Source organism: Cherax quadricarinatus, chromosome 8 (assembly GCF_038502225.1).
Source record: "Cherax quadricarinatus isolate ZL_2023a chromosome 8, ASM3850222v1, whole genome shotgun sequence".
Lineage (NCBI taxonomy): Eukaryota > Metazoa > Arthropoda > Malacostraca > Decapoda > Parastacidae > Cherax > Cherax quadricarinatus.
The window spans coordinates 26,924,100-27,033,423 of NC_091299.1; the positions used below are offsets into that span (position 1 = coordinate 26,924,100).

Here is a 109,324-nt window from a genome sequence, read left to right on the forward strand (position 1 = left end):
ATTTACCTTGTCAAATTCTTCTCTTTCCCAAGTCTTATTAAATGGTGGATTGTATGGACTGACTATTACGTACAGTGGACCCTTGGTTATAGGCCGATTCGCTCATCGGCCGGTTTTTCGGCTTCCGGTTATCGGCTGTTATTTCGCTTATTGGCCGTATGGGATGCATCAACCCGCCACTGCCAGCCACTCACACGTCAGTCTGGCTTTGTCTCTGTGCAAGTGAGGAAGCTTCTGCTCATTCATCCAAACATTTAGCTGTAACCAATTGTTTTTCGTGGTCAGCAACTGCAAAATAAGTAACCATGGCCCCAAAGAAAGTTTCTAATAACGTTCCTTTGGTAAAGAAAATGAGAAACATGATAGAATTTAAGAAAGAAGTTGTTGAAAAGAATGAGAGTGGTTTTTGAGTGCTAGAACTTGCCAGGATGTATCGGAAAAACAAATCAACAATCACTTCTATCCTGGCAAAGAAAGAACAAATCGAGGAAGCCGATGTGGTGAAAGGAGTAAATGTGCTAACCAAACAAAGGTCACCGATAATGGAAGATATGGAGAAGTTGTTGGTTTTGTGGATCACCAAAAAACAATCAGCAGGAGATAGTGTTGTGGAGTTGATGATTTGTGAGAAGGCAAGGCAGTTGCTTGAGGATCTTGTAAAGAAAATGCCTGGAACAAGTGCTGCTGTTAGTGAATTTAGGACCAGCAAAGGCTGGTTTGAGAGATTTAAGAAGCATAGTGGCATACACAGTGTGGTAAGGCATGGGGAGGCTGCAAGTTCTGACAAATATGCTGCTGAAAAATTTGTGCAGGAATTCAAGGGGTACATAGAGGCTGAAGGATTCCTCCCCCAACAAGTGTTCAGTTGTAACGAAACAGGCTTCTTTTGGAAGAAAATGCCGAGGAAGACCTACATTACACAGGAGGAAAAAGCACTACCAGGACACAAGCCTATGAAAGACAGGCTTATTCTTTTGTTCTGTGATAATGCTAATGGGGATTTCAAAGTGAAGCCTTTACTCGTGTATCACTCTGAAAATCCCAGAGTGTTCAAGAAAAACAATGTCATCAAGAATAGATTGTGTGTGATGTGGAAAGCTAATAATAAGGCATGGGTCACAAGGCACATTTTCAAAGAGTGGGTCAATGATGTGTTTGGCCCGAGTGTGAAAAAATACCTCCTGGAAAAGAAATTGCCACTCAAGTGCCTCCTGGTACTGGACAGTGCTCCTGCTCATCCTCCAGACTTGGAAAACCAATTGTTTAGGGACTTGTGTTGTATAACAGTGAAGTTCTTGCCTCCTAACACCACTCCTCTCATCCAGTCCATGGATCAACAGATCATTTCTAACTTCAAAAAACTCTACACAAAAGCAGTGTTTCAAAGGTATTTTGAAGTGACCTCGGACACTGACTTGACCCTAAGAGAGTTCTGGAGGAATCACTTCAGTATCTTCCATTGTATAAGCCTTAAGGCTTGGCAGTGAGTGACTCCAGGACTTTGAACTCTGCTTGGAGAAAATTGTGACCAGATTGTGTCCAAGAGAGGGATTTTGAAGGGTTTGGGGCTGACCCTGAGGACCTTATGCCTGTTATGCAATCTATTGTGGCACTGGGGAAATCCTTGGGGATGGATGTGAGTGGCGAGGATGTGGAAGAGTTGGTGGAGGACCACAGGGTAGAGCTAACCTCTGAAGAGCTGCAAAACCTTCAACTGGAACAGCAACAGACTGCAGCTGAGGAAATTGCTTCAGAGGAGGAGGAAGTGAGAGGGGAGAAGGTGCCTTCTTCAGTGATTAAGGACATGTGTACAAAGTGGAATGAGTTGCAAAGTTTTGTTGAAAAGTATCACCCTGACCAAGCTGAAACATGCCATGTCTGCAACATGTTCAGTGACAAAACCTTGTCCCATTTTAGGGAAATCTTAAAGAGATGCCAGAAACAGAGCACTCTGGACAGTTATTTTGTGCAACAAGGGTCCAGTGACTCTCAAGCTGGTCCTAGTACCATTAAGAGACAAAGAAAGGAAGTAACCTCAGATAAGGACTTGATGCCTGAAGTCTTTATGAAGGGGGATTTCCCTTCCAAACAATAAATCCTCCCTCTCTCCTCCTCCCTGTCTTCCTTAAGCCAACAAAAGTCTTCAGTAAAGGTATGTAATAGTGATTTAAATGTACATTTATTTATTTTACTTAGTTCTCATTGTTTTGTGTATGGAAAACTATAATTAATCCTCAGAAAATGTATTTTTTGTTAATATTTTTGGGTGTCTGGAACGGATTAATTTTTTTTTTTTTTTAACAAGTCGGCCGTCTCCCATCAAGGCAGGGTGACCCAAAGAGAAAGAAAATCCCCAAAAAGAAAATACTTTCATCATCATTCAACACTTTCACCTCACTCACACATAATCACTGTTTTTGCAGAGGTGCCCAGAATACAACAGTTTAGAAGTATACTGTATATGTATAAAAATACACAATATATCTCTCCAAACTGCCAATATCCCAAACCCCTCCTCTAGAGTGCAGGCATTGTACTTCCCATTTCCAGGACTCAAGTCCGGTTATATAAAATAACCGGTTTCCCTGAATCCCTTCAATAAAACCCTGCTCACACTCCAACAGATCGTCAGGTCCCGAATACCATTTGTCTCCATTCACTCCTATCTAACACGCTCACACACGCTTGCTGGAAGTCCAAACCATTCGCCCACAACACCTCCTTTACCCCCTCCCTCCAACCTTTTCGAGGACGACCCTTACCCCGCCTTCCTTCCCCTACAGATTTATACACTCTCCATGTCAATCTACTTTGAGCTATTCTCTCTAAATGACCAAACCACCTCAACAAACCCTCTTCAGCCCTCTGACTAATACTTTTATTAACTCCACACCTTCTCCTAATTTCCACACTCCGAATTTTCTGCATAATACACCTACCATCCGACTTACGACCGAGTTCGGTTCCGAGAAACCGGTCGTAAGTCGAACTTTACTACTGAATATCAAGAAAACATTTTTGTAATGACTTTATTTTATTGTTTTATTTTGGTATTTCATGTTTTACTTTACTTTTTATGTTGTTAGTACTGTATTTTATACTGTAAGGTTTAGGATAAACACTGTGTACAACACAAATAGTTGTTTATTTCCCAGAAATTTGGCATAAAAACACGGTCGTAAGTCGAGTGGTCGTAAGTCGACCAGGTCGTAAGTCGGATGGTAGGTGTATTTACACCACACATTGCTCTTAGACAGGACATCTCCACTGCTTCCAACTGCCTCCTCGCTGCAGCATTTACAATCCAAGCTTCACACCCATATAAGAGTGTTGGTGCTACTATACTTTCGTACATTCCCTTCTTTGCCTCCATAGATAACATTTTTTGCCTCCACATATACCTCAATGCACCACTCACCTTTTTTCCTTCATCAATTCTATGATTAACCTCATCCTTCATAAATTCATCCGCCGACACGTCAACTCCCAAATACAGTGGACCCCCGGTTAACGAACTTTTTTCATTCTAGTAGTATGTTCAGGTGCCAGTACTGACCGAATTTTTTCCCATAAGGAATATTGTGAAGTAGATTAGTCCATTTCAGACCCCCAAACATACACGTACAAACGCACTTACATAAATACACTTACATAATTGGTCGCATTTGGAGGTGATCGTTAAGCAGGGGTCCACTGTATCTGAAAACATTCACTTCTACCATACTCCTCCTCCCCAATTTGATATCCAATTTTTTTTTATCTAAATCATTTGATACTCTCATCACCTTACTCTTTTCTGTGTTCACTTTCAACTTTCTACCTTTACACACATTCCCAAATTTGTCCACTAACCTTCGCAATTTTTCTTTAGAATCTCCCATAAGCACAGTATCATCAGCAAAAAGTAACTGTGTCACTTCCCATTTTGTATTTAATTCCCCATAATTTAATCCAACCCCTCTCCTGAACACCCTAGCATTTACTTCCTTTACAACCCCATCTATAAATATATTAAACAACCATGGTGACATTACACATCCCTGTCTAAGACCTACTTTTACCGGGAAGTAGTCTCCCTCTCTTCTACACACCCTAACCTGAACCTCACTATCCTCATAAGAACTCTTTACAGCATTTAGTAACTTACCACCTATTCCATATACTTGCAACATCTGCCACATTGCTCCCCTATCCACTCTATCATATGCCTTTTCTAAATCCATAAATGCAATAAAAACTTCCCTACCTTTATCTAAATACTGCTCACATATATGCTTCAGTGTAAATACTTGATCTACACATCCCATACCCACTCTAAAACCTCCTTGCTCATTCGCAATTCTACATTCTGTCTTACCTCTAATTCTTTCAATAATAACCCTACCGTACACTTTTCCTGGTATACTCAGTAAACTTATTCCTCTATAATTTTTACAATCTCTTTTGTCCCCCTTCCCTTTATATAAAGGGACTATACATGCTCTCCGCCAATCCCTAGGTACCTTCCCCTCTTTACACAAATAACCCGCACATAGAAGAGAGGAGCTTACGACGACGTTTCGGTCCGACTTGGACCATTTACAAAGTCACACTAATGAGAAGTGGAGCATGATGGGTATATATAGGTAGGAAGAGGTGGTGGTGGTAGTGGTGGTGGTAGTGGTAGTAGTAGTGGTAGTAGTAGTAGTAGTAGTGGTAGTAGTAGTAGTGGTAGTGGTAGTAGTGGTGGTGGTGGTAGTAGTAGTAGTGGTAGTAGTGGTGGTAGTAGTAGTAGTAGTGGTAGTAATAGTAGTAGTGGTAGTAGTAGTGGTGGTAGTAGTAGTAGTGGTGGTAGTAGTAGTGGTAGTAGTGGTAGTAGTAGTAGTAGTGGTAGTAGTAGTAGTAGTAGTAGTAGTAGTAGTAGTAGTAGTAGTAGTAGTAGTACATTTATTAAACAAAAATACCAACCACTCCAACACTATGTCCCCCCTGCTTTTAACATTTCTGTCATGATCCCGTCAGTTCCAGCTGCTTTACCCCCTTTCATTCTACATAATGCCTCACGTACCTCCCCAACACTCACATCCTGCTCTTCTTCACTCCTAAAAGATGATATACCTCCCTGGCCAGTGCATGAAATTACCACCTCCCTTTCTTCGTAGACATTTAAAAAGTTCCTCAAAATATTCTCGCCATCTACCCAAAACCTCCATCTCCCCATCTACTAGCTCCCCTACTCTGTTTTTAACTGATAAATTCATTTGTTCCCTAGGCTTTCTTAACTTGTTTAACTCACTCCAAATTTTTTTCTTATTTTCATTAAAATTCCTTGACAGTACCTCTCCCACTCTATCATCCGCTCTCCTTTTACACTCTCTCACCACTCTCTTCACCTTTCTTTTACTGTCCATATATTCTACTCTTCTTATAACACTTCTGCTTTGTAAATACCTCTCATAAGCTACCTTTTTCTCTTTTATCACACCCTTTACTTCATCATTCCACCAATCACTCTTCTTTCCTCCTGCACCCACCCTCCTATAACCACAAACTTCTGCCCCACATTCTAATACTGCATTTTTAAAACTATTCCAACCCTCTTCAACCCCCCCACTACTCATATCTGCACCAGCCCACCTTTCTGCCAATAGTTGCTTATATTTCACCTGATTAATTGATTCCCACCGAATTGAAAATACTTTCATCATCATTCAACACTTTCACCACACTCACACATTATCACTGCTTTTGCAGAGGTGCTCAGAATATAACAGTTTAGAAGCATATACGTATAGAGATACACAACATATTCAGTTTTCAACCATTTCGGTTTTAGGCCAACCTTCTGGAACGGATTACAGCCAATAACCAAGGGTCCACTGTATATATTGAGTTGTATCTATAGCTGTTATTGATACATGCATGGAAAGTTGAGAATATATGTTGTATGCTCACTCACCCTAGGTGCTGCTGCTCTCTCATGCTCTGGTGCCCTTTCTAGTTGATTCTAGCTACTACATTTTTTAGAAGATACTGTAAGTCCATGGGAGAGAACATTGTGTATATTTACTGTAAACAAACTTGGGTCAGTGTTTGTGCTATTCTCAGTCTGCAAATACACTAGCTACTTGCAGCCAGGGATAGGCAGCCTTGTTTGTACTCTAGACTTCTTTGTATTAAGTGTTTTATAGTGATGAATCAGCCTGCTTTTTTGGTAGATTGTGGTAGCTCCATTTGTGTTAAATAGAACTGCATTAGTCACGTCAACCACAATATGAAGTGCTGTGTAGAAAACTTCTACTGACACTCTCCAGTGAGCAATACATGCATAGTGCATGAAAATTGCATTTTCTATACAAAAATGTTCATCACTCTTTCCAATGAAACCAGTTTGGTCAACATTGCATAATTGGTTACCAAGGAATTGTTGCACAACATGTTGCAGGCATTTGTAGGTGATCTCAAAAGTAGCATTCGACAAACTCATTTTCTTTGTTGTAAATGCTTGTAGATGATTTTTCTCCAAATTGGCATTTGGCAAGTTCGTCGCTCTTCTTCTCAGCAGCTCGTATATACTGGCTGTGTAATCATTTAAATGTTTTTGTAATTTAGCCTAATTGATTTTATGTGAGAATACATTTTGCAGTTATATTAACTACAGTATAGGTAGTAGGTTGGTAAACAGCAACTGCCCAGGGAGGTACTACCGTCCTGCCAAGTGAGTGTAAAACGAAAGCCTGTAATTGTTTTACATGATGTGTAGGATTGCTGGTGTCTTTTGTCTGTCTCATAAACATGCAAGATTTCAGGTACATCTTGCTACACTTAGGTCACACTATACATACGTGTACAAGCATATATATACACACCCCTCTGGGTTTTCTTCTATTTTCTTTCTATTTCTTATTCTTGTTTATTTCCTCTTATCTCCATGGGGAAATGGAACAGAATTCTTCCTCCGTAAGCCATTCATGTTGTAAGAGGCAACTGAAATGCTGGGAGCAAGGGGCTAGTAACTCCTTCTCCTGTATAGATTACTAAATTTAAAAAGAGAAACTTTTGTTTTTCTTTTTGGGCTACCCTGCCTCGGTGGGATACGGCTGGTTTGTTGAAAAAAAAATTAACTACAGTATATGTTTGATATAAAAGATAATCTTGTGTATAAAATACATAATATACAGGCAGGCCCCACTTTACAGCGTGTTGCTAATACAGTGGTTTTCAGTTATACCCATTCTTTATTTATTCAGACTTCCGGAAATAAAGATATTTACCACTCACTAAAAGTTAAGGAGAAAAATATTTTAAGTAATGTGTGTATTGTATATGCATTTTTTTTATGTCTTGCTATATTGCTCACTTAATAGTACATGGTGTAAACATGTTACCACGCTTTTATATGCATTTGAAAGTGAAAAAAGGCTATGATTCACTTTACAGCAATTTTCACTTTACAGCAGTAGCCCCAGAACCCAATGTGCTGTAGAAGCAGGGCCCTCCTGTACAAACTCCCAATAATATTGTATGTCTAGTGGTATGTACGTAACTTTGTTTTATGCCTTACAGATGCCAATGATGTTTTGCATATGGTTGCCACTTACCAGCTAGAGACAGAGCACAGAGAAATTTACTTCTTCAGAGAGGGCTCTGTTGTTTTCTGGAATGTAGCAGAATTGGAAAGAGCAAATGTTCTTAGATATTTAAAATCATATGAGGAAGGCAAGTATGATGAGCAAGCGGTGGAGGAGGAAAGTGAAAGCCTCACCTATAGGTACAGCGAAGGACCGTAAGTGCAATTATTTTTATAATACTACACTTTGTTTTTTGTGTTATTTATTTCCTGTGTGTGATTAATGGGCTTTTCACATTAATATTGATTTGAGAAATAATTACTATAAAATGATAAATTATTTTTTATATATTAACTTACCAAACCATTTTTTCATTTCAGATCAAAGACAAAATTGGTTAATGACAAAATCTTCCTGAACCCAGAGGGTCAAACAGACTTGGAAAAGTATACCTTCAGTAATGCCATGACTTTGTCTGTGAAGCTAGGAATATGGGAAGCATCGCTTGATAGATATATAAATAACATAGAGTATGTTTCAGAGGTAAGACATCTTTATTGTTTTTTAAACACAGAGTAACTTGAGGGAAATTTATTTCTGTATGGATAGTGTTTATAATGCTAGGGAAATTTGTGAATGTTTACTTATTATATTAACTAATTAAACAAGAAAGATAGTAATTAACTCTTTGGGGGTTTCAGACGTACTAGTACGGCTTACGCGCAGGTTTTTTTTTTTGACGTACTAGTACGCGTAAATTCTAGCGCCGTCAAATCTCGCGGGAAAGGGCTGTTTGGCCTAGATGTGAGAGAATGGGTCTGTGTGGTCGGTGTGCGCGGTAGAAAAAAAATCTGGGACCTAGTGGTGCATTGTGGGAATGCCATCTTAGTACACAATGTCCACCATGCCTCGCGGTAAGAAGTTCCTCACTCCTCGGCAAATTGGGACACTTTTGTTCCCTAGTGACAGTTCTAATACAGATGGAAGTGCCAGTGAAGATGAGTTTCAATGTTTTGGTGAGGTTTTGACCGAAACTAATGACCATAATATCGGTAATAGTGAGGAAAACCCAGACGACCCTCAGCCTTCCACCTCTGGTGCTAGGCCGTCTTGTTCACGTTCAGTTGTACCAGAATCAAAGAGGAAACTCCTATTTTCTCAAATCCCAGACTCAGATGTGAGCATTTGTGATGATAGTGATAGTGAATATGAACTACAAGCTCTTGAAACTAGTTCCAGTAGTGATAGTGAAGTGCAATATTCCCCAGTGAAGCGTCAGTATATACGACGATATATGCGCTCTGGTAGTGTGCCATATGCTATTCCAAGGGGAAGGAGTACATCTTGGAGTACATCCCATGGCTGTACAACAGGAACAGACAGTGAAAATGACGATGATAGTGTTGCAATTGGGATGGAAAATATGCATGGTGGTGGTAGTGGTGGTGCCGGCCATGAGGCACCAGCAGTGGGCCATGCTGCCACCCACGCTGCCACCCATGCCGCTGCCTCAGCTGATCTACAAAAAAGGCCACCATCTCCCACCCACCCACCATGCCAGCCTCCACAACCACAACCACCTGTCATTGTCCAGTACCCACCAGCAGACCTCACTTGGGATTGGCAGGAAGCTGTCAATTTTGTTCCAAATCCCCACCAGTTTGATGACAGCCAAAGTGGAATACGGCCATCTTGTACACTTGGGAACAATGCCACTGAACTGGAATGTTTCGAGTTATTCTTTGAAGAACCCCTGATAGAAAGTATTGTCATGGAAAGCAACACATACTACGAGTACACCATGGCAGACACAATACTTTCACCAAAATCACGTCTACACCAGTGGAAGGAGGCAACTGTGGCTGAGATGTATCTTTTCTTTGCCACAATAATGCTTATGCCACATGTGTATAAGCACAAAGTGAAATCATACTGGTCAACAGACCGCCTGATTGCAACCCCAGGTTTCAGTGATATAATGCCAGTGAATCGATTTGTGCTAATGTTATGTATGCTTCGCTTCTCAGACAAAACCAGGCCTGACAGAAACGACAGTTTATATAAGATTAGGCATGTGTTTGTGTATCCGAAAGAGAAATTCAGTATGTATTTTTATCCCTTCAGGAAGCTTGTAATTGACGAGTCTTTGATTCTGTTCAAAGGAAGACTCTCTTTCAAGCAGTACATACCAAGCAAGAGGAAACGTTTTGGTATAAAGTTGTTTGTGCTTTGTGATTGTTACGGTGGTCTGGTATTGGATATTATTGTGTACACTGGAAGTTAATTTGTTACGGTGGTCTGGTATTGGATATTATTGTGTACACTGGAAGTTATACATTGCAAAATACCAGGAAGTTATTGGGCATCTCTGGTGATGTGGTTAGAACAATGATAGAATCATACCTTGGTAAGGGGCATATATTATATACTGATAACTGGTACACAAGCCCCTCACTCAGTGATTTTTTGCAAGTGAACATGACAGATGTGTGTGGCAAAGTGCATGCAAATCGGAAACATATGCCCAGGTTTGATGCTGGCACTCGTAGAGGTGAGGTGCAGGCGTTTGCTGCCATTAACATCATGGCATTTCAGTGGCATGACAAACGAGAAGTCACACTGTTGTCATCAGTTCACCCTAATGAAATGGCAGACACTGGCAGGCAGCATAGAGAGAGCAATGAACCCATTCTAAAACCTGCAGCTGTGATTGATTACACCTTCAATATGCACTCAGTGGACAAATGTGACATGCAGATTGGGTTTGCTGATTGTGTTCGTAAGAGTTATAAATGGTACATAAAACTCTTTTTCCATCTTCTGGACATTTCCATGCTCAATGCTTATAATATGTATAAGATGAGGACCAGAAACAAACCACAATACGGCAAATTCTGTTTGTCTGTCATCAGACAAATAGTATTCAAGTACCAAGGAAGAACACCTGCAATAGACCGCCCACCAAATTATCAACAACTACCTTCTCGTCTGAAGCATGGTGATCACTTCCTAGTAAAACTGCTTTCAAGAAAAATGCTCAGAAGAGGTGTTATGTCTGTGCACATACAAGGAAACGCCCACAACAACGCAGAGACACTCGTTTTATGTGTGAGGAATGTAAAATACCACTGTGCATGACACCATGTTTCAAAGATTTCCACAGGCTGCAGAACTTCTAGAAACATTCCCTGTGACTGTATATGTGTATATAAAATATAGAAAAATAGTAATAAACAACATTTCATATTGTTTGTTTGTGTAAATATTTTCTATAAACAAAACAATGACAACAGTGTTTATGCCCTTATTGTGTAGTATTGAAAAAGAAATAACTTACAAAATACTGATCATACTGGTCTCACAGGCCATAAAAGTTACTTGGAAAAAGAAAAATTAAAAAATAATAGAAAATAGTACATAAAACAGTAAATAAAAGAATACCGGGTGATGGCAGCCGGTGATGTTGCCACATGGTGCACCTTTTTTGTCAACTTCACGCCTCCATATCTCGGTAAGTATTGATGGTAAAAAATTTTTGTTTAGCCTATAATGTTTAGGAAAAAAAAGAACTATTTTTTCATAAGAAAAAATATTTTTTTTTTTTTTTGGTGGGGGGGGGTGAATTTGGCCGACCCTGAGAACAAGTCTCTGAGAGGACCTGTCGACCCTCAAAGGGTTAAACATAACAGTTGAGTTTATAATTAGATGGGTATGCTGTTGTATATATTCAGTGATTTTTTTTTTTTTGTCATATAAGATTATGATAAAATATTTAATTTCCAAGATACATTGACATCACAAAGATTGTTGTGCATTAGTGTTTACTTACAGGGACAAGCCCACAGTTATGCAAAGCATTTCAGGCAGAGTAAAACAAGAACTTAAAAATTACTTGACATAAGTTAAACACATATGTAACAGCTGTGTTTAATATAATTAAGTTGTCTGAATAATATCTGTGTATGCTAAGTTTAATTTAACAAAGTTGTCTGAAGATAGGACTGTCAATTACAAGAAATATTTTGGATAATGAAACTCTGCCTGTTTAATACAGTGATGTTGATATGAAGGGACAGTAACACACAACAGCATTGACAATTTCAGCAATTAAATTTTTTGGGGGGAAATGAGTAATTTATGGCACATAATTTGCATAACTCCTTTCCTTCCATTTTATTATTGACTAGAAAATACACACAAACATTTGTGACCTGGAATAAAATGTTGACATATACAGTAATTCATGTAGATTTTATTTTTGTGACACGTTCACTAAAATAAATGAAATTGCCATCAGGAGCTGAGCAAACATGGGCGTGTGGTGCTGAGCCAGACACAGGTGTTACAGCGTATGGGACAACTCTTTGCCCTCCGCCACCTCATTAATCTGAGCTCAGATCTACTGGATGTGCCAGACTTTTACTGGGAATATGAAGAACTGGAACAACTTTATAAAAAAGTTTCAAATTACCTCAGTATCTCTAAGCGAACTTCTGTGAGTTTTCTTGAAATTATGATACAATATTTTGAGTTTTTATCCATAACTGCTCTCATAGGTCAGACTGCAAGTTCCCTAGCTTAACCCTTTTAGCCCTGAATTATGAAAGGCATATTGGTTTGTTCTCATTTGTTGATATGTTGTGTGAGGCAGAGAGCTGCCAAAGTTACCAGATTCACAATCAAGTAGATTTTTAGAAGTAGTGAAGGTCCCTCCAGTTTTCTATGGCCTCCAACTGTTACCAGTACATTGCTATGGTTATAGAAAAGAGCTGGGAACCTGATATCCCATCAGAGCTAAAAGGGTTAATAGTGCCCCATACCACACACAGCCCACCCTTACAAATGGCATTTTGGAGCCAATTAAAGTTTTACTTTTACTCACCTATGTACTTCCACATCATAACTGAAACAATCACTTTGAACCTTTTATCCATTGTTGGCAGGAATATAACTGAATCATTGTTTTCACAAAAAGCATTTTCGAATATAAATATATCTTCGTATTATACAAATTTTGATTCATTTATAATTAATATTCTACTGTACAACTATGAAATCATTACTATCCTATTGTACAGCTATGATATACTCCTTAGTGTTAAGTAGACTGTAAGCCAATAATGTTAACTTGGCCCATAATGCTTAGGCATAATAGAGGCTCTCTTTGCATTGCAACCCACTATTGTAAATACAAAATCTCAGTGTACTGTTTGCAAAGACATAAAATAAATAAATAAATAAATAAATAAATACAAATATTAAACCAGTGCAAAAATGTGAAACATAACCATCCATCATGTTGTTTTCTATATAAACAGGCGCTAACTGTTGCCTCATTGCAGTTTCTCTCCAGCACGCAGTCAACCATGTTTCCAATTGGGCCACTGCTCATGGGTTTAAAATTTCTAGTACTAAAACAAGCCAAATTACTTTCACTAGACGTTCTATCATCCCTGATAATCCATTGTACCTGTATGGCTTGCGTATCCCAGAACATGATACTTTCAGGTTTCTCAGCCTTCTGTTTGACCGTCACTTATCCTGGAAACCTCACATTACCTCCTTGAAGGCAATTTGTCATAGCCGGCTGAACCTCCTTAACCCTTAAACAGTCCAAACATAGATCTACGTTTGTACACATAGTGCTCCAACCTTGATTTTCTCCATACGAAGGAATGTAAAAAAAAACATAGATCTACGTTCGGAATGCTACACAAGCAAACGTAGATCTACGTTTGGACAGTTTAAGGGTTAAAACCCTCACACATCTTTCATGGGAGGGAGGGCGCTGATCATCGGACTCTCCTTCGACTGCATTCCGCCCTAATTTTATTGAAACTAGATTATGGCGACCAGATATATTCAGCAACCTCTCTTGCAACTCTTTCTAACCTTGTTCTCATCCATCACCAGGGATTATGTTCATGCCTAGGTGCTTTTCACTCTTCACCTGTTGAGAGCCTTTATGCAAAGGTGAAATTCCATCCTTGAACGATTGCTGTGATGCTCATTACCTCCACTGTTTTGTTCGCTTTCATGACCTCTGCAATCCTTCCATATACAGTGGACCCCCAAGTTTCAAGATTAATCCATTCCAGAGAATCTGCTGAAAGTCAAAATTCACGAATGTCGAAACCATTTTCGCCATAAGAAATAATGTAAATCAAATTAATCCGTTCCAGACACCCAAAAGTATTAACAAAAATTATTTTTTTTGTAGACTGAATATAGATTTACATGCAGAAAAGAATGAGAAATCAAGTATAAAACAATAATAACATCACACTTTCCTTTATTGAAGACTCCTGTTGGTGTACGGAAGACGGGAGGAGGGGAGAGGGTTAGGGTGATGCTCTTCCACAAATGTTTGCACCTCATTCCACTTTTCACAAATGTCCTTAATCTTTGAAGAAGGCACCTTCTTCCCTCTCTCTTCCTCCTCTGGAGCAATTTCCTCAGCTGGCGCACATAAGAACATAAAGCAGGAACACTACAGCAGACCTGTTGGCCCATACTAGGCAGGTTCTTCACAAACCATCCCACAAACATAATATTTGCCCAACCCAATTTTCAGTGCTCCCCAAGTAATAAGCTTTGACAATTCTATTCACTCATGCGCAAGTCCCACTCAAGTCAGATTGTGTGTGTGGGGAAGTACCCTGGCTGGTGTGTGTGGATAAGTACCCTGGCTGGTTTGTGTGGGGAAGTACCCTGGCTGGTGTGTGTGGATAAGTGCCCTGGCTGGTTTGTGTGGGGAAGTACCCTGGCTGGTGTGTGTGGATAAGTACCCTGGCTGGTTTGTGTGGGGAAGTACCCTGGCTGGTGTATATAAGAACATAAGAAAGCAGGAACACTGCAGCAGACCTGTTGGCCCATACTAGGCAGGTCCTTCACAAACCATCCCACTAACAGAATACGTATTTGCCCAACCCAATTTTCAGTGCTCCCCAAGCAATAAGCTTTGATAATTCTATTCATTCATGTGCAAGCCCCACTCAAATCAAATCGTGTGTGTGTGGGGAAGTACCCTGGCTGGTGTATTCTTTCTTGAATTCTATTGTGTTTCTCACCTTTACCATAAGGCTGGCACTAGGAGCTTTCTTCTGGCCCATGGTGGGTTATTTAGCCGTTGCAAGCACAAAAAAGAATGGAATATTATGAAATGTATCTTGTGAATGAGTGGGGTGATGGTCACTCGCCCAGAAACAATGGCACACTGACTCTGAATGGTGTGTGGGGCGCCTTTGTGTGCACACAGACGCTGGGAGGCCACTCAGACACGTTCTGTACGATTGACGAATAATGAGGCAAATCACGTAACGTGAGGCTATATTTTGACAAAAAAAAGTTGTCGAAAGTCGAAATCACGAAGTGCGAGGCTCTCGAAACTTGGGGTCCACTGTATAGGATAGAAACAGATGTTAGTAGAAGTTCATTGTTTGTTTGTCACCCTTCTTTACTCGGTCCCTTTTCTCTTCGTCTATATTCACTTTTGTCTTCTCTTCACTTGCCACTTTTATATGTTCGTGTATCATCTAACTTTTCACTTTTCCCTTGGGAGGTTCCGACAGTTCGTGTCTGTTCTTCCCCATTGCCATGCTCGTAAGCCCAAATACCTACAGTTGCTTCTCGCTCTCTTTTTCTTCAGCACTTCCAGTCTCATTCTCATGCCATTGTCGTGTACACCAGTGGTTCTGAATCTTCTGACGGTGTCAGATTTGCAGCAGTGTTTCCGAAAAGCGTCGAGCGAGGACATTTATTAGACTCGGCTAGCATTTGTACAGCTGAATTGTATGCAATTCTTGTAGCACTTACCTGTATTGCATCTATGCCTGTGTCACCATTTGTGGTAGTTTAAGACTCCCTTAGTGCTTTGCAGGCTATAAAAATATTTGATTCTTCCCCTGGTTCTTCGTATACCACTTTGACATACAGGGCAATGAACAGGCAGACACTGCTGCATGGTCAGCAGTACATGACCTCCCAGTTTCATATAGTGGTCGTCCATTCACAGACTATGTTGCTGTAATTTCTAACCACCTTCGCAACCATTGGCAACAACGTTGATCTGATGTGATACATAACAAATTATATTCTATTACACCAAGTACATGTATAGGTTTCTGGCCATCTTCCTGTCATCAGTGCTGTGGTTGGGAGACTACTCTTTCCTGTCTTTTCATCGGACACACTCGTCTTACTCATGAGTATCTCATGGAGAGGCACCCTGTTCCACTTTGTGAGAATTGTCAGGTTCCAGTTTCTGTTAGCCATATTCTGTTGGACTATCAAATCTATCAGTGAGTGTGCAGAATTTACCTCCGACATCGCCGCCATTCTAATGCCCTTACTTTATCTTCCCTCCTTGCTGACGGACTCAACTTTGACACAGACTGTCTCATTGGCTTTTTGACAACTGATTTACTGCAAAAACTTTGATGATATTCCTCTAGCACTTCTCACAGCCCTTTCTACCTCTCCCTCTTGCTACCTTATACCCCTGCACTATACCCTGCCCTGCTGCACTGTATGACCCTTGTAGGTTTAGTGCTTCTTTTTTTATTATAATAATCTATACAAACAGCTAAGTTAATGTTACTTGTTATAAACTGGAGATCCTCTGTACAATGATTACCACTATTTTCTCAGTGAAAATACAATATAGTAATTTTGAAATGTCACCAAGTGCCACATATTCTTTTTTGGATCTTATAGACAGTTATTAAAATATATGCTGGTATGTATGAAATAATTTATACTGTAATTAAGGTATATATTGTATTATATTTATAATTAGGTAATCCAGAAATAAAAATAAAAATTTTGGTTATAATATATAAAAAAATCAAGCATCACTTAACTTTTACTAATTTTGCCTTAATAATATTAAAACTTCCCTAATATTAAATATTTGACTACTTTTAATTAATATTACAACCTGAGTTGGTTGATGAGCATACCCTAATCTTGTTGCATTCTGCTGCAGGTAATGAATGTCAAGCTGAACCACTGTATAGAATTGATGGAGTTGCTTAAAAGTCACCTGAGTGAGCAGCACGCCTCCCGATTGGAGTGGATCATCATAATTCTTATTATGGTTGAAGTTGGCTTTGAGCTCCTACACTTCCTGGAGCGCCTTTACTGATCCATCCTACCAAAGGGCAGTCGTCACATCTTAAGGTGTATTATAATCAAATGTGATCAAAACATTGGTTAGGTCTACATTACCACAGCCTGTGGGCATTAGTTACTCCAAAAGAAGAGAATTATTCCTCAAAAATAAGATGATCTGTTATCTGTCTGGCAAGCAGTAATGCTTTATAACTAACTTTTCATTCTTCTAAATGGATGTGGAAGATACTGTGTCTCATGTCTGGGTTTTAAGACCATAATTAATACAACTTAAATTTATTAAACTTCATTTTTTTTATGTGGTTTTATTTCTTGAATCTCATTTATCCTTAAAATGGTGACCTCTCCCAAAATCTTACTCAAACATTTTAAATACAAGTGTTACTGTTAATGGAGTGAGGAAGTGTAGGGTCATCCTCCCTCCATTGCCACATGTTTGTGCATCAGACACACTTGACAATATGATTATCTCATGGATGGGTGCCTGGAGCTACTCTAAAAATTGTCAGGCCATCCTGACAGTAGCATCTCTTCATCAATTGGTACATTTATCATAAATCACATTGACTTTGTCTCAGAAATAAAGATGATTATTAATATATTATCAAACTTGCAGGAAGGCTTGAGCACTAGAGATAGTAAAGATCAGGCATCTTTCTCAATGGATCCTGACTATTATTATTATTATTATTATTATTATTATTATTATTATTATTATTATGGCAATCTTGCTTCTTAGAACCCTTTTGAAAGGGTTCTAAGATGCAAGATTGCCACCCACTTAGCACCAAATAGTTGTTCAACCCAGGGCAGCATGGGTTGAGAGCAGGTCACTCCTGCCTGTCCCAACTATCAGACCACTATGACATGGTCTTGTATGCTCTGGAGGACAAACAAAATGCTTATGTACCATACACAGACTTTGCAAAAGCCTTTGACAAGTGGAATCATGGTGTAATAAAACACAATATGCGTGATAAAGAAAAAACAGGAAAAGATGGCAGATGGATTTATAACTTCCTAACAAACAGAACACAAAGAGTAATAGTAAACAGAGTAAAGTTAGAGGAGGCAACAGTGAAAAGCTGTGCCCCACAAGGCATAGTACTCGCTCCCATCGTATTCCTCATCCTCATATCTGACATACAGAGCTGTAAGCCATAGCTCCATGTCTTCCTTTGCAGATGACACCCGAATTGCCATGACAGTGACCTCCATCGAAGACACCGCAAGACTCCAAGTGGACATCAACTGAATCTTCAAATGGGGCACTCAAAACAATATGAAGTTCAATGAAGAGAAATTTCAACTACTCATATATGGAAAACTTGAGGAGATTAAAACTGTGCCAGGGTATACAACAGTTCTAACCATAAAGAGAGCAAAAAAGTAATGTGAAGGATTTGGGAGTGATAATGTCAGAGGATCTTGCCTTCAAGGACCCCAACAATGTATCTACTGCATCTGCTAGGAAAATGATAGGATGGATAATGAGAACCTTCAAAACTAGGGACATGATGATTCTCTTTAAATTGCTTGTTCTCTCTAGGCTGGAATACTACTACTGCACATTAACTGCCCCCTTCAAGGAAGGCAAAATTGCTGACCTGGAGAGTGTACAAAGAACTTTCATGGCACACTTAAGTACGATAAGTACTTACTGGGAACAGTTGAAGTCCCTTGATTTGTATTCCCTGGAATGCAGGTGAGAGAGATACATGTATACACTTGGAAATTCCTAAAAAGATTAGTACCAAACTTGCACACGAAAATCACTCCCTAAGAAAGCAAAAGACTCGGCAGGAGATGCAGCATTCCTCCACTGAAAAGCAGGGGTGCCACGAGTACACTGAGAGAAAACACATTAAATGTCAGGGGCCCAAAACTGTCTTTGAGAAGGCATTGGACAGGCACATAGTCAGTAGGTACCTGACCAGTTCGTACACCCCCAATAGACCCTTGCCTGTCTCTTGATTTAGGGAAGGAATTGGACAGGCACATAAGCCTGAATGTCACATAGGTACCTGACCAGTTTAGCGGATTATAATAATAATAATGTGGTTCGTACATCGGTTTACGTGCGGCCAACAGTAACAGCCTGGTTGATCAGGCCCTAATCCACCACAAGGCCTGGTCACAAACTGGCCAAGGGGACGTTGACCCCAAAAATCTCCCTCCAGGTATATACTCCAGGGGAATGCTAAACCCATAGGGATTATACAGCACCTGTGGGGGGGGAAGGCATTCAGCTCAGTGTAGGGAACCTGAACACAGATCCAGAGAGCAGCAGCAGCAGCAGTAGCAGCAGCAGTAGGAGCAGCAGCAGCAGCAGTAGCAGCAGCAGCAGGAGCAGTAGGAGCAGCAGCAGTAGCAGCAGCAGCAGGAGCAGCAGCAGCAGTAGGAGCAAATGCAGGAGCAGCATCAGTAGCAGCAGCAGCAGGAGCAGCAGTAGCAGCAGCAGTAGCAGCAGTAGCAGCAGTAGGAGCAGCAGCAGCAGGAGCAGCAGTAGCAGCAGCAGCAGCAGGAGCAGCAGCAGTAGGAGCAGCAGCAGCAGGAGCAGCAGCAGCAGGAACAGCAGCAGCAGCAGCAGCAGGAACAGCAGCAGCAGCAGGAACAGCAGGAGCAGCAGCAGCAGTAGGAGCAGCAGCAGCAGCAGCAGGAGCAGCAGCAGCAGTAGCAGCAGCAGCAGTAGCAGCAGCAGCAGCAGCAGCAGGAGCAGCAGCAGCAGGAGCAGCAGCAGCAGGAGCAGCAGCAGCAGCAGCAGCAGCAGCAGCAGCAGCAGCAGCAGGAGCAGCAGCAGCAGCAGCAGGAGGAGGAGGAGCAGCAGCAGCAGCAGCAGGAGCAGCAGCAGCAGCAGGAGGAGGAGGAGCAGCAGCAGGAGCAGCAGCAGCAGCAGCAGGAGGAGGAGGAGCAGCAGGAGCAGCAGGAGCAGCAGCAGCAGGAGGAGCAGGAGAGCAGGAGCAGCAGCAGCAGGAGCAGCAGCAGCAGGAGCAGCAGCAGCAGGAGCAGCAGCAGCAGGAGCAGCAGCAGCAGGAGCAGCAGCAGCAGCAGCAGGAGGAGGAGGAGGAGCAGCAGCAGCAGGAGCAGCAGCAGCAGCAGGAGGAGGAGCAGCAGCAGCAGCAGCAGGAACAGCAGCAGCAGGAGGAACAGCAGCAGCAGCAGCAGGAGGGAGGAGGAGGAGGAGGAGGGAGGAGGAGGAGGAGGATGGAGGAGGAGAAAGAAAACGGAGGAGGAATGAGGAGGGAGGAGGAGGAGGAGGAGGAAGGAGGAAGGAGGAGGGAGGGAGGAGAAGGAAGGAGGGAGGAGGAAGTAGGAGGGAGGAGGAGGAAGGAAGAGGGAGGAGGAAATAGGAGGGAGGAGGAGGAAGGAGGAGGACGACGACGACGACGAAGAAGAAGAAGAAGAAGAGGAGATTATTATTATTATTGTTAATATTATTATTGAAGAATTAAGACACTTATGCAACATATGGGAATCTTTTATTGAAGAAACGTTTCGCCACACAGTGGCTTCATCAGTCCAATACAAAGCAGGAAGGAATAAGGAGAGGAGGAGTTTGAGGTAATCAGTCCCTCAGCCTGGAGTCGATGTGTTCAGTCCATCAATCTTACAGAAAGTACAGCACAAGGCTGTAGCAGTGGCTTATTCCTGGAAGGCTGGTGCAGACGTCCAGGTGTCTCGCTCTACCGGAGTTAAGATAAGATAAGATTTCGTTCGGATTTTTAACCCCGGAGGATTAGCCACCCAGGATAACCCAAGAAAGTCAGTGCGTCATCGAGGACTGTCTAACTTATTTCCATTGGGGTCCTTAATCTTGTCCCCCAGGATGCGACCCACACCAGTCGACTAACACCCAGGTACCTATTTGCTGCTAGGTGAACAGGACAACAGGTGTAAGGAAACGTGTCGAAATGTTTCCACCCGCCGGGAATCGAACCCGGGTCCTCCGTGTGTGAAGCGGGAGCTTTAGCCACCAGGAGTGGGAACTACCTGACCTCACTGGGGGGAACAAAATTGTCTTTTTATAGAGTCCAACCCAGCCGTGACCAATTTTTTTCTTTTATTTTTTTAGTGGCAATAAGAAATCATTTTTTTTTAAATTGTATTCCTTACTGTACTGTGAATGTGGAAACTTGTGGTGCCCAACTCTGGCAATTACTGCTGACGCAAGTAACGTAAGATTACTTATCCTACCCTCACAATGCTCCTTTAGTTCACTTCATTTTATTTATTTATTTATTTATTTAGAAATTTAAGCATACAAACAGAGGTACAAAAAATACAGGAAAGAGCAGCATGCCAAAGCCACTTATATGCATAGCATTACGGGCTGGCTTAAAATTAACTTAAGATTAACTAAGCAATGATGAAATCAGTGATAAGACATTATTGTAAACAGATAACTATAAAATACATTGCATGCATTGCTGTTCATTCAGTAGAATGGAGTATTCTGTTAGGTAGTGTATTTAAAAAAATAACAAAGTTAGGTTTAACATTTGTGTGATATAATTGTGAGTAACATTTAGGATATACAATTTATATGGTTCAGTTATTCAGTATTTATTTGGTTTTGAGTGAGTAAGTGAACTTTGAGAAGAGACTTGAATTTATAAACAGGTAGTGTTTCTTTTATATTTACAGGTAATGAATTCCAGATTTTAGGGCCTTTTATGTGCATTGAGTTTTTGCATAGCGTGAGATGGACACGAGGAACATCAAAGAGTGATCTGTGCCTTGTATTATGGTCATGTGTTCTGTTGAGGTTGGCAAGGAGATGTTTGAGGGGAGGGTTAATATCAGAGTTAAGTGTTCTATGTATGTAATAAGTGCAATAATAAGTATGGATGTTTTGTATGGTGAGTAGGTTGAGTGTTTTGAATATTGGTGGAGTGTGCTGCCTGTAGTGAGAATTTGTTATCATTCTAACTGCAGCCTTTTGTTGGGTAATTAGTGGTCTGAGATGGTTAGTTGTTGTTGAGCCCCATGCACAAATTCCATAGGTGAGATAGGGGTAAATAAGAGAGTGATAAAGGGCCAGGAGGGCTGACTGTGGAACATAGTACCGTATCTTCGATAGTTTGCCTACAGTCTTGGAAATTTTCTTAGAAATTTGTTGTATATGTGTATGAAATTTAAGTCTATTATCGAGGTGGATTCCTAAGAATTTTCCCTCTGTTAGCTTTGTGATAGGTGATCCGTTTATCGTTATGTTAAGAGGTACATCTGTAGCTCTGCTACCAAACTGAATGAAGTAGGTTTTGTCAATGTTTAGTGTAAGTTTGTTAGTCCTCATCCAGGTAGATATTTTCTGTAATTCGGTGTTTACAGTATTGGCTAGCGTGACTGGGCTTGGGTGAGAGAAGACGTATTGAATTCAATTCAATTCAATTCAATTCAAAGTTTATTCTCTATAAGGATTACAATGCTGAGTTTACAGACATTTGGTTATTGTGTGGTTTACATGTAGTAAAATTGTGATTACAGAGTGTACCACTAGAACGCTTAGCATGGCTAGGCATTTCGGGCATACTTAGTTTTATTCTTAATTGTAAAATATTACAAATTATGAGGTAAGTTGGTATTATGGCTAAGTGACTAAATACTAGTTTGTGAGTTTAGCAATGTGAATGCTTTTGTTTTGGCACAGTACATAGTTTCAGTATTGGAGTATCACAGGATTCATTATTTTAAGATTGAGATTAATATTTCTGTTTATGGTCAAATAAGTGAGTGTAAGTGTGAACCACCAGGTGGTATTCGTGTAGTTAGTTGACGGGGTGTATCAGGGAGATAAGATGTTTTCTAATGGTAGTTTTGAAGGTGATGAATGTGTCTGCAGTTCTAGAGTTCTCAGGTAGGGTATTCCAGATTTTAGGGCCTTTGACATACATTGAATTTTTGTAAAGGTTTAGTCGGACACGGGGAATGTCGTAGAGATGTTTGTGTCTGGTGTTATGCCTGTGGGTTCTGTCACAACTATCAAGAAAGCGTTTTAGGTCAAGGTTGATATTAGAGTTTAAGGCCCTGTAGATGTAGATTGTACAGTAGTAAGTGTGGATGTACTGAACTGGGAGTAAGTTTAGGTTTATGAAGAGTGGGGGGGGTGTTGCCAGGGATGGGATTTAGTGATTATTCTTACTGCAGCTTTTTGTTGGGTTATTATTGGCTTTAGGTGTGTTGCTGCAGTTGATCCCCAAGCACAAATAGCATAGGTGAGGTATGGATAAATAAGTGAGTGGTATAGTGTGAGAAGGGCATTTTGCGGCACGTAGTATCGTATCTTGGAGAGGATCCCAACCGTTTTGGATACTTTTTTGGTTATATGCTGGATATGGATGCTGAAATTCAGGTTGTTGTCAAGGTATAAGCCTAGGAATTTTCCCCCATTATTTTTGGTAATTAGAGTGTTGTCAATCTTAATGTTAATTTGTGCATCTCCTGCTCTGCTACCAAACAATATAGTAGGTTTTGTCAGTGTTAAGCGTAAGTTTATTGGCTGTCATCCAAGTCGATATTTTAATCAGCTCCTCATTCACAATGGTGTTGAGGGTGGCAAGATTAGGGTGAGAGATGACATAAGTCGTGTCATCAGCAAAGAGAATGGGTTTCAGGTGTTGGGATACGTTTGGAAGGTCATTGATGTATATGAGGAAGAGCAGGGGACCAAGGACACTTCCCTGCGGAACTCCAGTATCAAGTGGCCGTGTTTCTGATGCTGTCTTTAATGGTGACGTACTGATACCTATTAGTAACGTAAGATTTGAAATAAGCAAGCGCATGGCCTCTTATACCGTAATGATCAAGTTTGTGGAGTAGGATGTCGTGGTCTACTGTGTCAAAAGCTTTTCTTAGGTCAATAAAAATTCCTAGTGGATATTCCTTATTTTCCAATGCTGTGTAAAGCAGATCTAGCATTTTTATGATTGCATCATTAGTGCTTTTATTTTTCCTGAATCCAAATTGGCAGGGGTTGAGTATGTTTTGAGCCATTATAAATGAATACAGTCTCCTGTGCACGAGTTTCTCAAAGATTTTGGATAGCAATGGTAAGTTAGATATTGGCCTATAGTTGTTTAAGTCTGTAGGGTCACCACCTTTATGTATTGGTGTAACCCTTGCCATCTTGAGTAGTTTCGGGAAGGTGCTAGTCTCTAGTGACTTGTTAAAAAGTAATGAAATAGCATGCGAAAGGACATGGGCTGCTTGCTTGTACAGTAATGGTGGGACATGAGACAGACTCCCCGAGTTATTTTTAAGTGACTTTATAATCTCAATGACTTCCGTGGGCTCAGTTGGTGCAAGATAGAAGGAATTAGGGAAATTCCCATCTAGGTAGTCCCTGGCATGGGCATTGGTATGTGGGATTTTACTGGCGAGATTAGATCCTATGTTTGAGAAGAAGTCGTTTATCTGTTAGCTGTGTCAGTGGGATGTAGTGGTGTTTCATTAGGTTTAGTTAGGGCAATATTCTTGGTTTTTCTCAGTTTGTGGGTCCCTAGAATCTGAGAGAGTGTTTTCCAGGTCTTTTTTATATCTCCTCTAGTGTCTGTGAATCTACTGGAGTAGTATAGTTGTTTGGCTTTCTTTATTACTTTGGTGAGAGCTGATGAATAGTGTTTAAGAGTATCTTTGTGTATTAAGCCCTGTCTCTATTGCTTTTCATATTGGTGTTTCTTGTCAATGGATTTCAGAATGGTGCTGGTTAGCCATGAGCAACCAAGCCGTTTGTTTGTGATCTGTTTTGTTTTTATAGGACAATGTTTGTTGTATAGTCTAAGTAATTTGTTAAGAAAGATGTCTGTCCAGTCCTCAATACCATTGGCCTTGGAGAATTCTGTAGGCCAATCAGCAGTCTCTAGGTCAGCTGTGAACTTCCTTACTGAGGCCTCGACATGGAGTCTAAATGAGACTTTGTTGTATTCAAGTGGTGGTTTACTAATGTTTGTCAGGAGGAAGGTAGGGTAGTGGTCTGTAGTGCTATCTGTGATTATCCCTGATTTAAGGGGGGCTAGTATATTGGTCCATATGTGGTCTATTATGGTTGCACTTGTCTCAGTGAGCCTGGTTGGTTTAGTTATTGTTGGTATGAGAAGTGTGTTGTTCATATTGTTGATGAAATCAGTTACAGGCTGATCATAAAGTGTGGGTTTGAGTAATTGCGAAGCATTTGGTAGGTCATTTATGTATAGGAGAAAGAGAAGAGGGCCAAGGACACTTCCCTGTGGGACACCAACTGTAATTGGTTGTGCGGAAGAGCTTGCCCCATTTGCGTACACATATTGGCTTCTGTTGCTGAGGTAAGACTTGTGGTAGTTGAGGGAGTGCCCTCTAATACCATAGTGTGACAATTTTACGTGGAGCAAGTCATGGTCAACTGTATCAAAAGCTTTACGTAAGTCAATGAAGATCCCCAGTGGGACTTCTTTTTTCTCTATTGCAGTGTATATATGTTCTAGCATGTGTATAATAGCATCATTAGTATTTTTATTAGGCCTGAATCCAAATTGGCAGGGGTTGAGAATGTTATGGGAGTTGAGGTAGGAGTGGATTCGTTTATGAATTAATTTTTCGAAGATTTTTGAGAGAGGGTGTAAATTGGATATTGGCCTATAGTTATTCAACTCTGTTTGGTCTCCTCCTTTATGGATCGGGGTGACCCTTGCTATTTTGAGAACTGTAGGGAAGGTGGAGGATTCAATGGATTTGTTAAAGAGTGTTGCAATGATTGGTGATAGTACTTGTGACGCTTTTTTGTATATAAAGGGTGGTAAGGTATTTAAATCTCCTGCCTTGTTTTTCAGTGCGTTGATAATAAGGGAGACTTCGTATGGGTTAGTCGGAGCTAGGAACAGTGTGTTCGGGTAGTTGCCAGTGAGGTAGTCATTTGGTGGGGTATCTGAGCTTGGGATATTATTGGCAAGGTTTTGACCTATAGTGGAGAAGAAATCATTGAGTCTGCTGTTTCTGTTGGTGGGAGTTGGGGTTCATCTGATTTTGCTAATTTTATTTCGCTATGTCGTGATATCTTTTTTGTTCCCAGAATTTCTGATAGGGTCTTCCAGGTCTTTTTTATATCACCTCGTAAGTTGGATAATCTGTTCTCATAATACAATTTTTTTGCCCTTCTTATCAGGCTGGTTAGGATTGACGAGTAACGTTTTGTTTGGTTTCTGGTTATGTGACCCATTCTGTACTGTTTTTCATATCGGTGTTTTGTATTTATGGATTTGAGAATGCTGGGTGTTAGCCAGGGACTGTTCAGTCTCTTAGCTGTCATCTGTTTAGTTTTTTTAGGGCAGTGCTTGTTATAAAGGTATTGGGTCTTTTTTAGAAAATTATTAAAACATTCGTCAATATCTGTATAGATTTCTAGCTCAGTGTGCCAGTCAATGTTTGTTACTGCTGTTGTGAAGTTATTAATGGCTGCCTCATTGTGAAGTCTGAAGGTGACTTTAGTAGTGTCTTGGGGTATTTTACCAAGAGTTGTTATGAGGAAAGTAGGGTAGTGGTCTGTGGTATTATCTGTAATTATGCCTGATTTTAAAGGGGATATGGTGTTGGTCCAGATGTGGTCAAGTAGGGAAACACTAGTCTCTGTAACTCTTGTAGGTTTTGTTACTGTTGGTAGCAACATGCAGTTACTCATTGTGTTTGTGAATTCAGTAACGTGTGGGTCCTGGTCTTGCAGGAGATTTATATTGAAGTCACCTGAGAGTAGTAAGTGATCTTTGTTCATGCGTGCATCAGTTATCACACTTCCTAGGCTTTGACTAAATTGGCTAATGTTTGATTGTGGAATTCTGTAGATGTTTATCACTGTGAGAGGTTTTTGTAGGTATTTGGATTTGAATTTAGCTATTATATATTCCCCATGTTCATCCCTTGTGCAAGTATTAGTGATACATTCTAGTTGGTCTGAGTAGTATATAGCAGTGCCACCCCCTTGTTGGTCTGGCCTACAGTTGTGTATGGCTTTGTAACCAGAAATGGCATAGACATCTGTAGTATCAGGCTTTAGCCAGGTTTCAGTTAGTGTAATAATGGACAAAATGGCATGCAAGGAATTTAGTAATGCTAGGAGGTCATCATAATGCTTGCTTAAAGATCTGATATTGTAGTTAAAGATAGTTATGTTGTTGTTGGCTCTGAGAAGTGCCTTTGATTGTTCTGCTGTGTAGTAATTACAGTAACTGTTTGAATCATTTAAGTCATTAAATAAGAGGTTGGTATCAGGATCAATGCTTGTAATCATAAGATTTGTAGTGAATCTATAGTTAGAATTAAGTAAAAAATAAAGTAAATATTCTAAAGCTAAAAAAAATAGCACCTGAATTATTTAACAAATGTAAAAAATAATGAGCTAAGGTAGTTTTTTAAAGCTAAAATAAAGGAGACAATATAAAAGGGGCTAAAATAATTTGTGGTGAACAAATAAAGTGATGATCAAATAATGGAGCTTGGGAATATGATAGTAGGCAGTACTTTAAAGGTAATTCTTTAAAGTTAGAATTATAATATAAAATTATAATATAAAAGGGACTAATATAAGTTGTGGTGAACAATAAAGTGGTAATCAAATAAATGAGCTTTGGAGTATAATGGCAAAATAGTGAACTTATTAACTTTAGCACCTGAGAATAGCACCTTGATTATTTTAACAATTGTGAATATATGATCTAAGGTAGTTATATAGAGCTAAAATAAAGGACAAAAAATATATAAGGGACTGTATAGATTTCTAGCTCAGTGTGCCAGTCAATGTTTGTTACTGCTGTTGTGAAGTTATTAATGGCTGCCTCATTGTGAAGTCTGAAGGTGACTTTAGTAGTGTCTTGGGGTATTTTACCAAGAGTTGTTATGAGGAAAGTAGGGTAGTGGTCTGTGGTATTCATTAGAAAGGTTGAGTTGCAGGACGAACGTTCTGGGTTTCTCCATGCACAAACTGGAACAGACTTAGTGATGTGGAGTCTATTCCAGTTTTAAATCTCTGAGTCTTCCAGGCAGCGGGACGCATGCCAGGCTAAGCCTTGGTGGCCCTCACAACCTCTGGAGTCCCAATGGGACGCATGCCAGGCTAAGCCTTGGTGGCCCTCACAACCTCTGGAGTCCCAATGGGACGCATGCCAGGCTAAGCCGTGGTGGCCCTCACAACCTCTGGAGTCCCAATGGGACGCATGCCAGGCTAAGCCTTGGTGGCCCTCACAACCTCTGGAGTCCCAATGGGACGCATGCCAGGCTAAGCCGTGGTGGCCCTCACAACCTCTGGAGTCCCAGTGGGACGCATGCCAGGCTAAGCCTTGGTGGCCCTCACCCTCACAGTGGGACGCATGCCAGGCTAAGCCGTGGTGGCCCTCACAACCTCTGGAGTCCCAGTGGGACGCATGCCAGGCTAAGCCTTGGTGGCCCTCACAACCTCTGGAGTCCCAGTGGGACGCATGCCAGGCTAAGCCGTGGTGGCCCTCACAACCTCTGGAGTCCCAACAACAACACATGTCAGTGATGAGATATTTTCAAAGCATCACCAGAAAGCTGCTGGAAGAGCAGGAATAACAGGAGAGCTGCGGACAAGATCAGTGAGCGTGTAGAGAGGAACATCAAGGCTGCACACCAGATCTATATACTATTTACAAGGAAAGTGTCCATTATAGTTCTTGTAGTTGAAGTTAGTCACTGGAAGTCCACAAACCCATCAAGGAACATATCCTTGATGCTGGCCAAGAATTCTTGGTCATAGCAATTAAAATAATATTCGGCAGCGTTTGCACCTTCAGTCAAGGCAGGAAACATTACAAAAATGAAGACATTGATGTCACAAACGAAGATTAAACGTCTCGAAAATAAAAAAAGGAAATTAAGTGCATACTTGGACTTGGTAGAGAGGAACAAGGAAGATCAGATTAAGGTTAGCTCTTGGTGTGAATTATTAATATACAGTTGTTTTGTATTTATGTTAAACTATTGCAGTATTTATAATTTATTTTGTTTTTGTAGTAAATGATTACTTGAGTAAATAAGTTTATTTAGGCACAGGTACATGAGTACAGTTTTCATACTTAATGTAAACTACCCAGGATAACCCAGAATAGTCAAAGTGAGTTGTTTCCATTGTGAGTCTTTGGCCTATAGTTATTAATATATAAAAGTGATAATGTATGAGGACTTAAACCAGAATATTGTGACAAGTCATCAGGATTTAAAACTGAGAAAAGATTTCTGTAACCAGCTGGTGCATGGTATCCTTCATCAGCAGCTCTTGTACCTGTGTTCTCCCTTGTCTCCAGTGTCCTCCTCTATGGTGTCAATTTTCACCAGTTACTTTTTTTTGCATCCTCAGTTTGTTTGCAAATTTATTTTTATTATCAGCACACAAACAATTTCTTATCTTCACTAGACAGGTAATTTAGTTTACATATTTATTTTTTTATTATCACACTGGCCGATTCCCACCAAGGCAGGGTGGCCCGAAAAAGAAAAACTTTCACCATCATTCACTCCATCACTGTCTTGCCAGAAGGGTGCTTTACACTACAGTTTTTAAACTGCAACATTAACACCCCTCCTTCAGAGTGCAGACACTGTACTTCCCATCTCCAGGACTCAAGTCCGGCCTGCTGGTTTCCCTGAATCCCTTCATAAATGTTACTTTGCTCACACTCCAACAGCACATCAAGTATTAAAAACCATTTGTCTCCATTCACTCCTATCAAACACGCTCACGCATGCCTGCTGGAAGTCCAAGCCCCTCGCACACAAAACCTCCTTTACCCCCTCCCTCCAACCTTTCCTAGGCCGACCCCTACCCCGCCTTCCTTCCACTACAGACTGATACACTCTTGAAGTCATTCTGTTTCGCTCCATTCTCTCTACATGTCCGAACCACCTCAACAACCCTTCCTCAGCCCTCTGGACAACAGTTTTGGTAATCCCGCACCTCCTCCTAACTTCCAAACTACGAATTCTCTGCATTATATTCACACCACACATTGCCCTCAGACATGACATCTCCACTGCCTCCAGCCTTCTCCTCGCTGCAACATTCATCACCCATGCTTCACACCCATATAAGAGCATTGGTAAAACTATACTCTCATACATTCCCCTCTTTGCCTCCAAGGACAAAGTTCTTTGTCTCCACAGACTCCTAAGTGCACCACTCACCCTTTTCCCCTCATCAATTCTATGATTCACCTCATCTTTCATAGACCCATCCGCTGACACGTCCACTCCCAAATATCTGAATACATTCACCTCCTCCATACTCTCTCCCTCCAATCTGATATCCAATCTTTCCTCACCTAATCTTTTTGTTATCCTCATTACCTTACTCTTTCCTGTATTCACTTTTAATTTTCTTCTTTTGCTCACCCTACCAAATTCATCCACCAAACTCTGCAACTTCTCTTCAGAATCATGTAATAAAATATTGTTAGGCACAAAAACTAACTGGTCAATGGTATAAAACTCGCAGCAAGTTTGAGTTAACAGAGAAACAAAAGCAGTAATGAAAAACCTTATTAAGACAACATTTCACTTGCTACAAACAGTCCAGTATGACTGTCAGCTTCCCGTTAAATTCTGTATTTGCAAACATTTAAATGGAATCACTTGAAACTAATTGATTACCTGTAGTTTACCTGGAGAGAGTTCCGGGGGTCAACACCCCCGCGGCCTGGTCTATAACCATGCCTCCTGGTGGATCAGAGCCTGATCAACCAGGCTGTTACTGCTGGCTGCATGCAATCCAACGTACGAGCCACAGCCCGGCTGGTCAGGTACCGACTTTAGGTGCTTGTCCAGTGCCTGCTTGAAGACTGCCAGGGGTCTATTGGTAATCCCCCTTATGTATGCTGGGAGGCAGTTGAACAGTCTTGGGCCCCTGACACTTACTGTATTGTCTCTTAACATGCTAGTGACACCCCTGCTTTTCATTGGGGAGATTGCATCGTCTGCCGAGTCTTTTGCTTTTGTTGTGAGTGATTTTCGTGTGCAAGTTCGGTACTAGTCCCTCTAGGATTTTCCAGTTGTATATAATCATGTATCACTCCCGCCTGCGTTCCAGGGAGTACAGGTTCAGGAACTTCAAGCGCTCCCAGTAATTGAGATGTTTTATCTCCGTTATGCGCGCTGTGAAGGTTCTCTGTACATTTTCTAGGTCAGCAATTTCACCTGCCTTGAAAGGTGCAGCTAGTGTGCAGCAATATTCCAGCCTAGATAGAACAAGCAGCCTGAAGAGTGTCATCATGGGCTTTGCATCCCTAGTTTTGAAGGCTCTCATTATCCATCCTGTCATTTTTCTAGCAGATGTGATTGATACAATGTTATGGTCCTTGAAGGTGAGATCCTCCGACATGATCACTCCCAGGTCTTTGACGTTTTTTTTTTGCTCTATTTTGTGGCTGGAATTTGTTTTGTACTCTGATGAAGATTTAATTTCATCATGTTTACCATATCGGAGTAATTGAAATTTCTCATCGTTGAACTTCATATTGTTTTCTGCAGCCCATTGAAAGATTTGGTTGATGTCCGCCTGGAGCCTTGCAGTGTCTGCAATGGAAGACAGTCATGCAGATTTGGGTGTCATCTGCAAAGGAAGACACGGTGCTGTGGCTGACATCCTTGTCTGTCTGTACATTTTCTAGATCAGCAATTTCACCTGCTCTGAAAGGTGCTTTTAATTCCGAAAGATGTTTCTCTGATGAGGTACGTCAATGACCAGTTGATAGGCACCCCTAAACAGGCTGTGGTTCACATGTTGAACTGCGTGCTGTCATTAGTAACTTGGTTGATCAGACTTTGATCTACCAGACCTGGTATGGGACCATGTCATGGGGGTGTTGACCCTGAGAATCATCCTTAAGGACCTTTACCAGCTACTTAATCTCAGCAGGGTTGACTCGTCAATTCACTTCACTCTAGAAACTGAAGTAAATAATAATATGCCCTCTCTAGACATCCTTATAAACCCATACATGGTATATACCTGGAGAGGGTTTCAGGAGTTACTGCCTCCACAACCCAGTCTGTGACTAGGCCTCATGGTGGATCAGGGCTTAATCTACCAGGCTATTACTGTTAGCCGCACGTAAACCAACGTGTGAACCACAGCCCAGCTGGTCAGGTACTGACTTTAGGTGCCTGTCCATTGCATTCTTGAAGACAGCCAGGGGTCTATTGGTAATCTCCCTTATGTATGTTGGGAGGCAGTTGAACAGTCTTGGGGCCCCTGACACTTATTGTGTTGTCTCTTATCATGCTAGTGGCGCCCCCTGCTTTTTGTTGCGGGGACGTTGCATTATCTGCAGAGTTTTTTGCTTTCATAGGCAGTGATTTTCATGTACAAGTTTGGTACTAATCCCTCTAGGATTTTCCAAATGTATATAATCATGTATCTCTTCCCTCCTGCATTCCAGGGAGCACAGGTTGAGGAACTTCAAGCGTTCCCAGTAATTGAGGTGTTTTATGGCAGTTTTGTGTGCCGTGAAGGTTCTCTGTACATATTCTAGGTCAGCAATTTTACCTGTTCTGATAGGTACTGTTAGCGTGCAGCAATATTCCAGCCTAGATAGCTCCTGTTTTTTCCAAGTAACCTTACAGTAAGGCTACATATAAAAATGATCTGATCCATTTTTTGGTCACATCACAGCATAACGACAAAAGAGATAATGAATGAGATAAATAAGGCTTATCTTTATTGCTAAAATGTTCTGCTTGCACAACAGGTTTCTTCAGTCAAATACAGGCAAATAAAATTGAAGACAGTAGTTGCAGTTTTGAGGCAGTCAGTCCCTCGTTTATGAAGAGGCTTGTGCAAATAAAACATTTTGGCAGTAAAAATACCCAAGTGTTGCATATGTGTCTTATTCATCAAAACTGACTAGATAGTAGACCAATACACACAGTTTTTCTCTACATGTGACATCATCTCAAACATCACCAAGATTTTGAACCAGGGTGACAACAAAGTGGCTGTCATAACCTCATTTACCATCTGTGACCTCATTAGGTGAAAAAACAGTAACAGTAACAAAGAAGCTGCTCTGAGATTTTATGCAGTAGATGGGACAAGATTTATATACTAGAAACCCCTAGAAATTTCAGTAAGCATATGAACGACCATAATTATTCAACTTAATGGCTAATGGAAACAAAAAGTGTGTTCAGCATATAAATTCACATACCCATCTAAGTAGATACAGTATTTTAATTCAAAACTCTTATAAAACGAAGGGAAAATATTAGGAAATACTATGAATCTGCTATCATCATGATATCTAACCATTGTTGTTATTATTGCAATCAAAACTAAGTGCTAAACTCACAAGGGTCATACAGCATGACATCTAACAAAAACACAAAACTGAGGCAGCTTCTTCCTGTTGACAAGACCTTTGGCAATACAGATTTTATACCAGGTATAGTGTGGATAAGTACAGGCAACTACTGCCACTAGCATTAACACTCCTCACTGTGCCAGCGAGACTTGGGACCTATCTAAGCATGAGCTAATAGGCCTACTGCAGTGCTTCCCTGATATGCTCTGCATAACTATGGGCTTTCTGCATGCACAACTAAATGTCACCCATCTCTGTATAAACATTGTATCATGCCAAAATAAAATACTTGTATTAGTACAGTGGTACTTCGAGTTTCGAACAGCCCCCAACTCGAACAGTTATGTAAGTGTATTTTTGTAAGTGCTTTTGTAAGTGTTTTTTTGGGGGTCTAAAGCGGACTAATCTAATTTACATTATTCCTTATGGGAACAAATTCGTTCAGTATCGGTACTCAAACAGCCTTCTGGAATGAATTAAGTTCAAAACTCGAGGTACCACTGTATTATTATTATTATTAACCCTTTGAGGGTTTCGGCCGTACTAGTACGGCTTACGACCCAGGGTTTTTGACATACTAGTACGCCTAAATTCTAGCGCTCTCAAATCTGGTGAGAGAAAGCTGGTAGGCCTACATATGAAAGAATGAGTCTATGTGGTCAGTGTGTGCAGTATAAAAGAAATCCTGCAGCACACAGTGCGTAATGAGAAAAAAAACTTCGACCGTGTTTTTGGAATAAAACAGCGACTTTGCACTGTATTTTCGTATGGTATTTATTGTTGTATTCTACTTTTCTTGGTCTCATTTTATAGAATGGAAGACATATTACAAAAATTGAGATGATTTTGACTGGTTTTACAATGAAAAGTACCTTGAAATTGAGCACAAATTAGCAGAAATGTTTGATTTTTATCAAAGTTCAAAAGTAAACAAATCATGCTAAGCGTCCAATACACGTCAACTGGTGAGTCTGATATTCTTTCACAAGTACACTGATATTATTTATACCATTTCTACACTAATGCAGCAGTCTTCATAACAGTAAATCTTCTATTTTTTGTAATAATAAAAATTCTAAGTGGAAAGCCAAAGAAATATAAGAGGGGCCTGGGGATGTGACTAACGAACAGAGAACTTGTTATTTTGTTTATTCTGGACCCTATTCGGAAATAGAAAAAATGGAGTTCTAGCGAAATAGTTATGATTTTTGTTGACTAGTACATTGGAATTGGCCAAAAATAGGGCTCAAAGTGGGCAAAATCGCCGATGCATAAACATCGTCGAGACCGCTAACTTCGCAAGAACATAATTCCGTAAGTTTTCCATCAAATTTCATACTTTTGGTGTCATTATGATCGGGAAAAGATTCTCTATCTTTTCATAAGAATTTTTTTTTTTTTTTATTTTTTTTTTTTTTTTTTTTAAAATTTTTTTTTTTTTTGGGGGGGGAAATTTGGCCAACCCTGAGAACAAGTTTCGGAGAGGGCCTGTCGACCCTCAAAGGGTTAAACACCTGACTATGAGCCTCTATCCTGCTTAATATGTTCCATAACTACCAGATATGTTTTATTAGACTTAATAAAGCCTTCTGCATAGGCAAAACCTTATCATAATAAAGTGCCTCAGTATTGCTTTTGTCTTTATTAGCTAAAACTCATTCTTGTGTTCATGTGTAGTCACTTTTGTATTATTCTTACCTTAAAGATCTAATTTTCAGTTATTTCTTAATTTTAATGTAGACATAATATATATTTCAGAAGATAAATAGTAATGGCAATTGTTCTGGAGGTGCAAGTGACACATTGGAGTGTGCTGTGAGCAAGAGTGACACAATTTCACAGATAATATAGTGTGGTGGTAGTTACCACTTCAGATACAATTGATTTTTTGTGTACATTAACAGGTAAATGAACACTTATACTCTGTGATATTCAGTTTTACTAAGTGACAAATAACAGCACTTTTTGGTAAGTTAGGTAGAGTAACTGTTCCTGAGATTATATATTTCATAGAATTTTTATTACAGCTATCAAGTAAAAATCATGAGGAAGAAGCAGCTGGAGGATCACACCTGGTTAAACACCCACACACTGACGAGGAATTGGAAAATTTAAAGCGAAGGAAAAGGGAAATTGATAAAGAGAAAATGGTTAGTTGTATATCTGGGAGTACTATAGTATATGTTCATCTTGTATTCCTTTTTTCTTTTCGTTTCTTTTTTTCATGAATAAATAGTTTAAAATATAAGAATTAGGTATCCCCAGTAGGGCAGTACTGTACCTGGCTATTTTCTTACCCTTTTTTTTTTTCTGCAGTGTACACAGAGGTGTTTTTCGCACACTTAACTCTGCACATTGAGAGGTGTTCTTCGCACTCTGTTAACTCTGGGGTGTACATCAAGAGGTGTTCTTTGCTCACTGTTAACTCTGGGATGCACATCCTCTCATCTCAAAACATTTGTGCATGCTCATAATTATAAGTTTACTGAAATTGGTCAGAGTAGCATCCTTGTAGTGGAAATGGCTGTGTTGCTCTTGAGGGATCTTTGTCTCTGAAGTAAATAAGTGGAATTGAATAAACTACATACAATCCTGAAAAATGTAGATACTGTATCTCATTACCATGGCTTGTATAGATCGATAACCATGGCTTAATAGATCACAAGCCCTTAAATATGATATTAAAACTCAACTGCATTTTAGTTGGTCATGGATCATCAACAAGTCATGAATGAGTAGAAAAACAGAGAAACAGAAGTAAATTCAAAGAATAGAGACACTAGATGTATCATATAACTTCAAAATGTATTAATCTAATGGAAATCAACTTTAACATCAATAGAGATAAGATTGTTATTAACCCTTTCAGGGTCCAAGGCCCAAATCTGGAGTCACGCACCAGTGTCCAAGAATTTTCAAAAAAAAAAGTTATTTTTTCTTATGAAATTGTAGAGAATCTTTTTGTGAAGGTAATAAAACAAAAAGTACGAAATTTGGTGGAAAATTGACGAAATTATGCTCTCACGAATTTTGATGTCTCAGCGATATTTACGAATCGGCGATTTTGCCGACTTTGACTCCCATTTTAGGCCAATTACATTATTCCAATCAACCAAATTCTTAGCTATTTCACTAGTATTACTTCTATTCTATCGATTGAGCACAAGAAATCGCCAAGTCAACTGTTTCAACTACAAAATAAAGTGATCGGAAATTGTTAATTTGGCCAATTTAACACAAAGTTCAAAATATTCCAATTTCAAAATAGGGTCCAGAATGAACAATGTAGGCATTCCTGGCACTAAACTAACATTTCCTCTGTTCATTAGTTATGTTTTGAGGCTTTACAAATAAATTCCATTTTGATTTTTTATTCACATAATGAATTTTTATTCACACCAAAAAATAGAAGATTTACTGTTATGCAATATTGTAATAATTGTATAAATATCATCACCACATTTGTGAATGTATATTAGACCCACCAGCTGGCGTGTATTAGACATGTGAGGTCGTTTGTTTACTCTTGAATATCGGCAAAAATTTAACATTTCTGCTACTTTGAGCTCAGTTTCAAGCCATTTCCAGTGCTAAAACCAATCAAAATCATCTCTATTTCTGTAATATGTCTTCCATTCTATCAAATGAGACCAAGAAATCGCAAATACAACTATAAAAAACATACGAAAAAACACTGCAAAGTTGCTGTTTTAATCGAAAAATCATGATTTCATTTTTTTTCTCTCATTATACACAGTGTGCTGCAGGATCTGTTTTATGTGGTGCACACATACCACATAGATGTATTCTCTCATATCTAGGCCCAAATGTACCACTCACAGTTTATCAGAGTGAGCTGAGCTCATGGCGTAGATCTACGGTTTGGACCCTGAACATAAAGCCGTAGATCTACGGGACGGACCCTGAAAGGGTTAAGATTTTGTGAATTAGAAATGGGGACATCACAAGATATACCCAATCAGGGATTCAGAAGTATCTACAATGAACAAAGCTGGATCTAGAGCTAGAGGTTACTGCTTGCTCTTCCCCCTCCCATAAACAAAAATGAAAAATCAAACTAATTTATAACATTTTCATCCTAATGGGAGAGAGAAGTGTCTTATTATTCAACATTTCCCAAAGTTTGAACATTTCTACCCAAAAAAAAAAAAAAAACATGGTATGGGTGGGGTTAGAACTCTTGGCAAGTGAGTCGTAAAACTCCAGGCCAGTCCATAAGCCACTGGTTCCATAATTTTAAATATTTACAGTGATTTTCTAATTAGAGTTCTACTACAGGCCAGTGCAGTACAGTGCAGCCTCTCCTCACTTAACGATGGAGTTCCATTCCTGAGACTACGTTGTTAAATGAATTCGTTGCTAAGTGAGGAGCACACTATAATGGTAGTGAGTTTGTGTCAACCATCTTTGATATTGTTTTAATGTCACCTTTGCACCATTTATAACATTTTAAATGTTTATACATTAGTGTACTTTATATTAAAATAAGCAGAATAGAGGAAATCAGCTCTAATAGACATTATTTAGGTATGAATACTGGTCAGAGCCCATTGTAAGTCCGAGACGTTGGTAAACGAGTATGTCACTAAGTTAGGAGAGGCTGTATACAGTGGTACCTTGACTTACGAGTGCTCCAACTTACAAGTTTTCCGAGTTATGAGCCATTGCTCGGTTGATTTTTTGCTTTGAGTTGTGAGCCAAAATCTGAGTTACGATTGAAAAAAAAATATTTACTGTACGAAAAATGACGTTTGGCAAGAACCCCGGCCTAAATGGCACAGTGAAAGGTGGTTTTGGGACTTGGTACTTATAAAACAATGCTAGTGCAATGTTCTCGCTGGAGGTAATCGTGTAATTATCTTTATATATTCTACAAAGTTTTTGACATTTGCAAAATATCTTGCCCTTTACTCCCTCACAAATCTCAAAATATTTAGAATATTTCCAATATTGCACAAGCCAATTGTAGAACAATAATTTTTTTATGATTTCTGTCAATATTATTGCATTTACTTCAATAATAAATAAGTCAGTAACTTCCGAGATATTCATATAGTATCACTGCACTAGTGATCTAGTGCAGTTAGCCACTCAAAAAAAAAAAACTGCTTTCTTTTATCCAGGACCAAAGAACACATTATAGGAAGGAGCAGTAATGATTTTATATGCTTAGACTTGTCCTGGACACTTGCCATATTATGGCCTATTTTATTCATTCTAGAGTATATATCAAATTTCTATATTACTTATAGTGTTTACTGTGTCATGTTAGATCAATTCTGATAGATAGGTAAGCTGTAGAGTTGATATTAGTGTTGCACTGAAGTATTTTCTCCTGCCCCTGGGGCATTTTTTGGGGGGCTGGAATGGATTAATGGCATTTCAATTAATTTCAGTGAGGCATACTATCAAAGATACGGTACTATGTTCCACAATCAGCTCTCCTTGCACTGTATCACTCACTCATCTACCCTTATCTCACCTATGGAATTTGTGCATGGGAATCAACAACATTAAATCACCTGAGACCACTAATTACCCAGCAAAAGGCTGCAGTCAGAATGATAACAAATTCTCACTCCAGACAGCATACTCCACCAATATTCAAAAATCTGAAACTACTCACCATAAAGAACATCCATACTTATTCTTGCGCTACATACATAGAACACTACACTCAAACATAAACCCTCCACTCAAACTTCTCCTCACCAACCTTAATAGGACGCATGACCACAACACAAGACACAGATCACTTTTTGATGTACCCCTTGTCCACACCACACTATGTAAGAACTCTATGCACATAAAGAGCCCCAAAATTTGGAATTCATTACCAGTAAATACTAAAGTAACCCAGTCTGAACATCAATTTAAGACTCTTCTCCAAAACCATCTTCTCACCCTAAACTAAATATTAAATACTCAATACTTAAATTAAGATCTCCCAGTTACCTAAATCTTCACACTTCAAAATTTAAATAGCCAAAGTTCATACATAACTTAATACTACATTGTAGTATAAATATCAGCACAAAACTATACTGCCTTACACCATATTGTAGCATTCTCATACTGTAAACTACTTTCACCAATGCTCAATATTATATTCCAATAATATAACTTAAATATTTATTATTGATATACACAACCGACAAAATACCTTCAGATTGTCCCAGTGTAATATCCCCAGATTGTAACTTGAGTTAACTTACTGTCTGCTTTAAATAAAAACAGATGTAAAACTTAAACAAACTATGATCAATTTCTCTGGTATTAAGTAGTCTGTAAGCCATTAATTTAGTCTGCCCATAATGCCTAGACATGATAGTGGCTCTCTTTGCACTGCAACTCATTATTTTAAGTACAGAATCTCAGTGTAAACTTGCAAAGAAATAAAAATTGTATTTATTAAGGAAAATTGATTTGACATACGAGCACATTGAGTTGCAAGCTAAGTCACAGAACGAATTAAACTCAAGTCAAGGTACCACTGTACTTAGGTTGACTATCCATTTTAACATGGAGCAAAAGAATGCTTAAATTCTCACAATTATTGTTCTTTACACTGGCTGTATTCTTAATCCAAGAATAATTTAGTGATTTTCTAAACATTACATTGACATACACATTACATCAGTGACTACATCCTTCATACTTCCATTTGTTTCCTTTCATTTTACTTGTGGGTTTTTCTTTGTAGTTCTATGTTTGTTCCATTTTCTAAACATGTATAATAGAAGTACAATCTTCATAATTAGATTCTTATGGTGTTTCTGTGTCCAGTATAAAAAAAAATTTTCTCAGCATGCCAGCCATCTCCCACCAAGGTGGGGTGACCCAGAAAAGAAAGAAAAACTTTCACCATCATTCACACATAATCACTATCTTTGCAGAGGTGCCCAGATATGACAGTTTAGATGTCACACCAAACAGCCAATATCCCAAACCCCTCTAAAGTGCAGGCATTGTACTTGCCACTTCCAGGACTCAAGCCCAGCTAACCGGTTTCCCTGAGTCCCTTCACTACATATAACCCTGCTCGCACTCCAACAGCTCATCAGGTCCCAAAAACCATTCGTCTCCATTCACTCCTATTTAACATGCTCACACATGCCTACTGCATGTCCAGGGCCCTTGCACACAAAGCTCTTAAACCCCTCCCTGCATCCTTTCCTAGAATGATGCCTACCCCTCCTCCCCTCCACTATAGATTTATACACCCTCCAAGTCATTCTGTTTTGCTCCATTCTCTCTAAATGGCCAAACCACCTCAATAATCCCTCTTCAGCCCTCTGAGTAATATTTTTTGTAACTCCACATCTCCTCTTCATTTCCACACTACAAATTCTCTGCATAATATTTACACTACACACTGCCCTTAGACAGGACATCTCCACTGCCTCCAGCCTCCTTCTCGCTGCAGCATTCACAACCCAGGCTTTACACCCATATAAGTGTTGGTACCACTATACTTTCATACATTCCCTTCTTTGCCTCCATGGATAACGTTTTTTTTTGTCTCCACAGACTCTTCAGTGCACCACTCTCCATTTTTTTTCATCAGATCTGTGGTTAACCTCATCCTTCATGAACCCATCTGTTGACAAATCTTCTCCCAAATATCTGAACACACTGACTTCTTCCATACTCCCTCCCTCCACTGTGATATCCAATTTTTCTTTACCTAACCCATTTCATACCCTCATCACTTTCGACTTTCTATACACACCCTCCCAAACTCGTCCACTAACCTTTAGAACTTCTCTTTAGAATCTCCCAAAAGCACAGTATCATCAGCAGAAAGTAACTGTGACAACTCCCATTTTGTATTTGATCCCCCATAATTTAATCCCATCCCTCTCTCCAACACCCTAGCATTTACTTCTTTTACAACTCCATCTATAAGTTAAAGAATCATGGTAACATTACACACCCCTGTCTAAGGCCTACTTTTACTGAAAGTAATCTCCCTCTCTCCTACACACCCTAACCTGAGCCACACTGTCCTCATAAAAAAACTTTATAGCATTTAGTAACTTATTGCCTATTCCATACACTTGCAACATCTCCCACATTGCTCCCCTATGCACCTTATCATATGCCTTTTCTAAATCCATAAATGCAATGAAAACATCCCTACCTTTATATGAATATTGTTCACTTATACGGACGGAGGGAAGAGTATATGGAGAAAAAGAGAGAGGTTAAGAGAGTGGTGAAGCAATGTAAAAAGAGAGCAAATGAGAGAGTGGGTGAGATGTTATCAACAAATTTTGTTGAAAATAAGAAAGTTTTGGAGTGAGATTAACAAGTTAAGAAAGCCTAGAGAACAAATGGATTTGTCAGTTAAAAATAGGAGAGGAGAGTTATTAAATGGAGAGTTAGAGGTATTGGGAAGATGGAGGAAATATTTTGAGGAATTGTTAAATGTTGATGAAGATAGGGAAGCTGTGATTTCGTGTATAGGGCAAGGAGGAATAACATCTTGTAGGAGTGAGGAAGAGCCAGTTGTGAGTGTGGGGGAAGTTCGTGAGGCAGTAGGTAAAATGAAAGGGGGTAAGGCAGCCGGGATTAATGGGATGAAGATAGAAATGTTAAAAGCAGGTGGGGATATAGTTTTGGAGTGGTTGGTGCAATTATTTAATAAATGTACGGAAGAGGGTAAGGTACCTAGGGATTGGCAGAGAGCATGCATAGTTCCTTTGTATAAAGGCAAAGGGGACAAAAGAGAGTGCAAAAATTATAGGGGGATAAGTCTGTTGAGTATACCTGGTAAAGTGTATGGTAGAGTTATTATTGAAAGAATTAAGAGTAAGACGGAGAATAGGATAGCAGATGAACAAGGAGGCTTTAGGAAAGGTAGGGGGTGTGTGGACCAGGTGTTTACAGTGAAATATATAAGTGAACAGTATTTAGATAAGGCTAAAGAGGTCTTTGTGGCATTTATGGATTTGGAAAAGGCGTATGACAGGGTGGATAGGGGGGCAATGTGGCAGATGTTGCAGGTGTATGGTGTAGGAGGTAGGTTACTGAAAGCAGTGAAAAGTTTTTACGAGGATAGTGAGGCTCAAGTTAGAGTATGTAGGAAAGAGGGAAATTATTTCCCAGTAAAAGTAGGCCTTAGACAAGGATGTGTGATGTCACCGTGGTTGTTTAATATATTTATAGATGGGGTTGTAAGAGAAGTAAATGCGAGGGTCTTGGCAAGAGGCCAAGAATCACACATAAAGTGGGAGTTGTCACAGTTGCTCTTTGCTGATGACACTGTGCTCTTGGGAGATTCTGAAGAGAAGTTGCAGAGATTGGTGGATGAATTTGGTAGGGTGTGCAAAAGAAGAAAATTAAAAGTGAATACAGGAAAGAGTAAGGTTATGAGGATAACAAAAAGATTAGGTGATGAAAGATTAGATATCAGATTGGAGGGAGAGAGTATGGAGGAGGTGATTGTATTCAGATATTTGGGAGTGGACGTGTCAGCGGATGGGTCTATGAAAGATGAGGTGAATCATAGAATTGATGAGGGGAAAAGGGTGAGTGGTGCACTTAGGAGTCTGTGGAGACAAAGAACTTTGTCCTTGGAGGCAAAGAGGGGAATGTATGAGAGTATAATTTTACCAACACTCTTATGTGGGTGTGAAGTATGGGTGATGAATGTTGCAGCGAGGAGAAGGCTGGAGGCAGTGGAGATGTCATGTCTGAGGGCAATGTGTGGTGTGAATATAATGCAGAGAATTCGTAGTTTTGAAGTTAGGAGGAGGTGTGGGATTACCAAAACTGTTGTCCAGAGGGCTGAGGAAGGGTTGTTGAGGTTTTTCGGACATGTAGAGAGAATGGAGCGAAACAGAGTGACTTCAAGAGTGTATCAGTCTGTAGTGGAAGGAAGGCGGGGTAGGGGTCGGCCTAGGAAAGGTTGGAGGGAGGGGGTAAAGGAGGTTTTGTGTGCGAGGGGCTTGGACTTCCAGCAGGCATGTGTGAGTGTGTTTGATAGGAGTGAATGGAGACAAATGGTTTTTAATACTTGATGTGCTGTTGGAGTGTGAGCAAAGTAACATTTATGAAGGGGTTCAGGGAAACCGGCAGGCCGGACTTGAGTCCTGGAGATGGGAAGTACAGTGCCTGCACTCTGAAGGAGGGGTGTTAATGTTGCAGTTTAAAAACTGTAGTGTAAAGCACCCTTCTGGCAAGACAGTGATGGAGTGAATGATTGTGAAAGTTTTTCTTTTTCGGGCCACCCTGCCTTGGTGGGAATCGGCCAGTGTGATAATAATAATTATATGTTTCAATGTAAACACTTGATCTACATATCCCCTACCCATTCTAAAGCCTCCTTGTTCATCTGCAATCCTGCTCTCTGTCTTACCTCTAATTCTTTCAATAATAACCTTACCATACACTTTACTTGGTATACTTGGTAAATTTATTTCCCTATAATTTTTTCAGTCTTTTTTTCTCCCTCTTTCCCTTATATAAAGTATTTATACATGCTCTCTGCCAGTCCCTAGGTACCATCCCCTTTTTCAAACATTGAAGAAAAATACCAACCACCCCAACACTATTTCAACCCCTGCTTTTAACATTTCTGTCATGATCCCATCAATTCCAGCTGGTTTACCCCCTTTCATTCTAGCTAATGCCTCATACACCTCCCCTACACTCACATCTGGCTCTTCTTCACTCCTAAAAGATGTTTTACCTCCTTGGCCATTGCATGAAATTGCTGCCTCCCTCTCTTCATCAACATTTAACAGTTCCTCAGAATATTTTTGCCATCTTCCCAATACTTCCAATTCCCTATCTAACTTCCCTATTATGTTTTTTAACTGTCAAATCCATTTGTTATCTAGGCTTTCCTGACCTATTTGTCTCACTCCAAATTTTTTTCTTATTCCCAGCAATATTTGTTGACAGCGCCTCACCACTCTTATCGTTTGCTCTCCATGTGCACTCCCTCCACTCTCTTCACCTCTCTCTTACTTTCTGTATACTCCACCCTTCTTTTATCTCTTATGCTCTGTAAAAATCTCTCATACATGACCTTTTTCTGTTTTATCACACACTTTACCTCATCATTCCACCAATTACTCCTCTTCCCTCCTGCACCCACCCTCCTATAGCCAAAAACTTCTGCTCTGCATTCTAAAACTGCCTTTTTAAAACTATCCCACCCCTCTTCAACCCCTGTATTAAATATACTCTCATTTGCCTACCTTTCTTTCAATGGTTGCTTGTATCTCACCCTAACTTCCTCCCTTAGTTTAGAAACTTTCACCTCTTCCTTACTTGCTGTTGCTGATTTCCTTTTGCTCCATCTAGCACTTACTCTAACTGTAGCCACAACTAAATAATGATACGATATATCTGTTGCCTCTCTATAAATATGCACATTCTGAAGTCTTCCCATCAACCTTTTATCCACCAATACAGAATCTAACAAACTACTTTCATTATGTGCTATATCATATCTTGTATACTTATTTGTCCTCTTTTTCTTAAAGTATGTATTACTTATTACCAAACCTCTTTCTATACATAATTCAATTAACCCCTAAACGGTCCAAATGTATATATACGTTCTTACTGCTAGCGCCCCGAACGTATATATACGTTTTATTTTTCCTGCCTCCAAATTTGGCACGATTGGCCTGAGATGCCTGGTCAGCATAGAATGGGTCTTAAAGCTCAGTGTGCACCATATTAAAAAACATCTGGAACCACTTAGTACCTTGTGGGAGCGCCAGTTAAAATGAGCGCCAGCTCGAGCAAACAGTGCGGCAAACACCAAGGATTCACTGATCTAATGTCATATTAACACTCCCCTTTTAAGAGGAAAGTGATGTTAACCCCAAGTTTAGGGTCCGTCTATCTCTGTCTCTGTCTATCTGTCTATCTCTTTTTATCTGTCTCACAGGTACACACAAATACAATTATACATAGTGTAAATTACCTAGGATAACCTAAATAATCCAAAGTGCTATACTGTGCTTGCAGATATAATGCATATGAATACCTGTTTGTTCACAGTGGCTCTCTCTGAGACAGACAGACAAGCAGAGAGATGGAAAGAGACAAGCAGACAGAGAGACAGATAATCAGAGACAGAGATACGAGCTTATCAAATGTCATCCCTTATACACAAATAACCCGCACATAAAAGAGAGAAGCTTACGACGACGTTTCGGTCCGACTTGGACCATTGACAAAGTCACACTAACCAGAGGTGGAGCAGGACGGCTATGTATAGGCAGGAAGAGGTGGTGGTAGTAGTAGTAGTAGTAGTACAAGAATTGTATATAATACTGACAAGATGAAATTAAGACACATGCCCAACACCCGGGCATCCCCATTGTAGACGTTTCGCCATCCAGCCAGCCATTGGATGGCGAAACGTCCACAACAAAGACAACCAGACGCCGCACATGTGTCTTAATTTCATCAGTAGTTGTAGTAGTAGTAGTAGAGGAAGAAGAGGTAGTAGTAGTGGTAGTGGTAGAAGTGGGAAAACGAGCCAGTCAAATACAAAGGAAGGGGAGCACTGCAAGAGAGCTAGATGCCCACAGAGGGAGAGCAAGCGCACAGAGGTGTGTGAAAGGGGAAGTGGTGAAATAAATGAAGAAGGAACAGAAACACGAGACAGGAGAGAGAAAGACAACCCAGAGGAGAAAAGGAAAGAGGAGGAAGAAGAAAAAGAAAAAGAAAAAATGAGGATTCAGGTTAAGTCACGGGTGTTCTGAAGTTTGGAGCATTTTACAATGTAGTGGGAGAGGAAGGCATCTACAGAGACGAAGCCAGGGCTAAGGTTCATACAAGGAAAGTTGTGTATTAGAGAGGGTTCAACTAGACGGCGACTGTTCGAGTTGGAAGTAGGGAAGACAGTTTTAGCAGAAGACCAGTCAATAGGATGGCTATGATCTCTGACGTGACAGAAAAGAGCATTGTTAGTGTCGGCAAGCCTAACACTATTTTTGTGCTCCCTAAGTCTGTCAGAAAGAGATCGACCAGTTTCTCCGAAGTATTGAAGAGGACAGGAGGAGAAGAAATAGAGTATAATAAATTTGGTAGAATTACCGACAATATGTAAAGTAAAAGGACACAAGTGCAACTAATGTGACAACCTGAACAACGCCTGTGTACAACACCGAAATTCCACCAGTCATCTCATGAAATTCAGGGACGCCCAATTAGTGATCAAAGAAACTAATTTCCGCAGACGCAAGTGCCTAGAATTAGCACTGATTGCTGTTTCGATTACAATTAAACAAAACAACGGCAGCTTCACCATCTCTGAAGTCTTAGCAAGAATCCTCCTGAAAACAGTAAACCCTGCCATCACATAGTCTCTCCTGTTATACTACACAAAGCACATTACAGAGAGTGAACACTGAAACAGGCTGCCTCTATCCAGTCTATATTTGTCCAACCTATTTTTATGTTACCCAAGTAATAGCTTTTATATCCTTTTACTCATGTACGAATTAATTGTTCTACCATATTGTATTACTACTACAACTTTTATCACTACTACTACTACCACTACCACTAGTATCGCACCTCACTCTGAGCCTATATATACCCTCTGTGTCCATGTATTGTTGGTAATGGCTTGATAAAGCTCCTGGAGAGCGAAACGTTGCCACAATAAAATGTCACATTAGTTGCACTTGTGTCCTTTTACTTTACAAGAAATAGAGTAGACACCAGGAACATCTGTAGAGGGAGGAGAGGTATGAACGAGATTAGTGCGAAGAGTGTTAGTCTGGCGGAAGGTAAGCTTGATGTCTAAGGGACGGAGAGAATTGTTGAGATTAGAAAGACCGGAAATGTAGGGAAGGCAGAGGATAGAAGAGTTCCCATGAGTAGAGAGTTTGGGAGAGAAGAAATTGCGTTTAGCACGTGAGAGGGCAGAGTCTATGAAATGGGAAGGGTAGCCAAGACGGGAGAACGAATTATGAAGAGTGGAAATTTCTGCTGGAAGGAACTGAGGATCACAGATGCGGAGGGCACGGAGAAAGAGGGAGATAAGAACACTTTTCTTGACAGGGGAAGCATGATAGGAAAAGTAGTGAATGTACATGCCACTGTGCATAGGTTTACGGTAAACGGAAAAGGAAAAACCTGTATCTGAGAGGTGGACATGGACATCAAGGAAAGGAAGCAAGGAATTAGATTCCCATTCAGCTTTAAACTTAATGGAAGGGGCAAGATTATTAAGAGCTTCAAGAAAAGGTTGGAAGTGGAGTCATGAGGCCACAGAGCAAAGATGTTATCCACATAGCGGAGCCAGAGTGAAGGTTGCACATCGAGGGTAGGAAGAACAGTCTCGAAGTATTCCATGTAAAGATTAGCAAGGACTTTCTAATCTCAACAATTCTCTCCGTCCCTTAGACATCAAGCGTACCTTCCACCAGACTAACACTCTTCGCACTAATCTCGTTCATACCTCTCCTCCCTCTACAGATGTTCCTGGTGTCTACTCTATTTCTTGCTCCTCCTGTCCACTTCAATACTTCGGAGAAACTGGTCGATCTCTTTCTGACAGACTTAGGGAGCACAAAAATAGTGTTAGGCTTGCCGACACTAACAATGCTCTTTTCTGTCACGTCAGAGATCATAGCCATCCTATTGACTGGTCTTCTGCTAAAACTGTCTTCCCTACTTCCAACTCGAACAGTCGCCGTCTAGTTGAATCCTCTCTAATACACAACTTTCCTTGTATGAACCTTAGCCCTGGCTTCGTCTCTGTAGATGCCTTCCTCTCCCACTACATTGTAAAATGCTCCAAACTTCAGAACACCCGTGACTTAACCTGAATCATCATTTTTTCTTTTTCTTCTTCTTCCACTCCCCCTTTCCTCTTTCCTTTTCTCCTCTGGGTTGTCTTTCTCTCTCCTGTCTCGTGTTTCTGTTCCTTCTTCATTTATTTCACCACTTCCCCTTTCATGCACCTCTGTGCGCTTGCTCTCCCTCAGTGGGCATCTAGCTCTCTTGCAGTGCTCCCCTTCCTTTGTATTTGACTGGCTCGTTTTCCCACTTCTACCACTACCACTACTACTACCTCTTCTTCCTCTACCACTACTACAACTACTGATGAAATTAAGACACATGTGCGGCGTCTGGTTGTCTTTGTTGTGAAATGTCTACGATGGGGATGCCCGGGTGTTGGGCATGTGTCTTAATTTCATCTTGTCGGTATTATATACAATTCTTGTACTACTACTACTACCACCACCTCTTCCTGCCTATATATAGCCGTCCTGCTCCACCTCTGGTTAGTGTGACTTTGTCAATGGTCCAAGTCGGACCGAAACGTCGTCGTAAGCTTCTCTCTTTTATGTGCGGGTTATTTGTGTATCGTTCCAGTCACGGTATTGTGCCTTTTTTGTTAGTCATCCCTTATCTCTGCACCCTTGCTGGCACCCATCAAATGTCATAGTTTATCTCTTCTTATCTCTGCACTATCTCATCTTATCTCTACACCCTCACTGGCGCCCATCAAATGTCATCCCATATCTCATCTCTGCCCTCCTGGATGCTTGTCACATTGCTTCAAGGGAGCTTCTTCCTTCTTCCTCCTCCTCTTTCCTTCTTCCTTCTTCTTCTATACTCCCGTGTATCCATAACATTGCTGAGACCTATAAATACAGTGGACCCCCGCCTTACAATATTAATCCGTTCCTGAGAGCTCATCGTATGCCGAAATTATTGTAAGGTGAATTAATTTTCCCCTTAAGAAATAATGGAAATCAAATTAATCTGTGCAAGACACCCAAGAGTATGAAAAAAATAATTTTTTTACCACATGAAATATTAATTTTAATACACACAAACTGAAGAAGACATGCACAGTTAATACTCTACTAAGAATAGAATACTACATGGCACTTACCTTCATTGAAGATCTGGTGATGATTGATGGGATGGGAGGAGGGGAGAGTGTGGAAGTTGTTATTGTTTAGAAGGGGAATCCCCTTCCATTAGGACTTGATACCTCAAGTCCTTTTCCGGGGTTACTTCCCTTCTTCTTTTAATGCCTCTAGGACCAGCTTGAGAGTCACTGGACCTCTGTCGCACAACATATCTGTCCATAGAGCTCTGTACCTCTCGTTCCTTTATGATTTGTCTAAAGGGGTTCACAACATTGCCATTGTAATAGTCACCAGCACGGCTTGCAATAGCTATGTGAGGGTGATTTTCATCCATAAAGGTTTGCACTTCAAGCCACTTTACACACATTTCCTTAATCTCTTTTTTCAATTCTATACTAATTCTCACCCATTTTACCACAGGGTTGGCACTAGAAGCTTTCTTGGGGTCCATGGTGACTTATTTTGCAGTTACAAGCACTAAAAACACTGGGATAATGTAATATGTACCGAATGTATGTGTAGGTGCGACCACACTGGCTGGCTTGTAAACACTGGCGCTGAGGCCACACGTGGGACGCGTCCTGGATGAATCACGTAAGGCGAGTTTTTTAGCGTGAGGCGAGGCAAAATTTTTGCGTTAATTCAATTCAATTCAATTCAATTCAAGTTTATTCTCTGTAAGGGAAAAATTGTATCGTATGGCGGATTTAACGTAACACGATGCCATCGTAAGGCGGGGGTCCACTGTACTTTGTATATATTCTTAGACAATAGTAAATGACCAAGGCAGGTGTAAATGTCCACCTGTCAGTGTGTTTGTGACAATTTGAGTACAATTTCAGTACCTAATATTAGTGTCCGAACAAAGATTGGTTATGAAATGCCAAGAAATACAATAAATTGTAATTATCAGAACATAAAAATTATATAAAATAATATAAAAATGTGAAAAAATGGTATATCGGCAACACTTCCTCAAGCGGCAGGACTCAATGTTGCCATTAGGTGAGCATTAAGTGCCAACTTTGCAACCTCGTATCTCAGTAAGTACTGACCCTAACTTTTTTTATTTTTCAAAATATTCAGGGCACTGGGGGAGAGAACGTATATATACGCTTGAACCGTTTAGGGGTTAAAGGCCCCCTTCCCCCCATTTTCATTTTCCCCTGGCACCTCAAACTTACCTACTACTCCCTCCACAACAGTTTTACCCACTTTAGCATTCAGGTCCCCCACCACAAGTACTCTCTCACTTGCTTCAAAACTCCTCATGCACTCACTTAACATCTCCCTCTCTCCTCTACACTTCTCTCTTCTCCAGGTGCATAAACACTTACTATAACCCACTTTTCACATCCCACCTTTATTTTACCTCACATTATCCTTGAATTTATACATTTACATTCCCTCTTTTCCTGCCATAACTGATCCTTCAACATTATTGTTACTCCTTCCTTAGCTCTAACTCTATTGGAAACCCCTGGCCTAATCCCATTTATTTCTCCCCACTGAAACTCTCCTGTTTTTTTCTAGAACTGGCCAAAAGTCTTCCTCAGCAGCACCGGAGAACACAGCAACCTGAGCCTGAATGCAGATAAACGTGTGCCATTGCACATGAGTGATGTCCAGAGTTTTCTGCTGTACTCACTAATTCACAAGGAATCTCCAAGAATACCCAAGTACGTAAATGAAACCCACATACCGTACAGTACTTGCAGTGTATAAGTTACGTATGTGATTGCACATATGAGCGGTCCTCGACTTATGATGGGGTTACTTTCCGATAAACCCATCGTAAGTCGAATATGAATATAATATGCTAAATAAATAAATAAATAAATAAATACTGTCACTGAATAAGTAAATAAACAAATAATTACTGTAACTAAATACCAATATTGAAAAGTAAATAAATGACTACATGTTACAGACTTGCCACTTTCATGCTGGGGTAATTATCTTAAGTTTCATCTCCAAAGTAATTGCTTTTGCACAGTCTTAAAGTTGACATATCATAAGTCGAGGATTATCTGTACAGTATACCCAGGCTAATGAAACCTAGGTTCAATGCAAGAGTGTATTTACACTGAATATGTGATGTGATTGCATGCACAGTGTATCCAAGTTTATGAAACCTCGCACTACCCTAAGGAAAATGTGTGCTTTTAAAAAATAGTGTACAAAAAAAAAGTTGGCATTTTTAAATGCACAGTCTTATTAACCCTTAAATGGTCCAAACGTATATATACGTTTTTTCAACATCTGAAAGTATGTAAAAAAATGAAGATCTTCTTTTTTGTTTTACATTTGAAAACGTGTAAAAAAAAACTTTTATCTACATTTTTTTTTTGTTATATTTGAAAAGAAGGAAAAAAAAATAGATCTACTTTTGTAGCACTACGAATTTGAATGTCAATCTGTTTGGACCGTTTAAGGGTTAAGCTACTTTATTCACTTAATAGTCTGTTAAAAAAAAAATCAAATCTAGCAGTATGAAAGTGTAAAAAAGTACTTGACCATGTAGTTTGTTTACTCTATGTAACTATGGCTAAGTAGTCACTGAAAGGGCACTTCCAGCCAGTGAACATTGAAAAATCACCAGTCTTCACTGGTGAATGTGGCTTTTCACATTTTTGTTGATAATTTGTAACAGTTTTCTTATTAGGTTGGGTTGCACAACCCAGGTACAGTGGTACCTCGAGTTTTGAACAGCTCCCAACTCGAACAGTTATGTAAGTGTATTTTTGTAAGTGCTTTTGTAAGTGTAATTTGGGGGGTCTGAAATGGACTACTCTAATTTACATTATTCCTTATGGGAACAAATTCGTTTCGTATCGGCACTTGAACAGCCTTCTGGAACGAATTAAGTTTGTAACTTGAGGTACCATTGTATTTGTATTGTGCATATGCTGTGCTTTTCAATTTTTATTTTTTTATACAGGTCTCCCTCAACATTCGCGAGGGTTAGGGGATCAAGAACCTTGCGAATGTTGAAAAATTGCGAATGTTTGGTGCCCCAGTATATTGTAGGGGAATATAATTCAATACTGCTTCCTTAACCTATTGAACCATGAACAAACATAAAACACATGTAAACACTGTAAAATATTATACTAGTGCCAGCCCTTTGGTAAAGAAGGTGAGAAAAACTATAGAATTCAAGAAAGAACTTGTAGCAGAGGACCAGTGGAGGAGGAAGAGAGAGGGAAGAATGTGCCTTCTTCAGTGATTCTACGATATGTACGATACTAAAGCAGCATGAGTCGATAAAGGCTATAGCGCCAGCCAGCGATAAAGTGTAACATTAACAATGTTGCAAATGAGTTAAGCAGTTAATTGATCGAAAAAAGACAGCACAAACCTAACTCCTCCAATGTTGTTGGAGTTATATAGGGCGACTGACAACACCGCCGTCTCTAGTCTCTACCTCTGCTGCTGCCTACACCATCACTATGTACGGCTTATGTTCTCAGTGGCCCTTATACACCCAACAACAATAACAACACAGCAACACTCGTGACATACTTAACCCTTTCAGGGTTTCGGCTGTACTAGTACGGCTTACGCACCATGGTTTTTGACGTACTAGTACGCCTAAATTCTAGCGCCCTCAAATCTAGTGAGAGAAAGCTGGTAGGCCTACATGTGAAAGAATGGGTCTATGTGGTCAGTGTGTGCAGTATAAAAAAAGTCCTGCAGCACACAGTGCGTAATGAGAAAAAAAAACTTTGACCGTGTTTTTGGATTAAAACAGCAACTTTACACTGTATTTTCGTATGGTATTTATTGTTGTATTCTACTTTTCCTGGTCTTATTTTATAGAATGGAAGACATATTACAGAAATTGAGAGAATTTTGACTGGTTTTATAATGAAAAGTACCTTGAAATTGAGCTCAGAGTAGCAGAAATGTTCGATTTTTAACAAAGTTCAAAAGTAAACAAATCATGCTAAGCGCCCAATACACATCAACTGGCGAGTCTAATATTCTTTTACAAGTGCGCCAATGTTATTTATACCATTTCTACACTAATGCAGTAGTCTGCATAACAGTAAATCTTCTATTTTTGTGAGGATAAAAATTCAAAGTGGAAAGCAAAAGAATGTAAGAGGGGCATGGGGACTTGACTAATGAACAGAGAAAATGTTATTTTAGTGCTAGGAATGTCTTTCTTGTTTATTCTGGACCCTATTTGGAAATTGGCATCTTTTGAAATTTGTGTGAAATGGGCAAAATTGCTGAATTCTGACCACTGTATTGGATAGTTGAAATCGGTAAATGGGTGGTTTCTTGTACTCATTCAATAGAAAAAATGGAGTTCTAGCAAAATAGTTATGATTTTTGTCGACTAGTACAATGGAATTGGCCAAAAATAGGGCTTAAATTGGGCAAAATCACCGATGCGTAAACATCGTCGAGGCCGCTAACTTTGCGAGAGGATACTTCCGTAAGTTTTCCATCAAATTTCATACTTTTGGCGTCATTATGATCAGGAAAAGATTCTCTATTTTTTCATAAGAAAAAATAATTATTATTTTTTAAATTTGGGCAACCCTGAGAACAAGTCTGGGAGAGTGCTTGGGGACCCTGAAAGGGTTAATGACGTATTTTATTCGTTCTAGAGTGTATGTCGTATTTCTATGTTACTAATATTGTTTATTATGTCATATTAGATGAATTGTGATAGATAAATAAGCCATAGAGTTGATATTAGTGTTATATTGAAGGACTATCTTGTTTTATCACCAAACACACTCTGCCACTGCCACAATTCCTAACATATGTAATGACATATTTTAAATATGATTGGGCAGCTGGGAATTCGCAAATGTTCGAAGCCCGCGAAAGTGGAAAATGCGAATGTTGAGGGAGACCTGTGTTATTAACACATCGGCAGTTTCCCACCAAGGCAGGGTGGCCCGAAAAAAAAAACTTTCATCATCACTCACTCCATCACTGTCTTGCCAGAAGCATGCTTACAACTACAGTTATAAAACTGCAACATTAACACACCTCCTTCAGAATGCCGGCACTGTACTTCCCATCTCCAGAAATCATGTTTGGCCTGCTGCCCAGAATCCCATCATAAATGTTACCTTGCTTACACTCCAACAACACATCAAGTATTAAAAACCATTTGTCTCTATTCACTCCTATCTAACACGCTCACGCACGCTTGCTGGAAGTCCAAGCCCCTCACACACAAAACCACCTGTACCCCCTGCCTCCAGCCTTTCCTAGGCCGACCCCTACCCCTCCTTCCCTCCACTACAGATTTATACACTCGAAGTCATTCTATTTCATTCCATCCTCTCTGCATATCCAAACCATCTCAGTAACCCCTCCTCAGCTTCTGGATAATAGTTTTGGTAATCCCACACCTCCTCTTAATCTCCAAATTACAGATTCTCTGCATTATATTCACATCACACATTGCCCTCAGACATGACATGCTTTTAAATATGTACAGTACAGTGGAACCCTGAATATTGGCTGTTATATTTATCGGCCGAATCATATTTAGGCCGGTTTTTGGGCCGAAATTTTGCTCCGTATTTTGGCCTGTGCGTCACAAATCAGCTGTATTATACGCGTCAGCCTGCCTCCCGCCGGGACACCGCTGCATAGGTGAGTCAGTCTTCCTGTGTCTCTTGGTGAATGAGCACATACTCCACGCATTCATTCGAACATTTCCTTAAAATCCATTGGTTTTTGTGCTTGTTTATTAAGTGCAACTGTGAAATAAGCCACCATGGGCCCAAAAAAAGTTCCTAGTAAAGTTCCTTTGGTAAGGAAACTGAGAAACACGATGGATTTTAAGAAAGAAGTTATTGAAAAATATGAGAGTGGTGTTCAAGTGCTAGAGCTTGCCAGAATGTACGAAAAATCCAAATCAGAAATCACTTCTATCATGGCAAAGAAAGAACAAATCAAGGAAGCTGATGTGGCGAAAGGGGTAAACATTTTAACAAAAAAGAGATAACAAACAAAGGAAGATGTGGAGAAAGGCAGGGAGTGTAGCAGGCAGGCAGGGCATGTAGCAGGCATGCAGGGAGTGTAGGATGGAGGGAGGGAGTGTAGCAGGCAGGCAGGGAGTGTAGCAGGCAGGCAGGGAGTGTAGCAGGCATGCAGGGAGTGTAGCAGGCATGCAGGGAGTGTAGCAAGCAGGGAGGAAAGTAACCCCAGAGAGGGCTTTGATACCTGAAGTCCTTATGGAGGGGGATTCCCCTTCCAAACAATAATCAGTCCTCCCTCTCTCCTCCTCCCTGTCTTCCATAAGCCAACAAGAGTCTTCAATAAAGGTATGTAATAGTGATTTAAATGTTCATTTATGTATTTTATTTAGTTCTCATTGTTTTGTGTATGTAAAACTAAAATTAATCTTTAAAAAATGTGTTTTTTTGTTAATATTTTTGGGTGTCTGGAACAGATTAATTGTATTTACATTAATTCTTATGGGAAATACTGCTTTGTATTTAGGCCTTTTTGAATTTAGGCCGACCTTCTGGAACGGATTACAGATGATATTTGGGTCTTCCAATTTCAATTACAGTTACCGTGGTACCTCGAGTTCTGTATAGCTTCCAACAATTATGTAAGTGTATTATTGTAGGCGCATGGGTGATGAATGTTGCAGCGAGGAGAAGGCTGGAGGCAGTGGAGATGTCATGTCTGAGAGCAATGTGTGGTGTGAATATAATGCAGAGAATTCGTAGTTTGGAAGTTAGGAGGAGGTGTGGGATTACCAAAACTGTTGTCCAGAGGGCTGAGGAAGGGTTGTTGAGGTGGTTCGGACATGTAGAGAGAATGGAGCGAAACAGAGTGACTTCAAGAGTGTATCAGTCTGTGGTGGAAGGAAGGTGGGGTAGGGGCCGGCCTAGGAAAGGTTGGAGGGAGGGGGTAAAGGAGGTTTTGTGTGCGAGGGGCTTGGACTTCCAGCAGGCATGCGTGAGCGTGTTTGATAGGAGCGAATGGAGACGAATGGTTTTTAATACTTGATGTGCTGTTGGAGTGTGAGCAAAGTAACATTTATGAAGGGATTCAGGGAAACCGGCAGGCCGGACTTGAGTCCTGGAGATGGGAAGTACATACAGTGCCTGCACTCTGAAGGAGGAGTGTTAATGTTGCAGTTTAAAAACTGTAGTGTAAAACACCCTTCTGGCAAGACAGTGATGGAGTGAATGATGGTGAAAGTTTTTCTTTTTCGAGCCACCTTGCCTTGGTAGGAATCGGCCAGTGTGTTAATAATAAAAAAAATAATTTTGGGGGGTCTGAAACGGACTAATCTAATTTATATTATTCCTTATGGGAACAAATTCGTTCAGTAACGGCACTCAATCAGCCTTCTGGAACAAATTATGGCCGAAACTCAGGGTACCACTGTATTATTTAGCCTGGTTGACCAGGCAAGCACCAGACAAGCCTGACCCAAGACTGGGCTCTGGGAGTAGAAAAACTCTCGGAATGCCTGAAAACTATATCGAAGGTATGTTGGCTGACCTTTCTTTCAAGGAACACTGAGGCCGATTTCACAACAGCCAGAAAAATGATGAAATGAATAATGAGAAGTTTTAAAACAAGAGGAAATTATACCAATGATGATGCTGTTCAAATCACTTGTTCTCTCTCATAGTATTGTTTCGTGTAGATGGCTCCTTTCAGAGCAGGGAAAATATCTGAATTAGAACAGATGTAGGGATCATTTACAAAACACAAAGAGCGAATAAAGCCATTAAAGTCCTAAATGTGTACTCACTGGAGCAGAGGAGAGAGAGATACGTGATAATATAGACATGGAAAGTACTTGAGGGTCTGGTCCCAGACATGTACACTTCCATAACATACTGGAGTCAGACATATGGGAGGAAGTGGATAATAAACCCAGTGAAGGGCAGTTGGTACCATGAGCACAAAAAAATGTATCAACATCCATGGTCCCAGATTGTTTAGCATCTTACCAGAAGATATCAGAAATACTGCTGGAACAAGTGTAAAAGTCTTCAAGAGAAAATTGAACAAGTATTTCTACCAAGTGCCAGATCACCCAGGATGTTATGGACATATTGGCTGTGCTCCAGGAGTAGAAATATTTGAAATTCATCAAAGGTATATTAAAGGTAAAAATAAGGCCAGGAAAATGACAGGTTGATGTGGAATTTTCTGAAGAGGCCTTTGCTAATGTTAGTACTCTTCAAAGCATAAAGAATTGTCTTCATATTCATTTTAGTCAACTTTAGTCTCACAGTTTAATAGCTTCACAAACTGAGATTTCACCCTGTTTTAATGTAACATATTGTGTAAAAGAAGGTCATTGTCTTGGGAATGAAGATCTGTGTAGTAATAATCTGACTCAAATTTTGTCCTTAGGGGCAAAATTTGCACCCAGACAGAACCTTATTTGCACAATTTAATGACATTTCATGTATTTGCCAATAGGATTAAGTTACCTGATGTATTAATTTTGCAATTTATGAACTACCTGCTTTGCTTCTTGTTTTAGATGGGTCAAAATGGTTCACACCAGAAAATTTTCTCACATCATTACTACTATCATCGAGGGAGTGAGCCTTAGTGACTTTGCAATGGAAAATAAATCATCAGAGAAAAAGGCTGCTGCAAAAAATGGAATGACAGATGAATTTAAGAACCTTCCTAATGATGACCACTCTCATGCGAACAAGAGAAAAGACAGCAGTGATGCAGAGTCATCATGCTCAGACGAAGTGTTGGAGGGAAGGGGTAGCCAGCCCAAGTGGCTTGCTGAAGCCCTCCCACGGACTTCTTCCCTAATGCATGCTAAACTGGAGTTGATGGCACCTTCAAGGTACAACCTTGGTCCCTTTGAGGAGCTTCTCAGTCTCCCATCTACTGTGAAATTAAAATATAAAATGAAAACAGGTAAATATATGATAAATGTCAAATACTGTAGTAATTAGCCACAAGAATTTTCCTTAAATGAAGGAGATTTAAAAAAAAAATCATCATAAAAAAGAAGAAGAAAACTAAAGTTTTGCATCTTTTTTACATTTAGTAAATAAATAAACTGGGCTCTTTCCTACTGTTGAGAGCCCTAGGAGCCACCTGGAACATGTGCCTTATTCACACCAAAATTAACCTCTTGCCCCATAAGGGGTAATTGTCCTATATTCAGTATCATTGGGCTACCTTCACTATAAAGTTTGTTTAATAGTTACTACCAACATCATCTGGGAGCTCAAGAAGGCCCCAAATCCAGTTATTCATTATCATTTTTCTAAGTAATTCTCACCATCTCCATGTTTGATATGTTCCATTTTTTTTTTTTCTGGGCTGGCTTTGTAAAGCAAAAGATATTAAGTCAATTATTTTTGCAGATTTACTGCATTTGAAAGTGTGGAGCAGCTAGATACTGCATGGTAGGATTTCTTGTGAAAATTTTATATTTTTTTTTCAACAAGTCAGCCATCTCCCACGAAGGCAGGGTGACCCAAAAAGAAAGAAAATCCCCAAAAAGAAAATACTTTCATTATCATTCAACACTTTCACCTCACTCATACATAATCACTGTCTTTGCAGAGGTGCTCAGATATGACAGTTTAGAAGACCCTCCAAACTGTCAATATCTCAAACCCCTCCATTAAAGTGCTGGCATTGTATTTCCCATTTCCAGGACTCAAGTCTGGCTAACCAGTTTCCCTAAATCCCTTCACTAAATATTACCCTGCTCACACTCCAACAGCTCGTCAGGTCCCAAAATCCATTTGTATCCATTCACTCCTATCTAACATGCTCACACATGATTGCTGGAAGTTCAAGCCCCTTGCCCACAAAACCTCCTTTACCCCCTCCCTGCAACGTTTGCGAGGACAACCCCTACTCCTCCTCCTCTCCCCCTACACAGATATACGCTCTCCAAGTCATTCTGCTTTGATCCATTCTCTCTAAATAACCAAACCACCTCAACAACCCCTCTTCAGCCCTCTGACTGGAAGAGGTGTGGAGTTACTAAAAATATTAGTCAAAAATTTTATAGTATCCCCCAAAATTATGCTTTTATGTGCACGTGCACTATGTGACTCATGAGTTTACCATATCCCAATGAATACAATGTTAATAATAATAATTAGTAGGTCTAGAGATATTGTATTGTTTTACTAGTGACTTCCCTCCATGTATTTTTGTAAAACTCCATGAAGAAGTGAAGAAGAATCCTTCCTCCGTAAGCCATGCGTATTGTAGGTGACTAAAATGCCGGGAGTAAGGGAATATTAACCCTTTCTCCTGTATAAATTGCTAAATGTAAAGAAAAGAAAAACTTCATCAAAGCATTCTTCTTTTTGGGTCACCCTGCCTTGGTGGGAGATGGCCATTATGTTAAAAAACAAAAATTGTGTAAAAGGCTGGATTGGAGTCAAGGGCCGAAAAACTGTCTGCCTGCATGAGTGATGGGCTCAGTGATGAAGCTTCACATTGTGCAATTGCTCTTATTACCCAATATATTCTTGTTTTTCTTTCAGCCAATGTTTTTAGAATTTTATTGCTCCTGTACCATAAAATAAATATTTTTTTCTCTCCAGATTTCAAGGATCTCAAAGAAGCTGAAGAAAACAACGAGATATATCAATCCTCTGAGCCATTGTTTTCAGTTGCTGACAATGAACAGGTCTTTGAGAAAAATAGTGGAAAGGTTTCACAGTCATTTCCTGCTGATGAGTTTGACAGGAGATCGCTGTTGCTAAGTGTACATGATATGATCAAATATAATTTTCCCTTACCAGCACCTGATTGCCCAGGATATGAAGACCCTAAGTTTATATTTACACAAGATAAATATAATGAGGTATGTATTGTTTTGTCTGTTTTTTCCCAGACCTTAAATTAATGAATTTACTTCTTGTTGCTGTTTTTCCCCATTGATGCTGTTTGTTTTCAGAAAATAAATTCTCAATTTTCCCTTTGAGCCACCGTACCTCGGTGGGATATGGCCGGTTTGTTGAAAGAATAATAATAATAATAATAACAATCACAGAATGGGTGGGGTTTGACCCCATGGCAGGTGAGTGCTAAAACTCAAAGGCCAGTGCATTAATGACTGGACCAGTTGGCTCTAATAGGTTTCCCCCAGCTAGGTATAATTCTGTGATTTGTTTGCATTCGTATTATTACAATTTCATGAGTACAGTTGTACCCCGAGTTTTGTACATAATTCGTTCCAGAAGGCTGTTCGAGTGCCATTACCAAATAAATTTGTTCCCATAAGGAATAATGTAAATTACATTAGTCCATTTCAGATCATCAAAAATACACTTACAAAAGCACTTATAATAATACGCTTATATAATTGTTCGAGTTGGGAGCTGTACAAAACACGAGGTACCACTGTATTAAAAATAACAGTGACAACATGCATACATGTTGCTAAATTGAGTTTGACAGTATGCTTTTTACATTTTTTGAATAGCCCATAGTTGAAAGAAATAGCTCCTGTGCAACAATCCATTATCAACTTTCAAATCATTAGTATTTTCCAGCTTTTATAGGTTTTCTGGAAGGTATCATTGTGTATAGAGAAGGAATACAGCATAGTGTAAAAATATGGTTTTATTAACCCCTTGAGAGTCCGTGCCGTAGATCTACGGCTTTAGGTTGAGGGTCTGAACCATAGATAAGCTGTGAGCGGTAAATTTTGGCCTTGATATGAGAGAATACATCTATGTGGTATGTGTGCACCACATAAAACAAATCCTGCAGCACGGTGCATAATGAGAGAAAAAACTGAGATCATAATTTTCGATTAAAACAGCGACTTTGCAGTGCTTTTTCGTATTTTTTATAGTTGTATTTGCGATTTCTTGGTCTCATTTGATAGATTGGAAGACATATTACAGAAATAGAGATGATTTCTCAAAGTAGGGGAAATGTTAAATTTTTGCCAATGTTCAAGAGTAAACAAATGGCCTCACACGTCTAATACACGCCTGCTGGTGGGTCTAATTTACGTTGACAAATGTGATGATATTATTTATACAATTATTACAATATTGCATAACAGTAAGTCTTCTATTTTTTGGTTTGAATAAAAATTCATTATGTGAATAAAAAATCAAAATGGAATTCATTAGTAAAGCCTGGAAACATAACTAATGAACAGAGGAAATGTTAGATTAGTGCTAGGAATGCCTGCATTGTTTATTATGGACCCTATTTTGAAATTGGAGTATTTTGAACTTTGCATTAAATTGGCCAAATTACCAATTTCCGATCACTTTATTTTGTAGTTGAAACAGTTGACTTGGCAAATTCTTGTGCTCAATCGATAGAATAGAAGTAATACTAGTGAAATAGCTAAGAATTTGGTCAACTGGAATAATGTAATTGGCCTAAATGGGAGTCAAAGTCCGCAAAATCGACAATACATAAATATCGCTGACACGTCAAAATTTGCGAGAGCATAATTTCATAAATTTTCCATCAAATTTCATACTTTTTGTTTTATTACCTTCAGAAAAAAAGATTCTCTACCATTTCATAAGAAAAAATAACAAAATTATTTTTTAAAAATTCTTGGACACTGGTGCACCCTTTGAAATTTGGCCTCTGGACCCTGAAAGGGTTAAGACTGATGGACCAAACACACTACAGTTGTCTCCAAACTCTTAGGGATTACATTCTCTGAGGTCTCAAAAAATTAGATCTGTGAATAATGCAAAAATAATTCTGTATTGCCATTCTTTTTTATTTAGGCTCATTCTGTGTTTCAGAGACCATATCCCTGTAATACATTCATAAGATGAAATGAAAGAGTAAAAAAAGAAATTTACACATGGCAAAGCCATTGAGGCAGATAGCCGATGGTTAATCGAATCTGTTTGTGGGTTGCCCATTAGTAAAAATTTTAGTTCATTGAAACCCACAAATAAAGAAACCCCTGAAATTATAAGCATGATGTATAAGAATGCAGGAGGGCCCCATTCATATGGCTCTAAGGTTTGCCACCCCAAATGAAAAGCAAAAATTGTCGGTGGGGGAAAAGAGCCGTTTTTCCATTATGGAATGTGTCTAAAATGCCTGATAACATATTTACACTATCATATATTAAGTGCTCAATACAGATAGGCATAAAAACAGATTAATAAAAGTAAAATAAATACAGAGTACATACAATGCTTACCTTAAAATACAGTGCCAGTTGTCCTTCCCTTACGGAGCTGTTGTACGAAAATGGTGATACTGCAGAAAAGCAGTAAAAGCACCAACTATAATGAACAATGGCTAAATTGGAAGGCAACAAAAATGTGGAACACCAAAAAGAGGGAGCTGTATATGCAGGGCCATCCTGTACTGTACCTGCATCTGGATGTTGTACTTAACCCTTCGACTGTTGCAACCCCAAATCCTGAAGTGTCTCCTGGTGTCGAAAAATTTTTGGAAAAAAAAAATTCTTATGAAAGGATAGAGAATCTTTTCCCGATGGTAATGGCATCAAAAGTACGAAATTTGATCGAAAACTTATGGAATTACACTCCCGCGAAGTTAGCGATCTCGGCGATATATACCCATCAGTGATTTCACCGAATTTGAGCCCTATTTTCGGCCAAGTCCATTGTTCCAGTCGACCAAACTCATAGCTATTTCTTTAGAACTCCATTTTTTCTATCAATTGAGTACAAGAAACCACCCATTTACTGATTTCAACTACTCAATAAAGTGGTCAGAAATTGGCAATTTGGCCAATGTCACGCAAATTAAAAAAAGATGCCAATTTCAAAATAGGGTCCAGAATAAACAAGGCAGACACTCTTGGCACTAAAATAACATATCTTCTGTTCATTAGTCATGTCTTCAGGCCCCTTTTATATTACTCTTGCTTTCTATTTCGATTTTTTATTCACACAAAAAATAGAAGACATACTGTTATGCAGACTACTGCATTATTGTAAAAATGGTATAAATAATATCAGTGCACTAGTGAAAGAGTATTAGACTCCCTAGTTGACGTGTATTGGACGTGTGGTGTGATTTGCTTACTCTTAAACATTGGTAAAAATCGAATATTTCCGTTAATTTGAGCTCAATTTCAATTTCATCATGAAACTAATCAGAATCATCGCAATTTCTGTAATATGTTTTCCATTCTATCAAATGAGACCAAGAAAACGAGAATACACCCATAAATACTATAGGAAAATACACCTCAAAGTCAGCGTTTTAATCCAAAAACACGGTCGGAGTTTTTTTCTCTCATTATGCACTGCGTGCTGCAGGATTTTTTTATACAGTGCACACTGACCACACAGACCCATTCTCTCACATGTGGGGCTATCAGCTTTCTCCTGTTTGATTTGAAGCCACTCGATTTTTTTTTTTTTTATTGTTAACAAGTCGGCCATCTCTCACCGAGGCAGGGCGACCCAAAAATGAAAGAAAATCCCCAAAAAGAAAATACTTTCATCATCATTCAACACTTTCACCTGACTCACACATAATCACTGTTTTTGCAGAGGTGCTCAGAACACAACAGCTTAGAAGTATATACCTATAAAGATACACAGCATATCCCTCCAAACTGCTAATATCCCGAATCCCTCCTTTAGAGTGCAGGCATTGTACTTCCCATTTCCAGGACTCAAGTCCGGCTATATAAAAATAACTGGTTTCCCTGAATCCCTTTACTAAATATTACCCTGCTCACACTCCAACAGATCGTCAGGTCCCAAATACCATTCGTCTCCATTCACTCCTATCTAACATGCTCACGCACGCTTGCTGGAAGTCCAAGCCCCTCGCCCACAAAACCTCCTCTACCCCCTCCCTCCAACCTTTTTGAGGACAACCCCTACCCCGCCTTCCTTCCCGTACAGATTTGTACACTCTCCATGTTATTCTACTTTGATCCATTCTCTCTAAATGACCAAACCACCTCAACAACCCCTCTTCAGCCCTCTGACTAACACTTTTATTAACTCACACCTTCTCCTAATTTCCACACTCCGAATTTTCTGCATAATATTTACACCACACATTGTCTTTAGACAGGACATCTCCACTGCCTCCAACCGCCTCCTTGCTGCTGCATTCACAACCCAAGCTTCACACCCATATAAGAGTGTTGGTACTACTATACTTTCATACATTCCCTTCTTTGCCTCCATAGATAACATTTTTTGTCTCCACATATACCTCAACGCACCACTCACCTTTTTTCCCTCATCAATTCTATGATTAACCTCTTCCTTCATAAATCCATCTGCCGACATGTCAACTCCCAAGTATCTGAAAACATTCACTTCTTCCATACTCCTCCTCCCCAATTTGATATCCAATTTTTCTTTATCTAAACCATTTGATACCCTCATCACCTTACTCTTTTCTATGTTCACTTTCAAATTTCTACCTTTACACACACTCCCAAACTCATCCACTAACCTTTGCAATTTTTCTTTAGAATCTCCCATGAGCACAGTATCATCAGCAAAAAGCAACTGTGTCAATTCCCATTTTGTATTTGATTCCCCATAATTTAATCCCACTCCCCTTCCAAACACCCTAGCATTTACTTCTTTTACAACCCCATCTATAAATATATTAAACAACCATGGTGACATTACACATGCCTGTCTAAGATCTACTTTTACTGGGAAGTAGTCTCCCTCTCTTCTACACACCCTAACCTGAGCCTCACTATCCTCATAAAAACTCTTTACAGCATTTAGTAACTTACCACCTATTCCATATATGTATTTGCAACATCTGCCACATTGCTCCCCTATCCACTCTATCATATGCTTTTTCTGAATCCATAAATGCAATAAAAACTTCCCTACCTTTATCTAAATACTGTTCACATATATGCTTCAATGTAAACACTTAATCTACACATCCCCTACCCACTCTGAAACCTCCTTGCTCATCCGCAATCCTACATTCTGTCTTACCTCTAATTCTTTCAACTATAACCCTACCGTACACTTTTCCTGGTATACTCAGTAAACTTATTCCTCTATAATTTTTACAATCTCTTTTGTCCCCCTTCCCTTTATATAAAGGGACTATACATGCTCTCTGCCAATCCCTAGGTACCTTCCCCTCTTTCATACATTCATTAAAGAAAATACCAACCACTCCAACACTATATCCCCCCTGCTTTTAACATTTCTGTCATGATCCCGTCAGTTCCAGCTGCTTTACCCCCTTTCATTCTATGTAATGCCTCACGCACCTCCCCCACACTCACATCCTGTTCTTCTTCACTCCTAAAAGATGGTATACCTCCCTGGCCAGTGCATGAAATTACCGCTTCCCTTTCTTCGTCGACATTTAAAAGTTCCTCAAAAATATTCTCGTCGTCTACCCAAAACCTCCATCTCCCCATTTACTAACTCCCCTACTCTGTTTTTAACTGACAAATCCATTCATTCTTTAGGCTTTCTTAACTTGTTTAACTCACTCCAAAAATTTTTCTTATTTTCATTAAAATATCTTGACTGTGCATCTCCCACTCTATCATCTGCTCTCCTTTTGCATTCTCTCACCACTCTATTCACCTTTCTTTTACTCTCCATATACTCTACTCTTCTTATAACACTTCTGCTTTGTAAAAACCTCTCATAAGCTAACTTTTTCTCTTTTATCACACCCTTTACTTCATCATTCCACCAAACACTCCTTATTCCTCCTGCACCCACCCTCCTATAACCACAAACTTCTGCCCCATATTTTAATACTGCATTTTTAAAACTATTCCAACCCTCTTCAACCCCCCCACTACTCATACTTGCACCAGCCCACCTTTCTGCCAATAGTTGCTTATATCTCACCCGAACTTCCTCCTCCCTTAGTTTATACACTTTCACCTCCCTCTTGCTTGTTGCTGCCATTTTCCTCTTTTCCCATCTACCTCTTACTCTAACTGTAGCTACAACTAAATAATGATCTGATATATCAGTTGCCCCTCTGTAAACGTGTACATCCTGGAGCCTACCCATCAATCTTTTATCCACCAATACATAATCTAACAAACTACTTTCATTATGTGCTATATCATACCTTGTATATTTATTTATCCTCTTCTTCATAAAATATGTATTACTTATTACCAAACCTCTTTCTCCACATAGCTCAATTAAAGGCTCCCCATTTTCATTTACCCCTGGCACCCCAAATTTACCTACTACTCCCTCCACAACATTTTTGCCCACTTTAGCATTGAAATCCCCAACCATCATTACTCTCACACTTGGTTCAAAACTCCCCACGCATTCACTCAACATTTCCCAAAATCTCTCTCTCTCCTCTACACTTCACTCTTCTCCAGGTGCATATATGCTTACTATAACCCACTTTTCACATCCAACCTATATTTTACTCCACATAATCCTTGAATTAATACATTTGTAGTCCCTCTTTTCCTGCCATAATTTATCCTTCAACATTATTGCTACTCCTTCTTTAGCTCGAACTCTATTTGAAACCCCTGTCCTAATCCCCTTTATTCCTCTCCACTGAAACTCTCCCACCCCCTTCAGCTTTGTTTCACTTAAAGCCAGGACATCCAGCTTCTTCTCATTCATAACATCCACAATCATCTCTTTCTTATCATTTGCACAACATCCACGCACATTCAGACTTCCCACTTTGACAATTTTCTTATTCTTATTCTTTTTAGTAATTATTGCAGGAAAAGGGGTTACTAGCCTGTTGTTTTCAGCATTTTAGTTGACTTTTACAACACGCATGGCTTACAGAGGAAAGATTCTTATTCCACTTCCCCATGGATATAAAAGGAAAAGTAATAAGACCAAGAACTATTAAGATAAAATCAAAGAAAATTCAGATAAGAGTGTATAAATAAACATGTGCATGTATGTGTAGTGTGACCTAAGTGTAAGTAGAAGTAGCAAGACGCACCTGTAATCTTGCATATTTATGAGACAGACAAAAGACACCAGCAATCCTACCATCATGTAAAACAATTACAGGCTTTCGTTTCACACTCACTTGGTAGGACGGTAGTACCCCCCTGGGTGGTTGCTGTCTACCAACCTACTACCGCTAGAATTATTGAGTATATATACGTCTGAAACACTGGCTCGTAAGACGTATATATACAGCCGAAACAGTCAAGAGGATTAACAACTGTGCTTTCTATACATGTAAAGAGTGGTAATGTTCATTTAAGTTTCTGTTTTTGGCTAATGTTAAACTTTATTGTTTTGGTAAGTATTTAGCTCCAATTTTTGTTTTGTAAAGAATTAGATTTATTTAGTCATACATACTATTGTCTTCTGACAACTTCAGTTAATCTGTATTGCATAATACTTATAACTCAGTGTAAGGTACATTCAAGTAATTAATTATGACATATTTTGAATTGACAGATTATTATTTTTGTGATTACTATGCATATTATTGAAAATTCAATATTGGTTTTTTTCAACAGGTGGAAGAATTTTCTCCTATGTTTGCTGTGGATTGTGAGATGTGCTTAACCGATGCACAAGAGTTAGAACTAACTAGAATATCTGTAGTGAATGAGGAGAGGAAGGTAAGTGGATGTATCAGTACCAATAAGCTAGAAGTGATAAACATATCTGTAGCGAATGAGGGAATGGAACCCAGTCATTGTAGCATTTCAGCTATGCTGTCATTCTCAGCATATGCCTTGTGTATGAAAATATAGAATTTTGTGAATTGCATATATTTCATGTTTTGGTGATATTCCCAGTAAAAGTAGGCCTTAGACAAGGATGTGTGATGTCACCGTGGTTGTTTAATATATTTATAGATGGGGTTGTAAGAGAAGTAAATGCGAGGGTCTTGGCAAGAGGCGTGGAGTTAAAAGATAAAGAATCACATACAAAGTGGGAGTTGTCACAGCTGCTCTTTGCTGATGACACTGTGCTCTTGGGAGATTCTGAAGAGAAGCTGCAGAGATTGGTGGATGAATTTGGTAGGGTGTGCAAAAGAAGAAAATTAAAGGTGAATACAGGAAAGAGTAAGGTTATGAGGATAACAAAAAGATTAGGTGATGAAAGATTGAATATCAGATTGGAGGGAGAGAGTATGGAGGAGGTGAACGTATTCAGATATTTGGGAGTGGACGTGTCAGCGGATGGGTCTATGAAAGATGAGGTGAATCATAGAATTGATGAGGGAAAAAGAGTGAGTGGTGCACTTAGGAGTCTGTGGAGACAAAGAACTTTGTCCTTGGAGGCAAAGAGGGGAATGTATGAGAGTATAGTTTTACCAACGCTCTTATATGGGTGTGAAGCGTGGGTGATGAATGTTGCAGCGAGGAGAAGGCTGGAGGCAGTGGAGATGTCATGTCTGAGGGCAATGTGTGGTGTGAATATAATGCAGAGAATTCGTAGTTTGGAAGTTAGGAGGAGGTGCGGGATTACCAAAACTGTTGTCCAGAGGGCTGAGGAAGGGTTGTTGAGGTGGTTCGGACATGTAGAGAGAATGGAGCGAAACAGAATGACTTCAAGAGTGTATCAGTCTGTAGTGGAAGGAAGGCGGGGTAGGGGTCGGCCTAGGAAGGGTTGGAGGGAGGGGGTAAAGGAGGTTTTGTGTGCGAGGGGCTTGGACTTCCAGCAGGCATGCGTGAGCGTGTTTGATAGGAGTGAATGGAGACAAATGGTTTTTAATACTTGACGTGCTGTTGGAGTGTGAGCAAAGTAACATTTATGAAGGGATTCAGGGAAACCGGCAGGCCGGACTACTCATTGAAGAAGTTTAGAATTTTTTGAACACATCATTCATCTCCCATTGAGGTAAGGTGACCCCCTCACCACCTCCCCCCCCCCCCCAAAAAAAAAAAAACATTCGCCATAATTCATTTAATAGCTGTCTTGCCAGAAGTATACAGACAATGCAGTTCAAATGATCCTCCTGACAGCAACATCCTCACCTTTTCTTCAGAGTGCAGGCACTGTACTTCCCACCACCCTCCTTCATAGTGCAGTTACTGTACTTCCCACCTCCACCCCTCCTTCATAATTCAGTTACTGTACTTCCTACCTCCACCCCTCCTTCATAATTCAGTTACTGTACTTCCTACCTCCACCCCTCCTTCAGAGTGCAGGCACTGTACTTCCCACCACCCTCCTTCATAGTGCAGTTACTGTACTTCCCACCTCCACCCCTCCTTCAGAGTGCATGCACTGTACTTCCCTGAAGATCATGTAACTTCATCTGACTTCCTTAGCCTAAAGTGAACAAAAATTAGGCATAGATGAATTGCATAATGTATAATTACCCTTTACTCTTGTGACCCTGAAATTGAAAGTGCTGACAGTTTCGCAGCTTTTTTTTTTTTTTTTTTTCAACTCTGAAATGGTAGAGAATCTTTTTCTGAAGGTAACGACACTAAAAATGTGAAATTTGATGGAAAACTTAAGGAATTATTTAGACGCAAAGTTAACAGTCTGTACGAGTGGTATTAGAGGCAGCAGGTCAGTGAAGTATCTTGAGCTAGAATCCTCATTTTCTCTGGTAATTAATATGTATACCTTGTTTACAGTTAATCTACCACACATTGGTGAAACCAGAGAACACAATCATCAACTATCTGACGCAGTACTCTGGCATAACTGAGAGCATACTAGATGATGTTACCACAACATTACAAGATGTTCATCGTGACCTGAGGGAACTCTTGCCTCCAGATGCCATTCTTGTAGGCCACTCCCTCCATTCAGACTTAAGAGCTATGAAGGTTTGTGTTATCTGTGTTGTGTGTGTGTATGAATTCTGAGTCACGTGCATTTATATCATGTGGTGCACTGAATCACTCATAGCATTAAGTTCAATATTAATTTTTTGAGGCATTTATGTTTGGATATTTAGATAGTATGGAGGAAAATGGGATGACAGGAGAGCACATAAATCTGGATTGGAGGGAAGAAGGGGTAGGAGTCATCCTAGGAAAGGTTGGAGAGAGAATGTAAAGGAGGTTTTGAATGCTAGGATCTTGGACATCCAACAGGCTTGTATGAGCATGTTAGATAGAAGTGAGTGGAGGCCAGTGGTTTTTATGGCTTGACGTGGTGTTGGAGTGTGAGCAAGGTAATATTTATGAAGGGATTGAGGAAAACTAATTAGCTGGTCTTGAGTTCTGGAGGTGAGAAGTACAGTGCCTGCACTCTGAAGGAGGGGTGGGGAATATTTGCAGTTTGAACTATAGTATCAGCATGCCTCTGGTTAGACAATGATGGAGTGAGTGATGGCAGAAGTGCTTCTTTGTTTTCGAGTCACCCTAGCTCTGTGGGAGATGGCTGGTGTGTTAAAAATTCAATAACTTATTTGCAGATGATGCACCCATATGTGATTGATTCATCCTTGGTGTACAACTTAAGTAATGTGCGGAACCAACGCTCATCCCTGAAGCTGCTGGCAAAACTGTTTCTTGGTGAAGATATCCAGAATAATGAGTGTGGCCACGACCCTATAGAAGATGCAAGCGCTTCACTCAAGCTCATTCAGCTTAAGCTGAAAAATGGTAAAGAATAAATTACACAAGTGTATATGTGCTTCCTTCACTTTTTGTAAAGAAAGATGTGTTCATTCCACTTATATGAAATGTTTTTGTCAGTACATGTCAGAGGTAATAGAGCATACATTCTCTCAACAGATATCAAATTTGGTGATGTGATTCTAGATGGAGATATCCCAAATTCTGACGATGAAGTTAGCTTGGACGAAATTCCAGAATATAAAGAAGAGACAGAAGCTCAAGACAAGGCCCCTCGACGATATATTACTTCTCTGTTTCAGGTTAGTTAATGGTTTTTGTGGCCATTTTATTTTTTATTATCACACTGGCCGATTCCCACCAAGGCAGGGTGGCCCGAAAAAGAAAAACTTTCACCATCATTCACTCCATCACTGTCTTGCCAGAAGGGTGCTTTACACTACAGTTTTTAAACTGCAACATTAACACCCCTCCTTCAGGGTGCAGGCACTGTACTTCCCATCTCCAGGACTCAAGTCCGGCCTGCCGGTTTCCCTGAACCCCTTCATAAATGTTACTTTGCTCACACTCCAACAGCACGTCAAGTATTAAAAACCATTTGTCTCCATTCACTCCTATCAAACACGCTCACACATGCCTGCTGGAAGTCCAAGCCCCTCGCACACAAAACCTCCTTTACCCCCTCCCTCCAACCTTTCCTAGGCCGACCCCTACCCCGCCTTCCTTCCACTACAGACTGATACACTCTTGAAGTTATTCTGTTTCGCTCCATTTTCTCCACATGTCCGAACCACCTCAACAACCCTTCCTCAGCCCTCTGGACAACAGTTTTGGTAATCCCGCACCTCCTCCTAACTTCCAAACTACGAATTCTCTGCATTATATTCACACCACACATTGCTCTCAGACATGACATCTCCACTGCCTCCAGCCTTCTCCTCGCTGCAACATTCATCACCCATGCTTCACACCCATATAAGAGCGTTGGTAAAACTATACTCTCATACATTCCCCTCTTTGCCTCCAAGGACAAAGTTCTTTGTCTCCACAGACTCCTAAGTGCACCACTCACCCTTTTCCCCTCATCAATTCTATGATTCACCTCATCTTTCATAGACCCATCCACTGACACGTCCACTCCCAAATATCTGAATACATTCACCTCCTCCATACTCTCTCCCTCCAATCTGATATCTAATCTTTCATCACCTAATCTTTTTGTTATCCTCATAACCTTACTCTTTCCTGTATTCACTTTTAATTTTCTTCTTTTGCACACCCTACCAAATTCATCCACCAATCTCTGCAACTTCTCTTCAGAATCTCCCAAGAGCCCAGTGTCATCAACAAAGAGCAACTGTGACAACTCCCACTTTGTGTGATTCTTTATCTTTTAACTCCACGCCTCTTGCCAAGACCCTCGCATTTACTTCTCTTACAACCCCATCTATAAATATATTAAACAACCACGGTGACATCACACATCCTTGTCTAAGGCCTACTTTTACTGGGAAATAATTTCCCTCTTTCCTACATACTCTAACTTGAGCCTCACTATCCTCGTAAAAACTCTTCACTGCTTTCAGTAACCTACCTCCTACGCCATACACCTGCAACATCTGCCACATTGCCCCCCTATCCACCCTGTCATATGCCTTTTCCAAATCCATAAATGCCACAAAGACCTCTTTAGCCTTATCTAAATACTGTTCACTTTATAATTGAAAGAATTAAGAGTAAGACGGAGAATAGGATAGCAGATGAACAAGGAGGCTTTAGGAAAGGTAGGGGGTGTGTGGACCAGGTGTTTACAGTGAAACATATAAGTGAACAGTATTTAGATAAGGCTAAAGAGGTCTTTGTGGCATTTATGGATTTGGAAAAGGCATATGACAGGGTGGATAGGGGGGCAATGTGGCAGATGTTGCAAGTGTATGGTGTAGGAGGTAGGTTACTGAAAGCAGTGAAGAGTTTTTACGAGGATAGTGAGGCTCAAGTTAGAGTATGTAGGAAAGAAGGAAATTTTTTCCCAGTAAAGGTAGGCCTTAGACAAGGATGTGTGATGTCACCGTGGTTGTTTAATATATTTATAGATGGGGTTGTAAGAGAAGTAAATGCGAGGGTCTTGGCAAGAGGCGTGGAGTTAAAAGACAAAGAATCACACACAAAGTGGGAGTTGTCACAGCTGCTCTTTGCTGATGACACTGTGCTCTTGGGAGATTCTGAAGAGAAGTTGCAGAGATTGGTGGATGAATTTGGTAGGGTGTGCAAAAGAAGAAAATTAAAGGTGAATACAGGAAAGAGTAAGGTTATGAGGATAACAAAAAGATTAGGTGATGAAAGATTGAATATCAGATTGGAGGGAGAGAGTATGGAGGAGGTGAATGTATTCAGATATTTGGGAGTGGACGTGTCAGCGGATGGGTCTATGAAAGATGAGGTGAATCATAGAATTGATGAGGGAAAAAGAGTGAGTGGTGCACTTAGGAGTCTGTGGAGACAAAGAACTTTGTCCTTGGAGGCAAAGAGGGGAATGTATGAGAGTATAGTTTTACCAACGCTCTTATATGGGTGTGAAGCGTGGGTGATGAATGTTGCAGCGAGGAGAAGGCTGGAGGCAGTGGAGATGTCATGTCTGAGGGCAATGTGTGGTGTGAATATAATGCAGAGAATTCGTAGTTTGGAAGTTAGGAGGAGGTGCGGGATTACCAAAACTGTTGTCCAGAGGGCTGAGGAAGGGTTGTTGAGGTGGTTCGGACATGTAGAGAGAATGGAGCGAAACAGAATGACTTCAAGAGTGTATCAGTCTGTAGTGGAAGGAAGGCGGGGTAGGGGTCGGCCTAGGAAGGGTTGGAGGGAGGGGGTAAAGGAGGTTTTGTGTGCGAGGGGCTTGGACTTCCAGCAGGCATGCGTGAGCGTGTTTGATAGGAGTGAATGGAGACAAATGGTTTTTAATACTTGACGTGCTGTTGGAGTGTGAGCAAAGTAACATTTATGAAGGGATTCAGGGAAACCGGCAGGCCGGACTTGAGTCCTGGAGATGGGAAGTACAGTGCCTGCACTCTGAAGGAGGGGTGTTAATGTTGCAGTTTAAAAACTGTAGTGTAAAGCACCCTTCTGGCAAGACAGTGATGGAGTGAATGATGGTGAAAGTTTTTCTTTTTCGGGCCACCCTGCCTTGGTGGGAATCGGCCGGTGTGATAATAAAAAAAAAATTACATGTTTCACTGTAAACACCTGGTCCACACACCCCCTACCTTTCCTAAAGCCCCCTTGTTCATCTGCTATCCTATTCTCTGTCTTACTCTTAATTCTTTCAATAATAACTCTACCATACACTTTGCCAGGTATACTCAACAGACTTATCCCCCTATAATTTTTGCACTCTCTTTTATCCCCTTTGCCTTTATACAAAGGAACTATGCATGCTCTCTGCCAATCCCTAGGTACCTTACCCTCTTCCATACATTTATTAAATAATTGCACCAACCACTCCAAAACTATCCCCACCTGCTTTTAACATTTCTATCTTTATCCCATCAATCCCAGCTGCCTTACCCCCTTTCATTTTACCTACTGCCTCACGAACTTCCCCCACACTCACAACTGGCTCTTCCTCACTCCTACAAGATGTTGTTCCTCCTTGCCCTATACACGAAATCACAGCTTCCCTATCTTCATCAACATTTAACAATTTCTCAAATTGCCATTGTTATATGAGTAAGAGTATGTTAGTTATGATTCAAGTAGATATTTTAGCAAATTTGCCATTTTGCTGTGTTGTTGAGTGCAGCCAATCAACATTTGAAATAACAAAAGTAGTGTCATCGGCAAATACAGGTGGAATAGTAGAGGGCCCAAGACACTACCTTGTGGAACCCCTATATTGATCGATTGGATTGCTGAAGAACGGTAATTAAAGGTCACATATTAATGACCATTTATAACAGAGTGCCTGCACTCTGAAGGAGGGAGGGGGTATATTTGCAGCTTCGAACTGTAGTACTTATGCCCCTGGCAAGACGGTGATGTAATGAGTGATGGTGAAAGTGTTTATTCTATTTTTGGGGCCATCCTGCCTTGGCTGGAAATAGCTGGTGTGTTAAAAAAAAAAAAAATATTAGTGTCTGTCACTGAAGTAAGATTTCATGTCTGAGAGAACATGTCTTATTCCATGTTTCAATTTAAGCAGGCCTATTGGATATTCATTATTTTCAAGAGAGGAGTAGATTGAGCCGAGTAATTTTTATTATTCATTATTGGTGCTTTGTCCTGGCCTGAAGCGAAACTGACCCAGATTAAGGACATTGAGTTTGAGTATGGAGTCATATTTATTTATATTATAGGTAGTAAGATGTAGGTAGTAGGTTGGTAGACAGCAACCGCCCAGGGAGGTACTACCGTCCTGCCAAGTGAGTGTAAAACGAAAGCCTGTAATTGTTTTACATGAACTTGCACACGAAAATCACTCACTACGAAAGCAAAAGACTTGGCAGACGATGCAACATCCCCCCAATGAAAAGCAGGGGTGTCACTAGCACGTTAAGAGACCATACAATAAGTGTCAGGGGCCCGAGACTGTTCAAGGGCCTCCCAGCATACATAAGGGGGATTACCAACAGACCCCTGGCAGTCTTCAAGCTGGCACTGGACAAGCACCTAAAGTCGGTTCCTGACCAGCCGGGCTGTGGCTCGTACGTTGGTTTGTGTGCAGCCAGCAGCAACAGCCTGGTTGATCAGGCTCTGATCCACCAGGAGGCCTGGTCACAGACCGGGCCACGGGGGCGTTGACCCCCGGAACTCTCTCCAGGTAAACTCCAGATGGTAGGATTGCTGGTGTCTTTTGTCTGTCTCATAAATATGCAAAATTACAGGTATGTCTTGCCACTTCTACTTACACTTAGGTCACACTACACATACGTGTACAAGCATATATATACACACCACTCTGGGTTTTCTTCTATTTTCTTTCTAATTCTTGTTCTTGTTTATTTCCTCTTATCTCCATGGGGAAGTGGAACAGAATTCTTCCTCTGTAAGCCATGCGTGTCGTAAGAGGCGACTAAAATGCCGGGAGCAAGGGGCTAGTAACCCCTTCTCCTGTATATATTACTAAATATGAAAGGAGAAACTTCAGTTTTTTCTTTTGGGCCACCCTATCTCGGTGGGATATGGCTGGTATGTTGAAAGAAAAGAAAAGGTAGTAAGATGGTAGACAGCAACTGCCCAGGGAGGTACTACCGTCCTGCCAAGTGAGTGTAAAACGAAAGCCTGTAATTGTTTTACGTGATGGTAGGATTGCTGGTGTCCTTTTTTCCATCTCATAAACATGCAAGATTTCAGGTACGTCTTGCTACTTCTACTTACTCTTAGGTCACACTACACATACATGTACAAGCACATATATACACACCCCTCTGGGTTTTCTTCTATTTTCTTTCTAGTTCTGTTCTTGTTTATTTCCTCTTATCTCCATGGGGAAGTGGAACAGAATTCTTCCTCTGTAAGCCATGCGTGTTGTAAGAGGCGACTAAAATGCCGGGAGCAAGGGGCTAGTAACCCCTTCTCCTGTATAAATTACTAAATTTGAAAAGAGAAACTTTTGTTTTTCTTTTTGGGCCACCCTGCCTTGGTGGGATACGGCCGGTTTGTTAAAAAAAAAAAAAAAGATTGCTGGTGTCATGAACATGCAAGATTTCAGGTACGTCTTGCTAATTCTACCGACATTTAGGTCACACTAAACATGCATGTACAAGCATATATGTATATATACACACCCCTCTGGGTTTTCTTCCACATTTCCTTAATAGTTCTTGTTCTTGTTTGTTTCCTCGTATCTCCATGGGGAAGTGGAATAGAATTCTTCCTCCATAAGCCATGTGTGTCACAAGAGGCGACTAAAATGCAGGGAGTAAGGGGCTAGTAACCCCTTTTGCTATGTAAATTACTAAATTTGAAATGAGAAACTTTCGTTTTTCTTTTTAGGCCACCCTGCCTCGGTGGGATATGATTAGTTTGTTGAAAGAAGAAGATTTATTTGTATATTACTTTTTCAAAGATTTTAGACGGTTTAAAGGGAAGTTTAAAATTGGCCTGTAAATACTGACTTGTTGGGTCACCACTTTTGTAGGCTTCTATAACACTATGGTAGTTTAAATATGTTCAGGAAATTTTTGGCTTCATTTAATTTATTGAAGAAAGCTGTACTAATTGGTGATAACACATGAGAAGCTTTCTTGAATATCAGTGGTGTTATACATGCTTTGAAGGGATTCAGGATAACCAGTTAGTCGGACTTGAGTCCTGAAGGTGGAAAGTACAGTGGCCACACTCTGAAGGTGTTTGGGATATTTGCTCTTTGGAGGAACACCTGAACAATCATATCTGCACACCTCTGGCAAGATAGCAATAGTGCGAATGCTGGTGACAGTGTTTCATTTTTGGATGGGAGACGACCTATATGTCAACAGAAACAGCCTTTGTTTCTGGCTATATTTTACAGCGACATAATTATAAAGATAACCTCAGTTGAAGTAGTTGAGGATAAGTACAGCGAGCTTAGATGGTCAACAGTGAAATGAACTCCATCTTGGGAGTGAGAGTTTGGGATTTTAATGATTTAAATTGTTCCAGTGGTCGAAAAGTATTTTTTTTTACCACCGTCTTCTGCCAAAGTAGGGCAACTCAAAAAAGAAGAAGAGCTTTCACCATTACTCAGTCCATCACTATCTTGCCAGAGGCATGCTGACTTTACAGTTCAGATTTCCCTGCAAACTGCAAACCAGTCATCCTTCAGAGTGCAAGCACTGTACTTCCCACCTCCAGAACTCCATTCATTTAATTTATTTACCATCTCCAAATCTTGGAGGGGAGGTTTAATAGGTTTGGTTAGAATTATTTCTTCAGAGTTGGTGAACTTACTAGTGCCCATTATCTGAGAAAGTATCTTCCACTTCCTTTTAATATCATCTTTAATAAAGCTGAATTTGTTGACTTATATTCTGATTAGTCGTCACTAATTTTTATACAATTCGACTGCACTGTTTTATTCAACCATTGACTTGCATGTAGCAGTTTCATTAGTTTTTGAGTCAATCAGAGGTTTATTAAGACACTGAATCATCATCATCATCTTTCAACCAACCGGCCATATCCTACCGAGGCAGGGTGGCCCAAAAAGAAAAACATAAGTTTCTCTTTTTAACTTTAGTAATGTATGCTCTGCATACAAGGGGCTTTGGCATGCTGCACTTTAAAAATTGTATTCCTTGTACTTCTCTGTATCATGTTCAAATTAAATAAATAAATAAATAAATACTGATTGTACAGCAATGCATGCAACCATATGACCTGTTTTTGTAATACTCATTTGTGCTTGTTATCTGTTTACAATAATGTTTTACCACTGAATACTTCATTACTTAGTTAATCTTAAGTTAAGTTTTAAGCCTGCCTGTAATGATATGCATTCAAGTGGCTTTGGCATGCTGCATTTAACTGTATTCTTTTGTACTTCTCTGTATCATGTTCAAATAAATAAATAAATAAATAAATACAGGAGAAGGGGTTACTATCCCCTTGCTCCTGGCATTTAAGTTACCTCTTATGACATGCATGGCTTACAGAGGAAGAATTCTGTTCCTCTTCCCCATGGAGATACGAGGAAATAAACATGAACAAGAACTAAAAGATAACCCAGAGAGAGAGAGAGGTAGGTAGGTAGGTAGATAGGTGTGTGTGTGTGTGTGTGTACTCACCTATATGTGGTTGCAGGGGTCGAGTCGTAGCTCCTAGCCCCGCCTCTTCACTGGTCGATACTAATTCACTCTCTCCCTGCTCCATGATATTTGTCATATCAAAATGGTATACAATACTGACAGGTTGGTAGGTAAGACACATAGGCAACAGTTAGACAACTTTATTCCGAAACGTTTCGCCTACACAGTAGGCTTCTTCAGTCGAATACAGAAAGTAGGCAGGAACAGTAGAGATGTGAAGACGATGTAATCAGTCCATCACCCTTGAAGTCGTAGAATTTGAGGTTGTCAGTTCCTCAGCCTGGAGCAGTTCAGTTCCATAGTCAGGAACTATCTGAAGATCAAGCGACAGTGCAGAGACTTAAATACTGTCGGAAGGAGAGGTGCAGAGTAGTGGTAGTAGTAGTGAGAATGTAGCCACTGAGAGATCATGTCCCTCTCAAATCCAACAATTCTCACTGGAAGGTTGTCCAAGGTGTTTTCTGTACCAAGATGCCATGTGTTGCAGTGTCTGATAAGATGAACATCAAAATGGTATACAATACCGACAGGTTGGTAGGTAAGACACATAGGCAACAGTTAGGCAACTATGAAACTGAACTTCTCCAGGCTGAGGGACTGACAACCTCAAATTCTATGACTTCAAGGGTGATGGACTGATTACATCATCTTCACATCTCTACTGTTCCTGCCTACTTTCTGTATTTGACTGAAGAAGCCTACTGTGTAGGCGAAACGTTTCGGAATAAAGTTGCCTAACTGTTGCCTATGTGTCTTACCTACCAACCATATTTGTCATACCTCTTCTTAAAGCTATTTATGGAACTTGCTTCCACTACTTCACTCTCCAGATTATTCCAGTTCCTGACAACTCTAAGACTAAAGAAATACTTCCTAACATTCCTATGACTCATCTGGGTTTTCAGTTTCTAATTGTGTCCCCGTGTTTTTGTATCCCATCTCTGAAACATTTGATCTTTGTCCACGTTGTCAATGCCTCTTAGTATTTTATACATTGTTATCATGTCCCCTCTATCCCTCCTATCCTCTAGTGTCATCAGGTTGAGTTCCCTTAACCTCTCCTCATAAGACATACCCCTCAGTTCCAGGACTAATCGTGTTGCAAATTTTTGCACTTTCTCCAATTTCTTGACGTGTTTGACTAAGTGAGGGTTCCATACTGGTGCTGCATATTCCAGTATAGGCCTTATGTACACTGTGTACAATGTCGTGAATGACTCCTTACTCAGATGTCTAAATGCCAATCTCAGGTTTGCCAATCTCTCATATGCTGCAGCAGTTATTTGATTGATGTGTGCCTCAGGGGACATGTTCGTTATGATGCTTACCCCAAGATCCTTTTCTTTAACTGACGTTTGCAGCTGTTGGTTTCCCAACCTGTACTCCGTCTGCGGTCTTCTGTGTCCTTCCCCAATCTTCATGACTTTACACTTACTGGGGTTAAACTCCAGGAGCCATTTGTCGGACCATACTTGTAGTTTGTCCAGATCCCCTTGTAATCTTAACTGATCCTCTCCCACTTGTATTCTCCTCATCAGTTTCACATCATCAGCAAACAGTGACACTTCTGAATCTATTCCTTCCACCATGTCATTCACGTATACAAGAAACAGCACCGGGCCTAGGACTGACCCTTGTGGAACCCCACTCGACACATTCGCCCACTCCAACACTTCAGCACATACCAACACACATTGTTTCCTTCCTGTCAGGTATTCCCTGATCCGTTGCAGTACTTTCCCCTTTATTCCTGCCTGCTCCTCTAATTTTTGCACCAGTCTCTTGTGTGGTACCGTGTCAAAAGCCTTCTTGCAATTTAAGAAGATGCAATCTACCCATCCCTCTCTCTCATGTCTTACTTCTGTTACCTTATCGTAGAACTCAAGTAAATTTGTGACACAGGATTTCCCATCTCTGAAGCCATGCTGACTGTCATGTATGAGCCCAATCTTTTCAATGTATTCCACTACTTTTCTCCTGATAATCTTTTCCATGACTTTACATACTATACAAGTCAGTGACACTGGTCTGTAGTTTAATGCTACCTGTCTGTCCCCTTTCTTAAAAATTGGAACTACATGTGCTGTCTTCCACGCCTCAGGCAACTGCCCTGTTTCGATAGATTTACTGAAGATTGCTGCTAATGGCACACACAGTTCCTCTGCTCCCTCTCTCAGTATCTATGGAGATATGTTATCTGGACCCACCGCCTTTGAGGTATCGAGTTCGTCTAGCAGTTTCTTCACCTCTACCTTGGTTATGTGTATTGTGTCCAGCACCTGCTGGTGCACCCTACCTCCACAGTTTGCTGGAAGCATTCCTGACTATTGTGAATACTTCTCTAAATCTTTTGTTTAGTTCATCACATGCTTCTTGGTCACTCTTCGTGAGCTCCCCTCCTTCTTTCCTCAGCCTGATTACCTGGTCCTTGACTGTTGTTTTTCTCCTAATGTGACTGTATAACAACTTTGGTTCAGATTTGGCTTTTGATGCTATGTCGTTCTCGTATTGCCTCTGGGCCTCTCTCCTTATCCTTGCATATTCGTTTCAGGTTCTTCTGCTCATCTCCTTGTTTACTTGAGTCCTTTGCCTTCTATACCTTTTCCATGCTCTCACACACTTGGCTTTGGCCTCTTTACACCTCCAATTAAACAATGGGCTCACTATGGTCTTACCATTTTTTCTGTTGCCCTTTGGTATGAACCTTTCCTCTGCCTCCCTGCACTTAGTGGTTACTATTTCCATCATTTCATTTAATGTCTTTCCATCTAGTTCTCTTTCCCACTGCACTTCATGCAGGAAACTTCTCATTCCTATGTAGTCCCCTTTTTTGAAGTTTGATTTCTCTCTTTGTTCTCGTGCTACTGCATTCTCCACTGTTAACTCAACAAGATATTCAAAACTCAGGACATCATGATCACTAGCGCCAAGGGGTCTTTCGTGGGTGATATTCCTTATGTCTGAACTATTCAAGGTGAATATGAGATCCAGCCTTGCTGCAACATCCTCTCCTCTCTCTCTGGTTGTATCCCTAATATGTTGATGCATGAAGTTCTCCAATACAGTCTCCAACATCTTAGCCCTCCATGTTTCTGGTCCCCCATGTGGCTCTAGGTTTTCCCAGTCAATCTCTTTGTGATTGAAATCCCCCATTATAAGCAATTTTGTCCCACCCATATGAGCCCTCCTGGCCACTTCAGCTAGTGTATCCACCATTGCCTTATTGCACACATCATACTCTTCTCTTGTTCTCCTGCTGTTAAGTAGTGGGTTATACATCACTGCTATCATCACCTTTGGACCACCAGTCTGGAGTGTTCCTACAATGATGTTGTCTGTTTCCCTTCTTTCCATTCCTCCCATCTCCTCAAAACTACTGTTTTTTTTATGAGCAATGCTACTCCTCCCCCTCCTCTGTTCTCTCTGTCTTTCCTCATAATCTGATATCCAGGTGGAAAAATTGCATCTGTTATCATCCCTGTAAGTTTTGTCTTTGTTAGTGCTATAATGTCAGGTGATGCATCAATGATGCATTCTTGCCACTCTTCACTCTTATTTGTTATTCCATCTGCATTGGTGGACCATACCTTTAGCTTCCTTTCCATTACTGTATTTTGGGAGATGGAAGAGGAAGGTGCAGGATGGGAGGGTGGGAGGCAGGGCACAATATTATGGGAGGCTGCTGTGACTGTGGAATTAGTGCTTAGGGGGGTGGTGGCTATGGAGTGAGGTTCGTTTCTGTTTACTGTGTTTGGTTGATATGTGGTGACAGGGGTTGAGAGGTTTCTGTAAGCATTTGTGTTTGATGTTCCCCCAAAGGCTGAGTTTTCCTGTCTGTCATTGCCTGTCCTGTCTCTCTTTCCTTCCACTGGTTCTGTCTTGCTCTCACTTTCAGTTGTTCCCTTTCCTTCCGTGTTCTGTCTCGATTGAGGAACACGTTTTGATAATCTGGAGAGTCCTTTAACAGTGGTTTCTGTTGTAGTATCCTGTTCCGTACCACATCTGTCTTGAATGTCACTCTGATTGGTAAATTTTTTTCCCTTGAATACCCCCCCCCCCAAGTCTGTGAAAATTTTCTACCTGAGACATGTCCCTCTCTCCTGTTATTGCAATGATGTTCTTAATCTCTGTTTTCTCCCAATGCTTTCTTTCATCATAGGTCTGCCCTTCAGCCTCCTGAAGCCCATGAATAATTATTGATCTCTCCCTCTCCTCTTCCCATTTCTTTTCTCTCTGTATCTCTGGATCTGATTTAAGCATCTTTGCTGTTTCCCTAATCATCTCCCAGACACCATGATGGCCTGATATTACTTCTGCAAAAGACTGCTTTGATCCATCCCCTCCTTCAGTCCCCTCGCTGCCTGCTGATGTTCCCATTTCAGTCATCTTGCTCCTTTCGGACCTCATCTTTAGATCCTGCTTCAGCACATCCATTTCTTTCTCCAGTCTCTGTATCTTTGCCTCAGCTACTACAGCTCGTGATTCCCACTTCTTGCTCTCTGCAGATATTTGCTCTAACATGTTATTGCAAAGCTCGTTTAACCTTTTCTCCCATTGTTGTTCCATTTTGTTCTTGAGCCGTTCTACCCATTCTTCCTTTTCCGACCAGCCATCATCGGTTCCCTTGCCTTTACGTCCTCTCTTTTGAGAGCCCATTTTGTTTTTATCCTGTTGGGATGTTCTAGCTGCTTCAGCTTATCGTTAAAATGTGTGTGTGTGGTGGGGGGATTTATGAGCTAATGTGTTTGGTTAGGTTAGGTTTGTGTGTGTGTGTGCGTGTGTGTGTGTGTGTGTGTGTGTGTGTGTGTGTGTGTGTGTGTGTGTGTGTGTGTGTGTGTGTGTGTGTGTATGTATGTGTGTGTGTATGTGTGTTTGTGTGGGTGTGTATGCGTGTATGTGTGGGCGTGTATGTGTGTGTGTGTGTTTGTGTGGGTGTGTATGCATGCATGTAGGTGTGTGTGTGTGTGTGTGTGTGTGTGTGTGTGTGTCTGTCTGTCTGTCTGTCTGTCTGTGTGTGTCTGTGTCTGTCTGCGTCGCATCTTACAACACGCATGGCTTACGGAAGAAGAATTCTGTTCCACTTATCCATGGAGATATTGGAAATAAACAAGAACTAGAAAGAAAATGGAAGAAAACCCAGATGGGTGTGTATATATATGCTTGTACATGTTTGTGTAGTGTGACCTAAGTGTAAGTAGAAGTAGCTAGACATACTTGAAATCTTGCATGTGTAAGAGACAGAAAAAAGGACACCAGCAATCCTACCATCATATAAAACAATCACAGTCTTTCGTTTTACACTCACTTGGCAGGACGGTAGTACCTTCCTGGGCAGTTGCTGTCTACCAGCCTACTACCTAGATATAAATATACGTACGTATATATATATATTTTTTTTTAACAAGTCGGCTGTCTCCCACCGAGGCAGGTTGACCCAAAAAGAAAGAAAATCCCCAAAAAGACAATACTTTCAATCATTCAACACTTTCACCTCACTCACATATAATCACTGCTTTTGCAGAGGTGCTCAGAATACAACAATTTAGAAGTATATACGTATAAAGATACACAACATATCTCTCCAAACTGCCAATATCCCAAACCCCTCTTTTAAAGTGCAGGCATTGTACTTCCCATTTCCAGCTAGATAAAAATAACCAGTTTCCCTGAATCCCTTCACTAAATATTACCATGCTCACACTCCAACAGCTAATCAGGTCCCAAAAACCATTCATCTCCATTCACTCCTATCTAACATGCTCACGCACGCTTGCTGGAAGCCCAAGCCCATTACCCACAAAACTTCCTTTATCCCCTGTCTCCAACCCTTTCGAGGACGACCCCTACCCCGCCTTCCTTCCCCTATAGATTTATACGCTTTCCATGTCATTCTACTTTGATCCATTCTCTCTAAATGACCAGACCACCTCAACAATCCCTCTTCAGCCCTCTGACTAATACTTTTATTAACTCCACATCTCCTAATTTCCACACTCCAAATTTTCTGCATAATATTTACACCACACATTGCCCTTACACAGGGCATATCCACTGCCTCCAACCGTTTCCTCGCTGCTGCATTTACAACCCAAGCTTCACACCCATATAAGAGTGTTGGTACCACTATACTTTCATATATATCTTTCTTTCAACACACCGGCCGTATCCCACCGAGGCAAGGTGGCCCAAAACGAAAAACGAAAGTTTCTCCTTTTACATTTAGTAATACAGTGGACCCCCGCTTAACGATCACCTCCCAATGCGACCAATTATGTAAGTGCGTTTGTACGTGTATGTTTGGGGGTCTGAAATGGACTAATCTACTTCACAATATTCCTTATGGGAACAGATTTGGTCAGTACTGCCACCTGAACATACTTCTGGAATGAAAAAAATATTGTTAACCGGGGGTCCACTGTATATACAGGAGAAGGGGTTACTAGCCCCTTGCTCCTGGCATTTTAGTCACCTCTTACAACATGCATGGCTTACAGAGGAAGAATTCTGTTCCACTTCCCCATGGAGGTAAGAGGAAATAAACAAGAACAAGAACTAGTAAGAAAATAGAAGAAAACCCAGAGGGGTGTGTATATACTATATGCTTGTACATGTATGTGTAGTGTGACCTAAGTGTAAGTAGAAGTAGCAAGACGTACCTGAAAACTTGCATGTTCATGAGACAGAAAAAAGGACACCAGCAATCCTACCATCATGTAAAACAATTACAGGCTTTCGTTTTACACTCACTTGAGTGTCTCAAGTGAGTGTCTCATGAACATGCAAGGTTTCAGGTATGTCTTGCTACTTCTACTTACACTTAGGTCACACTACACATACATGTACAAGCATATTATATACATACATACCCCTCTAGGTTTTCTTCTATTTTCTTTCTAGTTCTGTTCTTGTTTATTTCCTCTTATCTCCATGGGGAAGTGGAACAGAATTCTTCCTCCGTAAGCCATGCGTGTCGTAACAGGCGACTAAAATGCCGGGAGCAAGGGGCTAGTAACCCCTTCTCCTGTATATATTACTAAATATAAGAGGAGAAACTTAAATTTTTTCTTTTGGGCAACCCCGCCTCGGTGGGATACAGCCAGTGTGTTGAAAGAAAGAAAAGATATATATACAGTGGACCCCCGGTTTACGATCAGCTCCCAATGCGACCAAATATGTAAGTGCATTTATGTAAGTGAGTTTGTATGTGTATGTTTGGGGATCTGAAATGGACTAATCTAATTCACAATATTCCTTATGGGAACAAATTCGGTCAGTACTGGCACCTGAACATACTTCTGGAATGAAATAATATCGTAAACCGGGGGTCCACTGTATATATATACATGTATATATATACATATATATATACACACACACACACACACACACACACACACACACACACACACACACACACACACACACACACACACACACACACACACACACACACACACACACACACTCACACACACACTCTGGTATTTGTGAACGACATGACGGAAGGAATAGACTCTGAGGTGTCCCTGTTTGCAGATGACGTGAAGTTGATGAGAAGAATTCACTCGATCGAAGACCAGGCAGAACTACAAAGGGATCTGGACAGGCTGCAGACCTGGTCCAGCAATTGGCTCCTTGAGTTCAATCCCACCAAGTGCAAAGTCATGAAGATTGGGGAAGGGCAAAGAAGGCCGCAGACGGAGTACAGTCTAGGGGGTCAGAGACTACAAACCTCACTCAAGGAAAAAGATCTTGGAGTGAGTGTAACACCAAGCACATCTCCTGAAGCGCACATCAATCAAATAACTGCTGCAGCATATGGGCGCCTAGCAAACCTCAGAACAGCATTCCAACATCTTAATAAGGAATCGTTCAGGATCCTGTATACCGTGTATGTTAGGCCCATATTGGAGTATGCGGCACCAGTTTGGAACCCACACCTAGCCAAGCATGTAAAGAAACTAGAGAAAGTGCAAAGGTTTGCAACAAAACTAGTCCCAGAGCTAAGAGGTATGTCCTACGAGGAGAGGTTAAGGGATATCAACCTGACGACACTGGAGGACAGGAGAGATAGGGGGGACATGATAACGACATACAAAATACTGAGAGGAATTGACAAGGTGGACAAAGACAGGATGTTCCAGAGATTGGACACAGTAACAAGGGGACACAGTTGGAAGTTGAAGACACAGATGAATCACAGGGATGTTAGGAAGTATTTCTTCAGCCACAGAGTAGTCAGCAAGTGGAATAGTTTGGGAAGCGATGTAGTGGAGGCAGGATCCATACATAGCTTTAAGCAGAAGTATGATAAAGCTCACGGTTCAGAGAGAGTGACCTAGTAGCGATCAGTGAAGAGGCGGGGCCAGGAGCTATGACTCGACCCCCGTAACCTCAACTAGGTGAGTACAACTAGGTGAGTACACACACACCCCCCTCACCGAGGAAGCAAACTGCCATCTAGGAATGGCTATGGTTTGTTGTGTTTATCAGCACCTCAGGTACTGCTATAGTTTACCTTTATGCTTTACTTGCTGTACAGCTGGTAAATAGTAAGAATGCACTTATTTTCAATTTCCTTCTTCTCTGAAGCACCAAACTGCTGTGCTTAATGCCATGGCATTTTTTTTTCCCTCCAGTCTGCAGACTCTTTGGACATGGCAATGCTGACAACCCCCACCTGTATGGAGAGCTATGACAAAATACTTTCCTTCATTGAAGAAAAGATTTCTTATAAAGAAGTTCTTCCTGACAACAAGCAACTGTCTGTGAGGGTTTCTCAAATCTGCAAACAGAAGAAGCTGACTTATGTTCACATGAAGGTTAGTCATGGAAAATTTTGTATAATAATAATACAGCTAACCCTCTACTTTCGCCAGCTTCGAACACTTGTAAATGCCCAGCTACCCAATATTTTACCAAGTTTTCATGTGTTTTATGATTGTTCGTTATTCAATAGGTTAAGGAAGCAGTACAGGAGGGCCCCACTTATACGGCGGGTTAGGTTCCAGGCTACCGCCGTAAAGCGGAAACCGCCGTTAAGTGGAACACCCTTTTTTTCCACTTACAAATGCATACAAACACTAGATAACAAGTTTACACTAACATATATTATGTTAGCAATAGAACCAGGCATCAAAAAAACAATAAAAAAGTACAATACACACATAGTGCACTCATTACTTACCTTAAAATATTTAGTCTTAATCTAGGGTGAGACAAGTAGTATTTATTGTAAGAAATCAAGTGTGGTATGTATGGTAGTCAGCCAGGCTACCAAACCAGGCCACCCCACCCACACATACTATTCTATGATATTTAAGCATCCCAGAGCGATAAAATGTATATACAGTTCACTCATTACTTACCTTAAAATATAGGGTGAGATGAGTAGTATTTATTGTAAAAAATCAAGTGTGGTATGTATGGTAGTCAGCCAGGCTACCATACCAGAGAGAAAGAATGAGTGCATGAGAGAGGACAGGCGCAGAGTTATGTAAACAAACCAGGCGAAGGTAAGTTTTGTAAACAGTGTACACGTCTGGTTTGTGTACAAGTTACATATTGTACAGGTTGTCTCTACATTGATACGGTAGAATAAATAAAGAAGAACACTCCCATTCTCATGTAACATCATTTTGAGAAGAAATGATGCTCTGAGTGAAGGCAATGGAAGTAAGTCACTCTTGACTTTTTTGGGTTATCCTAGGTTCTCTACACATATGTTGTTATGTATTTATGTTATGTATCGTGTTTATTATATAATTTTGAAAAAAATATCACGGATGGATTAATGAAAATGTGTATATTAACGTAATATACAACATTTAATGATACACCGAGCTCAGACAGCGTAAACAAACAAACTGAACAGGTTGTGGACGATCACTCGGTCAGGCGAAATAGACGGTATTAATACGTGTCCAGTTTTAGTTCATTCATGTACATTTGTAAGAGTTTGTGGAACTTTCACCTTATAATATTTTTATTATTATTATAATAATTAAATCACGAAACAAATACTCTTACACTGTGTACAAGTTAGTACAGAATTATCGCTATAAAGTGAAGGCATACGAAAGGAATATTTTTTCTACAGTTATCCCTAGTAACAGGTGACGGGCTAGAGAAAACGTAATTCTTCCGACACTTCTACAAACCGTTTGGTAAACATCTCATATATATTTATATAAATTTTTATACTGTGGGTGCATGTATCATGTTTGTGTGTTACATAATGTGTTTCTTATATAATTTTGAAAAAAATATCATAGATAGAATAAGGGAAATGTCTATATTAACGTAATATGCGACATTAATGTGCCCAAGAGATTATTATTATTATTATTATTATTATTATTATTATTATTATTATTATTATTGCATCAAGAGTAGAGAGACTTAGTGATTTTAATGTGTACCTACATGCCAGCACAGTGTGTAAGTTTATTTAGGTACAGGTGTACACAAGTTTAATTATCAAGTACAGTACATATAAAATATACAATAACTTTAAAACACTTGAAATTTTGGAAAGTTTCCAGACATAATAAGGAGATGTGCTCAGGGAGAATGTAAACAAACTCGGTGGGCAGCTGTGACCGTATTAGAAAGACAGGTGGGGGGAGCCGTATAGCGAGTTTTGGTCATAATTTGAAATGTCCGTATTAGCAGAACGCCGTAAAGCAAACCGCCGTAAAGCGGGGCCCTGCTGTATTGTTAGGCTAAGTAAATGCTATTATTATATTTCTCTGCAATATATTTGCGCATCAAAACATTTGCGAATGCTACAGTACAGTATTATTATACACCTACCATCCGACTTACGACCGAGCTTGGTTCCGACCAACTGGTCGTAAGTCAAAATGGACGTAAGTCGACCCTTACTACTGAATATCACCATCACATTTTTGTAATGACTTTATTTTATTGTTTTATTCTGGTATTTCATTATTTTACATTACTTTTTACGCTGTTAGTACTGTGTTTTATACTGTAAGGTTTAGAATAAACACTTTGTACATCACAAACAGTTGTGTATTTCCCAGAAATTTGGCATACAAAACGCCATTGTAAATCGAGTGGTCATATGTCGAGCAGGTCGTAAGTTGGATGGTAGGTGTATTTCCCTACATCATATTTGCGCACCAAACATTCGCAGATTTTCAAGATTCGCAAGGTTCTTGACCCCCTAACCCTCGCGAATGTGGAGGGCCTCATGTAATATGATCAAGTTTAGTGCTATACCCAAAAGGGTCATACAGTACTTTGGGTTATAACAACCATATTCAAAATGATTAATATTATACCTTGCTCATTCAGTGCATTTTAATTTGTTGGATAGTAGACTTGCTGATCTTGGCTGTATATATAATTACAGTAATATCTTGATAACTCATACTGCTTTGGATACTCCTACATTCCTTAGCAATTTGAAAAAAAAATATTAAAAGTATATATTAATAAAAATTATAGTACAGTGGTACCTTGACTTACGAGTTTAATTCGTTCCGTGACCGAGCTCATGACTCGATTTGCTTGTATATCAAATCAATTTTCCTCATTGAAATTAATTGAAATACCATTAATCCATTCCAACCCCCAAAAAACCACCCCAGTTTTTTGTTACAGGATTTTAAATAAGAAATATTGTATAAAACATAATAAAAGAGAAAGTAAAGAAATAATCTGGTTTTATAAAGTGTATTTACCCTGGAGATCAGACATTTGCTTACGTCGCCAGAATTCCCGAGTCTCGCGGGGCAGGAGGAAATACACCTACCATCTGACTTACGACCGAGTTCGGTTCCGAGAAACCGGTCGTAAGTCGAAATGGACGTAAGCCGAACTTTACTACTGAATATCAACATCACATTTTTGTAATGACTTTATTGTTTTATTTTGGTATTTCATGTTTTACTTTACTTTACTTTTTATGCTGTTAGTACTGTATTTTATACTGTAAGGTTTAGGATAAACAGTGTACAACACAAATAGTTGTTTATTTCCCAGAAATTTGGCATAAAAAACACTGTCGTAAGTCGAGCGGTCGTAAGTCGAGCAGGTCGTAAGTCAGATGGTAGGTGTACTTCAATATAACGCTAATATCAACTCTAAGGCTTTTTTATCTATCAGAATTGATCAGATGTGACATAATAAACACTATAGGTAACATAGAACATGATATATCCTCTAGAATGAATAAAATAGGCCATAATATGGCGAGTGTCCAGGACCAGTCCAAGCATATACAGTGGACCCTCGAATTTAGTCGTGCCTTTTCTGTATGCAAAACTATTTTTATTATCAATAAAATGTATTTTTTGTTAAAATTTCCCATAGGAAATAGTGTAAATCCAATTAAACCATTCCAGACACCCAAAAATATTAACAAAAAATACATTTTATAGATAAAAATAGTTTTGCATACAGAAAAGGCATGACTAAATTCGAGGGTCCACAGTAAAATCATTTCTGGTCCTTCCTGTAACATGTTCTTTGGTCCTGTGTAAGCAAAAACTGATTTTTTGAGAGGCTAACTGCACTAGATCACGGGAGGCCAGCCCACGTTTCCGGTGAATATCTTGGAAGTAAGTTATTGACTTGTTTCATGAAGCCCACCATTTATTATTGAAGTAAATGCAATAATAATGACAGGAATCATAAAAATACATGTAAATGATTGTTCTACAATTGACTTGTGGAATATTGGAAATATTCCAAATATTTTGGGATTTGTGTGGGAGTAAAGGGCAAAATATTTTTGCAGATGTCAAAAACTTAGCAACTTTTTTTTTTTTGTAGAATAACTAAAGATAATTACATGATTACCTCCAGTGAGAACATTGCATTAGCATTGTTTTATAAGTACCAAGTCTCAAAACCACCTTTCGTTGTGCCATTTAGGCCAGGGTTCTTACCAAATGTCATTTTCAGTAAATGTTTTTTTTTTTTCAAAACCACCTTTCGTTGTGCCATTTAGGCCAGGGTTCTTACCAAATGTCATTTTCAGTAAATATTTTTTTTTTTCATTTGTTTTTTGGCAAAATAACTGCTCGCTTGTAACTCAGAAAACTCGTAAGTCAAGGTACCACTGTACTCTTATTTCTCAGGTTTACTATTCCTGAAGTTGACAGCACATGTCAGCCATAGCTCTACTATTTTCATTGTTACTTTTGTGCTTTTTGCTTTTATAATGGTATTCCAAGTTGAGTAATGTGTGTGTGCTGCTGGTCCAAAGAGAAAGCACATTAACCATTATACATTAAGTAAAAAATTCTTCTGGTACTAGAAAAGCATCATTCAGTGCAAAAGATGACTTTTTTTTCATGTTGGTATTTCAGCGATATACAAAATTAGTAAAGAATTTGAACAGATTTTTACATTATTATTATTATTTGTAGTAGTAGTGAGGAACAAAAGGGCACAATACCATAACTGGAACAATACACAAACAACCAGCACACAGGAGAGAGAAGCTTACTAAGAGTCTTTCCAGCCACTTTATACAACATACTCTTTGTTAGGTCCATTTTGGAGTAAACAGCATCAGTATGGAGCCCACACCTGAAGAAGCATGTTATGAAACTAGAAGTGCAAAAGTACACAGCAAGAGTTGTTCCTGAATTAAAGGGCATGAGCTATGAGGAGATGCTAATGGAATTGAATCTAATGACATTAAAAATAGAAGACATAGGGAAGATATGATAACATACAAAATACTCAGGGGAATTGTTAGGATAGACTAGCACAGGCTGTTTGAGAGGCAAGAACTGGGATCTCGGACAACACTGAAAGGTAAAGACACATATAAGCCACAAGGATGCCAGGAAGCATTTCTTCAGTCTCAAGGTGGTCGGAAAGTGGTATGATCTTGTTGAAGAAGTGGTGGAGGCAGGCTCCATATATAGCTTTAAGAGCAGGTATGCTAAGTCCCACAAGGCAAGTAGGTAGTGAATCTGGCAAGCGGCAAGTTGAGAGGTGGAGCTGGGAGCTAAGACTTGACACCTGCAGCCACATGTAGGCAAGTACTACCACACTCTCCCATCTCACTCTCACCACTAGCACTTCCATAACCTCTACTACTACTGTTAATTCTACCACCACCACCATTCTTCCCCCCCCCCCTCCCCCATCCCCTCCAGTCTGACTTCTGGCCTTACATGCCTTTTCTCTCCTTAGTTGTGACTTGGCTGTGGTTCAGTACAGACCAGAACATCATCATAAAGTTCCTCTCCTAAGTATGGGTTATTTGTGAAAGAAGGTCATTCAGATGTGTAGCAGTTATATAAATTTTAATTTATGCTCATTCCCAGTTCTATTAACCATTTTATGTTTTATTTATCTAATGATATATCACTAATCAGAATGCTTCCCTTTATTATTTTTCCAGATGGATACAAGGTTAGACAAGTGCAACACCCCAGAGAGCCGTCAACACCAGTTCACAAAGCTAGACAAGCAGTTGCTAAGAATTTATGAAAGCGCTGCTGCCAAGGCCTTGATAATTTATATTTTCACTGGTTCATCTCTTAGTGTGCCATCTGACCAACGTTGTAATGGGTTATTCATGTATGCCATCAAGGCTCTGCCTTGTAAAAGGTAGCCAACATTCATTCTTAAACTCTGAGTAGGAAAACAGATCTTCCAAATTTCTTCAAGAGTTACCTCTCAGCTATGTACTTGAAAGTTTTCAATTAAGGCATTAAAATTGTCAAAGGATTTTTGTGCACTGTAAGTGTTCCTACTTTTACATACAAAGTAATAAATATAACTTCAGAAAAGTTAAGAGTTTTTCATTCAATCTTTCAGTGGGCAATAGAAAATAATGATGTTCAGTGATGACAAATTCCAGTTGTTCAGATAGGAAAAGAATGAAGAATTCAAAAGGGGCACTGTATTTAAAACTGGAGGAGCACCTGTTCAAGACATGAGGGATATCAGAGATAGAAAAGAGAGCATATTTACTGCCTGCATAGAGCCAGTAGAGTATTTAAACTGTCAGGAATACCTCAGAACTGGGGCTGTACTCTGGAGTAAAAGAGAGAAAGAGATATATCTGATGGTATATAGGTAGTAGGTTGGTAGACAGCAACCACCCAGGGAGGTACTACCGTCCTGCCAAGTGAATGTAAAACAAAAGCCTGTAATTGTTTTACATGATGGTAGGATTGCTGGTGTTTTTTTTGTTTTTTTTGTCTGTCTCATAAATATGCAAGATTACAGTTATGTCTTGCTACTTTTACTTACACTTAGGTCACACTACACATACATGTACAAGTTTATTTATACACACTCATCTTAACCCCTTTTCCTGTAAAGATTACTGAAAAGAATAAGAAGAAGAAAATTGTCAAAGTGGGAAGTCTGAATGTGCATGGTTGTTGTGCAAATGATAAGAAAGAGATGATTGTGGATGTTATGAATGAGAAGAAGCTGGATGTCCTGGCTTTAAGTGAAACAAAGCTGAAGGGGGTGGGAGAGTTTCAGTGGAGAGTAATAAAAGGGATTAGATCAGGGGTTTCAAATAGAGTTAGAGCTAAAGAAGGAGTAGCAATAATGTTGAAGGATAAGATATGGCAGGAAAGGAGGGACTATAAATGTATTAATTCAAGGATTATGTGGAGTAAAATAAAGGTTGGATGTGAAAAGTGGGTTATAGTAAGTGTATATGCACCTGGAGAAGAGAGAAGTGTAGAGGAGAGAGAGAGATTTTGGGAAATGTTGAGTGAATGCGTGGGGAGTTTTGAACCAAGTGTGAGAGTACTTGTGGTTGGGAATTTCAACGCTAAAGTGGGTAAAAATGTTGTGGAGGGAGTAGTAGGTAAATTTGGGGTGCCAGGGGTAAGTGTAAATGGGGAGCCTTTAATTGAGCTATGTGTAGAAAGAGATTTGGTAATAAGTAATACATATTTTATGAAAAAGAGGATAAATAAATATACAAGGTATGATGTAGCACGTAATGAAAGTAGTTTGTTAGATTATGTATTGGTGGATAAAAGGTTAATGGGTAGGCTCCAGGATGTACATGTTTATAGAGGGGCAACTGATATATTGGATCATTATTTAGTTGTAGCTACAGTTAGAGTAAGAGGTAGATGGGACAAGAGGAAGGTAGCAACAACAAGTAGGAGGGAAGTGAAAGTGTATAAACTAAGGGTGGAGGAAGTTCGGGTGAGATATAAGCGACTATTGGCAGAAAGGTGGGCTAGTGCAAAGATGAGTAGTGGGGGAGTTGAAGAGGGTTGGATGAGTTTTAAAAATGCAGTATTAGAATGTGGGGCAGAAGTTTGTGGTTATAGGAGGGTGGGGGCAGGAGGAAAGAGGAGTGATTGGTGGAATGATGAAGTAAAGGGTGTGATAAAAGAGAAAAAGTTAGCTTATGAGAGGTTTTTACAAAGCAGAAGTGTTAAAAGAAGAGCAGAGTATATGGAGAGTAAAAGAAAGGTGGTGAGAGTGCAAAAGGAGAGCAGATGATAGAGTGGGAGAGGCACTGTCAAGAAATTTTAATGAAAATAAGAAAAAATTTTGGAGTGAGTTAAACAAGTTAAGAAAGCCTAGGGAACGTATGGATTTGTCAGTTAAAAACAGAGTAGGGGAGTTAGTAGATGGGGAGAGGGAGGTATTAGGTAGATGGCGAGAATATTTTGAGGAACTTTTAAATGTTGAGGAAGAAAGGGAGGCGGTAATTTCATGCACTGGCCAGGGAGGTATACCATCTTTTAGGAGTGAAGAAGAGCAGAATGTAAGTGTGGGGGAGGTACGTGAGGCATTACGTAGAATGAAAGGGGGTAAAGCAGCTGGAACTGATGGGATCATGACAGAAATGTTAAAAGCAGGGGGGGATAGTGTTGGAGTGGTTGGTACTTTTGTTTAATAAATGTATGAAAGGGGAAGGTACCTAGGGATTGGCGGAGAGCATGTATAGTCCCTTTATATAAAGGGAAGGGGGACAAAAGAGATTGTAAAAATTATAGAGGAATAAGTTTATTGAGTATACCAGGAAAAGCGTACGGTAGGGTTATTATTAAAAGAATTAGAGGCAAGACAGAATGTAGGATTGCAGATGAGCAAGGAGGTTTCAGAGTGGGTAGGGGATGTGTAGATCAAGTGTTTACATTGAAGCATATATGTGAACAGTATTTAGATAAAGGTAGGGAAGTTTTTATTGCATTTATGGATTTAGAAAAGGCATATGATAGAGTGGATAGGGGAGCAATGTGGCAGATGTTGCAAGTATATGGAATAGGTGGTAAGTTACTAAATGCTGTAAAGAGTTTTTATGAGGATAGTGAGGCTCAGGTTAGGGTGTGTAGAAGAGAGGGAGACTACTTCCCGGTAAAAGTAGGTCTTAGACGGGGATGTGTAATGTCACCATGGTTGTTTAATATATTTATAGATGGGGTTGTAAAAGAAGTAAATGCTAGGGTGTTCGGGAGAGGGGTGGGATTAAATTATGGGGAATCAAATACAAAATGGGAATTGACACAGTTACTTTTTGCTGATGATACTGTGCTTATGGGAGATTCTAAAGAAAAATTGCAAAGGTTAGTGGATGAGTTTAGGAATGTGTGTAAAGGTAGAAAGTTGAAAGTGAACATAGAAAAGAGTAAGGTGATGAGGGTGTCAAATGATTTAGATAAAGAAAAATTGGATATCAAATTGGGGAGGAGGAGTATGGAAGAAGTGAATGTTTTCAGATACTTGGGAGTTGATGTGTCGGCGGATGGATTTATGAAGGATGAGGTTAATCATAGAATTGATGAGGGAAAAAAGGCGAGTGGTGCGTTGAGGTATATGTGGAGTCAAAAAACGTTATCTATGGAGGCAAAGAAGGGAATGTATGAAAGTATAGTAGTACCAACACTCTTATATGGGTGTGAAGCTTGGGTGGTAAATGCAGCAGCAAGGAGACGGTTGGAGGCAGTGGAGATGTCCTGTTTAAGGGCAATGTGTGGTGTAAATATTATGCAGAAAATTCGGAGTGTGGAAATTAGGAAAAGGTGTGGAGTTAATAAAAGTATTAGTCAGAGGGCAGAAGAGGGGTTGTTGAGGTGGTTTGGTCATTTAGAGAGAATGGATCAAAGTAGAATGACATGGAAAGCATATAAATCTATAGGGGAAGGAAGGCGGGGTAGGGGTCGTCCTCGAAAGGGTTGGAGAGAGGGGGTAAAGGAGGTTTTGTGGGCAAGGGGCTTTGACTTCCAGCAAGCGTACATGAGCGTGTTAGATAGGAGTGAATGGAGACGAATGGTACTTGGGACCTGACGATCTGTTGGAGTGTGAGCAGGTGTGAAGGCTTACTCAGCCCTGTAACAACTTCAGACAGTATTACCAAGGCTGGCTCCTCCTCAGGAAAATTAATGAATAGAAAAAGAACAAAAACTGACAAATATAAACACTTTATTATTTAGGAAATATGAAATATAAAACACTTAAATATGAAATACTGATCCTACATGAAAGAGAATGAAAAATTAAAAATATAAATGATATCTGAATTCAACGCTAAAAACTTGGGTGTCTGGTGTTGGTGACACTGCATATTGTTGCAATAGAAGCTGTTGCTGATGATTGGGGGGGGTCGCAGTTGTTGGTGACAACCTACTGGCTCGTTCTAGTGGCCGTAAGTAATCTTTCCAGATGACAGGAGATCAGGTTCTTGACCGCTGTAATGATGAGGGGTTATGTCCTGATTCTTCATTCAATTGCACAGGCAAGTAAATCCAGGACGTTAGTCCGTCTCCATCAGTTTTACTCGTTGAGTGACAGGTGACCCTCTCTGTCATCCAAGCTGGAAAGATAGGTTACCCACTGCTTAAGAAATCACTCTCCATGATAAGTACAATACCTAAAAGACGTGGTGATTATTACAACAGTCAACCTAGAGCAAGACTGAAAGGACTAAGTTTATTATTGGTCAAAAGTGAAGCTTTCAACCAATAAATCCACTAGAATACAAGGCAGGCATGTACTTACAGTAGTGTTGGGAGTTGTGAGTCGAGTGATTTACTGTTTGACCAGAGCCCCACACGTCACCTTTGGGGGGGGGAAGGGATAGTGGGAGCTAGACTGACACTACCTTAACAAGCAGCCGGCAAACAAACTATCACTTTAGGGGTGGGGGAGAAAAGGCGGGAATAGCGGGAACTGGACTTGCCCTACCTTAACAAGTAGCCGGCAATGAAACTATTGTTACTATATACTCCCTTGCTACTCCTATCTACTGAACTTTTCCCTCACACTCCCCCATTCCAAGACTTATAGTCAAGGAGTGTAAGAAGAATAGGCGAGGAAAAAGTTCTAACATGTGGAAGTCGCGTAAGGCAAGAAATCTTCTACTGACTGTCACGACTTAACCAGTCAGAGAAATAATTGGATGAACCATTGATATACACAATATTGAACTTAAAAGCCTGGAGTGCCAATGTCCACCTCAAGAGGCGACTGTTGGTTCCCTTAAAAGTTTCTAGGTATATCAAAGGTTTGTGGTCCATTTCTAAAATTAATTCTTTTCCCAGCAAATAAAATTTAAGTTTGGAGATACCCCACACAAGGGCCAAACATTCCTTTTCTGTGGTGGAGTATCTCGTTTCTGCGGGAAGGAGTTTCCAGTTTTGGAAGCATGCAGGGAAGGGAGTACCATCATGGTATTGTAGTAGCACCGCACCTAAGCCAGTATTGGAGGCATCAGTTCTTAAACAAAATGTTTTATTAATATCTGGAATCTTAAGTATAGGGTTTTTCGAAAAGATACTTTTAATCTCATTAAACTTTTCCCGAGCTACGTCGGAAAGTTCAAGAGGTTCCTTCACAGACTTTTTAAGGAAGTCGGTTAAGATACCTGTAAGATCAGTAACGTTCGGGATAAACCTTGCATACAAATTTACAGAACCAAGAAAGCTACGCATAAGCTTCTTGGTTTTGGGGAATTTAAATTCTAATAAAGCTTTGATCTTACTGGGGAGAGGCTGCAGAGAGTTATTAGAAAGTATCAGTCCAAGATATCTAATCTTGTTATACCCAAGGAAGCATTTCTTCGGCTTGGCAGTGAGGCCATGTGAGCGTAACCTACGCAAAACTGATGTTAATGTTTGGATATGTTCGCCCCACGTGGATGTCATTACGTAAATGTTATCAAAATAAACTGAAACATTTGGCATATTACCCAAGACTTTTCTCATCAGTCTCACGTAGGTAGCACAGGCAGTCACCAAACCGAAGGGCATAGTTCTATATTGCATCAGTCCTTGGTGTGTAGGAAAAGCAGTGTACTGCTTAGAAGAAGGGTCTAACATTACTTGATGATATGCCTGCGCAATATCAATCTCTGAAAAGAAGGAAGAGTCATAAAATTTGTGTAGATCGCTATCTATTAAGGGCATAGGCTCAGCATCCCACCGAGTTATAGCATTAAGGCCTCTGAAGTCAATAGCAAGTCTATATGAATTATCCTCCTCCTTAACCATGACTACTGGTGAACAATATGAAGATACTGAAGGTTCAATGATCTTTAGTTTTAATAATTTGTCTACCTCTCGGTCAAATGCATCCCTAAGGTGAATTGGAACTGGGTATAATTTTCGTTTGATAGGATTGTCCGTCACTAAGTCAATCTTATGGACTACCGTGGAGGTAACACCTGGAATATCAGTAAAGACGTCTGAAAAGTTACTCACACATTGAAGTAGTTCATGTCTCTTATGGTCATCCAAAGATTCATTAATATTAATGTTGGTTGCGTCCGAGTGGTCAAAAGTCACCACGTCATGTAGTTCTTCATCATAGTCTTAAGTTAGAGGTGTCAATTACGCACACCTTACATTCTTCAGTTGTCGTATCAAGTTCGTGTGGAAAAACTAAGTCAAAGTTATTAAGGCAGTTAACCGAATTTCTTCGGTAATATTTCTTAAGGATGTTGATATGATTTTAGGTTTCCCCTTGACTTCTATGATGTAGTCAACTTTCCCACAAATTTTTAATACTTTATATGGACCTTTCCATGCTACTAATAATTTATTTGACTTGATCGGCAAAAGTACAAGAACTTAATCTCTTACTTTAAAACTTCTCCTCTGACTTTTGGAATCAAAATAGGTTTTGTACTGGTCCATTGACAAGCTTAGGTTTTTCGAAACTATGTCAGAGGTCTCCTCAAGTTTGGATCTAAGGTCAAGGAGAAACTGGTAAGAAGACTGAACCTCAGCACTCATCTCCTCATTAGTCCATAAGTCATGAAGGATGGACAATGGGCCTCTGGCCTGTTTACCATAGAGAAGTTCAAAAGGTGAAAACCCCAAAGAGTCACTGGGAACTTCCCTCATGGCAAACAAAGCACAGGGTAGGTAACGATGCCACTCCTTAGGTTTAAGGGAGCAAAGTTTCCTTAAAATGGACTTGAGAATCGAATGCTGGCGCTCAATCCTCCCATTACAGCTGGGATGATAGGGTGTGGTGAAGAGAGGCTTCACTCCCAGAAGTTGGTATAGATGTTGCATTAAGTCAGATGTGAATTGTGTCCCACGGTCAGACAAAATTTCTCTAGGGATGCCCACTCTGGAGAAGATGGACAAAAGGGCTTCAGCCACCTCTGTAGTAGTTATGGTCTTTAAGGGTATGGCTTCAGGGAAACTCGAAGCATAATCAACTAATGTTAATATATATCTATGTCCCCCAGATGACAGTGGAGATAAAGGACCAACGATGTCAATAGCTACTCTTTCAAAAGGTACCGTAAAGACTGACATTTTGACCATAGGTACTCGCCTGGTACCTCGGGAGGATGACAGTTGGCAAAATTTACACGATCTACAATAGGTAGTGATATCTGAGGACATTTTTGGCCAAAAATAGGTTTCTCTAATTTTATTTAAGGTTTTACGATGCGAGAAATGTCCGGCCACTGGCAGGTTATGAGCCATTTTAAGAACAGTCTCTCTGCATTGACTTGGAACAACTAAGATGGAATAGTCTGTCTCATCTGAATTTAATTTGAATACTGACTTGTACAAGATACCTTTTATATATTCAAATTTATATGAAAAGTTTTTCCTTTGGATAACTTGATTTTGTTTAGCGGCATTATGGCAATTCTGAAGAGAAGGGCAATTACGTTGTAAATTGACAAAAAGAGTCCTTTGATATATCTAAAGGCTTGAAGTCAAGGAAAATCAAAGGATGGACAGTAGGAGAAGCCTGGGCTTTGGTCCGAGCCCTAGTCAAGACATTTATGGTATCGGAGGTGATATCTTCACTTTCATCTAACAAGTGAACCGGTGATCCTACTACCTCGCTTTCGAGAGTATCATCACTGGTTTTTAATCCCACATGAATCTCACGAGACATTGTCTCATCTGAACTTTCGAGGGACTTCCCTGACTCTACAGGAAGAGGATCTGAAACACTTATGTCCACCTTTGGTGATGAAAGGTCAACCTCAGAAGGAGGAATGGCACCTTTTACATTACCTATTAGTACGGAGCAAGAAGTGATGGGAGCTAGTATGGCTTCAGACCAACCTGTGAACCATTTAGACCTAATGTAACAACGGATGGTAGGAAAAGTGTCCGTACGGCCCAAGTAGTCTGAAAGTATAGCAGAGGAATGAGTTTCTTAAGGTTAGGGAACAGCTTATCAGAAATGACTATACATGTGCATCCAGTGTCTCGTAAAATGGTAGATACATTAAGTCCATTAACTGTTCCTGAACAGAAGGGTGCTTTGTCATTACAGTCTTTAAAACATCTTCCAACTTTTTGGACCTTCTTAGAAGGACAATCTGGACGTTTATGTCCCTTAACACCACACAAATGACAAACAGGAATAAAAGAAGTCATTTTACTTTCCACTAGAGGCTTTGATTTCTTAAGGTCTGATGAACCCTTGCCCTTAGGGTTCGATCCCTTTAGGTCTTTATAGGAATTGTGAGCCTCAGCATACAGGTCAGCAGCCTCAGCAACTTCCTCAGCTTTAATCAGGTTACGTTCTCTAATGAATGTTCGTATCTGGTGAGGAAGAGCTGTCAGGAACTGGTCAGCAACCATGAAGTCTCTAAGAGATTCATAACTGTGATCAATTCCTGAACTCTCTATCCAAAAGTCGAACAAATGAAAGAGTGTTACCTGTAACTGCTGAAAGTTCTGGCCCGGCTGTAAGGTGGCATACCTGAAATCTTTCCTGTAAGAATTAGTGTTTTTTTGGTATGCTTTAAGGATTGCCTTCTTCAGTAGGTTATAATTACATATAATATCCTGCGACAAAGTTGCATAGATATTCAAAGCTGTACCGGAAAATAACATTCCTAACCTGGTAGCCCAGGTGTCAGCAGGCCATTCACAGAGGGTAGCGGTATTTTCAAACCTGATAATGTATGAAGTTATGTCTTCCCCCTCTGTGAAGGGAGGTAAATTAGGTGTTGGAATATGTGCACTAGCTGCATGATATTCAATTACTCCTTCCTCTAATTGTTGTTGTGTAAGAGTTAACTTTCTATTCTCTAATTCAAGGCGAGATTTTTCGAGCTCGCGATCCTTTTCTCTCTATTAACTCAAGTTCTCTAGCTTTTTCCTCACGTTCTCTAGCTTTTTCCTCAACTTCTCTATCCTTTGCTCTTTCCTCAAGTTCTCTTAATTTAACTTGTTCTTCACGTACTCTAGCTCTCTCCTCACGATCAAGTCTATCACGCTCCTTTTTGTCTTCTCTCTCTCTTTCTAACTGTCTTTCTTGGATTTCTCTCTCAATTCTCTCTCTCTCTCCTTTTTCTCTTCTCTTTCGATTCTCTCTCTTTCCTTTTCTTCTTCTCTTTCCCTTTCTAACTGTCTTTCTTCTCTCTCAATTCTCTCTCTTTCAAGTCTTTCCTGGATCTTAGCACTAATGAAAGATTCTAAATTTTTCCCTGTTATTCCTAACTTACTTCCAGCATTCATCCAAAACTGGTATTCCTCCATACTTGCAAGAATAACTTAAACTATCAGGGGAAATGAAACGGGTATTAAAGAAAACAGAGGGTTCAATTCCTGCTCCGCTCAAACTGTAAATAAACCAGAGGGCTCGATCCCTACTTCAATTAAACAATATGTATTAATTAAAATGAAGGGTTCTATGCCGGCTCCGAGCAAACAGTAAGTAGAATGGGGTCACTTGACCATCCAATCTTCTCACCAACAAATCAAGAGTGTCCTATGACAGTTCCCTTGATATAATAAAGAGCTCAATAAAACAAATTGTTACTGGAAAATCTCGGGTCCCTAGAGTCTAATCCTCCAAAGTGTTTCAAGCTCACACAAAAATAGATGGCAGAATTAACTAGTATTCCTGCCTTGACTTGACTTACAATAAATTGAGACTATAACGATCACCAAATCTTTTAAATACCTGTACTGTAGTCCTACCATAGAGAATGATTACTCATGGCTGGTGGTAACCATCTGTGGTATGCGGCGTTGAAGTTCCAATGGTAGATTCGAGATGGAGTTGACTTGATTCAGTAGAGTTGATCCTGGCAAGGTTGCCACTTGTGAAGGCTTACTCAGCCCTGTAACAACTTCAGACAGTATTACCAAGGCTGGCTCCTCCTCAGGAAAATTAATGAATAGAAAAAGAACAAAAACTGACAAATATAAACACTTTATTATTTAGGAAATATGAAATATAAAACACTTAAATATGAAATACTGATCCTACATGAAAGAAAATGAAAAATTAAAAATATAAATGATATCTGAATTCAACGCTAAAAACTTGGGTGTCTGGTGTTGGTGACACTGCGTATTGTTGCAATAGAAGCCGTTGCTGATGATGGGGAGGGGGTCGCAGTTGTTGGTGACAACCCACTGGCTCGTTCTAGTGGCCGTAAGTAATCTTTCCCAATGACAGGAGATCAGGTTCTTGACCGCTGTAATGATGAGGGGTTATGTCCTGAGTCTTCATACAAGTGCACAGGCAAGTAAATCCAATATGGGACGTCTCCAGGACGTTAGTCCGTCTCTGTCAGTTTTACTCGTTGATTGACAGGTGACCCTCTCTGTCATCCAAGCTGGAAAGATAGGTTACCCACTGCTTAAGAAATCACTCTCCATGATAAGTACAATACCTAAAAGACGTGGTGATTATTACAACAGTCAACCTAGAGCAAGACTGAAAGGACTAAGTTTATTATTGGTCAAAAGTGAAGCTTTCAACCAATAAATCCACTAGAATACAAGGCAGGCATGTACTTACAGTAGTGTTGGGAGCTGTGAGTCGAGTGATTTACTGTTTGACCAGAGCCCCACACGTCACCTTTCGGGGGGGGGGAAGAGGGAGGGGAAGGGATAGTGGGAGCTAGACTGACACTACCTTAACAAGCAGCCGGCAAACAAACTATCACTTTAGGGGTGGGGGAGAAAAGGCGGGAATAGCGGGAGCTGGACTTACCCTACCTTAACAAGTAGCCGGCAATGAAACTATTGTTACTATATACTCCCTCGCTACTCCTATCTACTGAACTTTTCCCTCACAGCAGGGTAATATTTAGTGAAGGGATTCAGGGAAGCCGGTTATTTTCATATAGTTGGACTTGAGTCCTGGAAATGGGAAGTACAATGCCTGCACTTTAAAGGAGGGGTTTGGGATATTGGCAGTTTGGAGGGATATGTTGTGTATCTTTATATGTATATGCTTCTAAACTGTTGTATTCTGAGCACCTCTGCAAAAACAGTGATAATGTGCGAGTGTGGTGAAAGTGTTGAATGATGATGAAAGTATTTTCTTTTTGGGGTTTTCTTTCTTTTTTGGGTCACCCTGCCTCGGTGGGAGACGGCCGACTTGTTGAAAAAAAAAATTTACATGAAGTACAATACGGTAATGTCTTAGAACGAGATATTTTCTTTTACATACAATGTGTAGTGTTTTATAACCATAGTTCGTTAATTTGAACTATTTTACAATGATCAGATATCTTAACAGAGTACATGTATATTGGTTTTTGCTGTAACTGAAAATCAGTTAGAACATAAAAGTAATAAAATTACTGAAGTTCAGTTATATTACTAAAGTTAGGCTGGCCTGAGATAGGATTAATCTATACAGTGGAACCTCAATGTTTGTACGACCCTATATTCATACAGCTCGATATTTGCCCAACTTTTTTAAGAAAAATTTAACTCTGTATTTGGGCATTGCCCTGATATTTGACCTAAACAAAACGGCCCATCTGGACGAAGTCCGACGAAAACAAAGCATGCGCTCAGTGTCTCGTCAGCTTTCATTCATACAAGCTCCAGGAAGCTTATTGGTATTTCATAGTTAAATATTTTCATTGAAAATAAGTAATCATGGCCCCAAAACAAGAGTAGTGATCCAAACAAGCCTAAAAGGAAAAATTGAAAACAACAATTAAAGTGAAAAAAGAACTCATTGCAAAGTGGGAAAGTGGAACACGTGTCAGACCTGGCCAGTCAATGTGATATGGCGAAATCCACCATATCGTCCATGTTGACAAATAAAAGGGGCTAACATGGTGAAAGGAGTGAAAATTCTTGCTGTGAAAAGGTCACAGATAATTGAAGAAATGGAAAAACTTGTTAGTGTGGTTTAACGAAAAATGTATTAATCCAGTTTACATTACTTCTTAGAGGAAAAATTGATTTGATATTCATACAACTCGCTATTCAAACAGCATCCTGGAATGGATTAAGTTTGAATATCGAGGCACCACTGTACTTATATAGTACAGTATGTAAAGTACTCCAGCAAAGTTAGTTTTGGTGAAAGATAAAAGTGGCATACTTTGAATTCTCATGACTACACTACAGAGACATATTAACATTATGAAAATTGAGCTGTATCAGGACACTAATCCATCAGTGTCTTCTGCTTCAGCCCTCAACGAAATAAAACAAATCAGGTAATGGTGATTACTATGCTTCTATAGGCTAATAAATATGTATATGTCAGGAAATATCACTTCCTAACATTTATATTTAACCTGCCTGCACCCGAGATCATAGCCATGTAAGTATTTCCTTGTCACAACTGTCGTACTATGGCCTTTACAAAGTATTAATGGTCAGTCCTGATTTTATGGAGTCTCAGTACGTATTAACAAACACTGCAGAGCAGCATGTGACTAACCCAGCAGTGTCTACAACCATGAGCCTTGCTGAGGTAACATACTAATGGTGTAATGATATTCACAAATTCCAAGTGATACGGCATAATATCAAAATATTTTGAAGGAAATTCATGGTATTTTTACATTTTAAAGGAATACCTAGTTATATATGTAACTATTTGCTGAAATTAAATTGTATGGTTGGAGCTGGACTATTTTATTTGAGATCTTTTTTAAATATTGTCTTTTAACTATTAGAGAATTTTTAACAAGCTCAGCTTGTGTAATCTGACATATTTGTATGGCTGCCCTTCAAGGGAGTGAAGGGTAGGCATGCTAGTGAGGGACTATAGATCTTAGGGACTGGACTTAACCTTACTGTCTCCTATTCCCCAGGCTTGTACTATGACCTCTGCTGATGTAGTGCATTATTTCACTTAATGACCAAGGGTGTACAGGGAATACTCTTGCTTAGCAACCTCTTGTAGTGGATCATCTTGCTAGAACTGTGCGATCAACATGGGCTTAACTCTTTCTTGTGAATATAATAATAATCTTGCCAAGTTTCGAAGTTTTTCTTGATGAATATTTACAAAAATAAATAAATAAGAGACCAGCACACAAACCAAACTTAAACACTACTGTAACTTTTTTTCTAACTCAAGGCATCTCCAGCAAAGTTGACCCAAAGAAGAAAATGCATTCACCATCATTCTCTCGATAGCCATCTTTCCAGAAGTGTGCTGACATTGCAGTCAGATTGCCCTCCCACTGCAACATTGCAGCCCCCCCCCCTTTCCTTCAAAGTGCAGGCACTGCCCTTCCCACCTCCATGACTCGACTCCTAACCAATTTCCCCAAATCCTTTCATAAAAGTTACCTTGCTAACAATCCAACAGCACTTCCATTAAAAACCACTTTTCTACATTCACTTGTAAAACACTCGGACTAGTTTGTTGGATGCTAAGACTATAAGTGTCTCTTTCCTCCTCCCTCCACTCTTCCTGGGATGACCCCTTCCCTCCTACCTTCCACAGAAGCAGTGTAGTCTTCAAGGAACCTCCCTTCAAAGGTGCAGAGACAGTAGACACATCAAGGAACCTCCCTTCAAAGGTACAGAGGCAGTAGACTCATCAATGAACCTCCCTTCAAAGGTACAGAGGCAGTAGACACATCAAGGAACCTCCCTTCAAAGATACAGAGGCAGTGTAGGCGTCGAGGAACCTCCCTTCAAAGGTACAGAGTGCAGGCATTAAGGAACCTCTCAGAGGTACAGAAGCAGTGCAGGCATCAAGGAACCTCTCTTCAGAGGTACAGAGGCAGTGAAGGCATCAAGGAACCTCACTTCAGAGGTACTGAGCCAGAGTAAGCATCAAGGAACCTCTCTTCAGAGGTAGAGGCAGTGAAGGCATCAAGGAACCTCTCTTCAGAGGTACTGAGACAATGCAGACATCAAGGAACCTCCCTTCAGAGTCACACAGGTAGTGGAGGCTTCAAGGGGGGACTACTGAAACCCCAAGAATCCCATCAACCTACATAGCCCAAAATTAGAAATAATTATAATAGCTTCAAGACACGGCTCGTAGCCCCCACATTCACCCACCTCGCCAACCATCACTCACCCATCTCACCACCTCATCCACCTTAGCACACCTTACTCCCTCTCATACTACGTATATCAAACTTCTTCAGGTCTCCCTCTCCCCATAATAAATGAGTTCTTGCTAATTATACATATTCGGCAATATATATATATATATATATATATATATATATATATATATATATATATATATATATATATATATATATATATATATATATATATATATATATATATATACATACATATTTTTGACAAGTCAGCCGTCTCCCACCGAGGCAGGGTGACCCAAAAAGAAAAAAAATCCCCAAAAAGAAAATACTTTCATCATCATATCTTTACCAAGCATAAAGATATTGTTTTTTGTTGGGTCCCTGGTCATGTTGACGTACAGGGCAATGAACAGGCAGACACTGCTGCGCGGTCAGCAGTACATGACCTACCAGTTTCATATAGAGGTATTCCATTTACGGACTATTTTGCTGCAATAGCTACCCACCTTCACACCCGTTGGCAACAACGTTGGTCTATTATGCTCGGTAACAAACTTCAATCTATTAAACCGAGTATAGGCTACTGGCCGTCTTCTTGTCACCAGTGTCGAGGTTGGGAGACTACTCTCTCCCGTCTTCGCATTGGCCATACTCGTCTTACTCATGGATATCTCATGGAGAGGCGCCCTGCTCCTCTCTGAGAATTGTCAGGCTCCATTATCAGTCAGCCACATTCTGTTGGACTGCCCACTTTATCAACGAGCACGCAGAATTTACCTCCATCGTCGTCTTTGCTCCGCTGCTCTCTCTTTACCTTCCCTTCTCGCTGATGGACCCACCTTTCATCCAGACTCTCTCATTGACTTTTTGACAACTGACTTACTTCACAAACTCTGATGCCTTCAGCCCTTTCTACCTCAATCTCTTGCTACCCTCTACCCCCGTACTATCCCCTGCCCCGCTGTTTTCTGTAACCTACTGATCATCCCTCCTCCCTTCTGCCGCCCAATACCCTCGCTTCCTTCCCTACCCTGCAGCGCTGTATAGCCCTTGTGGCTTAGCGCTTCTTTTTTATTATAATAATAATAATAATTTCATCATCATACTCACTTACGTTATTCCCACATCATAATTTCAACAATTACTTTGAACCTTTTATCCATTGTTGACAGGAATATAATTGAATCATTGTTTTCACAAAAAAAAAAAAATTTGAATATATGAATATATCTTTTGTCTTATATAAATTAGATTCACTCATAATTAATAATCTACTGTACAACTACGATATAATTCATATTCTACTGAACAGCTATGACATAATTCTTAGTGTTAAGTAGACTGTAAGCCAATAATGTTAAGTTGGCCCATAATGCCTAAGCATAACAGAGGCTCTCTTTGCATTGCAACCCACTATTGTAAATACAAAATCTCAATGCACTATTTGCAAAGACATAAATAAATAAAATTCAACACTTTCACCTCACTCACACATAATCACTGTTTTTGCAGAGGTGCTCAGAACACAACAGTTTAGAAGTATATACGTATAAAGATACACAACATATCCCTCCAAACTACCAATATCCCAAACCCCTCCTTTAAAGTGCAGGCATTGTACTTTCCATTTCCAGGACTCAAGTCCAGTTATATAAAATAACCGGTTTCCCTGAATCCCTTCACTAAATATTACCCTGCTCACACTCCAACAGCTCGTCAGGTCCCAAATACTATTCGTCTCCATTCACTCCTATCTAACACGCTCACGCATGCTTGCATGCATGAGCGTGTGTCTACGTCCACAGCAGGATTCATAAGAACATAAGAAAGAAGGAACACTGCAGCAGGCCTACTGGCCCACACGAGGCAGGTCCAAGTCTCCTACCGGCTTAAGCCAATGCCCCAACCTAGTCAGGTCAGGTCACATTCACTTAAGGAAGGAACACGGCAACTGACCTAGCAGCACAAGCTAATCAGGTCCAACTCGTACCCACCCACACCCACTTGTGTATTTATCTTACCTATTTTTAAAACTACACAACGTTTTAGCCTCAATAACTGTACTTGGGAGTTTGTTCCACTCATCCACAAAGCTGCAGTAAGAATAATCACTAAATCCCATCCCTGGCAACACACACCTCCACTCTTCATAGATCTAAACTTACTCCCTGTTCAGAACATCCACACTTACTACTGTGCAATCTATATCTACAGGACCTTAAATTCCAATATTAACCTTGACCTAAAACAGGATCCACAGTCATAACACCAGACACAAACATCTCTATGACATTCCCCATGTCCGACTAAACCTTTACAAAAATTCAGTATTTCAAAGGACCTAAAATCTGGAACACCCTACCTGAAAACTCTAGAACTGCAGACACATTCATCACTTTCAAAACTACAGTTAGAAAACATCTTATCTCCCTGATACACTCCGACAACTAACTACACGATAACCACCTGGTGGTTCACAATTACACTCACCAACTGACTATAAAC

General features: G+C 40.0%; 2 protein-coding genes across 4 annotated transcripts; both read left to right on the top strand.

The window, feature by feature from the left end:
- Window positions 1-7,545: 7,545 nt before the first annotated feature.
- Window positions 7,546-16,978, top strand: LOC128685449 (required for meiotic nuclear division protein 1 homolog; the record flags this gene model as incomplete). Its single annotated transcript, XM_070082981.1, is given in 4 exon segments — window positions 7,546-7,765; window positions 7,931-8,093; window positions 11,848-12,045; window positions 16,537-16,978. Coding segments are annotated over 4 exon segments (740 nt in total), but the record flags the coding sequence as incomplete, so codon positions are not given.
- An 11,029-nt stretch (window positions 16,979-28,007) lies between these two features.
- Rexo5 (RNA exonuclease 5) lies at window positions 28,008-92,920 on the top strand. Of its 3 annotated transcripts, none has more exons than XM_070082982.1 (11): window positions 28,010-28,587; window positions 35,044-35,166; window positions 50,437-50,582; window positions 57,404-57,801; window positions 59,460-59,722; window positions 67,322-67,426; window positions 69,404-69,598; window positions 70,192-70,381; window positions 70,514-70,656; window positions 86,772-86,954; window positions 92,525-92,920. In XM_070082982.1, the coding sequence occupies exons 1-11, from the start codon at window positions 28,480-28,482 to the stop codon at window positions 92,735-92,737; spliced, it is 2,067 nt and encodes a 688-aa protein (XP_069939083.1). In that variant the 5' UTR covers window positions 28,010-28,479; the 3' UTR covers window positions 92,738-92,920. The 3 variants fall into 3 exon arrangements, with proteins under 3 accessions (XP_069939084.1, XP_069939083.1, XP_069939085.1); XM_070082984.1 differs by lacking the exon at window positions 28,010-28,587 and adding an exon at window positions 34,781-34,920; XM_070082983.1 differs by lacking the exon at window positions 35,044-35,166 and having other exon boundaries at window positions 28,008-28,587.
- Window positions 92,921-109,324: the final 16,404 nt, after the last annotated feature.

Coding starts and splice junctions, on each gene's coding strand:
- Rexo5 (XM_070082982.1), top strand. CDS start 28,480: ATGAAGACATTGATGTCACAAACGAAGATTAAACGTCTCGAAAATAAA. Junction 69,599..70,191: donor CAGACTTAAGAGCTATGAAG/GTTTGTGTTATC, acceptor ACTTATTTGCAG/ATGATGCACCCATATGTGAT. Junction 70,657..86,771: donor ATATTACTTCTCTGTTTCAG/GTTAGTTAATGG, acceptor TTTTCCCTCCAG/TCTGCAGACTCTTTGGACAT.